The sequence below is a fragment of the Nelumbo lutea genome, chromosome 1 (assembly GCF_056320005.1).
Source record: "Nelumbo lutea isolate HS-2025 chromosome 1, American lotus-T2T, whole genome shotgun sequence".
In the NCBI taxonomy this organism is placed as follows: Eukaryota; Viridiplantae; Streptophyta; class Magnoliopsida; order Proteales; family Nelumbonaceae; genus Nelumbo; species Nelumbo lutea.
Window position 1 is genome coordinate 142,873,545 of NC_142684.1, and position 128,160 is coordinate 143,001,704.

A 128,160-nucleotide genomic window follows, 5' to 3' on the forward strand; every position below is an offset into this window, starting at 1 on the left:
CCTTTCCACAAAGATTTTTATAGAATAAAATTATAGAAATGACGATGCTCAAGGAAATAACACTAAGGCCTCCATTTTTCAAAGGGTCATTTGTCCAAATAAATGCACTTTCCCAAGTAAATGTTTCTTGGGAAACACTTATCCACGATTTTTTTATTCCCATGTAAGTTCTATAATGACTTTTTTACCCATAAAAAACCAAATTTAGAATGGACAAACTTGTCTTAAGAAACACTTACCCGGGCAAACCCATATTCTTTTGATTTGTAGGTAAGTTTTATAATAAGTTTTTTACCCAAAAAATCCAATGTTAGAAAAGACAAACTTGTCCCATTATGTTTTGTAAGCTTCCCCCCAAGTGGGAAGGTTAATTACCCACCTAGGAAATGGGTATCACTTAGGTCCCATTCGTTTACAAATATCTCACTTACTTAGGTAAGTGCACTTACCCAAGTAAATGCTTCCTAGGTAACACCTACCCTAGTAAGTTCACTTACTCATGTTCTTTTGATTTTCAAGTAATATAATGTCCCTTTTACCCATAAAAAAAATCTAATGTTAAAAAGGGCAAACTTGTCCCATCATGTTTTATAAAATTTTTCCTAAGGTGGACAAATTACTTATCGACTTGGAGATGGGTAAGTTTTACCTAGGTAAATGAACCTCTCTTTTCTATGGGGTCCAATACTTAATGCAAAAAGAACACTATAAACTTTCCCCCTCTTATTTACCGTAAACGAACAGGACCTTTCAGGCCTAAATTGGTCATCCAACACCTTCGGGTTGTGAGCCTTATAGCTGATGGGCCTAAGGCCCATAATTAATATGCCTAAGTAAGTTGTCACATGACAGTTTAAGTTGTCATGTGACATGGGGCGAATCTGGGTTTGGATCTGAGTATGGAGCACCTAATCTTATAAGAAAATAAGGTATATCTCTAATTAGAGTCTAGATCTGATTTAGATCTGGATTATCTTCTAATTAGATTATGAGATAGCTTCATAAGATTATGTTTGGTTTGAAGGAAAAGGTAGGGAAAAGAAGGGAAAGACAAGGAAACCAATACAAGATTTGTAAAGGTCTCCCTACCTTTCCTTTCCTTTCCCTGCATTTTCCTTCAAGCCAAACATAGTCTAAGAGATTATAAAAGAGGAAAGGGTGGACCAGTTCAAGACAACTTCATATTTTTGTTGTTTCTGGTTCTCTTTGCACCCTTTTTGTCTCCCAGTTTTACCTCAGCTATCTGGGACTAATATAGATCACTTTTTCCTCTGATTTTTGTAAGAAATTTTCAAGGGATATCAGACTTAACTTCCCTAATTCAATCCAAGCAGTTGGGTTACAGTTTTGCTAAAAGCTATGTTGTCGAATCAACTTCACCTATACACTGTGCCATTTTCAATGGATGCTAGTTTTAGGACTGATTTGGGTGTGAACTTCCACCTTGGGATCTGCGTTTGTGGTATTCGTATAAGGTATAAATCTTCCTCTTTGATTGGTTTCAAATATGGTCCTATTTAGTGCAAGACCGGTCCTAAAAGAATGTAGTTTTTCAAAACATAGGGAATTCGATCCGTAGAAGGATTAGGAAATTTTTGAAATTTCACCCATCCATCTAGCATGATTCGGCCATCATATGTAGTCTTTCCTATTTGGAGAAAAAATTTCTTTTATTTAGGGGTGGTTTTCATGGGTTTTGTGCATCCAAATGAGAGCTTGGGGCATGCCTCTCATGGCAGTATCGTATTTAGGGTTCTTAATGGTAGAAAATGTTAATTTGTCTTTTCTTAGTTTTAAGTAGTGATATCTTGGGGTTTTGGGGTTTTTTAGGGTCTATTAGGCTCTATTTCATTGGTTCAAGTGTTTTAATGGGTCAAGAAAGGGCCTGACATCAGCCATCACCCTTTTAAGGCTTCACGTTGGGACAAATGACATAGTAATTTAATGTGGTATGTCAAAATGGTATCTTTTTAGTTTAACTATTGAACGGATGAATCTAGTCATGAAAATCAGCGTACTAGGGTATTTTGGGTCTCTGAATATAGTGGTGATGTCTGATTAGTCAAATAGGGCCAATTTGGTAGATAGGGTATTTTAGTTTGATGAATGATCAAACGATGGAACTTTAAGCTACAATTTGGTAGGTAGGCATTTTTTATCATCTTGAATTTGATGGAAGCTATGGATCTTTGATCATAGATGTGAATTAACTAATTTAGTTATGATCATGGTCTTACCTCATGGTTTTTAAATCAACGATAGGGCTTGAAACGAAGTCTTACTTTTTTAATGGTTACATGGAGGAATTTAGTCGTAAAATTTGACGTTCTTGGGTTTTTTGGGTTTCTAAACATGGTGGTAAGGTCTAATTGGTTATATGAAGTAGGGATGATGGATGGTAAGGTCTAATTAATGAGATTTGCTAAAATATGATCTAGGCTTGATGGTAAGTCAAACAGGGGATTTTTTAGCTACAATTTGATATGTAAGCATGGATTAAGATGAGGCATTAAGCAGATAGTTTTGATATGAGAAAGATATGGTCAATCTTGACAATCATTTAGGGCCATCAAAATGGGATGTTAGTGTTTTTGCAATTAATCATCATAGATTTGTGGTGGGATTTGCTAGTTAATTGCTTCCTAGTGATCTTGAGGTGATGGGCGTGTTGGATTTGATTTTGGGGAATTAGAGTTTGAATATTGCATAGATTGGAGCCGTTAGAAAGGGAGTTAGAATTATGAATGGTAGATCTTTGGAGTTTAGTCATGAAAATTAATGTATAAGTAAATTATAATTTTTCAAGTCTAGGGATGGTGTCTGATCGGATGTTGATGTTGATCAAGGTTCTTATTTGTTCTATGGATTGTGTCAAATGAGTGCATTTTGGGGTTTTGGAAAGTCTCAAGTTTCTAAGTTTTTTGGGGTCTAAGAGAATGGTACATTGAGGTAGGGTAAAGGAACCAAGCAAAATTTGGGTGTTGACTTTAATGTATTAGTTGAGGTCAAAGTCAATCATAAATAGGAGGGTACCCACCATCTATTTGTTTATAGCCAAGCAATATTGGCTCTTCATTTGATTACAAAACCTTTCCACTGAAGTTAAACCCAGTAGGCAAGCAACTCTTCTTTGTTCTTGTTTAAAGTTTGAAATGAATTGTAAATTGTTTCAAAATCTTTTGTATCCAATTCATTTTCTATTGGAAATAAGATTTGAGAAACTAATTTTAACTTTTTGGTTCATTTAGTAGTGGTCAAAGCCGACAGGGGTAGGGGGCACCCTCTTCAAATCATCATTGTTTTGGTTATCCTCTCGGTTTTCTTGTTGTCATTTAAATCTCTACAAATAAAAAAAAGCCATTTGTAGTGGGTATGTTGTCCTTGGAACCAAGTACATTCCATGAGTTTCAAGGACAATTTCATGAATGAGAGGTTGAAGAGAAGGGTACCTTCAAGATTTTAAAATATTTCAACTTTTAAGGCATACATGTTTAAGAGAACTGACGAAATATTAACGGTCCAACTTGAATGTATATTTTCCAAAGTTCAATGTATTAAAATATCACACTTGAAAAATCACGCCCTTAAGTGTCACAACCCCAAAGTATGGGGTACCTATCTTTAATTTTCCCTAAATACATACAAGGTATTTTTAATTAATTTTGGAAAGATGGTATATGTAAGTAGTTTTGTGAAACCATATGATATATTTAGGTAATTGACCCTTTATTATTTTCTAGTTACTTGAAAATATTGATGCTAGCTAAGTTTTTAACCCATTATAAATCCAAAGCTATCTAAGATGATAAGATTGGACCATCGAGAGTGAGAGAGGTAGAAATAATTATGTTTCCTTAAAAAATGAATAACTATGAAAAAGTATTTTTACCAATATGTGCTATACTAGCATTTGAGAATCATAGACTATAGAAAAACCTCAGCCTCTCATTTGATTGGAGTTGAAGTCATAAAGTGGGACTTTAGGTAATAAAGTGTCATACATGCCAATACAAGGGGGGTGTGGTCACAATTCATTCTTGTATCGTATGATTTCTACATACTAGCATTTGCTTATCGAGAGACACTCAAATGTCATGAGAAGACGTTTCCAATACATGGTAGTAGTGTCCTATGGATAGGGATGTGGGAAAAGTTTGTGGATATAAGATTTGAGCTCTTTAAAAGCAAACCTAATTTAAAAAATAGAAAAATACAAAAAAAAATTGTGAAAGGGTGGGGGAGAAAGGAGAGAGATGCTGAGTTGGACAATGTTGTTTTAGATGAATTCATATTTGCTACTTCTCCCAACATACTTCCAGCATAATTGAGAAAACACCACTTATCCCTTACATGAAAAAGAATCTCACATGTGCCATAAAAAAATAAAGAGATATTTGAACAAAGCAAAAACAGAAACTCTTGATTACAGGCCAACAAGCCAAAAAGGAATATCACACCACTTATCCCCTTTCCCTCCTCCTCCTCTTCCTTCTTCTTTACTCTTTCCTCCTTCCTCTAACCTCTATCAAAGGAATGTAATGAGGGAGGAGAACTAGCTCTTCGCTAGCCTCCCCTCCTCTTTCCTTCTCTTCTAAATTCCTCCCCTCTTTTTTCTTTATTTTCCCCTTGCCTTGTATTTTCTCTTACTCCTTTCTACCCCCTTTTCCTAATCTTTACAAGTTCATTTCATGGTAGACATAGTGGAGTTTGGTTAATTCACCATCGAGCCTAGACTTGTATCATGGTCTTGTTCATATCACCATGAGCATGGGGTGATATTAACCTCCTAGTGTGGCCTTTGATCAAGAGCTTTTGAGAAAGAGAGGGAGCCATAGGTTGGGTTTTTACTTGGTTTCAGTCTTCAAACAAGGGGGCAGAAATGAAGGACATTTTAAGAAATGAAACAAAGAAGGGAACTTGGGAAAATGATAGGAGTAAAAGAATAAACAATGGAGTTTGACTGGTTTAATAGTAAGAAACATGGAAAACAAGAAATGTGAGGTGAATAAGAAGAAAGATGAGGAGAGAATGGGAAAAAATGGGATAAAGAAGAAGAAAAGGAAAAAAAAAAAGGGAGGGAAAGAGAAGAATTGCTTACTAGTTTGGTTATGCTCCCTATTCGTTAGTTGTGAAGAAATATTTCAACACTTATTTTATGTTCTTTTAGGCTCAATTTGGAATAAGTGCAAATACATATATGTACAACACAAGCACAAGTTTAGAAATACAAAATATAAGACTTTGCATTGTACATATTTGTAATTGTACTCTTTCTAAACTTGAGCCTAAGGCTGGCTCAGTTTGGAAGGAGTTCAAATACAAATATGCAAATGGAAAACCTTGTATTTTGTATGTATTTGTACTGTACATATTTGTATTTGTTAAAAACCATGTATAGAAAATGGTAGTGAAATACCTACCAATTAGGTATGCATGCAAAGCTGGATACACGGAAATCCAAAGGACTGGGACTGAAGGAACAATGGAAGAGTTTTCCTTAAATGCCCCTTATAGAACAATTGTGCTAATTCATTTTATGGGTTGATAAGCATGTGATAGATTTGATTGCACAACTTAGGGATTTCAACCAGTTGACATCATTATGTTTAGATTGGTGACAATAGAGTCTCATGTACATCATGAATGTGCATAATGGTCCAGTTTATCTTAACCATTTTTTTGTGTTAATTGTTGTGATTTCCCTAAAGTGAGGCAATTTTCTAAAGGTACATGGACATGTTTATCTTGAACATTTTTCTTTTTATATTAATGATACATGGACATCTTTAATTTACTTTCTGCTAATGAATTATTAGAAATACTTATTATTTTCTTCAAAATTAATGATATAGAGGCATGCCTAAATTATTAATTATTGAATAGTTATTAATAATTATTAGTTCTTACTACTAATATTCAATTTTGTTAATAATAATAATAATTAATAATTTAGTACTTATTAAACATTATTGTTAGTTAAAATAAAGAATTATTAATAATAATTCTTAATAATTATTAAGTAGTATTGATAATTAATTATTATTTAATAACTACTGCTACTACTACTACTACTACTACTACTAATACTAATACTAATAAATAAATAAATAAATAAATAAATAAATAATAATAATAATAATGACTATTATTAAATTTTTATTATTAATATTTAATAGCTATTAATTATTACTATTATTTAATATTCAACAATACTAATAATGGTAATAATTATTATTGTTTTTATTATTACTATTGTTATTATTGATGCTATTATTATTAGTATTATAGTTGTTGTTAATATTTATTATTATTAGTTAATATTTAATTATTATATCAATAATAATTATTAACTATGAAATGTTTGTTAATATTTATTAATGGTTATTCATAAATAAATTTTAATAATAATTATTAATTATTTATTCTCAATAATTATTTAATAGTACTAACAATTAATTATTATTTGATAATAATTAATAATAATAATGATTATTATTAAATTTCTATTATCAATAACAATTTATTACTATTATTTTCTTCTTCTTTATTATTATTATTAGTAGTAGTAGTATATAGGGTTAAATCATTTAATTAGTTTGTTAATAGTCATAGAAGTTTTTCCTATATAGGTTTATAATCAATTGTCACTTTTCAAAATTTAGGATTTAGATTTTAAAACAACACTTTTTGCATTCAAAATTCATAATAAAAAAAAGTTCATCAACTCTAACATACCTCTTATAGTAATTATAGGCATTCGTAATTCAGAATTGAGTGCAAAGGAAGATGCCTAGAGAGAGAAAGAAAATAAGGGTAAAATTGATATTGTGAAAATAATAATGGGAACATGAAATGACCTAAATGGTTTCTTAATGGAACTCATGTTCATGTCATGTAGGGACAATTTACAAGGCATACATTATTGTTTTTAGGGTAAAATACTTAAAGTACTCCTATGATTAGCAAATAGATAATAATTTACCCTACTATTTGAAGAATTACTTAAAGTACCCTTAAATTTTTTTACCACTGACATTGTCGTTAATGCTAAACATTAACGGAAAAAAATAAGTGAAATATTGAATTTGCCCTCCATTTATCTTAAAATGGGAAGATTTCAAGAACCGTAAGAGAGTCTAAGGAAGGAGGGCTCCACCTTATATAGTCAACCTAGTTCAACCTCACCCTCCCTTATCTTGCTAAAATGAAGTCCCAAAAAAAATCCACTTTATCCTTTTGACTCCCCTTTTCGTCATGATACCCATTCTCTCTCTATTTATGAATTAATCTAAATACCATCTATCCAAATCTAAAACACCCACTTTGATCAATCTTGAAGCTTAATAGGCAGATAAACCAATACATAGAACTCATTAAGACCTACCTAATTTGATTATCGACAAAATTCCCATCTAAGGCCATGTTTGGGAGTGCTTAAGTTAAAAATAAGTGCTTAAAAACAAGTGCTTATTCGAATAAGTAGTTATTTGCATTTGGCACCCAACTTTTTCATACGCTTATTTTCTAAAATAAGCACTTATTTTATATTGGGCGTTTGGTAGTATTTTCTCTAATAAGCACTTAAATAAGCATTTGTGACTATTTTGTCCTTCATTTTTTTTAATTTTTCAAAATATACCATTTGAAAGTACTTTTATTTAAAAGTGCTTTCGTAGAAGTACTTCTATAAAAGTGCTTTCATAAAAGTACTTTTATAAAGTTCAACTAGGGATAATTTTATAAGTGGTATTTTAAAATTTAGCTAGGGATAATTTTAGAAGAAAAAAAATTTAGCAAGTGCTTATTGTATAAGCACTTAAAAAAGATGGAAATTTGGGCTTAAAAAATAAGCCCTTATTTTTAAAATAAGCACTTGTTTTGGGCTTATTTCCCAGATACCAATAAGTGCTTAATGACCCAAATAAGCACTTATTTTTAAGCACTCCTAAACATGGTCTAAATACATCACAACCCTAATTGCACAACCAATACAAAGAACTCATTATTTGAAAAACTTTGATGATGCAAGTATGTCACCGAGCAGCCCTAGACTTTGTATTCTCACTCCAATCTGCCATAGTTCCACGAAGCGCCTTGCATGTCCCATGTCATCTCCCCACCATTATAAGTTGGTAGTTACTCTTTAAAGATCGAATTAAAATCAAAGGTTGCTTTATACTATCCACAACTTCGGAAAAATTGTTCTTAAGGCTTCATTTCGATCTAGTGTAAAACGTCATTAGTGTAGACGTACACTGATGACATTTTACACTAAACCATATAATAGGTGACTGCTACATTTTGAAAACCATGATAGAAGAGTGTAAAGTTTTACATTGATAAAATCGATGTAGTATTTACATCGATAATCAATAAACTTTATGCTTGACAAGGTTTTACATTAATTCACGATGTAAAACTCCACCCAACAAATCTAAACTGGAGTGGAGTTTTACATCAATCTTCATTTACACTCCTTCCAAATGTAAACAAAACTGAACTGGTGTAAACTTTTACATCGTTCTTGATTTACACCAATTCCAAATGCAACCTAAGTTTTGTACATAACTGAATCATTAAGATGCCTATCCCTCTCATTGCCCTTGTTGTCCAAAAATAAAAACATTAATGGTGACACTCAAACCTGGGTGTGTGGACATTCGATTACACAATGCATGCACATTGTAAGAGTAGTTTCCATACACAGTGGGGTGGGAGTAACTACTACAATTGTGATCGACAAGGAGCCCTGCCAAGTAGGATGCATTGGATAATCCCATTTAGTGTTTTTGAACCACCATTGACCCAAACGGTTAGACCGTTTGGCCCAAGAACTAACCAAGAAACTGGTTCCATTTCACCCTCAACTAGATCCTTGGTAAAAAACCATTGATTTGGTTTGCGATCTGCTGATCTGGGCGGTTGAACTGTTGACCTGTTCAACAAGTTTAGCTATTTTTTATTTTAATTATTTTTAATTTTTTTAGTTGGAATGGGTCATCTAAGGATGCAAACGGATCGGATCAGATTTGAATCAAGGTATATTTGAATATGATTCGAAACACTGTAGGTCCAATCCAATCCAATCAGATCTCATAAGTATTGATTTGAATTTAAATCAGATCAAGATGTCAGATATCCAAATCTGATATGATCCAAATTAATTAAAAAAAAAATTAATGAATTATTAAAAGGAAAAGAAAATATAACTGTTTAAATAGAGAAAAACAAAAAAATACAAGTATATTTTTAATTATTTTCATCAATAAACATACATGTTTTTTGTAAAAAATAAATAATATAAAAAATGGAATATAAATAAATAAACAACAAATATCATATATATTATATATAAATAAATAAATACATAACATATGTATCGGATCGAATCCTTTCGGATCGAATAGGGGTGATCCCAATTCAATCCAATTTTTAATTAGATCTGATTATCTGATCCGATTCGAAAAATCCAAAACAAGGATATCTGAATCCAATTAGATTGGATTGGATCATGATCAGATCCATTTGCACCCCTAGGGTTGTCCGTTCGAATAAAATGGTTGAATCGTCGACTTAGAAATCAGTAGCTAGAATAGTTCTAGTTCTAGGTCAATTTTTAAAACCTTGGTCCCATTTGATGATTTGAGTAGATAGAGTACTTGTTAAATGCATGCATGATTTGATCAAAGGTGGGGTGGGTTTCAGGTATCCCAATTTCAAAGGTTTAGGGGTAGGCTACCACAGGAATCAATTTAGAGTTTGAATATTGTAATCATAGAATCCTCTGGATGAGATTCTTAAAGAGGCCTTACTTTGTTCAAACTCGAATAGGATGGAACTCCTCTTCTTTTGTGTTAATTTATCCTAGTTTATCTAAGGCTCTTTTGTCGGTAACATTGACGTTGGGTTTTTATCTTGAAAATTTAAAAAATAATAAAGGGAAAATTTGATCATAAAAAGGTTAGTTTTGGAATTAAGAAAATTATATAAATCACATGCAAATAGATTGTAATGTGCACTAATGATATGAGAGTATTTTGTCTATTGTCATAAAACTTAAAGATACTTTAAGTAATTCTTCAAATAGTAAGATAAGTTATTGTACATTTGTTAAACAATAGGGGTAATTTAAGTGTTTAACCATTATTTTTAGTGTAAATTATTGAAACCACCCCTAAAGTTTCTGCTTGATACTGAAACCTCCCATGAAAATGTCCAAAATACTCATATAATTTTACTTTTGATCAAAATATTTATTTTTCCAAAATTTTCTTTATATGAATGGCTAACCCAAACCCTTCCAATCTCTTTTTTTTTTTTTTTCTGAAATTGATTTATTTTCTATATTTACTCTTCATATCAATCACTCAAATGTAGATGCAACTTTAAATTCTCTATATTTTTATTGTTTATAAAATTTATATTGTTTTTTTATGTAGAAATCGGTCTTAATAATAATCTTACAAGTATTTTAGACATTTTGGTATCTCTTTTTAAAAGATTGTAAAAGAAACGTCTACTTACAACTCTGTCAGAAAATCCTAAGGATGTGATTATACTTCCTAGACTTCTCAAAATAGGTTTTAGCAATCATTAGAAATTTCAGGGATATATCATATCTTTCCCATATCATATGCGGACCATTTAAATAGGGGTACATTATAAAGACCCCCTTGTACTATAGGGTCTGTGATAAAGACCTCCTGTATTTTGTTTTATGACAAAAACCCCTATGCTATGAACGTGAGAGAAAGACTTCTATCGTTAGTTTTCCGTCCAAAAAGACGTGGCAATATTTTTTTAATTACTATACTTTCTTTGTAATAACCAAAATAGTAGAGAGAAACAAAAGGGAGAGAAGAAGACATGATAGATAGAGGAAAGAGAAAAACGAAGAAAGAAATTCTAACACAGGAGAGAAGGGTCGCATCAGTTGAAGAGGGTTTTTCAGGGGTTAAAGAATGGGACTTCGTTGCTTGAAATATGAGTTAGAACTAGTCTTGAATCTGTCAGCTTATCAGCTTGTATGCGGATGTTGGGACTTCGTTGCTTGAAATATAAATGAATCTGAGACTGGTATTCTCATTTTGCAGGCATCTTTTGAGCCAGGATGGTCGAGAAAGAATTGTGAATCCAGTTGTCCTCACCACTTGTTCTGAAGAATCATCCAGCCGTCCCTCTTTCGAAGATGTCCTCTGGAACTTGCAGTATGCAGCTCTGGTTCAAGCAACGGCAGATGGGGATCAGAGATCAGAAGATTGCAGCGGCGGCGGATTCGAATCCGTCACCGACGCCTCCTCTTCCACCGGCGGAGGATTGCAGCGGCGTCCCTCTTTTGAAGATGTCCTATGGAACTTGCAGCATGCAGATCAGGTCCAAGCAACGGCAGATGGGGATCAGAGATCAGAGGATTGCAGTGGCAGCGGATTCGAACCCATCACCGACACCTCCGCTTCCACCGGCAGAGGATTGCAGCGGCGTCCCTCTTTTGAAGATGTCCTCTGGAACTTGCATTGCTGCCCCGCTCTCGATGGGTTGATGTTCAATAGAGCGAGCTCTCACGTCTTCCGCCCTCTGGTTCGGTTGTTTGAAAGAGTTACTTGTTTCCTGTTGCTGTTAACGACTTGAGAGAAAAACAGGGGGGAGAAACGAGAGAAATGTGGGAGGTTGATTCCGAGTTCTGATTTTATAGTGTAGCATCTTGACCGGGTACCGAGGAATAAGACCCGTAGAGGGAACGAACTACAGAAACAAAACAGCGATATGGACGTTGCCGCCGCTTCTGCACTTGCTCCGGGCTTTGTATAACCTCTCACTCGTTCAGTGCAATTGCACCAAACTCGTGAAAATGGGTTTAATCCGACGTTGTTAAGGAGAAGGGGAAGGAAGAAGAGAGATCAGAGGGGAGAGAGGGAGAGAGGGAGAGGGAGGTTGGGGAAGACGAACAATGTTTCTCGTCCCAATAGGTACAATAAGGGAAATATGGGGGATTAAAAATATTGTAATGGGCTTTTTGAACAGAAGGCTAATAAAAGGGGTCTTTGTATCATGATCATAGTACAGGGGTCTTTATCGAAAAACAAAGTGCAGGGGTTTTTGTGACAGACCCAATATTACGGAGGTCTTTATAATTTACCCTTTAAATAATTTCCCTAAAACTACAGGGTATATAAGTAATTATACCAATCCTATGCCCAAAAAATATCTCACCGAAAATTAAATAGATAAATGGATATCGCCCATCTCTACCATATCCCTGCAACTCTCTCTCTCTCTCTCTCTCTCTCTCTCTCATCTGCACTTCTACAGCTATTAGCTGTAATGGCGACATTCAACTCGTCTCTCCCCTCTAAAATGCTAATTTCTCCGTCACTGTACCTCCCCGACTCGAAAGTTAGGCCTTCAGTTCCAGTATATGCATCAAGGGTTCCTCTTGTTTCTCCGTTTCGTTTCAAGTCAGTATCATACTTCTCAGCTCCTCTTTCGAAGTCTTCTTCGTTTTCTTCGTTTCGGACAAACATTCGAGCGGCGGTCGGTGGAGACTCTAGGAGGAACAATAGTAATGAGCCTAGGGAAACTATTATGCTACCTGGTTGTGATTACAATCACTGGCTCATCGTCATGGAATTTCCCAAAGACCCAGCCCCGACGAGAGAGCAGATGATCGATACCTATCTCAATACTCTTGCTACCGTATTGGGAAGGTACTCACTGTTGCACTTCTATTCGGATGTTATTTAGAATTTCACTTTTAGTAGCTGTGAAACTTCGAATTTAGAGTAAATATTTCAGAGAAACATTCATTCAGTACTACATTATAAAATTTCACACAAACACAGGTAATCGTTGCAAAACAGAATTCAGTTTAGGTGTTGTGTTTATGATGCATTAGAGACCTTTTTACTCATTAACTTACTATGCATGATAACAGGTTTATTTTATTTTAATTTTTTAAATTGTTCCGGTGGGGTTCCATGGGGCCTGGGTAATGTTGACGCTGCTTGCAGAGGATAGGTCATAGAGGGGGTGTTTCTCTGTAAAATATGTTGGGGGCAAGCTAATCAATATGAGATTTTTTACATTCCCTCTTGCAGTATGGAAGAAGCGAAGAAGAATATGTACGCCTTCAGTACTACCACCTACACTGGATTCCAATGTACTGTTTCAGAAGAAACATCTGAGAAGTTCAAGGGTGAGCGTATAAGTATAAATACAATACTTATTTATTTATTTTTCTTTTATTTCTTTTCTGGAATCTGGATGCACTAATTCTGTTCCACCATGTTTGTATATATCAGTATGTTGATTGCTAGTTCTTTTCTTTGTAGGGTTGCCTGGAGTTCTTTGGGTCTTGCCTGATTCATATATAGATGTGAAAAATAAGGATTACGGAGGTTGTGTCTTTGTAGTAATCTCCTCAATGAAGGGACTATTTTGCTTTTACTTACGTTCTAACCATTGTGTATTATTTTAGGTGATAAGTATATTAATGGGGAGATAATACCGTGCAAATACCCCACCTATCAACCAAAGCAACGAAGTGGATCAAAATATGAGAGTAGAAGGTATGAAAGACGGAGAGATGGTCCCCCTCCTGAGCGGAGAAGACCCAGACAAGAGGCAACTCAACCAGACTCAGCCTCTGGATGAGGTAATCATAATTTGATTTACATGTTGCTGTGCTGTTTTACTTTCTTTTTGTAGTTCCAAACTCCATTGGTTTACTCAATGCAGCCTTGTATTTGCAGGCCTTTGATGTTTTGATTTTGAAGACACTCACAACGTTGCAAACTTCTAGGACTTACTCTTGATTGTTTGTTAGAGACACCATCATGACTAGATAATTGAGTTGGAAATTGGGAGATGCTACCTAAATAGTGCCTATGGTTAAGTGTCTGTTCATATATAGTTAAGGCAGCGGTGTAGTTCCATCTGGTGGAAACTAGATACTGGAAGAGTATGTTTTGTATGACTGTTTATGACCTAAGAAATGATTGATTCAGTTGTAGTTATACCTCCCTTATGATCTTGTTGCTGGGGATATGCATCATAAAATACTTTTCTAGCTTATCATAAAACAAAATAATTTCTTTCTAGTTAATCTTGCCGTTTTTGAGTTAATCTTGCTGTTAACTCTAAGTAGATTTGGAGTGCTGAATAAACTTGTTCAACTTTCTATCATGTCAGTTGTTTTGGTATCTTGCAAATTTATATTTGATGTGTGACATATAAATTGCCACTCTCAGTTTTCTATGGCACAGTTCTTGATCATATTTTGGGTAAAATTTCAAACACTAGAATTGGTCTCTGGATTGGTAAATCATCTTTGGTGATGTTGGTATTAGAAATTCTCGCAACGTTGCTTTAAAAGGAGAGAAAGGACTACACTTTCCCCAATTGTGCCCCTATTCTGCAAATCCTGAACACCTCCTCCCCCAGCCCCCCCCTCCAAAAACAAAAAACAGAAAAAAAGATGCTTCCCATACAAAAATCCTCCAGGACCTCCACTACTCATGATCACTTCTGACTACACTGCAAGAATGCAGGAGATTAGGTAGACTCTATAAAGATTCTTCGGAGTCCTCTCTTTAAAACCATCCCCTGTTTCTTAGGTGTTTGCTTTTGTGCACAAGACTCGTATGGTTATCACCAAAGGTAAGGACTTTGCATGGGTTTAGGTGTTGTGATTGTTGATGGTAAGCAGAGAGGAAGTAGAGGTTGATGAGTGGGACATTGATGTAAGGGATGGAGAAGAAAGGGGATTCTGCAGTGAAAGGCTAGGTGTTGGGGCTGCTATGGCATTTTAAGGGTTACAAGTGCAACTACAGTGCCAGGGGCTCCTATAGCTCAAAGTTCTATACCTAAAAGTGAGGTGCAACTTTTTATTGATAAAGAAAGAATTGAGGAAGCTATTTGGGATTGCATTGTAAACAGGGCTATCGATTGGACCAAAACCTTGAATTTCTTTTCCCTCTTTTCCTTTGATGATATGTGGTGGAATCGGGAAGCTGTAGCAGAAAGCTCAAATTATGAGGAGAAGCCTTTTTCAGTGTGGGTACCTCCTGAAGATGGATTTATAAAATTCAATTTTGATGGTAGTAGCCTGGGTAATCCAGGGCCTTCAGGAATAGGCGGTGTTTTTAGGGGTGCAGAACTGCAGAAGGCCATATATTGGCCATTTAATCAGGGCCTGCAGGAGTGGGGGATTCTATCCATGCTGAATTTCAAGCAATGCTGAGGGGAGCACAGCTTGCAAGAGAGCTGAACCTTGACATATTGCTAATTGAAGGGGATTCTAAGATGATAGTTGGGTGGTTGAAGGAACCGGATACTATAATATGGAGGCAGTGAAAAGATTTAAATGGCTGACTATGAATGTGACTGTAAGAACTAAGAACTCAGCGGGGAAGGAGATCAGCTAATGGGGCGGTAGACTACTTAGCTAAACAAGGAGTGCATAAAGATCATCTTTCTTGGGCTCAATTGTAAATCTTATTTGTTATTTAGGCTGCATCTCATACCTCTATTTGGGAAACTTCAATGTATAATCTATTACTTTTGATTATTCAATAAAATTTACTATTACTTATCAAAAAAAAAAAAAGAAAAAGAAAAAGAAGTGAGGTGCCAACTAGATACCCGTTTGTTAGTTCTTATAAACAATCAAAGTCCACATGGTAGCTTGCTTGAGTTATTTTCCGTGGATGAAACCCTAACCAATCCACCAGTTAAGTTCTACAGGAAGGTGCCAGCATTTCTTCATGGTTTTACTTCCAGTTTCTTTTGGGAATTTAGAAGAATGCATCTGATAGCTGTAAATGCAACTTTGCAAAATAAAGACCAGCTTTCATCATCATCAAGTACTATGGGCCCATGCATCCATGGTTGGTTCTGTTATGGGCCCGCGCGTAGGATCTCGTCACGGGGCGGTCCACGGGGAAAACTCCTAGCCTTCCCTTGCCCTTCCCTTTGCGTGCTGACCCTATTGTGGCGAACTAGGGTCAGCATGCAAAGGGAAGGGAAAGGGAAGGCTAGGAGTTTTCCCCGTGGACTGCCCCGTGACGAGATCCTACGTACGGGCCCATAACATTTTGGTATCATAGCCAAGCGTCATGGGCGACATGGAGCAGCTGTCATCCAAGGTCCACGAACTGGAACACCGACTCGTGGAAAATCACGCAGAAGTAAGAGAAGTCAAGGAGGATGTCAGGGAGCTTCGGCATCCACTAGAGTTATACTTCACCACCAGAGAAAGGAGTCCTGAAGAGGCGGCCACCAACCATAGCCGTCGTCCCGATCAGGTCGAAGGCTCCGGTGAACGACAGAACGCCACCCCAGCTGCAGCGGTCATACCCAAATACAGTCAGTCACCTGGAGTTTCCCTCCTACAGTGGCAGCGGTGACCCACTGGGATGGCTGTACCGTTGTGAGCAATTCTTCCGTAATCAATGCACGGAGGAGAAGGACATGGTTAGCTTGGCCGGATTTCACCTAACCGAAGAAGCACAACTCTGGTTCTACTAAGTAGAGAAGGAAGAACCTGGTCTTAGTTGGGAGCAGTTCAAGTCGTACTGCCTCCTTCGATTTGGACCCCCATTAACAATCCACCCCTTGGGGGAACTCATTAACCTCAAGCAGACAGGGACCGTAACAGAGTATCGGCGGTAGTTTCAGACCCTTCTTACCAGAGTCCATCGTCAGAGCGACAGGGACGCAGTCTTCACCAGCACCTTTTGGAAGGAGCTGTTCCGATTATAGGGCACGACCCTGGCTTTCTCATCCGCCTACCACCCACAAACGGACAGGCAAACGGAGGTTGTCAATCGGACCATAGAGATGTACCTCCGCTGTTTCGTAGGGGACCAACTACGACGCTGGGGAGATTGTCTTCCTTGGGCCGAATACTGTTGCAACACGTCCTACCACTCCTCCCTTGGCATGACCCCCTTCCGGGTTGTGTATGGCCGAGACCCTCCCCGTCTTTTATCTTATGAACCAGGTTCCGCACGGTTGGAAGAAGTAGATCGCAGTCTCCAAGACCACGACACCCTCTTGGCCGAAGTCTCCCTACACTTGCAGTAGGCGCATGCACGTATGAAGCAAACCTACGATCAACACCGCCGTGAAGTCACCTTTGGGCCAGGTCAGTTCGTTTGGCTGAAGCTCCAATCATACCGCTAGCTCTCCCTCAGGCGGCGAGGCCCCTCCAAGCTGGCCCCTAGATTTTACGGGCCCTTCAAGGTTCTCCGGCAGGTCGGGAAGGTTGCCTATCAACTCGAGCTACCAGAGCACAGCATAATCCATGACGTCTTCCATGTGTCCCTACTGAAGCCTTTTACAGGGACTCCCCCTGAGCACGTGCCTTCTCTACCCCCTCTAAAGGATGGCAGACCCATCCTCCACCCTCGAGCTCTTGTCCGGTCATGCATCAATTAGGGTACCTTCGAGGTTCTCGTAGAATGGGAAGGCCTACCCTCAGCGGAGGCCACCTGGATTCCCTGGACCGACCTTCACAGTGCTTACCCAACTCTCGAGCTTGAGGACAAGCTCGTTGTCCAGGAGGGGTGCAATGTTATGGACACATTGCCTGACAGCACATTGTGGTGCAGTCACAGGCAATGGCATGCACAGCGGGCCGCGCAGCAGCACGCATCGACCAGCTTCGCCGCACAACAGCACATACCGCCTGACAACGCACAGCACGCACCGCACGACAGCAGCACGCGCCACACGACAGTAGCACCGTGAGACGCGCAAGCCACCCGGCAGCAGTAGTAGAGCGGGACCCACACGACAACTCATCAGGGTGGGCCCACACTTATCTCTTCTCGCCAACTTGCCACCAACTACTCCATCTTATCTTATCTTACCTTGTGTTATCTTATCTTATCTTAAATAGGAGTTGTGTTACCATTAGGAGTTTGAGTTCAAGTTGGAGTTTGAGTTTAATTAGGAATTTCCTTTTGTAATCTCCTATTTAAGGAGCCACGAATTAATGGAAAGGCATTGAATTTTTGATCAAGAAAAGAGCTTAGGAGAGTTGGGGTGATCTCTTGGACAAATCACCCCTTAGTTCGCCACAATAGGGTCAGCACGCAAAGGGAAGGGCAAGGGAAGGCTAGGAGTTTTCCTCGTGGACTGCCCCATGACGAGATCCTACGCACAGGTTCATAACAGGTTCCACAACCCTGATGCTTTTGAAACTCTATTGTTTCTTGCCGTGAGTTTTTTTAGGGCTGCAAACTGATTGAATTGAATCAGATGTAGGTAGATCCAAATTTGATTTGAATCAGATCTTATCTATTGGATGTTAAAAGTAAATTAAACTCAAAAATATTATATGTAATTAATAAAATGAACTAAAACGACTTTGATATTATTGTATTTCATGAACCGAATGAATTTAAAATTATATGTATTGAACTTGAATATATGACAATTTAGTAAAAACAGAACATTCAAACTATCTCTACTAATAGATACAATATAAATTTCATGTATTTAAATCAAACTGAATCAGATTTTGTATAAAAGGATAGGAAGATGTGGATTCAATTATTAACAGATCGAATTTGGATTGCCCTTAACGGATCGTATTAGAATTCAGATTGTTGGATACCATTTGTAGCCCTAATGCTACTTTTGAATCCTGTTGCTTTTGATGGTCCAGTGAACACCCGAGACTATAGCCATTATTAATGCTCAGCACATCATTCAAGCCATTTAGTTATATTAAGGAAGCAAGCTGAATTCACCAATAGCACATCCATTTTGTTCACTATTAATTGTCATACCATTCTCCTCATCAGCTCATTCTCAGGGTGTTTGATAGATAGAAACCCAAGTCTGTTGTGGATGCATTCGTAGGAAGGACATACCGCCGCCGCCGGCAGCAGCAGTGAGGAGAACCCACACAGCAACTTATCTTACCACGTCAGCTTATCCTGCCAGCTCTCCATTAGCTTGTTTATCCAGTTCTGTTCTTACTTATCTATTAGAGATAGGAGTTAAGTTCTGTTCTTAGTAGGAGTCTGTTTACCTATTAGAAGTAGGAGTTTGATTTAAAGTTGGATTGTCCTAGCTTAGTCGAATGGAATAAGGAGTCACCTCTTGTAATCTCCTATTTAAGGAGCTGTGAATTGGAATAAAGGCATTCAGTTTTCCAGTTAAGAGAAGAGTGAGAGTTCGGGTGGTCTCTTGGACAAATCACCCATTTGGTTGCCACAATAGGGTCTGCATGCAAGGGAAGGCGCAAGGGGAAGCAAGAGGTTCTCCCCGTGGACCGACCCGTGACGAGATCCTATGCCTGGGCCCATAACATTCTGGTATCAGAGCCTACCGTCATGGGGGATCAGGAGCCGCTGCCATCTAGGGTCCATGAACTGGAGCATAGGCTCGCAGAAACTAGCATGGAGGTTTGTGAAGTCAAGGATGATGTCTGGGAGCTGCGACACCTGCTAGAAACGTTCCTCTCCAACAAAGAAAGAAACTCCGAGGGAACCGCCACCACCAACAGTCGCCGTCCAACGAACATCAGATCACTGCCCCGACAGCCGCAATTATTCCCAAATATAGTCGGCTAGAATTTTCGTCTTACAACTGCACCGTAGACCCGTTAGGATGGTTGTATCGCTGCGAACAGTTCTTCTGTAATCAACGCACTGATGACAAAGACAAGGTCAGTCTGGCCGCTTTCCACCTATTAGAAGAGGCATAACTCTGGTTCTACCGTCTGGAGCAGGAAGAACCCGGGCTCAGTTGGGGTCAATTTAAATCCTATTGCCTCCTCAGGTTTGGACCCCCGTTGACAAGCAACCCGCTGGGCGAGTTAATTAGCCTCAAGCAAACTAGAACGGTGGCAGAATACCAACTTCAGTTCCAAACCCTTCTCGCCAGAGCAACCTCGATTCGCGCAGATCAGCAAGTCGATATGTTCACCGCGGGGCTAGCAAAACCCCTAAGGGTGGATGTGGAGATGCAACACCCTCCCAACCTGGTCACACCGATGAACCTAGCACGTGCTTTCGAACGGAAACTGCAGCTCACCCACGGAACCTTCAGTGTAGGTCGGCCAACAACGACCTGGGCTCCTTTAAAGGCAGTAGGAGTGCCTCCTTCTTCAACCGCCAGCAGGGAACCGAGGCTTCCTACCGGTAACCCTTCCAGATCGGCATCAAGTATAGGGAGTAGCAGGACAACACCCCCTATTAGACGACTATCCCGAGCTGAGATGGCAGAACGATGTGCAAGAGGGCAGTGCTTCAACTGCGATGATCTGTACTCCTCCGGGCATAGGAGCAAGAACACCAATCACGGGGATCAAAACCTCACAAACCATGCAACTAAGGGCGCTGGTAGCAGGGAAACCAGTACGTATTCTCATAGACTTCGGCAGTACCCACAACTTTGTCAATGAATAGGCTACCCGCCAGTTAGAACTACCAATGGAAATCAGGCCGTAGTTCAGGTAGCCGTGGCAAATGGGGAAAGAGTTCACAGCCCCAGAATCTTTGAGGACACCAAGATTCAAGTCGGATCAGAATCTTTCCTTGCTGATTTATTCGTACTCTCCTTGGATGAATTCGACATCGTCGTGGGAGTCAAATGGCTGATCACTCTAGGGCCAATCCTATGGGATTTTAGCGCCCTGACTATGACATTCCAGCTAGACGGAAAACCAGTTACATGGCAGGGAACCAGGATAAGATCAAAGACACAGTTGCATACACTTCAAGGTGAGAACTTGCGCACCACAGATATGGAGAGGCTTCTCATGGATTTTTCTGCAGTATTCTAAGAACCCAAGGGGCTTCCAGCTTCTAGAGCCTGCGATCATTGGATCCCTCTGATAGCCAGATCGGATCCCGTCGTCGTCCGACCCTATCGCTGCCCACACTGACAAAAGGATGAAATAGAGAGGCAGTGTGCGGATATGTTACAACAAGGAATCATCCGTCTCAGCCGCTCCCCTTTTTCCTCTCCGGTTCTGTTGGTACCAAAGTAGGATGGGACTTGGAGGTTTTGTGTGGACTACAGAGAGCTTAACAGCCGGATGGTCAAGGATATATTTCCTATCCCCATCGTAGATGAGCTATTGGACGAACTCCATGGCGCCCAATATTTCTCAAAATTAGACCTTTGGTCAGGTTACTTCCAGGTCCGGATGACTCTCGAAGATATAGAGAAAACGGCCTTCAGGACACATCATGGCCATTTTGAGTTCCTAGTCATGCCATTCGGCCTCAACAACGCTCCTTCCACGTTCCAGTCCCTGATGAACGAAGTGTTTCACTCCCACCTCCGCAGATTTGTCTTGGTATTCTTTGACAACATCCTAGTCTATAGCAAGTCGTGGGTAGAACATGTGCAGCATCTACGGATCGTTTTTGAACTCCTACGACAACACCAACTCTTCCTTAAGCGATCCAAATGCTCCTTTGGGGAACGACGGGTCCTTTACTTAGGACATGTGATCAGCGGGCAAGGGGTCACTGTGGATGATTCCAAGATTCAGGCAATCAAGGAATGGCCCAGACCGCAATCCGTCAAGGCTCTCCGGGGATTCCTAGGGTTGACAGGTTACTACCGCAAGTTTGTACAAAATTATGAACTTTTGGCGGCACCACTAACCAATTTGCTCAAGAAGAATGCTTTCCACTGGGATCATACAGCCGATGCAACCTTTGCGAGTTTAAGAGAAGCCCTCTCCTCCACTCCAGTCCTACAGCTGCCAAACTTTGAGCTCGAGTTCACAGTCAAATGCAATGTATTCGGCACCGGCATCGGCACCGGCACCATACTACAACAGTAAGGACATCCGATCGCCTTCTTCAGTTGCAAATTGGCTGACCGCCACCTTAAATTACCCGCCTATGAACGGAACTGATTGGGCTGGCTAAGGCAGTGCAGCACTGGAGGCCATACTTATGGGAAAGGTCCTTCGTCGTCAAGACGAACCACTACAGCCTCAAATATCTGTTGGAACAACGGCTTACCACTTCGCCGCAACAGCATTGGGTCAGCAAACTACTGGGTTTCGATTTTCGGGTGGACTACAAGGCGGGAACCTTGAACCGTGCAGTAGATGCCTTGTCTCGCCGAGCAGAAGAAGACAGTATGCTCCTCCATGCGATCTCCCAACCCCGAGCCACCCTGCTGGAAGACATCCGGAACACGCTACCACAATCACTAGAGTGGAATGATCTTGTCCAAAAAATACAGTCCGGAATGACCAACCCAAACTGGTCCATGCACGACGGGTTAGTACTCTACAAGGGACGGATATATCTTCCAGCCGACTGTCCCTTAATCCCCTCTGTCATCTCCAGCATACACAACTCCACGCATGAAGGTGTCCAGAAAACATTGCACCGCGTCCACGCCGATTTCCACTGGCGGGGCATGGGGGCTTCGGTGCGGGATTTCATTCAGAATTGCTCTATGTGCCAACAACAAAAGTGGGAAAACTTGCACCCAACAGGCCTTCTCCAACCGCTTTCACTCCCAACTTAGATCTGGGCCGATATTTCCATGGATTTCATTGAGGGCCTACCCAAGGTTGGCGGGAAATTGGTCTTATTCATGGTGGTGGACTGTTTTTCCAAGTATGCTCATTTCCTTCCCTTATCCCACCCATATAGTGCGGTCTTAGTCGCCCACACCTTCTTCACCCATATTTTTCGACTGCATGGGCTACCCGAATCCATCGTTAGTGACAGGGGCCCGGTTTTTACTAGCACCTTCTGGAAGGAGCTATTTCGACTGCACGGAACAGCCCTAGCCTTTTCCTCTGCCTACCATCCACAAACGGACGGCCAAACGGAGGTGGTAAACCGAACGATAGAGATGTACCTCCGTTGTTTTGTGGGAGACCAACCACGGCGTTGGGTGGAGTACCTCCTATGGGCCGAATACTGTTACAACACATCTTATCACTCCTCTCTTGGCATGACTCCCTTCCGGGTTGTTTATGGTCGGGACCCTCCCCGTCTATTGTCTTACGAACCGGGTTCGACACGATTGGAAGAAGTGGATCGAGGCCTGCAAGACCGCGATGCCCTCCTCGCCGAAGTCTCCCTACGCTTACAGCATGCTCAGGCACGCATGAAGAACGCCTACGATCAGCACCACAAAGAATTAACCTTTGAACCTAGACAGTTCATATGGCTGAAGCTCCAACCCTATTGGCAGCACTCCCTCTGACGCAGAGCTTCCCCTAAGCTGGCCCCCAAATTCTACGGGCCCTTCAAGATTTTACGGCAGATCGGGAGGGTTGCATATCAACTCAAGCTACCAGACCACAGCAGACTCCATGATACCTTCCACATGTCCTTACTCAAGCCATTTACAGGGACTCCTCCTGAGAAGATACCTTCCCTACCACCCTTAAAGGACGGCAGACCCATTCTCCAACCTCGGGCTCTTGTCCGGTCCCGCGTCAATCGAGGGACCTTAGAAGTGCTAGTAGAGTGGGACGAACTACCATCAGTTGAGGCCACCTGGATTCCCTAGTCTGATCTTCGCAACGCCTATCCAGATCTCGAGCTTGAGGACAAGCCCGTTGCCCAGGAGGGGTGTGATGTTATGGATGCATTCGTAGGAAGGACATACCGCCGCCACCGGCAGCAGCAGTGAGGAGGGCCTACACAGCAACTTATCTTACCACATCAACTTATCCTGCCAGTGTGATGTTATGGATGCATTCGTAGGAAGGACATACCGCCGCCACCGGCAGCAGCAGTGAGGAGGGCCTACACAGCAACTTATCTTACCACGTCAGCTTATCCTGCCAGCTCTCCATTAGCATACTTTATCCAGTTCTGTTCTTATCTATTAGAGATAGGAGTTAAGTTCTGTTCTTAGTAAGAGCTGTTTACCTATTAGAAGTAGGAGTTTGATTTAAAGTTGGATTGTCCTAGCTTAGCCGAATGGAATAAGGAGTCACCTCTTGTAATCTCCTATTTAAGGAGCTGTGAATTGGAATAAAGGCATTCGGTTTTCCAGTTAAGAGAAGAATGAGGAGAGTTCGGGTGGTCTTTTGGACAAATCACCCATTCGGTTACCACAATAGGATCTGCACGCAAGGGAAGGCGCAAGGGAGGCAAGAAGTTCTCCCCGTGGACCGACCTGTGACGAGATCTTACGCCCGGGCCCATAACAAAGTCTTGTAAGCAATCAACTTTTGCCCAAATCTCCCATCCCTACACCTGGTGAATTCACCAATAGCACATTCATTTTGTTCACTATTAATTGTCTTAGCATTCTCCTCATCAGCTCATTCTCAAGGTGTTCGATAGATATAAACCCAAGTCCTAATTTGAAAGTAATCAACCTTTGTCCAAATCTCCCATCCCTACACCTGGTGAAATTCCCCACTTGGTAGGATCCAACTTTCAATCTGTGTCCTCTTTCAATTAACCGTGTTGGATTGGTAAAAAACTTGTTATGTTTTTCTTCCAAGATAAACTACAATGTAATGTAGGAGCTCAAGTTCTTCATATTATCAACACTAACATTAATATTCTTCAACAATTTTCTTGTCTGATACTGGAAGAACAAATCTAGAGAGAAAACTGTAACAGAAACATGTCAATCAGCAGTAAGTTGACAATTCACTAACATACCATCAGCATCATAGATCAATTCTCTTAATTTTCCAACACTGCCTTGATGTTTTGATTGTTCTTAAGCTTGTTGCATCAGTGAGAAAGAACTGCATGAGAATATGTTGTCTTCATCTCATCAAACTGATTCTGAAATTCAAGCTGGGATCAGCTGTTGTTACAAGGGTGGTAAACAAATGCTGCACTAGGACTATTCTGTCTCTCTTTGCCGCCTCTGTTCTGTATGTAGAATATCCATCTTGGACATGAAACAGAACATAATTCAAGTTCAACAAAATTGATGTTTAGGATGTTAAATAAGTATTAGCTTAATCCCTGCCATTGGACGTGAGTAATGATGTCAAGAATCCGTTGGTAATGTCGTATCCCCATTATCTTGCACTCTTTGTGTTGGCTATCTAAACAGAACCGATAGCCCCGAAGTCCATGGCTCGGATTAAATTTCAGAGGAGTTTCCAGGAACTATCTTGAGGTCATGTTCATTCTGTTATGGACGCCTTCCTCGGGAAGACGTACCGTCGCCGCCGGCGGCAACAGGCCCCAGGCCCACTGCCAGCAGCAGCAAGGATTCAGTGATGCTCATCCTACCCAGTTCGGCAACAGCAGCTTTATCTAGATTAGATTAGCTCATTTTGCTTGTTCTTATCTTATTGTTCTTATCTCTTATCTTATCTTGTTAATAGCTTATCAGATTAGGATTAGCTTAGCTTATCTTATCTTATTAGTAGCTTATCAGATTAGGATTAACTTATCTTATCCTTTGCAAGATAGAACTGGAAGTCTCCCTATTCAGCAAGGAGACTCCCCTTGATTATGACTCTTGTAATCTCCTATTTAAGGAGACCCCATTATTGAATGAGATATCGAATTATTCAGTCAAGAGTGAGTTGGGAGAGTTGGTGATCTCTTGGACAAATCACCAAGGGCGCCAAGATAGGTTCATCACGAGTAGGAAGGAACAAGGGAAAACAGGAGGTTTTCCCCGTGGACCGACCCGTGACGAGATCCTATTCCCGGGCCCTCAACAACTTGGTATCAGAGCAAGGCGTCATGGGAGATCTGGAGCAACTACCTTCCAGGGTCCACGACCTCGAGCACCAACTCGTGGAGACCAACTCCGAAGTTCGTGAGGTCAAAGGTGAAGTGCGAGAACTGCGACGACTAATGGAGATGTTTCTTTCCAACAGGGAAAGGAACTCTAACGTAGGGACAACAGCTAACGACCTCCAGCCAGATCTGCCGGAGTCTTTCGGCGAACAACAATCCGTCTGCCATGGAGCAGCCATCATCCCCAAGTACAGCAGGCTAGAGTTCCCATCGTACAACGACAACGGAGGCCCCCTAGGCTGGCTGTATCGCTACGAGCAGTTCTTCCGAAATCAACGGACAAATGACCAGGACAAGGTAAGCATAGCTGCCTTTCATTTAACGGAAGCAGCACAACTTTGGTTTTATCGGTTAGAGCAAGAAGAACCCGGGCTCAGTTGGCCTCAGTTTAAATCCTATTGCCTTCTTTGGTTCGGACCCCCATTGACCAGCAACCCACTGGGTGAGCTAATTAACCTTAAATAGATCGGAACAGTTGCTGAATACCAGTGACAATTTCAAACCCTCGCGAGGGCATCCTCCGTGCGACCAGACCAGCAAGTAGATATGTTCACAGCAGGGTTAGCAGAACTCCTGTGAGTGGATGTCAAGATGCAGAATCCCCCAAATTTGGTCACAGCCATGAACTTAGCCCGTGCATTTGAGCGCAAGCTGCACTTCAGCCGCAAAATTTTTAATGTGGGTCGTCCACCGAACTCGTGGGTGCCCCCAAAACCAGCAGCAACGACCCCCTCTTCTGCTACCAGCCGGGAAATGAAGCCTCCCACGACCACCACCTCTAGAGTAGTGACAAGTATAGGCAGAAACATGGTCACTCCTCCCATCAAGCGCTTGACCAGGGCAGAAATGGCAGAGCGCCGAGCGAGAGGTCAATGTTTCAACTGTGATGACCTCTACTTGGCAGGACATAGATGCAAGAGGCTTTTTTGCCTTCTCATAGATGAGCAGGAGGAGGAAGGGGAACCCGTCACATTCGAACTAGAGATCTCTCTCCATGCGATCATCGGTATTAAAACCTCTCAGTCCATGCAGTTACAGGCACAGATTGCAGGTCAGCTGGTGTGCATTCTCGTCGATTCAGGGAGCACACACAACTTCATAAGTGAGCATGCAGCCCTGCAGTTAAAACTACCAATGGAACTCCGGTCGCGACTACAAGTAGCCGTCACAAATGGTGAAAAAGTTCACAATCCAGGGATTTGTAAGGACGTTCCAGTATAGGTCAATTATGAACTAATTCTTGTTGATTTATTTGTACTCTCATTGGATGGGTTCGATATTGTTCTCAGGGTCAAGTGGTTAATTACCCTAGGCCCGATTTTGTGGGACTTCAGCGCACTCACCATGACCATCCACCTGAATGGCGAGCAAGTTTCATGGCACGATTGCAGGGTTAAAGAGAAGACACCGCAGGTTCATGCACTCCAGACAGAACCAACAACCATAGAAAAACTTCTCGCCGAGTTTTCAGATCTGTTCCAGGAACTGAAGGGCCTTCCCCCTTCTCGAGCTTGCGACCATCATATTCCTTTGGTGGCGGGTTCAGCACCAGTCGTTGTCAGGCCTTATCGCTACCCTCACTTGCAGAAGGATGAGATAGAAAAACAATGTACAGCGATGCTGAACCAAGGGATCATACGCAAAAGTCACTCCCCCTTCCCTTCGCCGGTTCTGTTGGTGGCGAAGCAGGATGGAACATGGAGGTTCTGTGTTGACTATAGAGAACTCAACGACTGGACGATCAAAGATAAGTTCCCTATTCCCGTTGTGGACGAACTGTTGGACGAGCTGCATGGTGCCCAGTATTTCTCTAAGCTGGACCTCAAGCCCGGATATTTCCAAGTTCGCATGGCTCCCAGTGACGTGAAGAAGACTGCTTTTCGCACCCACCATGGCCACTTCGAATTTTTAGTGATGCCATTCGGACTCTCCAATGCACCATCTACATTTTAGGCACTAATGAACGAGGTATTCCAGCCCCATCTGCGCAAATTTGTTTTAGTTTTCTTTGATGATATCGTCGTCTACAGCAAATCATGGGTAGAGCATGTCCACCATCTGAGGACCGTTTTCGTACTCCTACGCCAACACAGCTTATTCCTGAAACGGTCGAAGTGCTCCTTCGGAGAACGACAGGTTCTTTACCTCGGCCACATCATCCATGGGCAGGGTGTCACAGTTGATAGTTCCAAGATTCAGGCTATAATAGAATGGCCCAAACCTCAATCCGCCAAGGCCTTACGTGGGTTCCTCGGTTTAACGGGTTACTACCGCAAATTTGTCCAGAACTATGGAGTGTTGGCAGCCCCGTTAACTAACCTGTTGAAGAGAAACTCCTTCCGGTGGGACGACGTAGTTGATGAAGCTTTTCTATCACTGCGAAATGCACTGTCTTCAACCCCTGTCCTGCAATTACCTAATTTTGCCCTCGAATTTACAGTCGAGTGCGATGCTTCCAGAGTGGGTATCGGGGCCGTACTACAGCAGCAAGGGCACCCGATCGCTTTCTTCAGCCGCAGATTGGCCGACCGGCATTTGAAGCTTCCAGCCTATGAGCGCGAACTAATCGGCCTTGCCCGAGCCATCCAGCACTAGAGGCCGTATTTGTGGGGGCGGTCGTTCATCGTCAAAACTGATCATTATAGCCTCAAATACCTATTAGAGTAGCGTCTCACCACTTCCTCTCAGTAGCATTGGGTTAGCAAGCTGCTCGGGTTTGACTTCTGGGTGGAATATAAGGCGGGATCCTCTAATCGTGTAGCTGATGCCCTGTCTAGGCAAGAAGAAGACACGATGGTTCTATGTAGCATTTCCCAACCTCGGATCTCTTTGTTTGCGACATTAAGAAGGCAGCACCACAGTCCCCGGAATGGTCGCTCTTACTACAGAAGATCCAGATTGGCACGGCCGACCCCGATTGGTCACTTCACGATGGGTTGGTACTGTATAAGGGACGAGTCCATCTTTCAGTAGACTGCCTGTTAACTCCCACCATCATCACCAGCATCCATAACTCCACCCATTAGGGCATTCAAAAAACACTACACTGCGTCTGGACTGATTTCCATTGGCAAGGTATGAAGACTTCTATTCGAGATTTTGTCCAGAATTGCTCCACATGCCAACAACACAAATGGGAAAACCTACACCCGACAGGCCTCCTTTAGCCCCTTTCGATCCCATCACAGATCTAGGCCGACATATCCATGGACTTCATTGAGGGACTTCCCAAGGTAAGGGGCAAATCAGTTCTCTTTGTGGTAGTCGACCGCTTCTCTAAATACGCGCACTTCATTCCTCTATCACACCCGTACAGTGCCACTTCGATTGCCCTCGCCTTCTTTACACATCTTTCACTTACATGGGTTGCCGGAATCCATCATCAGCGATAGAGACCCGGTCTTCACTAGTGCCTTCTGGAAAGAATTATTTCGACTACACGGCACCACCCTGGCCTACTCATTAGCTTACCGGCCACAAACCAACGGTCAGACAGAAGTGGTTAATCGCACTATCGAGATGTATCTCCGCTGTTTCGTAGGCGATCAACCCCGACAGTGGTTGGAATGGTTTCCTTGGGCCGAGTACTGCTACAACACAGCCTACCATTCCTCCCTCGGCATGACCCCCTTTTGCGTCGTTTACGGCAGGGTACTCTCCGCTTGATGTCCTACGAGCCCGGATCTACTCGCTTGGACGCAGTCGATCACTCCTTACAAGACCGTGACGCCCTCCTCGCTGACGTCCGCATTTGCTTATAGCAGGCCCAGCTCTACATGAAGCTCCACTATGATAAGCACCATTGGGAACTGTCGCTCGATCCAGGACAATTTGTTTGGTTGAAGTTCCAGCCCTACCGGCAATGCTCCTTGCGCCACAAGGCCGCCCCGAAGCTGGCCCCTAAGTTCTATGGGCCCTACAAGGTTCTGCGATGGATTGGCAGTGTGGCCTATTAGTTGGAATTGCTAGAGACTAGCCGAATTCATGATGTCTTCCACATCTCCTTGCTGAAACCATTTACGGGTGTTCCCCCGAACCGAGTTCCCTCCCTGCCACCCTTGAAAGATGGCAAACTGGTCCCCCAGCCTAAAACTGTCACCCACTCTCGTTTCAATCGTGGAATCCTTGAAGTCTTGGTGGAATGGTGTGATCTACCGCCAACAGAAGCCACATGGATCCCATTGGCAGAGTTCCAAGCCACATATCCAGCTTTCGAGCTTGAGGACAAGCTCGTAGTCCAGGAGGGGAGTAATGTTATGGATGCCTTCCTCGGGAAGATGTACCGTTGCCGCTGGCAGCAACAGGCCCCGGGCCCACTGCCAGTAGCAGCAAGGATTCAGTGATGCTCATCCTACCTAGTTCGGCAACAACAGCCTTACCTAGATTAGATTAGCTCATTTTGCTTGTTCTTATCTTATTGTTCTTATCTCTTATCTTATCTTGTTAATAGCTTATTAGATTAGGATTAGCTTAGCTTATCTTATCCTGTTAGTAGCTTATCAGATTAGGATTAGCTTAGCTTATCTTATCTTGTTAGTAGCTTATCAGATTAGGATTAGCTTATCTTATCCTTTGCAAGATAGAACTGGAAGTCTCCCTATTCAGCAAGGAGATTCCCCTTGATTAGGACTCTTGTAATCTCCTATTTAAGAGACCCCATTATTGAATGAGATATCAAATTATTCAGTCAAGAGTGAGTTAGGAGAGTTGGTGATCTCTTGGACAAATCACCAAGGGCGCCAAGATAGGTTCATCACGAGCAGGAAGGAACAAGGGAAAATAAGAGGTTTTCCCGTGGACCGACCCGTGACGAGATCCTTTTCCCGGGCCCTCAACACATTCTCTCTGAAAAATTTTGATAACCCCTCAAAATTCCCTATTTGCATTTAGAGTCCAGAAAGCTTAGTAAATTTTCAATTTAAGAGGGTGGCTTTTTGTGGGGACATGGTGAGTACTGATGTTGAGAGGATTTCTTGGGGAAATTTGTTATGCTTAGTAATGATAATGGTTGCAGCAGATGTGAACTCTACCATGAATGTCTAGATTATATAATTTAACATGACTTGTAGGAAGTGAGGAAGATGGGTTTTGGAAGCAAACTGTGCCATCTATTCGTATAAATTTTACATAGTAAGCTGGTTTTGTTGCTGAACAATGTTTTTATATGCCCTTAATAATAAATCTCAATATAAATGTAAGAATTATTATAACAATCGCAAAATGAGTAATCTGCAAGTTTGGGAACTACTTTGTGCCCAATTCATGTTTCGGAAATTATCCAAACCGATGTAGTAGCCTAGTGTTGGAAGGGAGTCTTAGGAAATGTAATTTCACTCTTTCTGTTTTGTTACGAGTTACTTCCAGAGCTTGGGGTCTTGCGAATCAAGATTAACATGTTTTTCTTCTAATAAAAATTGTTTACTGGCACTCCCCAACCCCCCATGTCTTCTTTTCTGCTTTTGTAAAGATTTTCCCATGCAATCTCTGTTCAGAGTCTGACAGAGTCTTCAGACCACGTTCATCTTTGGTTAGGCTCAGTTTGGTTGTGATGTAAATTTCATTTGCATTAGCATAAATGATTGGAGTGCAAATAGACTGACTGTTACTCTGGTTTACTATTGTTTCAGATTTAACTGTCTTATTTGTTTATATGAAGTAAAAATTGGAATATGATGTTCTTACTTTACAATGGCTGTGTTTGGTTTCGTTGGTGTTTATTGAAAAAACACAGCCACATCAGTGCTACATAGGTATTGGCGTTTATTGCATATGAAGCAAAATGAAACAATTGTTTGGTTTCACCGTTTATCAAATAAATGGTAGAAAACTGAAACAGTTTGATTTTTTTTTAATGGGGGCATTCGAGGAAATGTTAAATTATTGTTTTCCCCAATGTCCCGGTGTTTATTGAAACCAAATGCTGATGTGGCACACTTTAATGGGTATTAATTTAAGGTGGAGAGTAAAAAACATTTAAACTGAAACCCAATCAAACAACAAAAACAGGAAATGTTTAAAATAAAAAACGTTTAAAGTGAAAAAGGTATAAATAAACGTTTAAAGTGAAAAAAATAGAAATAAACGGTTTATCAATAAATGCCCACGGAACCAAATACATATAATAAAAGAGGTAGGAGGATAATTTGTTCAAGAGTGAGTAGCAAACTAGATGATGTGATTCCTACATTATATGAGAAAGAGAAGGAATGGAGTTAGGTGGAAGGTGGTGCAAATTGTGCCAATTTTTGAGATTCAAAACTAACATTGTTAATTAGTGCAAGTGAGACAAATAAATACAAATTTTATATCAGATAGGGTGCAAATTATAATCACAAACAACCAGAATTAGATGCAAAATTTCTATCCAGTTCCGTTCAGGTTTGCATTGCAAACACAGCCTTATCTCCTTGTCGATTATCACTATAGCAAATAAAGAAATGAGTTTTCAGTTGTTTGTACTGTATTATCTTCAATTGAAGACAAGTAATTGTGTTTCTCGTGGCGTTGGTAAAGGCTAATAAAAGGCACTAGGGTCCTACCAACCACTAACACATGCCTTTTTATATGGAAAAATTACTCGTCTCTGGAAAATTTTCAGTCAACAAAACATCAACTGTTTTCATAAGTATGTCCTTGACTCCTCTTAGACTCTGATATAGCCAATAACAACATAACTGGTTCCCTGTTTGACTGTTTGGTATGTAAGAGTTTGTGGTGTAATGTTGGGTCCTTTCAGATATTTGTGATTCATAACGACGTCTGGAATTGTAAATTCACTGCATATATAAGATGATGATCAAAAGCTAAGGTACGGGCAATCACTGTTCAGGCTCCTGCTATGTAATTCATGTATTATGAATTTTGTAGAGTTACAGCAGTCTCTGTTCAGCAACTGTGATTTCTTATTTACTGAGCTTGAGACTGACGAGAAAAACAAATTAGGTAAAAACATGCAGTCAAGTTAATTTTCTGCACATGGCACATGATCCATACTCCTTGAGAAGTTCATGCTATTCAAAAAAGTTGCATTCTTGGGTTACTGATTATAACATTCCACGTGGCAAAGACTAATGAGATCAGGACTCATAATTGGATATGTCCAACCTATGAGCTATGATTATGGGAGGGTACACAATACATGTATTGCAACCAAGGTTTAAAGTATCAATACTTATCAGCTCGTATCGGTTGATACATATCATCTTGGGACCCTTCCGATACGCTCCTATAGTGGGTGTATTAGGGATCTAACCAGTTCAGGGGTTGGAAGAGCCATAAACTGCCCCTCTCTGAATTAGTTGCAAAAAAATAAAAAAAAAGCAATAAAAATAAATATCAATTCGCTCGATACGCCTCTACCGGTGTAACAGGCATATTGATATTTTGAACCTTACATGCAACGATGACCTGCAAATGGTCTATTTAAGTATTTGCTTCAGATGGCCACATTTTCTGAATGAGATTTCTAGATGATCTTTTGCCAATTTTGAGGGGTTTCAATCTGAAAGTGGCCATGCAAGTGATGCAACACCCCACCATTGTGCTTGAGTTGCAAACTATAAACGCGTTAGGTTGTTAAAATAAACTTCTGATTACGCAGTTTTTACATTGTTTTCTCCTGAAATCAAGGTGGGGCATTTCAAAAAATACAAAGTGGCTGTCATGATGTCACATAGCTTTTTCTCAATTGCATTGCCTTATGAATAAGCTGAAAACTTGGTTTCCTCAAACAGGTATATTCGCATGATCCAAGGCGTTATATTGTTATTGTCTTGCGGAGTTTAAGCTTCCACCAGGGGATGTCAAACAGGTGTTTTTTCTAGGTCAAATCTCTTAAAGTGTCCGTAAGTTACCTCTACTGTTTTATTGGACATCTATATGGGTTGGAAAGTTTTGTTAATGGAGAAAGTTTGTGATAAAGTATTATTTAAATGTTTCATTTTAAAAATTTAAAAAAGAGTGATGGATAAAATAGTTTTGAGAGAATGACCAATCAGCCCAGATCAGAATTTTATAGCCCCAAATTATAGGAAGAATGCATCCTGACTGTGAATTGATGCCAAATTTACGGACAGGATGTGGTTTATAGGGGGAGAGGGCTAATGGTAAGGGGGGGGGGGCTGGAATTCAGAATTCTGCATCGTAACTGTACTTCTCCGAATAGTTTTTTCCTTCTTATTCAAGAATGGATGACAAGTTATGAGAGCATCAGGCGGGTCAGGGTCCTGTGTCTCCAGACCAGCTGAACTTTTGTGACCAAAACTGCTCAATGACTTAAGATGTCGCCCCTATTGCACCGTTGCCGTTTTACATATTATAATGGTATTGTATTTATATAAATTAAAAATCCCTTTTTCTGACTGTAAGGTGTTGGTTTCAGTTCAGGACTCCTATCTTAGTTCCCCTTTAAATACGGTTTCTGTCATGCTTTCAGCTTTTACATTCATTTGGTTGTGTGATCAGGGCTGATTAATAATTAATTGGCTGGAACTTGGCATCATCCATCTTGACATATGACCATCAGTTCGACAATGGATGGGCGCATATATGATTTGGTCGGTAAGCCACCAATTCCAACTGCCTTTTGATTTCAAGTTTACGACAATATCCGTCACATCATGTAGCTAAAATCCAACTATTAATTGTAAACTATTGCTTGATTGAGTTTGCTCCTTGTGTTCGTCATTCATTGGTCTGAAAATTTTACAATGTTCAGAATATATATTTTTATTTGTTAAAGTTCAGGTTCAGATTCAGATTGAGGAGGCAGTTGGTGGGTGATGAATCTGATGATCCATAGACCTCATTTGATCACTCACTGTTAAGGTCTCTCGTGTCTGATCCATTTGAATTAATGTTCCATGTATTTGATTTTAGTGAATATCCTTTAGTCTAAAAGAAGGAAACTTCCTTTTATGGACACTATCAATGCTGTCACCATGAATATGAGAACCACAAAGTGTCGCTGCCTCGTTTTTATCTCCAGGCAAAATTCATTAAGCTGCTTAATGAATAAAATCAGAATGCAACAGATGCAAAATAAGTTGAGGAGGAGGAATCGACCAGACTGACTTGTATTATCTAACGTGTTTCCTCCTGATCACCAAATATTCTGTTGCATCCTGAAAACAAATCTAGCCATAACCCAACATCTAATTCAGTCAACGGAATAGGAACAAATAATCTTATAAAGATTATTCTTCGAATGCCTCACAACTTCAACCTCTCATCTTATAATTAATTAAAGTTGTCGATAAATTCAACAAATTGATTGAACCATGCAATAATGTAAGTGCTAGTGAAACTGCAACAACAATTAATCCGAAGAAAAGGTTCATGATTTAGCTGCCGAAGATATACCAACTTTTGGAACCCTCCTAATCTATCTCTGACATTAATTTACTTGCATCTTCACTGTGGATTTGACCTTAATTTACTTGAAAATCCATTTCGATACCCCTTCAATAACTATTAGTTGCTTCTTTCATGGAAACTCAACCCAAGCTCCTCCCGTTTAACTTCATGGGACCTCTGCGCAGCACAATTATGTGACAAAAAGTTCTCCCTCTTATTTTGATAAATATAATCTGGTCATCTTTGGAGCCCTACATCACTTGGTTGCGTGAACGTCACATAAAGCCCACAAACCAGATTGCCATATCGTTTATGGGGCATTGGATTCTCACTAGTCACTCCTGGGTCCATCTACCATCACATCTCTTCTGTTGGGTGAGGGAACGAGTGGATTATTTATATCCTCCAAAGCCTATAATTATAATGTGTGGATGTATTTTATATAATATATTAATGGCTCTATCTTCCTCATGATCACTAATTGGTATTTCATGAGATTAGATTAGATTAGACTTATGCTCTGTCATCTCCAGTTGATACAGTAATTCTATGGATTGGTATTTACCTATTGATTCATACCCCATTTGAACAGACATTTGTTAAGGGAAGCAACAGAACTAAGACAGAAACAGGTATTTTACCGAAGTAGGAAGTACCCCCTTTTTCGAATTTTGATTGATTGGGCTACACAATGAGGGTAGCCAATCTTCACCCCAGGCTCATTAGTCATAACTCCAATCCTGGTGGCAGTGGATGGAAACCAATCCCAACTCTTTTTGATAATACAGAGACCATCCCAAGTCTCTGCTGGAACGAACCAGCCCAGCGATTAGCACTGAAGTGCCATTTGTGATAAAAGCATTACCTCTGCATCTAAAAAATATATTCGAAATTTGATAAAAGCCATATCATTCATGAACACAGAATATAATACACCATATAAAAATTTTTATTTTATTTTATCTACACTGACATTTTTTTGCATGTATAATGACATGCATAATATAATTTTTATGCTAAAAAATTATTCAAAAACCATTATAATATGTATTGATTTTTTAAATAAAAGTATATTGTTTTGCCTTTTAAAACAAAAATAGAGTTCAAAAACATGTTTTTGTTCTTGGGAATATCTATGTTGCTCAGAAAGATATGATATCAGAAGGGGTTTTGAACAATTCTCCTCTCCCCGAGTGAATTTTGATAAATACCACCTGATGTGAGGCTGGTTAATTGGTATATAACTCAAACTTAAGTGGAGGTTATTTAATTGGCATTTGATTTTCTAGTTTTTGAATCAATCGAGCAAAGGATATTCATTAGATAGAAGTAAAAAACAAACAGAACATAGACGAGGCTCGAGAGATCAGAGCGAGCAAGAGCCACTAACCGGTTTGGGCAATTAAACAAGAAACAGCCCTGATCCTGCAACTAATTAAAACATGAGCAACACTATTAAGGCATTGATTCTAATACTTGCTCGTTAGAGACTTAGAGAAGGTGAGTGTGACCGTGTGAGAAACAGCACACGTTTTAAGGAAATAATAAAATAAAGCAAGCATATATGCCAGAACTTTATTAGAAGAAAAGTGGGCCAGAAGAGCAAGCGGTAGGTAGGCTAAATTTGTCCAAGAAAATCCAAACAACCCATGTACAAAAAAATCTTTAGGGAAGCATAAGAGACATTCCAAATAATACTACGTTCATAAAAAGGGGGCGATGTATCTGGGTGACAGGGTATAGCCGGTTTTAATTTTAAAGAAATCATACTAATCCCAATTAAACATCCTTTCTTCCTTTTTTTTTTTTTTTCTCTGTAACCCTAATGAATCAATGAAGGCCATCAACTCACGAAAATGAACCAAACAGAACATCGGTTTCTTTGAAGTGTATATTTGGCTTTAGTATGGAAAACGCTTTGGGTTTGGAATTTGGCTTTGTCTTGCCAGCCTGAAGCCCAGATGGAAAAAGGACAAGGCCAGGTAGGCAAATTTTCTTGGCTTAGAGAGGGCCTACCTACCAGGCTACCAAGCTACCATGATCTAGGGTGGTTTTTGTTTGGGTGTGTGGGTGCGGTTTCAACTCTCAACTCAGTTAGGAGGCAGCCCATTGTTAAGTTGAGATGCCAGCTTGGAAAAGCCTGTTGAGGTGGGTCCTAGGAAACCCATCTCCTGCAAGCTGCAACAACAAATCACAAACCAAAAGCTTCTAAGTCTACCGAAACAACCAATAAGTTGTATGTAGCATCATGATGGAGTGTTCTGGACTGGACTGGCAAAACAGAATTCAAGGAGAGTAGAGTGAGCAATTGCTTTGAATTGATAACAATGATACTGATATCAGTACCACAGAATAGATTCTATTTTAAGCAATAATAAACGATTTTATATATACACGGCATTATTACTTTTAAGTTGTTCAGTAACTAAACTCTGATCTGGCACCGGAGGCTACCTACAGTAGAGAAGATATGGCAATACAAATGGAGAGATACCCAAATCGATTGGAATTGTAAATCATGTCATGAATTCCAGAATGACATTGTCTGTGTGTGTGTAGTTGGTAGTGCAAGGTTTTTTGACAGTAATAGGCCATGGAGCATTATTGTGTCCTTATGCTAATGATAGCTCATGGTCATGGACTACTTAATGAGATTGTTCACCATTATCTCTGTTATATTATTACAATTATTAAGGTTGAACCATTTTTTAACCACTAATAATGGTTCACATGTAGTATAGTAAGTTGAAGTTTTTTAATATAGAAAAAAATAATAAAAAATAGTGCTAAACTCAGAAAATAGAATAGCCACTTAGCCAGCCAATCATCAATAATTTAAATTTATGGTCATAATAATTAATTAATTATCTACCCTTTTTAATCTTGTAATTATCTAATTATCTTATAAATAGTTTTCGTCTTTACTTTAATTATAATAAAGGCCTAATGGGAATGAATAAATCAACTGTTTACACCCGGGTCTACACTTCTCTCTCACCTTCTCAACCTTGCTCACTTGTGAAGTCTCAGGCTTTCTTTTGAGGCAAAGCTGATGCTTATTGCCAGAAAGCAACAATGGGAACCCTACCATCAAGCTGTCAGCTAGTCCTATTTGAAAGTTGAAACCACACAAAAACCATTTATTTCATTCCAAAATCCAAACCCTTTTTAGTGTACCGGTGGTCCAATCCAACGCTCTCCGGTCTCCGCTCTCTGTCCTGTCCCACTCGCCCGCCATCTCTGCGCCTCTTCCGCACTGATCGTAGCGTTGATCAGGTCTCCCCAAAAGAAAATAAAAACAAAAGAAAAATTCTGACTTTGTCTTGACATTTGCCATCAACCCCATCGGATTCCTGGAAAAAGGTTTCAATTCATGGCTCCTGAGCTCACGAGTCCCTCGAGCTCAAACTCCAACATCTCCATCTCTCATCAAAATACAGGAAAAAAAAGAGTCTAAATATGGCAACCCAGAATGTCGCTAGCGTAGCGTTTTAGTAAGGGAAGAGAGTTGATATGACCATGAAAACTCTACCAATATAACCATACACCTTTTAAGTATGGTTTTCAAAATCGGATAGGACCAGACAGTCAAGATAGGAAAAATTAGGAATCGGGCACCGTTTTACTCTAAAATTGTCATTTTGGTAAAAAAAACCATTGCCATTGAGATCCGGGCAATAAAACCATTAAAACAGTTCAATGGTTTTTAGCTACTTTCTTTTAAAATTTTTAATTTTTTATCAGAATGGACTGCTCATTCATTTTGAACGATTAGACCATTCGACCAAAAACCGAACCCCTCAACGGTTCGTTGTCTGATTTGATTATAAAAAACTTGCTTTTAAGTTTTAATAAACATGCTTAAAATTGAATTGAAGGTGCACTCACCATAACCATAATGAGATGCTCACCCTCTGATCTCCATATCTCAGGATCCGGGCCCATCATCAAACAGTTCGGCAGCCATGTAATTTCTGAATCATTTAAATTGCATTGATCCTTGTGCAGTGGAGGTCCATGGCTATTAGTGAAGACTGAAGAGGGCATCTCATGGCTGTTACGATGAGAGCGTCTCCGTCTTCATTATAGCACAGCTAAAAGTTAAAAAGAAAGAAAGATTTGTATAAAGACCAAAACAGCCTCGTCAATAGTGTTAATTGTGAAATAACAAAAAAGAGAATCACATACTAAGACTACTGTTGTTTGTTAATTGTTGCCCACCACAATAGAAAAGAGGAAAAAAGAACCCTTGGTTCACCCTCAGAATCGAAATCGGATTCAGTCAGTAGCCTTGCATTGAGAATATCTCTCAATTAAATAAAGCACAAAAATAAGGAGATGTTGGCAGTGCAAGGCCTGTTGGATTGGTGGTGAGATGGGATATATGACAGACAATACAAGGCAGGGTGGCAGGAGATGGATCATGGATGATAACTAGATTCCAATCTGACATAATATAAAAGGGTTTTCTCTTCACGGGTGGGGTGCATGGAGGGGGCCCTGATTAAATTGCTACAGGGAATCTTGATTTTGGGTGCACAAAAGATTCCATGCAGCATGCAGCATGCTCGCTGTGGCACAGAGGGAAAAGGAGACAATTGAATTGATGAACACCAATGCCCTTGCTTTGCTTTGCTGCTGTCCCTCTTTCTTCCCAGCTCCCCTACTCACAACTGCAAATATACTAACTTCATAGTGTTTCCGTTCGAATTTGGAGCTTTTCTAGTTTTTTTTCCCCTTTTCTATCACTAACACAATTCCCCATCCATCTCTCTTACGTCCTTGCTTGTGCCAAACTGCAAAACCTCGTATTGGATTGGAAATAGGAATTGTTTTTATTTGAGCCCGTCACAGATTCATTTGCTGTGTTTAGTTTGAACGAAAAAGTAAGGAAAGAAAAGTAATGTAGAAAAACCTTTATAAATTTTGTATTGGTTTTCTATTTTTCTCCTTCCTTTTCCTACTTTTTTTCCTTCAAACCAATATGAAGTAATAGTTTTTAGGCCCATATCCAATAGCCATTTCAGTATTATGAAAAGATAATAAAATCACATGTTACAAGTCCTTTCTGGCCACGATGCGGAGGATGAGAGTTAATTGGACAAGAATCAAGTACCAATCCCAAATAAGATTTCTTTGTTGAGTCCAACTGTATAAATTTTTATAGCATGTAAAACCCTCAAAATTTCATTCATGCTTGAGTTATATGGCAACAATTCCCATAAAATGCACCTTAAATTTTTCTTTGTTTGGATATAAAATTTTAGAGTAGAGAATGCAAAATAGAGTGAGGGGATGAAAAGCTTTTCCAAGTGCAATAATGTCAACCGGGTCAGGTTTGACATGGATTGAACCAAACCTGAACCTGAAACCAAACACCCCACCCTGCTATATGAAGTATGAATATAGAAACAATGGTGGCATGTAATGTAAGCAGGGAAAGGTGGAGAGATATGAAAAGATGAAAAATATAAATAAGAATTTAATACTTACAATAATAGAGAATCAAAAGACAGAACAAATAAATCATATCTACATAAAACACTTGAGGTGCTTATGGTGTTGCAATCTAGAAATGACTTATAGCTCAACCCAAAATAAGAACAAATTGACCTTTCTCAACCTTAACCAATAAAAGGGCATTTCTCAACAGGAGCCCAGCCCTATTGTGACCAAAATTCACATCAAACTTGTTATTAGGAATGGCAACGGAGCGAGGATCATATTCTCTATTTTCGATCCTGATTCTCAAATTAACCTTTATCATATCTCCGATTTCCGTTGAGGGTAAAATTTGTCCTCCATGATGGGTTCCCCAAAAGGATCTTAATTTTTGAATTTTTTTGGATAACAAAATTTTTTTGAAAAATAAATTTGTTTAAAATAATAAAAACTTTAAATTATAAATAATATTTTAAATATGTTTTGATATATATATATATATATATATATATATATATAATAAATAATATAATAATATATATCTAATATAAATAACATTTAATATATATATATAATATCGAGGTCAGGGCGGGGCGAGAACATCAATCCCCTTTTCCGACCCTGACCCCGATTAGGGTCTTATTAATCCCAATCCCCATCTCTATCCCTGCACTTCCAAAACAATCCTATCTCTGACCCGATCGAATCAAGGATGCTGGGTCCCCATTGGGGATGGGAAAATTGTCATCCCTACCTGTTCCAATAGGAATAGGGTGGTGGAATAGGGCGGTTTACCCAATTAACCTACCCCATTGACATTCATAGCCATTGACAGCCTCCACTAGTGAACATTTGCCAATGGTCGTCGACAATGGTAGTCCGGTAGATGGTAGATGCTTAGATAAGAAGAGAAATGACAGGAGTAAAACAATCAATCTATTTTCTTCGTTATATTTCCTTCCTCTTAATGCTGAGTAAAATTTTGATTCAATTTTTACCCTATACAAGATTTACCTCTAAAAAAGATGTAAATGGAGTTGGAGTGTTGCAACTTGCAAGTTTTACTTGCCTAATGGTGCATACAATCTTATCAAACAAAAAGTATGCAAAATTTGCAATTTGCACTTTGGTCCACTACCATAATTGAAATAATTTGAGCCAAGGCAAGAAAAGGAAGCCCCTTTGAATCAACAATTTTACTGTTTCCTCTTGAGTGACATGCAATGGCTAAAATGCCCCTCCATCACTTTATCCTTGCTAATCAACATCATAAGGTGGGCCATGGTCCTTTTCTCCACAATCCTACCATTTATAATTAGGAAAATTACTGATACAGGGACTTGTAAACTTTCACTTACAAGCACAGAAGTATATGTGACAAAAATCTTTGTGAAAAATGTTCTCCGGTGGAAACTATTTCTGTTCATAGGTCCTCTGTGCTCAACCTCTACCGAGCTATTTCTAAAATGTCTTTCACATCCAATCTTTACACTTTTCATTGTTTTGAAGAATATCTTCTAAGATGAAGAAGATTTTTGCCGTGCTTTTCCTTGTTTTTGTACATTTTACAATGCCAAAAAAATATATATATATATTATTTTACCTTTTATTTTTTTATCTTTATATTTGTATTTTCAATTAATTATCTATTCATTTGGGTGATATTTGATATTAAGGTTTGATCATGGTTTCATAAATCAAGTGGTATTTATTTGGATTGATCACTATCCATTAGCATAGATTTTTTTCTTGGTATTATTGTTCTTTTCTCATATAATGGCTACACCATGCAATTTGATAAATAATTCCAGGTTGCCTGTATATTTCGATAAATTATTGATTTCCCTACTTTAAAACAGTAACAAGTAGGGAAATTTAAAACAAAAACAAGAGGAGGATATATGTATTATAGGTGGAGGTTTTGCAAAACAAATAAAAAATTGTGACTATAATTTTCACTTGTTTATTTGGTGCAACTAAGTGCCCTTGTGGCATGCCACGTAAGTAAAAAGGATGAACTCAAACAAAAAGAAGAAAGTGAGGGAAGAGAGAAAATGCCTAGCTGGCCCTGACATAGTAGAAATGCCTTCCATAAATGACTATGGTACGGTACCAGAAACCTGTTAGGATTTTCATTTCTAAAAACTAGGTTTCATTGAAAACCAGAAAGGAAACAATAAAATAAATATTCATTTTTAAACTTTTTCTTCTTAACCGGTAAAAAAGTTGAAGGAACACAAAATGGGAATAATTTTAGAAATAAGGAAAAATAGTTTGAAGAGTATACCAAAATATTATTAGTCGTCATAACTCATAAGGGATTAAAGCCGTACGTTTATTTTTTTTTGTAATTTTAGCTTTCTAATCAATTTTCGTGGAGGCTATAATATCATTAGCAGTGTGTCCCATTCATAAAGGATGGGGATCACCATTCTTTGCGTCTTGACATGTTGGACAGATGCCTTATCAATTGGCCCATCTACAAACCTCTGCATGAATCAGCAACATCAAATAACATTTGGTCTGCCTAATTCTTAGTTACTAAAAAAAAAAATCTTATTTAATAAAATCTTCTCCGCCGTGACGCCGTCCAATAATCTGATTTACGAATCCGAATCGCAATTCACCTCATCATCGCGTATTTACTATGTTGAGTTTTGGCATTTTAAGGGTACCATCAATGACACGTGGCAGATGAACAAACCACAGGATTGAACTACTTTTCTTTAATCCGGAAAAAGGGTTCAAAATTAGAATCTTAGACTCGTGGGAAGCAAGGGTATTCTAGTAAATTTAACGAGACAGACCCCTCTGATTGAGTTTACACATTCGCCCTCCGTGTCTCCTACCGTAATTCTTTTAAGCCCCATCAAAACCTCTTTGTCATCGTCCCTCTCCCTCGGCCATTGTGTCTTCATTCCTCACCATTGGAAGGCTATGGCGGTACCACAGAGTCGCTCCGTATTGGCTCTTCTAGGATTGTTAGGGATTTTGATCCTCGATCTTCATCGGGTGCAAGCCGATTCGATTCACGATCTCCTTAAGAGCAGAGGATTGCCCGTAGGCCTCCTTCCTAAGGCTGTGAAATCGTACACTCTCGACGATCATGGCCGCCTGGAAGTCTTCCTCGATCGCCCTTGTTTGACGAAATTCGAGAGTAGAGTCTACTTCGACAGCGTTGTAAAGGGTAATCTCAGTTATGGCGAGCTTACAGGACTTGAGGGTCTCTCCCAGGAAGAACTCTTCCTGTGGTTACCTGTCAAAGACATCATACTCGACGACCCATCATCGGGTGTCATCTTGTTCGACATTGGAGTCGCTCATAAGCAGCTCTCACTTTCTCTCTTCGAAGATCCTCCAGAATGCAAGCCGGAAGCTCAAGGCACTCTGAGTCTTGGATCAGGTTCTTTGTATTTCTCACTGATCCCCAACCCATAACCATGTTTCTCATTTGATCGTCACACCCGTTTCAATTCAATTGATTTGAGTTTTTTCCTGCAATTAATTTTCGTGGGGATGCAACCGTTTTCAGATTCCGATTTAGAATTTTTCTTTTGTGTTTTAACCGTGAAAGATGAATTGCATTTATTGCTGCTTATTAGAAACCGATTAGTCGATCTCTGTCTTTGACGACTTTTGCTTCTGCTCCCACTGAACTTGAATTCTGATTTTCTTTCTTCGGAATATTTCTGTGGGTCGAAATTAATTGCCGTTTATGGGTATCCCAGTTAGTGGTATTCCCAGGTTAACCAAAAATTGATTCTGATAAATTAACATTTCCATTTTTAGTACAGTATTCTGTTTAATGTCGTTCCCTTCCGAATTTAACCAAAGATAAAAAATTGGTTGTGGTTGTGGCATTGCAGGCGGTTGGCAGGAGGATGAGAGAAAGGAAAAGGGAATTGGAGTGGAGATGAAACCACAAATCCTTTGAGATCTTACTGTTCTTTTATTTTTATTTATATTCTCTTATTTTTTATTATTTTTAATCGAGAGTAACTGTGGGTAGATGTGATTAAGATGTAAAGATCGGAACAAAAGATTTTAATGGAGGTTTTTTTTTTTGTGTTTATCTACTTATCCGTATAATCAATCTAATTGGTTTTAACTGACCGGATTTTAATCAATTAGACAACTGAGCTGGAGCGAAATTGACGTATTAGGAAGGTTTTCTGACTCATTCTCTCGTCAACAGTCTGTTCCACGTACTCTCCTTCTAGAATCTAGACGATTAAAGGAGGTGGATAAGGAATCTCGCATTGGCTGATTGCTTTGTCTCTTATTATGTTTATCGACTTGTTAAGACGGAATTATTATCGTTAAGTCTAATTACTTATCTATTATCCATAGCCAAGGCCCGAGGATTTCGCATAATTCTGTTTTAACTTAGAAAGGTAGCCGTTAATTACAACGGGAAGGGTTGGACGGTGTGGTCACGGTTTCCTTGTGGGGGATAATTAGCTTTTAATCATGATTAGAAACGATACTTATGTGATATTAGGACTTAGGAGTTGATCACAGAAACAGACACGTCCAATGGGCCTACTTATATTAAAATATCTTTGACATTACCTCAAAGGCCTACAACGAGTTCATGCAACTCTTGAATACTCCGCCCGGCTTACATGCATGGTCATTGGCCCACGCACCTTTTTTTTTTCATGCGTCCCACACTCCCACCGTGTATGTGGGAGTTGCATAAAGTGGTTGTATAGGAAATGAATGTGGTGCAATCCCCAATTTTATGATAATAGTGTTGTGCAATGCTATAGGCGCAGCACTGCATCTGCTGCATGACTAGAGACTTATATTTGGCCCTTGCCGCTTAACAAGGCAAAGGATGACTTGAGACACGCACTCAAACAATCGTCCACCTGTATTGTCCCTGTGAAAAAGATTAGTAGCTTTCTTCATCTACAATTCTGTATCTTTTTGATAGCTACCCTATCAAAATGATCAGTGAGAATCAAATGGTCCTACATTATAAAGTACCTAACGTTGCGTTTGGTTTGACAGAAAATAAGAGAAACAAGACGTTTAAGTAAAGTTGTCAATCAAAAAATATTGTGAAACTCCTTGATAACTTTTCTCAATTTTATGTTTCTCTCTTATATTCTGTAAAACCAAACACAACCTTAAGTGGCATGGTGAGCTGATTTTCGCCTTTTGGGTTTACAAAGGTTGGCTATGGTGGTCATTGGAAACCATGCCGTAGAGAAGCATTGATCGTAATCATATACATTCGGGACTAAGACTATTCCTCGCCCAACCCAGCTAGGGTATAACTGGGCCACAGTAAAGACACGGGCTCAAGGCCTTGGTAACAAAACCTAGGCCCAAACCATTCCCCATCCGCGCATGGTGATAGAATAATGTCGTGTAACATACCTCGTGCTAAATTGTAGTCCATCTCCCTTTCAATTCCAGTTTTTCAAGTTTGGGGCCTTTGGGCTTTGGAGGATCTGTTATTCTTTGCTTGAAAATGTTTTTTTTTTTTCTTTTTTATACTACCTTCATTCCTAAATCAAAATCTTTCAGTTTTGGTGCTGTCGTGCCGATGAAGGTTAAATTGTAGTGTCTAGTGTGAGTTCAAATCAGCCCCCCACAAGATTGCCTCCTACAAGGTCCTACAGCATATCTTCACCTTGTATTGGGAACATTTCTTGATGATGATATCATCATTTCTGGAATTACCATCGGGAAATGTCTCCCAATACATGATAGGAATGTGTTGTGCGAAGTTGTTGGAGGCAATCTTGTGAGGGGCTGATTTGGTGTCGTCTAATGTTCACACATAGCTTCCTGACTTCACATTTTTCTGTTGTTAGCTTGAATTGATATTTGACCTCTCTGTCCTTATGTTTGCTCATCTGCTCTGCCTGGTATTTTGATCCAGCTGAAATTGGAATACTCTAAAAGCGTTTCCTTTTTAATATCTCACAGGACATCACAGGACACCAACAGTCGTGTAGGCAGGGATTTCATGTGGGATGGACCCGGAAAGAATTGTTGGTAATGGGGTGATGAAATTGAAGATGTGACAAAATCAGGCAATGCTGCCATCAGATACATAGCTCAATCAATTTATATCGGGAAAACCCCCAGCAGCCAGAACTTCTTTCATTGGTAAAGTTGTCATTCTCATCTTAGTGGCAGAAAACATGGGCGGCGATAGAAAGTAATCTCCTTAGAATTCGAAGGTCATTGTTGTTTGTTGATAGCCTGAACGGCTGAAATAGGAAAATTCAGCTGGCTAATAAAGTTATGTTCCTGTATTTCTCCTAGGAAGGTAATTCAAGAAATGGTCTAATTTAGAGTTTTAGACACGACAGGAGGTTTCTCTGACAGGTTGTTTCTCTTATCATATTGTAGCAGAAAGAGTTCGGGTCTATCACCAGGTAGGCCGTATTTATATATATATATATATATATATATATATAGGATAGGGGTTCTCTCTCCATACAGGAAATAGAATCTATTAGTGCCAGTAGATTTCCACTTGAGAGCAATCAAGTAATTACTGCCATATAAAAAACAGTAGTTACTGATTATTACATTAATTTAATAAATATAGGGAAATTGTCTTAAACTCACTACAAGTTTTTAGTATTTCTTTTAAACTCACCACAACTTTTCAAAACGTCTAAAGCTCATCATGTCATTAAGTTTTTATTTTCCAAAACTCACCTTCCGTCGGTGCACCATTAATGTTTCTTAGTAGAGGTGACCACGTCAGCATAAATAACAATTTTATGACTAAATCACCTTTGAATGGCGAGTTAGAGGAAAAGGATCTTTTTTCATTTTTTCATTTTAGTTTTTTGTTATAATTTCTAATGTTTTTATAATTTCTGTTTTTTTTTTTACATTTTTCTATTTTCTACAATCTATAAAATTTCCTGTATTTTTTGTTATTTATTTGCAATTTCTGTGTGTTTTCTATATTTTTTGAGTTTTTTCTACAATTATTATTTTCTGATTTTGTTTTTCAATTTCTATAGTTTTTATAATTTGAAAATAATTTTTTATTTTGAGTGCAATTTCTATAATTTTTTATATTTTTTGCAATTTCTGTGTTTTTATATATTTTATATTTGAAAATATTTTTTGAACTTTTTCCTTTTTATTATATCTAAATACTAAAATATATGTATATATTTTAAATTTTCTATGAAGGTTAAAATGGTAATATATTAATGGTCGTTAGTCTCTTTAATGTCAAGTTAGTGACATGGTGAGTTTTAGACATTTTGAAAAGTTGTTGTGAGTTTAAGAGAAATGCTGAAAACTCATGGTGAGTTTTTGACAATTTCCCATAAATTATATAATTAATAACTACTGTTATTATAAATATTGTTAATAACTAGATATTTACTTTAAAATTATAAATACTGTTATTAAAAAATGCTGTTAGTAAATTACTGATTATTGCAGTAATTTAATAAATATAAAATTAGTGACTATAATTAATAATTACTGTTATTATAAAAATTGTTAATAAATAGATATTTACTTTAATTTTACTTTAAATTAAAATTATAAATATTGTTATTAATAAATACTGTTAATAAATTTAGTAATTATTGTTAATACTAAAAATAATTAAAAATGTTATTAAAAGTATTGTTATTGATTATTTAATAAAATATTATAATTACTAACTATTATTGATAAACAACGTTCGTTTTATTTATTTTTGGTAATTATTAATTTAATGAATATTGTTAATAAATCCTATTCATAAGTTTAATATTTACTATTATATTAAAAATAACTAAATAATATTATTAAAACTATCATTAATGATTATTTAATTAAATAATATAATTACTTATTATTATTGATAAATATTGTTAATAACGTTTTGATAATCGACGGTTCGACCATCCGGTTAGAACTGATGGCCCATTTTGACAACAAAAATTGCAAGCAAAAAATTACAAACCGTTTTCGCCACCGATTTTTGGGTCAATGGTTCGATCATCCGGTTCGAACGGGACGGTCCATTCTGACAATAAAAACTATAGGCAAAAAATTGAGTTTGTGAGGTCCATTAAGTAGTATCATACGTGCTATGTCATTTGAGCGTATGGCTCATACAACCCAAAAATGGAATTGTTCTGGCCACCGATTTGTGGGTCGACGGTTCAACGTTCGGTTCAAACGGACAGCCTTTCTGACAACAAAATATTACAAGCAAAAAATTATGGAACCGTTCTAGCCAAAGATTTTCGGGTCGACGGTTTGATCATCCGGTTCGAACGGACGACCCATTTTGGCCATTGGTTTTTAGATTAACGGTTCGACTGTCCAGTTCGAAAAGACTGTCTGTTCTAACAACAAAAATAAAAAAATAAAAAAAGGCCAAAAACCATTGAATGGGTCAACGGGTTAACGGTTCGACCACTCGGGTCAATGGGCTATTGACTGATTCAATGGTTTTTGGCTAGGGTCTGGGATTGGGGTAAAACAGAATTGGTTGCCTAGACGATTCCCAATTAAAAAAAAAAAAAAAAAAAAAAACAGACAATCGGTTCTGACAAAAAGAAAATTACTGGCAAAAAATTGAGTATGAGGTCCATTAAGCGTGTTATGTCATTCAAGCGTGCGACTCATATGACTTGAAAATGAAACCATTCTAGCCACTGGTTTTCGGGTGGAAGGTTTAACTGTTTGGTTCGAATGGATGGCCCGTTCTATCAACAAAAATTGAAAAAATAAGAAAACGACCAAACACCATTCAATGGATCAACGGTTCAACCACCTCTGTTAATGGATCATTGACCGATTCAACAATTTTTTTTATCAACGACGAAAATTAGGATTAGACGGAATCGATTGCCTAGATAATTCTCAATTAAAAATATATAAAATGGTAAATCAAAGATTCGACCACTCAAATTAATGAATTGTTAGCAGATTCAACGATTTTTTTACGAGATTACAGAGTTTGAGATAATAAATGGTATCTTGAGACTAGTCGCCCTGCACCTGGTTAGATTTTTCATAGAATAGATGATCCTCAAAATTAAAATTTGCTTCGGGAACAAATGCCGTGGGCGGCAGGATTCGAACCTGCGCGGGCAAAGCCCACATGATTTCTAGTCATGCCCGATAACCACTCCGGCACGCCCACCCGACCGTTGACTTAAAAGTTTATTATTTCTATCTAACATAATTTTGGAAAGAACCAAATTTCTGCTCTGCTGCTCGAATTTGGTGATCTGCATAATTTAGAAAGGTAACTCAGCAATTAGGATTTCTAGTCATGCCCGATAACCACTCCCGCACGCCCACCCAACCGTTGACTTAAAAGTTTATCATTTCTATCTAACATAACCTTGGAAAGAACCAAATTTCTGCTACAGATCTGCTGCTGGAATTTGATGATCTGCATAATTTAGAAAGGTAACCCAACAATTAGGATTGCAAGAAAGGCCAAGTTAGGTTGGGTTGAGGCCAACCCTAGCTTAACCCTAAGTTCCAAACTCCAACCCTAACCCTAACTCAACCCGGCCTATCCAATTTAGCTCAAAGTCAATTTCGAGTTGGGTTGGGCTCCGATTAGACCTAATTCAACATTCTTCCCATCCTTTAAAATCTTGTAGAATTTCTTAATTTTATATCTTAACTTTTACTACATATATTAATTTTATGTTTTATTAGTATTTATTTGTTAATGTTTTTATTGGTTCTTTAAGTATAAATTTTAAAAAATAGTGTTTGAAATTATTATAGTTTATTATGAATTATAGCTTATAATAGATCTTTTATGGGCAATAAGCTATGGGTGCCAAACAATAAAGAGGAGATAAAGAATAAAATATTCAAAAAAAATGTTATTAAGGCTTTAATATTTCCAATTAGATATCATACATAGAAACAAATAGTTGTATGAAATCATATATATATAACATATATATTTATATATGATATATACTATATACTCGGGTTTGGGTTGGATCAAGTTGTCTGAGGGGTCAAGCCTAACCCAAATTTCAACCGTAACCTTAACCCGAGGATCAGGCATATTGGGTTGAGTTCGGGCCAACCCGGCCCAAGTTGCAGCCATACCAGCAATCGAGGGTCTGTTTGGTATTTGGTGGTCGGAAGTAATAAAAGCACTTCCCACGACTTGTTAATCGGTGTCATTCTCATTCATTCACTCCGCAATCTCAGGCTTAATCCTGTGAATTGCTCTTAAAAGTACCAATTCATGAAACCAGACAATAAATCAATAGGTAGTCCAAACTTACATCTGAAAGACTGGCCAATTTCAAACCGATCCCATTACAAAGGAATAGAAGGCTTCCAGCGAATACTCTTCCCTTCATCCCTTCTTTAAAAGGAAGAAAGAAAAGGAAAAAGGAAACGGAATTACTTCCAGAATAATTAACAAAGAGATGATGAGAAAATAAGTAAGCGAAGATCGAAGTGTGAATCAAAGATATATGCTTCCTGTCCTCTAAATCGATATATATTCTTTTTTTTTTTTGCTACTGTTTCCTGCTTTTTACAAGATCAAGACAAGCGCTGAACCCAGCTTGGCGAATAACACTACTTCCTCTTTCTTTTTATTATTCACGTCTAATAAAAGAATATGGAAAAAAAGAGAAAAAAAAAAGAATCAAAATTGATGGCCTGTTCATCCTAAGAACTCTCCATAGTATCTATTTTCACTTCCCTGTTTGATATGAATTGGAGAAACTCAAGACTTGACATCTGCATTTCTTCTTCTGGTAACCCGTATGTAGGCAAAAACAACAGCAAAGATGGCAGTGGCAATCCCTCCAATGATCACACCTCCACCCGCGGCCGATCCTCCGGACAAATGATGCTTCCCCATTCGTCTAATCCCCGGCGCTTCTGCGACCTCCGTCGACTCTCCCTCATCCTCTGATGATGGTGCTGCGGCACTCGAAACAGGTGGGTCCGAAGAACCAACAACACCCTTTTGGTGTTCGACCTCTGTTCCAGCCTCTGGTGCTCTGCTTTCCAAGTGTTGGTTCTCGTGAGCCATTGCCAAGACCATTAAGAGCTCAGTCATTACAAAGCAAACCAGAAGAAATCGAGACATCACCAGATGCTCTGTTGTTGTGAATGTTAACAGAGAGGTATAGTTGGCTTGATAGAGAGGCTATTGGTTATAATTCCACTGCTGCTGCTGCTTCTCGGACGCTACAACCAGAACTCCCCCTACGCTGGATTGCAGGAATCGCAGAGAAGATCAAGTGTTGCGATATTTATACAAGGGAGCTAGGAGACTAGCTAGACCTAGGATCCGTAGGGGCGCAGTTTTCACACTGAAGTAATTAGTTGAGAAAGAGGACGCGGACTTGTGCTGTTGAAACTTGAAGCCAAAGAGAAGGTTCCGTTTGTTGGGGTTCGGGCCTCTCCGTTAATTAATGCGGGGAAGAGTTTCTCTGTGGAGAGAGCGAGATCCGTTCCGGCCAGGTAGAAACTAGAAACTGGACACCTGTCTCTTGTTACAAACTGACAAATACATACAACTGGGTTTTCGATTTTCCAATACGTCGGTAAATCAGATAGCGTGCATCCTACCCGCATCAATACTTGCCCGTTTACATGATAACAAGACAAATACTGTTCTCGATTAGCCAACTCTGTGGACCACCACTTCTTCAAGGGTTTGGATTTTGATAAGTGATGCAGAAGATGAATGATCAGGTAAGGTGTATGTATAGTCGAACAACACCTTGTAGTTACTCTATGACTCGAAAGGCGAGGAGAGTGAGCTACAACTAACAACTTGATTTTTATACGGTGTTTGTGTTTGAAAAGAAAGAAAGAAAACAATGTTTCTTTCAAACCATCGAGCATCGACGCGGCTGACATTGCAATTTTTTGCAAATACAGCTGGGGAGTGGTAGGAGAAAAGTTGTCATTTAAAATTATCCTTCGCACGACTCACAACTGGGTGGAGTGGGAAGGATACTGGGTTGATGCCATAGGGTATTATGGGTCAAATGAAGGATATATTAAAAAGACTGTACTGCCCTGGTGAGTTAAGGGCATATCAGTAATTGAACTTCTTAAAGGGGTTTAATATGAAGATGACACGTTTTGATTCCTAATCAACAATTAATGGTTATGGTATATGGAGGATGACTATTACTCGATTTTGGACGGAAAGTTAAAAGTTCTTTTTCTTTGTTGATTGTTGATTGTTATACTCACCAGTCAACATGACCAGCTGCTTTTTTTTTTTTTTTTTTTTATCTTTATTTTCTTTTTCTTGTTCCTTTCACATAGCCATAGCTCTATAATGCGTTCTTCCCAAGTCAGAGAGCAAAGTAGAAATTCACATTTTTCCTTCCAAACATTCACCGAGTCTGAGCCGGGGCAAGTATTTTGGTGGTCTGGGTTGAGTCCGGATCGATTCTCCACACTGCACGCCTTACACCGACCTCAATATGTTTTTGCGCACATTAGGAACATTTGACCTCACAATATGTTTTTGCGTGAACATTTTCTGTATTTGAATTTATTATTTATGGAAGATGTTTTCAATACAAGGTGTGATGTGGCTGTGAGATTGGTGTGAGACACACTATATGAAAAGCAAATTTCAATTCGTCTGGGTTGAGTACAAACGTAAATATGTATCACATAAATACATACAAAATAATATAAAATATAAGATTTTGCACTCTACATATTTGCATTTATACTGTTTCCAAACTCAGCCTTAAAAGTGCTAATTACAGACTCAACCACTCAATACTAGTGTTTACAAGGCAAAACGGGGTGAATTATTTATAAAGTTTCAAAATTTCCTCATGTATAGAGGTACCGTGTATTATAATGTATAAGCCTTCCTTTTTATTTTCTTCGGTATCAGCCTTGTTTTGATACAAGAAATATTAAGTTTTTTTTTAATTTTAATATTTTCAGGAGATAGGCGTTGTCAGGACTGGCTCCTATAAAATTTTCAAATATATACATATATAATAAAAAATAGTGACAACAATGTTAGGAATCTACCTACCTAAGAAGATTCTCTAGTTTAAATAAACATTGAATAAAAATTATTGGTAATCCAATTGAAAGATATTTATTTTAAATTGGGTAAATTTCTTAAGCTACCCTTTTAGTTTAGCTAATTGACTAAGTATACCCTTATTGTTTGAAAATTGACTAACACTACTCTTATTGTTTTTGACAATTGGCTAACACTTTCCTTACCGTTAGTACCACTTAATATTCCGTTAACAAAAAGATAAAAAAGACTATTTTACCCTTTATTCTTCTTCAAATTTTCAAAATAAAATAGAGAAAATGGAAGAGAGAGAAAGAGAGAGAGAGAGAGAGAGTACACGTCTAGATACCACCTTCTTCAATGAGTATGATCTTTGATGCTTGTGGATCAACTTCCGACTGCCATTAATTTCTAGTCGGAACTGGTATTGGCATGGAGAGCATCAACGGATTCCCTTCAAGTATCCAGAAACTATTGATCTTACTAGCATTTGCTCTAATTAGAGATTCCAAAGTCTTTGTCTTCCCACAAGAAGATGGAGGTGGGGAAATCTCTTCCTTACAAAGTTCAGAGTCCTCTTTCACTTGCAGAACCTAGTTTTTATGATTTAGGTTAGCCTCAAGCTCCAGTGAGCCACCATCTGTAGAAACACCTCTGATACGGGTTTCTCGGCCATTAGTTCTCCTTATACTATCATCGGTCTGTGTTGAAGCATCAGTGGCTCCATCACCATTACAAACCTTGTACTCTATCAAGCTCAAAGATCCACCCCGAGGGGGATTCATTCCAACTCTATAATCTGGGGACATACTGGAAGGACTCAATCGTTGAAGTGGATGGGAGATTTCCTCTTCTTGACGCCTCATATCTTTCCCAGCCATGCTCGAAGAAGATGAAGATGCCTCTTGGCTACGGACAGATGTAGGGTCTTGCAATTACTTCGGGGCCTAGAACTTTGTGCTACCATTTGGACTAAAACGATCTAGGGAAAAGAAAGCCAAACTTGAGGACCTTGATTTTCCTTATTTCTGGCATGATACAAGCAATTCATCTTTGTAATGAAATAATCCATCTGTTTTGCGATTACCTGAATGGAATGATTCTTCAAAGAGCTCGGAACCTTTAAGAACGTATTCATTCCCATGTGCAGGAAGAATCAAGTCATCCTAAAAAAGATCATGCCAAACAAAACCATTTTTATATCTCCTGCACCAATCCCATAGGGGAAACCGCGATGCCACTACTCTTGAGCATTCACCTCTTACAAGACCATGAGTACATGGAAGGCATGCCTCTTCCTCTCAGAACATTAAGCCTGACAATTACATCTGCAAAACACAAAAGTCAAATAACTAATTTTGCACCCAAATTTAATGGGTATCTTGAATCAATGATCAGATAACTAATTTTGCTTCCTATGAATTAATTTTAAGAAGGAAGAGAGGGAAATGACTGAGAGATTGAGGGAAAGAGAAGACCACCAATAAAGGTGGTGGAAACGGTAGAAAGGCGGGAAGAAGGAGAAGAAAAGAGAAAAGGAGAGAGAGAGAGAGAGAGAGAGAGAGAGGGAAATTGTTGCTGCCCTCCATGCCAATTCTAGTTCCGTCCTGAATTTAATGGCAGCCGGAAGTTGATCCACCAACATCAAAGATCAGACTCGTTGAAGAAGGCGATATCTAGACATGTACTCTCTCTGTCTTTCCCCTTTTTTCTGATTTATTTTGAAATTTTGAAGAAAAATAAAGGGTATTATAGTCTTTTTTGTCTTTTTGTTAACGGAATATTAAGGGGTGCTAACGGTAAAGAAAGTATAAATCAATTGTCAGAAACAGTAGGGATAGCGTTAATCAATTTTCAAACAATAAGGGTACACTTAGTCAATTAGCTAAATTATAAGAGTAGTTTAAGAAATTTAACTAATTTTAATAAATAAAAAAATTTACCTAATTTTAATAAATAAATCAGTAGGCACAAGTTTTCATTTGTAACGCTAGCTTTTGGTATATTAGAGAACAGAGGGGGGGACCATTGTACTACTTTTTATTAAAGTATGTGGTTGGGAAGATTCCCTTGAAATTTGAAACTCAATGCAACATTCATACTTGGTGTTTACTAATTAGTGCATGTGAACTGTGATATCTCCATGCATGAGCTTTATAAGGATTAGAAATTCAGTGATTTCTCCATGCTTGGTGTTTCGGTGTTATTGGTCCTACTAACAGCTCATCATGAAAAGGGGGAACCCATTGTTGACTGAACCTGCTCATCGTTTTCTAATTGGACGGATGCTAGAGAGTTTTTTCCGATTTCAACTACACCAGCAGATTTGAATTCGATGACCTGGACGTCAAATTTTACAGTTTTTTCCACGATAAGCCTCGATCGATCTCGAGTTCTCCTTTCTCAACCATAAATTAATCATCCACTTTGGATAGGATTTTCTCATTGTAACTTGGGGCTTTCGGTTTCTCTGTCCCACTGAAACTTTTAGGTTTGGATTTCTTTCTTCACCCTGGGATATTGCCTACCCTTAAAATTAGCAAGTTTAAAATAAAGAAAATTGAATAACCTTGCACATAAAGAAAATGAAAATTGAATAATTCTTAGAAAATATACTTTATTTTATATCCTAGTCACCACCCCGGCTGCGGCTGGCTGTATTTCGTTTTATAGAAATATAGTACTAAGAGAAAAATTAAAGAGAAAGTTGAGAAAAAAAATTCTTAACAACTTTAATTTGCTCAACTTCCTATTTTCTGTCAGTTTAAACCAAACGAAGCCCATAAGAATTACCTAGCTAATTTGATTTTTGAATTACAAAAACAAATAAATAAGCTATTCCACAGTATTTTTGAATTTGGAGATCCATTTGGAGGATTTAAACATGAATATCAGATCATATATATATATATATATATATATATATATATATATATAGCTTTAGCTTCAGACTTTTGTTGGTAGAGAATAGATAAACAAACAATCCCAATAAATTAATAATTAAATAGATAAATGCCATATAAAAATTAAGAGGCGCTATTACGTGATGCCACATGCAAGAGTCCCATTCTACAGTCTACGCACGCTAGCGCACTCACGTGAATTACACACGTGAGTTTGTCGCCATAGTGATAGTAGGCAATACCTGTGACCACGTGTAGCTAGGCAAGACATACATGCTTGGGCAGGGAGAAATCTCTGCAGGCAGGCAGGAGGCAGGAGGTTCAGGTAGACAAAAAGGGAGGGAGGTAGAAAGTTCAAATCTTAGAGTTAGAGGCATGATCCCACAGACAGTGCGTAGTAAATTAATTAGAACTATATTAATTAATTTCATAATTAAATATGTTGATTAGATAGGGAACCTGTGATGTGGCTTTACCTCCCTATTGTCAATATTATAGTGTGTAGGCAAGTTAATTAAATCAAACTCCCACTAAGGCCATGTTTTGGGAGTGCTTAAAAATAAAAAATCTGGGACTATATCATCAACTATTTATTGGTGTTTGGAAAATAAGCAGGAAATAAGTGTTTGTTTTAAAAATAAGGGCTTATTTTTTAACTCCACATTTTTAGTTTTTTTTTAAGTGCTCATACAATAAGTATTTATTCGTATTTTTTCTCACAAAATTGTCTTCAATAAAGTTTTAGAATATCAATTATATCCTTTCAATATTGTTACTTTTAGCAACAATATTATTACTTTTACGAAAGCATTTTTATGAAAACGCTTTTATAAATGTGCTTTTACGAAATCACTTTTGTGAAAGTACTTTTATGAAATCATTTTTACATGAAAGCACTTATACGAAAATACTTTTATAAGAGAACTTTTCTGAACATACTTTTATAAAAACACTTTTACAAAAGTACTTTTATGAAAGCACTTTTACAAAAGTAATTCTATTAAATTACTTTTATTCATTCACTATGGATTAGATATTTTGAAAATTTGAAAGAAAATGAACAAAAGAGTCACAAGTGCTTATGGGAAAAAACCACTAAACATCCAATATAAAATAAGTACTTATTTTTTTAAATAAGCACTTGAAAAAGCTGGACGCCAAATATAAACAAATGCTTATTTGAATAAACACTTATTTTTAACATGTGCACTCCCAAACATGGCCTAAGATTATCATTAACTATGTACTTAAGCCAAACTTCCCACCACCAACACCTTGGGAATCTTAATTACTCATCTATCATGCATATTGTTGCTACCAACCTACCATACATGTCATCTCGATGGGAAGTCGGAAATGTCGGTCAGCTCCCTAATTAATTTGGTGTTGATTGATGAATGTGCAATTGTCTGTCTCAACTCTCAATTAATTTCCATTGGGGCAGTTAGAACTTTGATCCCCTGGAGGGAGAGATGGAGAGAGATGAGGCATGTTGTTTAGTTGGACCGACCGTTGAATGGTTGATTCAATCCTTCAGAAATCCGTTTTGACTCTCATGAGGGAAGTTATACTACTACGGTGGTTTTTATTCCCTTTTTTTTTTGGTTGATGAATTATTTGAGTTTCCTGCTTTAGCAAGTTTTTCCTAAGGTTGTGTTTGGAAATGATGCAAATGGATTGTAAATCCCGTTTAGGGTAAATTTGTATTCTGGTTCATTTTTGGATGTGTTTGGAAACATTACATTATGCATTGACAAATGACAGAAAACACATTTTCCAATGCATATTTACATTGATAATAAGATATAAAATTACATCAATAAAAAAAGAAGTAAATTTGCATTCAAGTGACTTTTGATAAAAAAAAAAGGCATATGTTTTATTAGAATTTGTGTTTGCATCCATTGTAGCTAATAATCTGTTTGGATTAGAATACCAATTATACCCTTTCAACATTGTTACTTTTAGCAACATGTTACTTTTACAAAAGCATTTTTATGAAAACACTTTTATAAATGTGCTTTTACGAAAGCACTTTTGTGAAAGTACTTTTATGAAAGTATTTTTACATGAAATCACTTATACAAAAGTACTTTTATAAGAGTACTTTTACAAAAGTATTGTTATAAAAATACTTTTATAAAAGTACTTTTATAAAGCACTTTTATGAAAGTACTTTTATAAAAGCATTTTTATACAAATACTTTTCTGAAAGCACTTTTACAAGAATAATTCTATCAAAGTACTTTTGTTCATTCACTTTGGATTAGATATTTTGAAAACTTGAAAGAAAATGAAGGACAAAAGAGTTACAAGTGCTTATGGGAGAAAAAGACCAACAACAAACGTACAATATAAAATAAGCACTTAAAAGGATACCAAATGTAAATAAGTGCTTATTCAAATAAACATTTATTTTTAACATAAACACCCCGAAATATGGCCTAAGACTATCATTAATTATGTACTTAAGCAAACTTCCCACCACCAACACCATGGGAATCTTAATTACTCATCATCTATCAATCATGCATATTGTTGCTACCAACCTACCATGCGTGCATATTCATGTCATCTCGATGGGAAGTCAAAAATTTCACTCATCTCCCTAATTAATTTGATGTTGATTGTTGAACGTGCAATTGTTAGTCTCAACTCTTAATAATTTCCATTGGGGCAGTTAGAACTTTGCCTAGAGAGAGAAATGGAGAGAGAGAGAGAGATGAGGCACGCTGTTTGGTAGGATCGACCGTTGAATTAATAGTTGATTCAGAGTTCAGATCTATGTCCCACAAGGGGGTGCCCCACAACGTCTCACAGCACATCCCCGTCATGTATTAGGAACATCTCTCATTGATGACATCATCGATTCTAGTACTATCATCGAGAGGTGTTCCTAATACACGGTAGGGATGTGCTGTGGGACTCATTGATTCAATCCTTCAGAGAGTCCTAAAAAATAATGGAACTCGTTTCGACTCTCATCAGGGAAGTTATTCTACTACGTTGTTTCCCTTTCCTTTTGGTTGATGAATTATTTGAGTTTGCTTCTTTAGCTAGTTTTCCTTTAGATTTCTTTCTCTTTGTTTGCAGCCCTAACTCCTTATGCAGTATAGGGTTTGCTTTGTGCTCTTGTTTTAATCTCTTCTGCAGTCCTAACTCCTTTTCACAGTACATGTTTTGCTTTTTGTTTTGGTTATAATCTCTTTTGCCTTAAATTTCCTTGGTCAGTGTTATCACTGCTATTCATGAGCCGGGAATCATCTATTGTCATGGGTATTAGAGGATCCATGAAAAAAAAGAAGAAGAAGAAGGATTCATGACTATGTATGGGTGAATAAGCCATTGATTTGTGACCTTGTGCACTCTAAATCTTACCTGGGTAGGAACATCACCTGTAGAATCTTTATCCCTTCGAACCTTATGGTTGAGAATGATAAAGGTAACAAAAGATAGGGAAAGGAGGTCCCTAGGGAGAAATACAAGGTTTGTAAAAGTTTAGTTTGAAGGAAAAGGTAGAGAAAGGAAGGGAAAGACAGGGGAACCTATACAAGGTTTGTAAAGGTTTCCTTACCTTTCCCTTCCTTTTCCTGCATTTTCCTTCAAACCAAACATAGGTCAGAGGAGGAAAAATGACTCCCAACCAATACCAATTATAATTAAGAAAGTCATCCATAAAGAAAAATCCCAAAATGGAGGGTCCGAACATAAGAAGACCCTAGAGTGAGATAAAGGCTAAAGCTGATAAAGGAAGCTAAGTACAAAGAAGTTCGACCCTATAAAGTGACGTTTCATTGTCTCTTGACATTTGACTTACAAAGATTTAATGGAAAGATGGATGTTTGTCTCAAACGTCCCGTTTGTGATTTCCGATGGCCACTAATTGCCTCGATTAAGAAAGAATTTAACAATAAAGTAACAAATGATCACACACAGTGTGGGCGGGGATCCCCATGTTTATGGGCAGTCTGTGAGTATAACACATAGGCCCCATACGTTTGTAAGTAAATATGGATGGGAAAGTTGATCAATGGATAATTGTTTTTCATTGACCAACTTTTCTATGTTCTTTTTGCATTAAGCAATGGGCCCCATAGTAAAGTTACAATTACTTTCTTGGGTAAAACTTACCCATCTCACAGGTGAATAAGTAACTTTATCGGTTGGGAGAAATTTTTACAAAACCTAATGAGACCATTTTACCCAATTTAATAGTTACTTCTTGTGGGTAGAAATGTTATTTTATTATTTACATAGGAATCCTAAAAATCAAAAGATTGGTGCACTTAACCATGTAAATGTTTCCTCAGTAACATTTACTCACTTACCCATGTAAGTTGTACTGTTACAAACGAACAAGGCCTTAATAACCAAAATCATGCACATGCATGCACCGTTACAAACCTAGAAATTTGTTGTGCATGCGCACAACAAATGAAACAAACGACCCCAGAAAATGGGTAGGGCATAAATTTAAAGAATATAAGAAATTTTAAACAGAGATAAAGAGGAATCAGAACAGGTAAGTAGCTATAAGAAAGCCTTGTTAAAAAATAATAAGACAATTTTCTATAAACAGTGCCTATGTTGGAAAATGGAAGAGGGTGAAACTCTCTCGGGGCGTGAGATAACCTATATAAGCGGGATGGTTGTGTAAAGCATCATACCAGCTTCCATACCTCTTCTTCTAAAACCTATTGTGGAAATAAGTTATCCTTAATGGAAAATAATACTCTCCCCTCTGAAGTGTCGGAATCGAGCAAGGCCAAGAGGGCTCTTGACCCGATCTTTCTACAAGAAGAGTTGAGAATTAATGGAGAGAAAATACCGAGTTCAAATATTTTGGTTTCCTTAAAAATGACACAAGTTATCAACATTGACGAGCTCCAAAAAATGGAAGATGGCGGATGACAAATAATCTCTGTGCTTGTACGTGAAAATTTTAGGGGACCTTGAATCTCTAAGGCTATGTTTGGTTTGGAGGAAAAGATAGGGAAAGGAAGGAAAATGTATAGGAAATCTTTACAAACATTATATAGGTTTCCTTGCCTTTTCCTTCATTTCCCTACTTTTTCCTTCAAACCAAACAAGCCTAAAAGTAATTATGGAGAACGCTCAAGCCTGGAATGTTCAGTCCATGATAATCAGCAATGGTTTTTTCTTGATCTCCTTCACGATAGAGGATTATTTTAGGATTTCATTAGGCTTAGTTTGGAAGGAGTATAAATACAACTATGTAGAGTACAAAACCTTACATTCTGTATTATTTTATATGCATTTGCACTATGCATATTTGTATTTGGACTCCTTCCAAACCGAGCATAAAGTCCAAAAAGATGGGGCCTGGATCATTAATGGTAAGTATCTCATTCTTGTTCCATGGAGGTCAGGCTTCAATCCCCTAAAAGCTAGGTTAGAAGTGGCGGATGTGTGGATCCAGTTGCCTGGTCTACCGGTTGAGTGTTGCAAAAGAAAACCTTGAATATATTCTAGAGGAAGTCGGAGAAGTTCTGAAACTAGATGACAACACCCTAAATCTCTCTCGGACTAGATTTCCTCAAGTGTACATAAGGGTAAGCCTTCTAAAGCCCTTCATTTTTGAAATCCCCATAGCGTCAGTAGGTGAGAAAGGCACTATTTGGATCTTTTACAAAAATTTCTTTGATCTCTGCACCAATTATGGGTGGAGAGGTCATAAGGCTCCAAACTGCACTAAACTATCAAAGGGCCCCAATGGAGATGATTGGATGATTGTCACTAAACAAAAGGGACAGAACAAATTCAAGGAAGCAACATTATGGGAAAAATTTTCAGAGCGCTCCTACCTTTTTGAGCTCAAAAGAAAGACAATGGGTTAGCAAAAGCAATAACTGGACAAATGCGAGAGCACAAAGATTTGATCACAGAAAGGACTTCAAGACCAGACTTATCAACTCTAGTCATGCCACTATTGAACCTCAAAGAGGTAGCATTATAAAAAGTGTATGGATTAGAAAAAAATGATGTAACCAATACTGAAGGTTACACTGTAGATCTAAACTCTCTGAACTAAATGAAAATTTTTAGATTCTAACTACTATGAATAATGGAGACTTAAAGCCAGCGGTGCCATACAAACAAAATGGGAAGAACGATGACCTAAACAACCTTGATGAAGACTTTGGGGAAGGGGAGGAAGACAGCATGAATGACATGGAGGAAGCATGGCATGACTAGAATGGCTAGAATGTGGATTTTATTAATGGCCTGCCTCAAAGTGACAAAGAAAACGAGAACAACCTTGCCGATGAGGATAATATGGATCCTAATCTAAAGATGGTTGCGGATGAAGGCGATTTGTTGGAATATTAGGGGAGCAGGACACCCTAGCATTCAAAGGCAAGTGGATGACTTGATTAAAACCCATAACCTTGGGTTTTGCCTATTAATGGAAACCATAATCAATCAAATTAGAGCCAGTAGAGTAGTTAGGACCTTTAGAATGAATGATTTTGTTCTTGTAGACCATATTGGGGTCCTCGGGGGTCTTTAGCTTTTGTTGGACATTAGACAATGTAATATTCAAGTTGTATTTTCAAATGAAAGAATTATTCATTATCTTGTCTATGATTTGTTAAATAATAAGACATGGTGGTGCACTTATGTTTACCACCCCCCCACCCACCAAACAAAAATGAGCAAAACAAAAGAGGAGTGAGGGAGGTTAGAATTGGTCAAACTCAAACTTTCAATGAGGTTATTGCTAATTGTAATCTCATGGAATTGGAGATGGTGGGGAACCTAGGACATAATGGAAAGATTTGACTAGATGTTTGTTAATGCAGAATGGAGGGGCCTCTTTCCAGATGCAAGTCTGACCAGTCTCCCTTTTCAAGCATCAGACCATTCAATCCTGATACTCAATACAGATTGCTAGTCCTTCAGAGGTAGAAAACCATTCAAATTTGAATCCATGTGGTGTATGGATCCATCTCTTGAGGGGGTGGCTACTCAAACATGGAATATGTACCCTATTAGATCCATAGCTATCCAATTTGTAAAGAAAAATAATAGCCTTGCAAAATAGCTTAAGCAATGGAACAAGGACGTTTTTTATAATGTTTAAAAAAGATAGCAACCCCTATTGAATAGGCTTGAAGATGTGCAAAAACAAATCATTGAAGGCTAGGCCCTCCAAACAGAAGTATGATTAGTTTAGAAAATGCTCTCTATAAGCAATTAAATAACATTTTGTTTTAAGAGGAGGCTTATTGGGCCCAAAGAGCTTGGATCGACTTGTTAAACTTGGGAGACCAGAATAATGAATTTTTTCATACATCTGCTACTATGAGAAAATTAGGAAACATGATTCTGGGGATTAAAAATGACAAGGGTGTATGGATTAGAGATCAAGTAGACATAGCTAATTTCTTTAAAGAGAAATTTGTCAATCGTTTAAACCAGAGGGTACAATTGGAATTGATAGTTTTCTTATGGACATCGGAAATTGTGTTACTGAGGATCAAAATAACCTTCTCATAAGAAAGGTGACAAATGAGGAAATCTTCGAAGCCCCCTCTTCAATCAAAGATTTAAAAGCTTTGGGTTCAAATGGACTTAATGCACTTTTCTTTAAAAAATGTTGGCATATTGTGGGGTCTCAAATTTGTGGAGTTGTAAAGTCTTTTTTCTTTCATACAGGCAGGATGTGTAGTACCCAAGTGCAAAAACCTGGAATTAGTGAATGTTTTATGCCTGATCAGTATTTGCAATGTAATCTACAAGATCATTGCAAAAATCTTGGTCAGCGGTGTTAAACAATTTTTGGATAGTATTATCTCCCCCATGCAAAGTGTCTTTGTGCCCAATAGACATACCATAGACAACATTCTCATTGCACATAAAGTCTTCCATGCGATGAAAAAAATACTAAGGAAAATGGGAATAATGGCATGCAAAGCTGATATGGAAAAGGCTAATGACAGATTGGAGTGGAAATACGTAGAGGAAACCCTCAAGAAATTTGGATTTCATCCTATATGGGTTTCTTGGGCGATGGAGTGTATTACCTCAGTTTCCTATCAGATTCTAGTCAGTGGAATTCCTTCTAAAGAATTTAAGTCGTTTAGAGGTATCAGAAAATGGGACCCTCTATCCCCCTATGTTTTTGTGTTGTGTGCTGAGGCCCTTACTAGAAATTTGATTAGAGAGGCCGAGGAGTCGGGTAATCCCATTGGCTGCAAATTTTCCAAGAATGGCCCTGCAATCCCAATTTTGTAATTTGCATGATTGTATTATATTCTCAAAAACCACCATATCAACTTGTGTTAAAATTAAGGGGATTCTTGCTAGCTTTGTAAAAGCATATAGCCAAGCCCCAAGTTTTCTAAAATCAATGGTTTTCTTCTCAAAGAATGCCCCTTATAGGCATTTGGCCAAGCCCCAGGTTAGTGATACCCATCTCTTAGGTGGGTAAATAACTTTCCCACCTAGGGGGAAAATCACTAACACTTGAGTGGGATAAAAATGCCCATTTTAATAATGAATATTTATGGCTAAAATGGTCATTGCCTTATTTACCTAGGAAATTAAAGAACACTTTAAATGCATTTACCCATATAAGTCTTTTCTAGCAAACACTTACCCGAGTAAGTGCGTTTACCAGATAATTAACCAACTGAAAAGCAAACGGGGCCTGAATATCAATGTTTTTTTATCAACAACAAAATTAAAAGATGCAATGAACATAATACAGAGCATTCTGAGTTTTTACAAAACTGCTTTCCCAAAATTAAGAAAGGAGCACCAAAACAGCAATAGAGTCTTGACTATGCTCATTTTGATCAAAAGGTATAAAATTGTCCTAGAACTCCCATACTCCAATAACAAATTTCATCTATACTTCTCTAACTAGATTATCTACAGGGGTGTTCGCCAACCTCTGTATCTTACATTGTTTTACTGGAGTGTCTTCGTAGACCCAAGGTCCCATTCTGCACCAGAAAAGGGGTTACATATATGATAGAGTAGATCCATACCAGCATACCCACATCCAAGGTTGTAGATCCTGTATGATAAAACATTGAATTGGACTTTTACTTTTTTGAGAATTGATTGATAACAGCAGCAACAACAACAAGAACAACAAATCTTAAAGCTATAGAAGTATGATGTCAGTCTACAAACCCCAGGTTACTATATATATATATATATATAGAGAGAGAGAGAGAGAGATAGAGAGAGAGAGAGAGAGAGAGAGAGAGAATAATAGTTCATGTCTTTCAATGAATTGTATCGTCCACTCCAGTGGTTGTCATCCTGGATTCGTTTCATTGTATAACAATAAGTCGAAATGGAGCAAGTTTTATACTCTTAACCTCGTGACTATGGTTCTACTTTCTAGTATATAATGGGGTGACTATTCTGTTAGCTATACCTACTAAACAAACAGTATAAGACTTAGTGGTGTTATTTGAAACATGTACCAATTAAAAAAAAATGGCAGTTTTTCCCCTTTTGAGTTAATTTGGCTATCTGGTCAGTTGACAGTTGTTAGATGATGAAGATAGGATATGAACCTGAGTTTCATGAACATCCACTGATTCTAATAACTAGTGTTAGCAGATGGTTTAAGTTCATGGATGCAACCCTGCTAAATATGGTCTGTTAACTTGTTGTATTTAGTACCGATGTAAGCTTATTTTGTCAGTCTGTAAACAAAGAACACATATTTCTGATATTTCTTTATTCCTGTATTCAATATACAGGGTCTATTTCTCTTCTTCCAGTGCTTCTGGATTTCAAGAGTCCACTGAGAACTCTGGAATTATAGAAAGTGAAGCTTGGGTTACTAGTGAGAGTGTAGTAGCCCATTACTCAGCAGCAAAACATGCTCTTCAGGCATTCTTATTGCCGAAAGAAAGTACTGAAGCTCAGATTCTAACTTCCGATCCATAGATGATGGATCGTTGTTCTTTCAGTCTGTTTTCAGAATCAATTTTTAGCATAATGTAGGGAAAATCGATGATGGATACAATGGAGATCTTTTTTTTTTGTGAATGTGTTCACTTGTTTCACGTTTTCTGCTACTAGCTATATGAATAGGGAATGGATCCATTCCATGTGCAAAATTAGTTAAGTTATTAAAAAAAGGGGAATTTATTAACACTCTTGAGTCTATTTTAGTCTCCTAATTTAGTTTTTTAGGCATCTTATTCTACCTGTTATTTTGTTATATGTATTTGTCCACATTTGGAAACTTTATAAGCAATAATTTCTGTGTTAATAAATTCTTATTGTTTGTTTTCCTACCTCTTGACTCTTGAGAGGGTGCTGGTGTATGAAACTTTGACACAGCCCTTTTCAGAAACTGCAATTAGGTTGTATTTGTACTTAGAGGGAAGAGCACATGCCCATCCAGCTTGGTGGTAGCTTATTTTGAGGAGGCAATGGTGATGTTAAATTGTATATGTGATTAGCTGAACCTCCACTTATGAAGAATTTGATAGATGTATGTGTCAGCTCATCGTTACCCTGTATCTGAACTTCCACTTTGGGATTTGAGCATGTCAGTTCAGTAGTTGTTTAAGAAGGATTTCTTAATGTAATTGGATATGCTTGATCAGGAGAGGGTCATGCTACAAAATAAATTTATAACAGCTATTAACAATGATAATATTGGAAAAGAGGCATGTTGCACATGGGGAAATAAAATTTGGACTGGTTTGGTTTAGTTCTAGTTCAATGGGCAGTGTGTCCTGTGTCATGTTGATAATGTGGAGGTTTTGTTTTAGAACTCAATTGTTACTCATTAACAGGCTCATTTTTTAAATGGACCATCCAATTTGATGGTTGTTTCTGATTTTTATTGTGTTTTATACAACACCTGAACTCACATGACATCTGAATTTTTGTTTTAGAATTGAGTTATTGTTCAACCAAGGGATACATTTTTCAAATGGACCATCCAGTTTGATGATTGTTTCTGTTGTTTTTTTTTACCTGAATTGAACTTATGTGGTGTCTGGTTTCTGTTTGGTTGGTCGATTTTGATGATTTTCAGGAAATCAACCCTTTTCAGGAATCACTTTTGGTGATTTCCTGATTTCTAGCTCATTATGTCTCTATTTGATTCATTACTGTTAATTTAGAGCAAGGTTATTGGGTTTACTACTCATACCATCAAATTTGAGTCCAACATCAAGGGGGCGTTCTTTTTATGGATTTTGAGAGGGGTCCCATGTTCTTTTTTCAGATTTATGGAGGGACCAGGGAAAGTTTATTTTCCTGGGTATCCTTCTCCTAGGTGGGTAAATAACTTTCCCACCTAAGGGTAAAGTTGTGAACACTTGAATGGGACAAAAATACCCCTTTTAATAATGGATTTTTATGGCTAAAATAGTCATTACCTTATTTACATGAGAAATAAAAGAACAAGGGTAAATGCATTTACCCGGGTAAGTGTTTCCTAGGAAAAACTTACCCAAGTAACTGCATTTACCTGGGCAAACAACTTACAGAAAAGTGAACGGGGCCCAAAAGGAATGAACATCTTGAAAGGAATCATCTATGCATAGGCAGCGGCTGGAATCCTTGATGAAAGCAGCAAGGACTACATATAAATCGCTACCCTTTGCTCAATTTCTTGAGTAAAAATTAGAACATATTACATCTCTTTTTTTTTTCTTTTTCATTTTATTTTTTATTTCACCTTTCATTCGTACTTTCGGAGGACATCAAAATAATGTAAGTTTGATTCAAAAAGATAACTACTTTTTGAGAAGCTAGGAAGTAAAAGATCCTAAGGAAATTTTTGCCGTTAAGTATTTGGGCAAATTCATTTCAAACAATAAGCACATGAAGATTTACAGAGTGGTCAGTTGCCATATCATTTTAAATGTTTTTTTTTTTCTTTCATTGATTTAAAGAGAGCAAAGATAACCTGTTTGGTTTGATGGAAAAGGTGGGAAAGGAAGGCAAAGATAAGGAAACCTTATACATGGTTTGTAAATGTTTCCCTACCTTTCCCTACTTTTTCCTAAAGCCTTGGATCATATCCAAACAATACATGGTGGCATATCATTCAACATTTCCTCGACAAGGAGCATAGTCACTGATTAGACCAGAAAACTGCCTAACTCTAACCGAAACGTAGGATTAAGGGGAGAAGGGGAAGGAAAAGAAAAATGTTATGTCTAAAAACATTTAATAAGGTTAAGTAGTTGTTTAGGGGTACATTTTGGTAAAATAAATTGTTTAAATGCTTATATGTAGGGGTGGCTACAAGCCGAGTTTCTCACAAATTATTTGAGCTTGGCTCGTAACAAGCTTGGCTTAACTCGGTTTAAATTGAGCTTCGAGCCAAGCTCGAGCCTGATATACAATCTCATTTGCTAATTGAGCCAAGCTTGAGCCCAGTGAAGCTCGGATCATGAGGCTCACGAGCCTAGTATAGTAAATAAATAATTTTTTTTATAATACACATACATACATACATATGCATATACATATACATATACATATACATATAAATATACATATACATATACATATACATATATATGAAAAATAATTTTTATTATATATAATAATATTTTATATAATATTTTTATTTTTTATGTATAATAGTAAATGATTTTTATAATTCTTACTTTTTGTATGTAAAATAAAAATGTATGTGTTTTATTTTTTATATGTATAATAATAAAAAAAATTGTAGTTCTTAATTTTTTGTAAAATAAAAAAAATATTTTTATATGTATAATTTTAATTGTTTTAGAAAAAAAACTTGGCTTGTAGTGGAGCTCAAGCCCAAATCTCTAGCTCGAATCAAGCTCTAGCTCGAATCGAGCTCGAGCTCGAGCTCAAGCCTAAAACAATTTCAGTGAGCCGAGCTCGAATAGCCAAGTGTTCGGCTCAACTCAAATCCACCCCTACTTATATTAATTATCATTAATAGTGATATAACAAAATGTGAGTTTTGAACAATAAAAACTCATTGAGAAGGGGCTCTTTGGAGATTTTGAAAATTTATTGCTAGTTTAAGATAAATGCTAAAAAGTCATGGTATCTTTTAGATAATATCCCTAATCAAACTTAAATGAAAGAGCTGCTCTACAAGAAGATTATTGGGGATCACTGTTCATTGAAAGAGCTCTTTTATCGATAAAAGTAGTTACCTTGACAAAGAAGGAAAATGAATGGGTTCAAGGCAAACTAGCAAAGTGAACAACATTGATTGCATGTCCAATGGGGGTATTGCCGCATTGGATCACCCATCATCATCGATGCTTTTTATTTAGGGTAAATTAGAAGGACCCCTATACTATGGGGTCAGTGATAAAAACCCCATACTTTAATTTGTAATAAAGACCCCTTGGACTTTTGCTGTTAGACAAAAATCCCCTTGGTTAATGTTCTATCAGTTTATCTTCAAAAAAGATTTTCATTCAGTTATTTTAATTTTTTAAATCTCAAAATTATCTTTTTCTTATTTATTTGAACAGTGAGAAGACATCTTTGGTCAAATTGCCATGGATACCGGTGACCACAACAATACTTGATTCCTGTAAGTGATGGATACCGGTGATAGAGGGAGCAGGGGATGCCATTACCGCAACTCCTAGTAGTGGCGGTGGCATAGGATCACGGCTACAAGAGATGTTGAGGAGGGAGAGGAAATGAGAGAGAGAAGGTTGGATTCGGTAGTGACAAAGGTAATGGGTGGAGACAATAAACAAGGAAGGTCTGTTACAGCGATGGAGAACAAGGGAAAAATAATAAGAAGAAAATAAATAAATAAATAAATAAAAGAGAGAAGGAAGAAGGAAGAGAGAGATGGTTGGAAAATGAAATCACCCGCACTGCTAAGAATTATAGCGGCAGTAAGGTGAAAATGGAGAGACATAGAATGTGGGGAGGGAGGATGGCCGAGAGAGAAGCAAAGAAGTGGGGAGAGAGAGAGAGAGAGGACGTCACCAATGAATTTGCTGGAGATTTTTTCCTTTTTTGATGATGATCACTGGTGAGAAAGATTTTTCACTAAAGAAAGTCTTTTTTTTTTTTTCCTTTTACATCAATTAGCAAAGGTATTTTTTGGGGTAAGAAAAAAAGAAAATAGAAAAAATTTAGTAGAGTATTTTGATAATTTAGTGCCTTCCATCATCTCCATCATTGATTTAAGACTGAGGGGTATTTGTAACAATGTACAAGTTTAGGGGGTCTTTGTCACAAATTAAAGAACAGGAGGGTCTTTATCATTGACTCCATAATAAGGGTTACGGGAGTTTTGTAATTTACGCATAAGGGGTCTTTGAAATTTACGCTTTCATTTATTTTCTCCGATGATGATTTGCTTTCGTTTTGGTGCAGCTCTCAAGTCATAGTGAGAATTTCACAAATGACTGAATGAGGTTGAGATAAGCCGTAGCGGGTCCACCGGTCCACCCACTCATGCCTTCTATTTTGATTTCCACTAATTTCTTATTTACATTGCTGTAGGGGCGAGGGGGGACATGGAATTCATGTTTATCATCACCTTCACCTACGTAGCTTTTTAGTTTTTACACAGAAACAGTAAAGAACGACGAGTAAGAAGAATATGAATCACGGGTGGTGACGGTGGTCGCACTCGGGAGGAGTAACTGGAAACCTACTAGCGTCCGTGCAATAGTCGTAGACGAGGTGATTGGCTCGGACCCACAGCAGCTGATGGCATTGGTGCGGGTTCAGATCTGACATTACCGGCTGATCCCACCAGTACTTCTTCTCACTCGAACTACATCTCCGAGCGCTCTCATCGGCCGCCATAGACAGCGGACACTCGCAAGCGTCGATCTCGAATCCCGTGTAAGAGGCGACGAACGGAGCGTGGGTCCAATTTGTTTTCACTCGGCCACCCTGGGTGGCCCAGTCATCGGCGTTCCATATCGAGTTATATACACCCATTGGCTGGTCCTTGGGGAATGGTATCCCCTGTTTCTCTTTGTTTGTGAACACGCGTACCGGCGTTTCATCCACCAGAAACCTGCACCAAGCAACGCCCTTCATGAGTTCTACAGTTAAGGGCAAAAGTAATGATTCTAGTCTACCGTTGGCCGCCTCCGATGATTCGTAAACCGGAATGGACCAACCCACTAGCGCACGAGTTTATATGAAATGGGGCCTATTCCTGTGCGAGAGACTCAGAGAAGAGACATACACAACTTGACGCTGGTTCCAGAGGATGGAATAAGAATGGAAATCCTTGGTAGGATTGAACCAGAGGTTCAATCGCTGTTCCCGGTTGCCCACGCCGTTCACGTACACGTTGGTCTGGACCAGATAGGGCTCGCCGGTCGTGTTCCCCAGGAACTCGAAGTCGAACTCATTATGATTTGCACCGTCAGATGACATCTGTTGCCAACACCATTGACAATTTATGTTATGAGTATTTCGTCTCAAGTCTCAACCGATTAGTTAATGCCTGCCACCCCCCCCCCCCCCCCCCCCCCAACCCATGACAGTGATATCAAACCCAGATAACCCAACGGATGATTTCAACCACAAAAAAAAAAAGAGAGCTTTAATGGAATTTCGATTTAAAAAACATCAAGACAGGATTGCCTTGCTCCATGAATTGATGAAGCAGGTGAGTATTAATGATCCGTGGGTTATGGAAATAAAGCGCAATAAACAAATTCATGAATAATCTTCAAAGATTATTTGAATTGAATGGAAGTAGAAAATTGAGGTCCTCTTACATAGAAAGCAGCAACAGTTCCAGCAGAATCTCCTTCGACGAGCTTGATCCGAATCGTTGTTTTACCAAACATATACCTGATTTTAGAACCAAAACCAGCACCTAAAACCAAAACCAGATACTAGTTAGAGAAACATGTATAACAAAACACTTGGAGTAACAGACCAAGTAGGAGCAATGACAGGCGTGAAGAGGAAGAACCGAAGAAGTAATTCGCGATCACAAGAATATACAATAAAAGGTACAAAACCTCAAAGTGCTTTCGGACTTTTAAATGGAATTTGACAGAAAAGGAGCAAAAATGTCTTTCAGCTGGGAACATAAAATTGCAAAAAAAAGAAAAAGAAAAAACAATGGCAGAACAGGATTAACATGGAAGACGAACTGACGGAGAAATTGCAGACCAAAGAATCACGGCAACTTAAAAGGAGAAATGGAGACCGACCGGCTATTAACAAAAACCAAAGAAATTGAAGAAACGTTGAGAAAAGAACAAGGTACGTAACTAATGAAGAAAAACAAAGGAGAATAAGAGAGGGAGAACTTCGGTCTGAAGCATCTCAGAACACCCCAAGCACAAGATCAATAAGGCGACACATGAAGAGAAGGAACAGAAAATAAAATGAGATCTCTGTATTTTACCAGAATAGTTATCGAGCTTCAGCTTGACCTGCTCTCCTTCGAAGATGAAATGATCAAGAGCCCAACTCGGCTGAAAGAGCTCATCGAATCTTGATGAGCTGGTTATACGAAATGAAACAACCACGTAGAAGACAAAGAAGACGAACAACATCGACAATGCAGGAAGAGAAACCGCCATAAGAAGACGAATCTTATCGCTGCTGAAGCATGAACTCTGCCAAGACTCGAGTGCTAGAGCCTAGTGTAGGGAGCAATTTCCATTCTTATAGCCCAATTTGAACGACTTTCCTGATAAGCCCCCTACACCTACAGCGAAGACTGAAGAGTGATGGCTTGGAGGGCCCACCTCATTAACCACATCAGCAAGGCGATGGGAGACGGGCCACGTCACTGTCTACGTAGGATTGCAGAGTAGAGCAATGTCAATGTGGTGGACTGGTGGGTTTCCCCCCACCCCACCCCCATCCCCGGTGGCGGGGCACCCATTCCCGTCAGATGGGGAATCTCCAAATTTCTCCATCCCAAGTCAATTACTTAAAAATAATTTAATTATAAATATTTTATAAATAAGATTTTAAGAATTTAGAATATTTTTAATTAAGTTATGATAATTTAGAAATATTTTAGAAATTGAAGATTTTAAAATTTTGAAAAATATTTAAAAATATTTTAAAAATCAATATTAAATCTAAAAATATTTTATTAAATTTATTATGAAGTTGGGGCGAATTCTAGAATTATATTCAAACTCCATTCTTGTTCTATATCAGGAGAGGACTCCGATTTTATGGAGAAAATCACCATCCTAACGAAGCAAGGGACAAAAAAGAACTAGCCGTTGGCACGTAGAGAACTTTCCTTATGACTAGCGTCGGATTTTACATTTTTTTTCTTTAGGCTCAATTCGATCTTGTATTTTATATATTTATTTGTACTATGTTTTATGTATTTATGCTGTATATTTTTATTCGTACTCTTTCTAAACTGAGCCTTAAGATACTAGCCTCAGACTCCGAACCCAATAAAGCTAGAACACGTAGATTTCTACAGCTGTGTCCAGTTGGTATTTGCGTAACAGTACCAGTAACGAGTTATAAAAAGGAGAGTTTTTGCTTTTTGCTTCGAGGTAATTGAGCTCTTTTACTTTTGCTTATGCAAAGCGCCAGTTGGCAGGGACCAGGCCCAGGGGGCATGCGCTCACATCTCGTCTTTATTGCTATCGATTATATATAATTCAAAACTCCTTTCACTACATAAAAATCTGGGCGATTCTTTCATTAACCACTTGATTGGAATCTTTCGAATAATGTAAATAACCGATCAAGCATATAAGGGAACTCCTAAACGTAGATTCAAATCCAATGGCTTGTACCCTTCCATCTAGTCTTCTTTTTCTCTATCTGAATGCTAACATTCAGGAGTTTTAAGGAACATTTTGCCTGAAAAGGTGGGTCCACGTTAACAAAAAAGAAATAAAATAAAGAAAAAAGTGTGTCCTATAAAAAGACATATTTCACTTTGTATTAGATGATGTCTGGTCTGGTATGATGATGTTTGCTTTTGGCTTTTTTTTTTTCTACAGTCCACTCTACCTCAGAGTTGGTCTATTAATTCCCTAAGGCTCCATTTGAAAAGAGTATAAATATAAATGTGTAGAGTGCAGAACTTTTGTTTTATGTTATTTTGTATGTATTTATACTGTAACTCCTTCCAAATGTATTTATCCCCAACCCCAACCCCTATAAATAGCATCTCCCCCTAACTTAGGAATATTTTAACACTAGCCCGCACTGTACGATGGCATTATGAATTCTTAGGTGAATTAAACTAAAATTACCTTTTTCTTTTGTCATCGATAATAGGCATACACATTTACTGCCTGAATATTTATAAATTAGAGCAATGTTATCAGATTCAGATCAGATCCTTATACACAAGAAACAACAGTTAAAATGGTTTCTAGATTGGTCAGTTTTTAGAAAAATTCTTTTTTCTTTGAAAAGCCAGTTTTTAGAAATATTAATTTGGTCAAAGATAATCCCAGAATATATGTTACAACAAGGGTCATTTATTAAAACACCCCTATAGCTTCATGGATTTAATAAAACCTATCATATAGTTTGCATATCTCCTATAATTTGCAACCGATTTACTTAATTGACCTTCCATTATATGACAATAGAAAATAATAGCCTTGACTTTAATGTTCATTTACATAAATTTAATCAAAAGAAAATAAAAATGAAAATATCACTTTTGCCCTTTGTAAGACACAAACAACCATTCTATTTGGCTCTATTTGATCAATTTTGTTTTCTATAGAAAAAAGTGTTAAGGGTACTTTTTGAATATATAATCATGGGCCAATGCCCTTGAAATTTTCTGCTCAGTTTAGGTGATCGTGTTAGTATTTTTAGATAGCAAAGCAAACACTTCTTAATAAAAGGTCAATTAAGTAAATAGGTCACAAACATAGGAGTGTTTTAGTAAAGTGAAAACCTTTAAGTAAATCTGTGAAACTATAGGGAGTGTTCTAGTAAATGACCCAAAAAAGGTATTGTAATCTCTAATCTTTATTGTAGGATGACTTTAAAAATAATTTATAAGTTATTTTCTATTTTTTTCTAACTTTTGTGTTTTCATATCTTTATTTAAATTGAACTATTAAGCCTCTATTTTGGGAGTGTTTATATAGGATAAGTATTTTTTCAAAAGGCACTTGAAAAAAATAAATTAGCTTATTCAAAATGGGTTTAGTTTCTAAAAAAAATCACTTTTAGACTTATTTCTCAAATGCATATAAGTGTTTTTCCTAATAAGTGCTTAATTAAAATAAGCAATTCCAAACGTAGGTTAAATCAGACAACTTTTAAGAACTGCACGTCCTGTGACCTAGTATTTTTGTGCTTTAGCTTTATCAGTAAGCCAGTATCTTTGTGTATTGCCCTACATATTTTTGTGCAAAGCAAGGAAATGAAACGTTACCTGTTGATGCCGAATTTAGAGCAAAATTTGGAGCTCCACACCGTTGGATTTACTCTATGCAAATCTCAAAGTCCATCCAACGGCCAATAATGATGAAGTACGGTGTGCAAATAAATTGTACCATGGTTTTTAAAAACGAACTGGTGACTGAACCGGTCAGGGTCTGGTTATTGGTTCAAACGATCTGACTGTTCGATCTGAATGACTGGCCCGTTTTGACAAAAAAATTAAAAAAATTAAAAAATTGGAAAACAGTCAAAACTGTTCAAACGGTTCGAATGGTTAATCGGCCGATTCAGCAGTTTACTGATCAAAATCAACGATTTTAAGAGAAAAAACAGTTTTGGAAAAAAAAATGAAACCATCAAATAACCAATTCCCGATTTTTCTGATCCGACCATCCAATCCGGTCCGATTTTGAAAACAGTGAAATGTACGTAAAGCGATGAAACGACTTGAATTTACCAAAAGAGCCGGATCATCTAGAGGGAGGAGCACCCCCTCCCCCATTGGGGAGTGGACATTTATTTAAGGGTAAATTAATCGGAACCCATGCATGGATTTTATTACGAAGAAAATTTGTTTAAAATTCATCGTGACTTTTTAAACAAGTTTTTATTTTCTATAACTCAACTTCCCTTATATTATCGTTTATATTCATTGACAGAATTTGTCCACTGGCGAGTTAAGGAAAAACGGTCCTTTTACGGTTAGATTCTTCGGAATCTCTCTCTCCCTCTTTCTCTTTCTCTCTCTCTCTGCGTGCCAATCTATCTCTCTCGCTCAAATCTTCCGGTCGTTGCAAGTCTTCATCTTTCTCTTTGCATACAGACCTCCAAATGGTAAACGCCACACCAACTATCTCCTCTCAAGTTACCCACCACTGGCCAATCACTGGCGATCATAAGCAACATTAAAGACTTGTGTTTTTATTCATCTTTTTTGCGAGCCTCTACGTTCTACCCGATAACAACTGGGTCCTGGCACTTTGGCTTCACGCCTCCATCTGTGGCCGCACCTTAGCGGTGACTCTGCTCAAAGAGTTGTTGGTCTTGGCCAGGAAAGTGAAAGAGGGATTGCTGAAAGGGGAACAAGGAAAGAGAGGGGAGTTTAAAGTGGCCATTGAGGAGCTTGTACCCAAAGGAAAAGCAAAGAAGACGTTGTGGGCTCATGGAATGGATCTGCTTGCTTACTCCTTGAAGTCGTTAAGATTTGCCAATATAGATTTTAAGGACTCGATTCCACCTTGATTGTCTGAGGTGGTGAGGTTGCAGATGAAGCCAGATGAGACACATCGACTTCTTTCCGTAAGTAGATTCATTCAATAGTGGTTTGGACTTTGGACCACAACATCTCATCCCTTCTTCATTTCCCACTTGGCTCTTAATTGAATCTGTTCATGTGAATTGAGCCCTATGTAAAAAGGTACCAAATATCTACCAAGTACAGGCTAGAGGTTGCAATTTATGCTCCTATATCTTCTCTCACTAAAATGAACAAATTTTTCACACGATAAAACGAAATGGAATCCAAAATCAACAATCCACAACCCGTAAGCTAACTTGATTCCATCATACCCAGCAAACGTAAAGAAAGCGAAAAAGTGGAAAAGCCCAATACCACTCTACCAGTCTACCATCTTCTTCATTTGAGAAAAAGCCAACGGCAAATAACCCATTTCCATTTCCAATTCCATCTGATGACAACCACCAATTCACTGAAGAATCAAGAAACTAGAGAGGTGGTTCCAAAAGGCTTTGACAGTCCATGAGCATAACTACCCCGTACTTCTTTGGCTGATGATTATGAAGGTTTTTGGACAGGCCTGCAGCCATCAACACAGCAGCTGCTAATGCCCAACATAGTTTAACCCTTCTTGCTTCACTCGCTCTTATATCCCATTTGAAGTTGTGAAGGAACGAAGATTATGATTCGAATTTCCAGAGATTTCTAATGTTTTAAAATATGTAAATATGTATTGTAAATTTTTGCAACTTGAATCTAGAATGTAAATCCCCATCGAGGCTTTGCAAGTTTATGCAAAAATATTTTTGTAATCTTTTATCTAATTCTATGAAATATTTTTTGAAATTTTCTTGCAATATTAGTTGGGTGCAATGGCTAATTTTTGTTTGATTTTTTTTTTTTTTGAAAACTTTTATCATTTAGGATATTGTAAAATGAGTCAAATATAAGAAAGGGCAAAATAGTAAATTAGCAATGTCCGTTAGTCAAGTTACTGTTATCTTATTGACATGGGGAGTTTTGGATGTTTTGAAAAGTTATGGTGAGTTTAAAAGAATTCATAAAAAGTGATGGTGAGTTTTAGACTATTTTCCTATTACGTAAAATCAAAGTAAAATACATTGTTTTAAAAATCAGACTGGGCTGGATGGTTAAACTATTTGGTGCGAGAACCGGTTAGTTCACTAATTATGCTTTGTCTCTGAATTATTATTTTGTAAAACTAACTATTGAAATGGTTAGAGAATCGATGACCTGAATAGTTTAATCATTAAACCATTCGACTTGGTTAACGGTTCCTGGATTGCTTTTAAACTAATTCTAAATTTTTTATTTATTTTGGAATAAAAATTAAAAATAAAAAATTGAAAAAAAATCATATCTCATAATCTTGTTCAACCGAATGGTCAAAATTAGTTAGGTTTTTTAGTTTTTCTAACTTGATTTTGACTATTTTGTGATTCTTTTTAAGTTGTAACAACAAAAAAAAAATTGCAAGTTTAATGAAGAAATTGAAAAATCGATGCAAGATATGAAAGATTAGACATCAATCTGATATTAGAAATTTGAGATACATCAATGGAGCTAACAGTTTGGGATATAAGAGACATTTAGAAGATAAGAGAGATGTAAGAAGGGGGCAAACGGTGCTGCAAAGCAACGGTGATGACGAACATGGAGAAAGTTGTCAGCAGTGCTTCATTCTCTTCTTCTTCTTCTTCTTTTTCTTTTTCTTTGTTTTTTTTTTTTCTCACATCTTTAATCAACCACCTCCTCAAAGTCTCACACATCCCTCTCATAATATTGTATATATACAGTGGACTTTAGCCTAAATCTTAATTTGACACTATATTTTACATCTTATCGATTTGACCTTTCCAAATCGGATGGTTGAACCGTTGACCCTAAAACTAGAAGCCAAAGCAGTTCCGATTCCGTGTAAGTTTTTAAAACATTGGTAAAAAAGGTTTGATGATATGTAATTAATTATAAATAGGATTTAATGAATTTTAAATTATATTTTCTTAAATAATGATAATTAATAATTGCTATAAGATAATTAATTATTAATTTTGTTATTAGAAGTGTACTAGTATTATTTATCTTATTTCTATATTTAAGTTTTAACTTAAATAGTCCTATTTTAATATAATTTATTGATAGTAAAATTTAAAATAAACTAAAACTTTAACTTGGGTCATTCACTTAGACACCCCCTTGCATATGTTTACTTAAAATGACCCTCCATCAAGAACATTTTGTAAATCCATTGGGAATGGTCACATGACCTTAAGGCATGCAGAACATATGAGGGGACATTGGTCCAAGGTTTTCATTCCAAAAATAACCCTAACATTTCTCTTATCAGCCTTTCAGAAAACAAACACACCCTCTCCCCACATTATCACTTTGTTTAGAAAGGGGTGGACTATGTGATATAGGGTATTTTGGAATAAAAATCCTTTGGTACATGCCCCTTCACACTTTCCACTTGATTTAAGAGGTCAAGTGGCCAATGAAGGGTTGAATCTATATATCTATATATTAAAATGGAATGTGCCAAGTTGGCACGTTCCTACTTTTTGATTTCTTCTAAAAGTCACTACTTATCCTTTTCCTGGTTTATTCTCAAAAGCCTTTTATCTTTTTTTTTTTTTGTGATTTTTTATGAATTTTTTGATTTTAAAATTGAACAAAATAACTAAAGTACTAACTAATCACCTTTAAAACTTTTATCACTCCTCTCTCTCTCTCCCCCATTAACTCTTTTAATAATCTCTCCTCATTAATTATGCCATTAACTCTCTCCTTCAACAACTAATGCCACTAATTCTCTTTGATCTCCATTACTTCATTAAATTTCACAAAATTCATTAACTTTATTATATCTATATCCATTTCAATTAATATTTATTAATATTATATATATAGATATAGATATATTTACATTAAATTGTAATTATTAATAAATATTAATTATATTGAAATTGAGATATTCAATGATATATTATTATGCTAAATAATCTACTTCCATTTAAAATTAAAACCCATTTATATTCCATTTGAAAATAATAAAAATTAATTAACCATAATACAAATAACTTAGTAAGTTACTTATTAAAATTAAACAAAATAACTCAACTATCGACCAATCACCTTTAAAACTTTTATCACTCCTCATTAACTCACCATTCTCTCTCTTTCTCTCTCTCTCTCTCTCTCATTAACTATTTTAATAATCTCTCCTCATTAATTATGCCATTCACTCTCTCCTTCAACAACCAATGCCATTAATTCTCTCTCATCTCCATTACTTCATTAAATTTTACAAAATTCATTAACTTTATCTGTTTTTTTAAGCCAAAGGCTAAACTTCATTGGTAATGCTTACATTACAAGAAAGAGACTCGACAAGAAACACTAAATGACTCAAAAGGCACATCACTTAGAAACAACTAGTAGACTTAACAACAGCATTAAAGTAAAAAGAAAATAGATAAGAACCCACTAGACGCAAACCACCAGAAGTGTCATCAAGCAAAACCTTTGCAAGCGTTGATAAAGAATCAAGCAAATGCCAAGAAACGAAGGTTAAAGAACCTCCAACAAAGGTAGAAAAGTCAATGAAAACTCCCGAAACAATGAAGGATCAAAGACATAGATCAGAGAAAAAAAACTAAACACACCGAAAGAAGAGACACTTAAAACAAAACACACCAAAAAACACTTGAACTTAATCAAATAGGTGGATGAGGACCCTCGAAGGGTATCTAGGATAAGTAACCTTCCTTGGGAGGTGCCCACTTTAAATTTATTGTGCTTCCCAACTGGATGCCATTATCCAAAGATGAATGAAACCACCCACATTCCAAACAAGGTGCTCTAAGTAATGCTAGGCAACCTACGAAATAAACATTAGTTTGGCAATGACAACAACTGATCAACGAAAAAATCGAACTCCAAAATTTGGATGTTGCATTGCAACCCAATCCATCACAAATAAAACTAAAATGCCAATCCAATCAAAAGTCAAAAATTTTGAAGTAAATTTGTAATATTCCAAAAAAAAAAAAATCGTTCTCTTAAATGCCTTCTTAATCACGCCATTAATTTTAAGCATGGAAGCGCAAAATGCTCCTAAAATCTCGATAGAATTTACCACCTTTACCAAAATTGCAGCACCATGATACTGATGATTCTGATAAAAAAAAAGTTTGCACCATGTTCTCCGGATCTTAGATCGCCGCACCAAACACCATTAGAATACCACTATCCATCTTCCGCTCTTGTTCCAATCTCAATAACCTTCGCAATAGACGAACAATCGGATTTCAAAGTTGACAACCCCCTTAGGTAGAAAATACATGAGACAAAAGTGAGACCTTGAAAAACTCTGGTTTTTACCTCTATCAAATGGATTAGTGCTATGATTAGAACCATCGGCATCGTGTGACATCAAGACCATTGGCAATCCAATATAAATAATTAATATAGAAAATGACCAAGGTCTATCAAATAAAACAACCTTTTGAACAATACTGGAAATGGCTTGAAATTAAATTAAATTCCACACTAATAGCCAAATATCCTTAAGTATTCTCATTACCCCATTCATTTAGATCACCACCAAGCCCAACAACCTTGGCAAATATTGCAGGAAATGCTACCTCTACCCAACGCACCAAAGAAGACGTTATATAGTTAACCACTACATCCAAAGTACCCAAGACTTTCGCATGCTCATTAATGCCAAACACCAAAACAAAAAGAATGAGAAAAAACATCACATACCACGATGTGAGAAGGAAACTCATCTTCAGAAAGACGAGACTCGAGAGGAAAACTTGCTCCCATAGCAAGAGGTAAACTTGCTTTCAGAAAAAAACGAGAGGGAAACTCACTATGATTTTACTCATTAACTTTCTCTATATCTATATCCATTTCAATTTAAATATGATTTTATATATATTAGATATATTTACATTAAATTGTAATTATTAGTAAAGATTAATTTTCGACGATATATCATTACATTAAATAATCTTCTTCCATTTAAAATTATGATCCATTTATACTCCATAATACAAATAACTTATTAAGTTACTTAAATCAAATAAAAATAATTATTAATTTTTGTTATTGATAAAAATATTTTTATTAATATATTAAAAAGAATAAGAAAATTAAAAACTAATATCAATTTAAAATTGATACAAAACTAAAACAAATTTATCTAAAAATTATTTTTTTTATAATTAATTTTTACTAATTCAAAACTTACTTAAGTTCTAATGAAAAATAAAAAACTTAATATACTTAATTAAATTTAGTTTCCTTTTGTCATCATTCCAAATAAAAAATGTTAATGCATTAATTTTATTTCACTTCAGCATTTTTTGCCTTAATTTGTCCAAAAAGAGTAAGGAGAATTATTTTTTGAAAGTTATCTGGCAAAATAAATTAGTGGAGGGTAAGGTTGAAAGTTTAAATTGTGTATGACAATGCATTAACAATGATAAGGGTATTTCGGTAACTTCAATGTCTTTGTTACCGTAAAGCCCAGGGAAAGAAGGCATTTTGTATTTTTTTTTCAAAACTATAGGAGAGGCCATTATTAGGGTCAAAACACAAAGGTGGTTTATAGAATTGTTACTTTGATGTTTTTTATAATTGGGAAAATTCCACTTTAGTACCCTGAACTTTGGGGGTAGTGTCAAGTTAGTTCCCAGACTTTCAAACGTGTCACTATAGTGACTAAACTTTCAAAAAGTGTCAAGTTGGTCCCTACCATTAACTGACCATTAATTACCTATTGAAAATGTCAAAACTACCTTTTAAAAGAAGACATTGTTCATTGTCTTCTACCTTGAGGCTGAACGATAAAGTTAAACACAGACTATACTTCTACTCCCTGCTGGTCTCAGTTCCATTTTCTACCATTTTGGTATGATCATGATAAATGTGGATAAATTATCACTAATGTTTGGCTATCCAATTTCTCCGGCTCGCCATCATACCAAATCAACACAAAATCAAGGCTACGTAAAGAGTCTCTGTCCTCATGGAACAAGGAAAAATCCGAAATTACCCACCATCTTCAGAGTATCTCTAACAGAATTGCTCACCTAAAAATACTATAAGTTACGTTCCCTCGAAAATCAATACCACTATTGATTACTCAAGGACATAGTTGGAATTTTCAAAGATTCAATCACAAGAATTGGGGATATAGAGGAATCATTCAACTCCTCGTTTCTCTCAAATTTAAGCCTCCCTCACATTCTACTGAGCCATGTCCAAGTTCTCATGACTCCACCCACATTAGTGGAAATAACTACTATAGTCAAGCAAATACATCCTCATAAATCACTGGGGGTCCTGATGGTTTTACAATTTTCTTTGACATGACACGACAATTTTTTTTTACTTCAGAACACCTCTCCAAGGAGATTAACAACACCAATTTGGTTTTTATTAATTCTAAAGCATCAATTTGGTGAAGGAAATACTGCATGCTATGAAACATCAAAAGAGAGGTAAAGATTCAATTGCCATCAAGTTAGAAGCTTTTGGAAAAATGTGATGGCAATTCCTCTCTGCAACCCTTGACAAAATAACATTTTCTTGGTGAAGGAAATACTAATGTCCATTCCCTACGTGACAAAAGCTCAATAGACTTCCGGTGGCAATCAAATCTCAATGAATTAAGCATACAGAGTCATCGAATAAATTATACCTCCCCAAAACTTTAGATGGTCTTGGATTTAGACAATCAGCTCCAATGAATAAATTAAAGTCTTATTTGGTAAGAAAATGTGGCGCTTTCTTAGCTTCTCCCACTCACTATGGGCATTAGTCGTCAAGCAGAAATATTTCCCCTACGCAATGTATTTTCTATTAAGAATGGTACAACTAGTTCCACATGGTAAAAACAATCTCATTCTCTGTGAAATCAGTTGTGAGCATCGGGAAGGGATTCACTGGGGTTGGAAATGGAATCGTCACCCATCAATTAAGGAAATAGAGGTGATGGGACTTCCAAAATGATTTTCAAAATCATTTTTGTTTTAAATAGCGACTCCAAAGCACTGTCTAACCAGCCCAAATAAGACTTGAATGGGAGAGGGAAGGGGTTAAGCAGCCCTCTCCCAAGTCTAATAGGTGGGGCCCACATGATTATCCCAAACAATCATAAAAATACAAACCTGTTTAAAAGACTAAGATCAACTCAAATCAATAAACAAAATAGCACAAGAGAAAAAACCTATCTGCCATTACTGATTTTCTTTTTTGAATTATATTTTTTATCATACCTTTATTATTCTTTTATTTATTCATATTTCTTATCTTTTTTTTTTTTCAACCAGCACCCTTCTGCATTTTAGCCCAAAGATATTTCTCATACCCTTCCCGATTTTACAGCTGCTCTTTGCTTTACAAACCTTGTACAGGTTTTCTTGCCTTTCCCTACTTTTTCCTTCAAACCAAACACAGCCTTATTTCTTTGTTTTTCCTTCCTTTTTTTAAACTGTAACGAGAAACTCCCGCCCGAGATGCTGGTTAGCTTCTCTGACTGCATCTAAGCATTAAACCAAAAGAGAAAGAGGGGAGTCTGCAGTCGTGATTTCCAGATGCTCGACTTGAAATTACAGTTAAAACTTGGACAAAAGACGAGAAGAACAGAACATACAGTCTACATAAATTGTTTATCAACTTTGCTAATCCAACACCAACTTTAGGCTAGCTAGAATACAAGAAAAGATCCAACAGAGGCTATCCTAAGTCATGACTTGATGTTTCCGATCAAACAGAGATTTCATTATCTACAGAATGTATCGATGAAGGAGTTCAAATGATAAAGTATTCTCAAGAATTTAACAAGTTGATTGTCTACAGAATCCAAATGATAAAGTATTCTCAAGAATTTAACAGGTTTCTTCTATTAAAAATTTCCACACAACTATCAAGAATTCTGGAGCAGGCTACATTGGACTTGGATGAACATCGGACCTACGAGAGCTGGCTTGACGGAACTCTTCACTAGCTCCGTCAAACTCTCTACCCAGACTTCGCTATTTCATGGTTAAATCTTGTAAGAAAATACCAAGGAAAAGAAACAGATCATGAGAGGGAAAACGCAACGTATATGGAGGTTCACCTCGTCTGATGTTCGGCCTGCACTCAGTCAGCAAAACAGGGAACCGCAGTCTCGTTTCAGGATTTGACCTCACTGGTTAGGAATCAGTCTGAAGGGATCTATTGTAGGAAAATGGACTTCCGAGCTTGAGCTTTGCAGAGTTGATAATCAGAATGTACGTTGGAGCTAATACGACGCGCCGCCGTTTCTTCTACTCTCAGCCGGCGGGAATGACGAACGAGAGACCCACAGCGGTGTACGGGATGTGAAAATGAAAAAGGAATGGATAGAAGAGGGAGAAAGAGAGAGAGAATGAAAAGGAATAAAGATCAGTGAAGGGAGGGGTGTCGTTCGCCGTTGCTCTGTTCGGGAGGTTGGGGGATGATGAACAGTGACCTTCGAATTCCTCCCTTCGGATGAATGAGGTTTAAGTATTAGGTTAAAATGGAATTTTAATAATTTTTGGGGTCCAAGTGGCAGTTTAGTAATTTTGTCAAATTGGGTCAAAATGGCCCAAGGGGGGTTGAGCCGAGGTTTTGGTTTAATGATGGGGAGTTTGGGTCAATTAACAGAGGGTTAAGGTGGGTCTGACCGCAAAGAGGAGGTTTGCACGCGTCGGCCAACGAGATTGGCCAAAATTGAATCTTTTAGGATAAGCGAGTAAACAAGAGGATTTTTAGCTGAAATTTGACAAGATGAGATTTTTGCACCTTTTGAGTTGATTGGCGGGGTCAGATTGGACCAAATAGGCCCGGATCAAGTAGATCTGAAAAGGGCTTAATTCGTCAATCTGGAGCACCGGAATGGAATCTTGATGCGACAAAGGGGCAAATAAAGGCAGTTTTGGGTGAAATTCCACAAGGAAGGGTTTTTAGACAGCCTAAGGTGATTGGCAGGGTTTAATAGGCACAACGAGGCCTATTGGAAGGATAGTGGTTTAATCGATCTAGAGCTTCGAAATGAAATCTTGGTGCAATGAAGGGGCAAACAAAAGTGTTTTGGGCTGAAATTTAATAGGGTAGGGTTTTTTGACAGTATAAAGTGATTAGTAAGATCAGATAGGGCCAAATGGGCCCAAATCTGAAGGATTTGGAATCCGATTAATTTGGAGTCTCTAAATGAAATTTAGGTGCGGTGAAGGGATAAACAAAGGCAGTTTTGGGTGAAACAACACAGGGTTGGGTCTTTGACAGTCTGAGGTGATTGGTAGGGTTTGATCGGCCCAACTGGACTTGGACCGGACTGATCTAGAACGATAGCGGTTTAATCGATCTAGGGCTTTAGAATAGAATCTTGGTACGATGGTGGGATAAACAAAGGCATTTTGGGGTGCAATTTTGGGTAGGTATTTTAGAGTATCTGGGGTCTTATGGTAATGTCTGATTGGTCTAGGGGGGTCAAGATCATAAGAATTTGGGTTAATAAGATGATCTTGAACGAAATCTCGGTTTGATGAAAGGGTAAATGGGGGAATATGGGGTTGAAATTTTATGGACAGGTGTTTTGATGTATCCAAAGTTTAATAGTGTGGTTTGGTCGGTTCAGACATGTTAATATCAAGGGAATCTGGGTTCCAAGTGTTTAGGCTAATGAAAAGCATCATAATGGAATCTTTGCTTGATGAAGGGGTAAACGGAGGAATCTTGACCTGAAATTTTGTGGGAGGTATTTTGGGAGGTCTTAATTTTAATGGCGGTGTCTAATCTATGGAATGAAATGTACATGGGGGTTGATCGAGGCCATCAGATTGGTATCAAGCAAATTTAACGGTGGATTTAAGGGCTTTGAGGCTAAAGGTTATGATTTTTGGGTGTTTCGGAGAGATCGAATGGGTTTGATCAGGTGTTTGGGGTAAATTAAAGGTTTAGGTGGGAGACCGAGCAAAAATCGAGTGTTGATACCAGCTAAAGGTAGATCTTCTATGATTGATTAATGATGGTCAAGCTTTTTTAACTTCCCAAGATCTATGGGTTCCATCTCTAATGGCAATGTTCCATACCTAAGCAATCGTCAATGTGCTCACCATTCCTCTATTAAAGTTCCCAAGCTATTATCTTTAGATGGATCATGGAATCGACAACTCCAAAGACAACTTGTGGATGAAAACACATTGAATCACATCCTATCAATGAACCTAAATTCTCACCTTGACTTAGACAAGATTCTTTGGAAAAAGAAAAAAAGAAAAACTAACTCTAGAGTAGTTGGAGAAGTCATGATAAACTAAATTCAGGATGAATGGGTTAACAGAGCAGGCCAAACTCCTATGTATTTGTAATACCAATAATTGTGATTACAACAGAACTCTTGAGAGTTTGAGATAAAGTACAACACAAGAAGATAAGAAACAACAAAGATAAGGAGATTAGGATTAGGAGAGGAGAGAGAGGGAGAGAAGAAAATCATATCCAAACTCTCTAACATGCCCCCTTAAGTGAAATGTCTGGAAAGGACATGAAGCTTGGATTGAAGTGAAGCAAACTGAGACCCACTTAGTGGTTTGGTGAGCAGATCTACCACTTGATCATCGGAGGAAATGAATCGAATAGATAAAGATCGTTTGAGAACAAGATCTTAGTGAAAGTGAAAATCGACCTCGATATGCTTGGCACAAACACAAAATATTGGGTTCGTAGCAAGATATGTGGCTCCAATATAGTCACACCAAATGATGGGGATGTGTGCAATAGGTTGTTTTAAATCATGTAACAAGGAACATACCTAAAGAAGTTCGGTGGTAGCATTTGCACAAGCCCAGAGTTTAGACTCCGTGCTAGATTGGGCAATGATGGGTTGCTTCTTAGAACTCCAAGCAACCAAATTGCAACCCAAATAGATGAGATAACCTCTAGTAGAATGTCTGTCATCAAGACATCTAGCCCAATTGGCATCGAAGAAAGCTTAGAGAATAAGTAGAGCTAATGTGGAGTAAAAATGCAAACCATGATTAGTAGTATGTTTAAGATACCGAAGTATCCTTTTAACGGCAACCCAACATTTTGTTGTTGGAGAATGAAGAAACTGACAAACCTTGTTTATCGAAAAGGAGATATAGGGCCTCATAATAGTGACATATTGAAGAGTGCCAATGATGCTCCAGTACTCTAAGAGATCAAAAAGAAAATCACCACTAAACTTGGAAAGCTTAGTATTAACCAGCATGGGAGAAGTGAGAGGTTTAGCTTCAGCCAAATTGGTGCAATGTAAGAGATCCAAAATGTATCGTCATTGAGTAAGAACGGTACCATGTGGTTGTGGTGTGATTTCCATGCCAAGAAAGTAACGAGTAGGACCAAGTTCCTTTAAAGAGAAAGTATGGTGAAGCATGGTGTCTAAATTATCAAGGGCAGAGGAGGAGGAGCCAGTGAGAATAATGTCATCCACATAGACCAGCATGTAGAGAACAACTGAATCCTTGTTGTAAATAAGCAATGAGGGATTGGTTGTCGACATTTGAAAGCTGAGCTAAGTAAGGTGAGTGCTGCGACGAGAGTACCACGCACATGAGGCTTGCCAAAGACCATAAAGAGTTTTGTTAACCTTCCAAACATGAGAAGGAGAAATAGGATCTTCAAAGCCCTTAGGTTGGTGAACATGGATTTCCTCTAAGACATAGCCGTTCAGGAAGGCATTATCAAAGTCTAATTGCCGAAGGGGCCAACCAAGAACAGTGGCAAGAGCAAGAATAGTGCAAATGGTGATTGGTTTAACCACCGGACTGAATGTGTCAGTGAAATCAACACCCAAAACCTTGTAATTGAGTGAGCATAGTGTGTTGGCGAGAAGTTGGTGCTAGAACGGCAATGGTTTCAAGTAACTCTTGTAATTGAGTGCCATGTAGTGGAGGAGGAGAGGCCGTCGATGTAAATATAGCTAACGGGGGAGAGGAAGAAAGAGCCAGAGGTGGTGGTTGAGATGGTGGTGGATCTGGTGGATCAGCTGAATGAGAAGGCAATGGAGGTATATTTGGCAGCACATGAATGGTAACACCAGTGCCATCGATGGAAGTAGCTGAAGTTGAAGAATATATGTTGGAAAAGAAGCTCTCATCGAACACAACATGATGAGCAATATACAATTGACGAGAAGGATGATGTATGCATTTATATCCTTTGTGGGAGTCATTATAGTCGATGAATATGCACCAAAGAGATCTGTAAGAGAATTTGTGATGATTCTATGGCCAGAGAAGAGGGTAGCAAGCACAACCGAAAGTACGAAGCAGGTTATACTCGGGTGTCTTTCCAAAGAGAACGGCAATAAGAGAAGCACCTTGTAACAGTGATGTAGGAAGTCAGTAGATCAAGTAGATAGCAGTGGAAGTGGCATCATCCCAGAAGGAATATAGGAGAGTTGAGGAAGCCAGTAGAGACAGGGTAGACTTGATGATGTGGTAGTGTTTTCGTTCAACAGCACTGTTCTGCTCATGAGTGTGAGGGCAAGCAAGTCGATGTGTGATGCCATGAGCAGTCAGAAAATACAATACACGTCAGTACTCTCCTCCCCAATCAAATTGTAGGCATTTAATTTTTTTCTTAAATAAAACTTTTACATAACTCTTGAACTTAAGAAAATTTCAAAACATTGGATTTGTTTCGCATCAAGAATAACCAAGAAATTTACTATAATTATTAATAAAAATTACATTATATCTGTAATTATTATTTTATTGAACCGAACAAGACCCCAAACATCTGAATGAACTAATGGACTGCTAGACTCACTATTGGAAGACGAAAGGTGCAACCTATGACTTTTACCTAACTGACATGTCTCATAGACAGAAGGAACACTGCTAGTAGAGAATAGTAGCCCAAATTTAGATATCACTTGCCTCACCACACGAAGACTAGGGTGACCTAATCTTTGATGCCAACCATGTACTGTAGTGCGTTCACCAACAAATGCAGTTGTAGAAGTGTTCTTGATGCTGAGACTACCCGAGAAGCAGTAAAGCCCATCTCTATTGGGTCCTCACAGTATTGTTTTTCTCGTATAATCCTTCAAAACAAAATAATCGCGATGGAATTCAAAATATATGTCATTATCGTGAGTAAACTTACTAATAGATAACAAATTCATGGATATAGTGTAAACATGCATCAAACCATTCAACTGGTCAAATGAATGGGAGTTATGTGCAAGAAAAGAAGAACCAATATGAGCAATACGCAAACCTGCTCCATTCCCAACCTTCACCTGATCTGAACCACCATACTTGAATCGATTTTGCAGATTGTCAACGTCTTGCATCATATGATGTGTGGCACCAGAGTCAGGGTACCATGTGGGATCAAAGTTGGAAGAGAAACATCCATGATAAGTAGTATGTGCAGATTCATCAGTTTGCAAATAATTAAGATCATACCCTGCATCGACATTTGAGAGCTTTGTGTCTAGGAGTGTTGTAGACTTGACAAATAATAGTGGAACGACCATGACCCCTGCCACCATTATCCTTGAACCAACCACCTGAGCCACCACCACGACCATGACCTTTACCTCTATTACTTGAAAAGGTTCACTTCTGTCCCCGAGGCGATTGATTCTTGCCTTTGAAGGTTAGCTTCCAGAGAGATACAGATTTTGGGTGTGATGTTGTTCCATTCATGCTTCATGGCTGAGTAGAATGCCTAAGACATCATCGATGCCTAGTTGATCCATGTCAGACTAATTGGTCACAGTGGTAACCACCGATTCATATTTTGGACCTAGTCCAACTAGCGCATAAAGTATAAGATCTGTAGAACTAACTGGGTCGGCTAAAACAGATAAATTATCAAAGAGACATTTGACTCAATTAATATATTATGTGATGGAAAGAATACCCTTCTTAAGACTCTACAACTATCTACGCATCTAAAGTTTACGAGAACGAGAATGTGCAAAAAAAGATTTCGTAAGTACATCCCATACCTCATGAGAGGATTGAAGCCCTACCACTTGATAGAAAATCCCTTCGTTGAGCATGGAAGTAATCCAACTAAGAACAAGTTGATCCTGCTGAAACCAGTCGGTGAATGCAAGGTTCGAAAATCTTTTATTAGGATCATATGGATCAATAACTTCTCTTAGAGGATCCTTGATGGTCCTGTCAACAATACCCATGACCTTGTGAGTATAGAAAACCAGAAGCAGTTGTGTTTTCCATAATAGGTAATTTTCTCTTTTTAGTTTGATAGGGAGATAGTGCAATGTAGTCGAAATTGAGGAAGAGATCAAACCACCTGCTGAGGGAGTGTTGGACTAAGAGCTTTGTACTGAGTTCTAGACCGAAGCTGTGTCACCATTAGAAGCCATGGTGTCTTGGCTCTAATACTAAGTTGGAGAAGAAATCACGATAGACTAAATTCAAGATAAATGAGTTACCATAGCAGGCTGAACCCCTGTATATTTATAATACCAATAATTGCGATTACAACAGAACTCTTGAGAGTTTGAAATAAAGTATATCACAAAAAGATAGGAAGTTAAGAAGATAAGAAACAGTAGAGATAAGGAGATTAGGATTAGGAACAGAGAGAGAGAGGAAGAGAAGCAAATCAAATCCAAACTTTCTAACAAGAGTATACACAATGAAATCAGCATATAAAACCTTCCTAACTTCATTACCAACCTCTTACTCTCCTTACTTTAGCTGGAAATTATTATGGAAGCTCCAAGTACCTTACCACTTCTAGGTTTTTACTTGGAAATTAAATTCCTATGGGAAGGCATTTTGACTAAAGACAAATGTAATAAATGGCTCACGTACACCATCTTAATCTTACTTTGTTCCTTGTGTAAGCAAGAAGTGGAAGCCTCACATTTCTTCAAATGTCCATTCAACCATGCTATTGGGTTGTAAACCCAAATTGGTTTCAACCTAGAGATGGTGCACCAACAACCTCCCCACTAAGTTCCACAAAATTGGATTAATAACATATAAAAATATCATAGGGAGCATGGGCTCCCTCTCATCTTTGAGAAATGGTGCATGATCATTTATCTAATTTGGGAGGCCAGGAATAGTTAATTTTTGATAATATTACTCGTCAACCCATAGAGGTGGCAAGGAAAGCAACTGATAAGATGAATGTATTAGACAATGTATGCCCTTAGCTCCAATAATATTGATGTACATTATGACATTTATCGTAAATGAATAAAGTACATATTTGATTCATGTTATTGTGGTGTGTTTCTGTATAATACCCTTAAACTGGACACTTATGGGACTCGTGATGGGCCCATTAGGAGCCCATGTGATGGACTTCAGGGGGTTCACTGTCTTTTTAGTGAATTCGTCCAGGCCTTGTAGCAGAGGCTGGGCTGAACCCATGTGGCTGATGTGTATATCAATGTTTGAGTCCCACACCACACAAAGAAGCCCAACTGAGTAGCAGTTTGGAAGGTTAATGAGCACACAGACTTATTGGGCCAAAAGCCCATTTCGATCTAGTTTAGTTAGACTAATTAAAGAGAGGGGCGGATCTAGGATTAGATCAGTAGATAGGATAGGGTCTTATCCTATCCACTCAAAGAATCTAGATCTGAATACATATTTGGATCTAGAAACCTCCTAATGAGATTAGGAGAGAGTTGATCTAATTTGTAGATAAGATAAGGATTTATCCTTATCACTTAAAGAGAGTTCATATTCAAATAAGGATTTGAATCAGGAAACTCCTAATGGGATTAGGAGTTATTCTCTTTAAGGCTATAAAAGGAGGAGGGGGCTAATCATTCAGCCCATCCCAAATTCTAGAGATCAGATCTCAGTTTACACAGAGATAAGACAACACCAGTGTGATTACGCCATCTTTTACCTGCGTTCTCCTCCAGTTGCCGCCACAGCCAGTTCGACCTCCATTGTTGTAGGAGCGATCAAGAATTGTTCTTGATATCAGTTTTTGGTGAAAAACTGATTAGGAGTTGTACTCACCTACCCTCTAGCGAATTCTTGGTGAAGGATTTGGTTCATTGGAAGAACACTGCAGATTCTGCTCCATCTAGCACTATGTCATTTTCAGTGTGAGCAGTCTTTGGATCCTTCCTTGGGCGTGAATACCTCTACTAGAAGATATTATTTCTTCGTATCAGGTATATCCCTTTCCTACTATTTTGGTTCAGATGTGGTTCGGTTCTTGGCTCAAGATTGATTATTGAAAAATGCAGTTTTTCTAAAACAGGGAATGTGATTCCCAGATGGGAGAGAGAGAAATTTTTGAAATTTCGCCCTACCTTCCTACAGGGTTCAGCCATCCATATGATGGATCTCTCATCCCTTCAGAATAAACTACACAAGGTCCATTCGTGCCCTTAATGAGGTTTGGAAGTAGCCACAGATATGCAAAATATTAACCTTACTGCAATGTTTGGTTTGAAGGAAAGAGTATGGAAAGGAAGGGAAATGCAGAGAAACCTATACAAGATTTGTAAAGGTTTCCCTTCCTTTCCTTTCTTTTCCTTTCCATTCCCTACTTTTTACTTCAAACCAAACATAGCCTAAAAGTTTTTTTTTTTGACTCTCAGCAACTTGTGTAACTCGTACAAGCAACAGGGGACCATCACACAGGATAGAACAACTTCATTGGTCGCACTTGGACAATCTAATTAATTAAATTAAGTCTTTCCATCACCTCTCTTTTATCTATGCTCATATGTTCATGGATCTCTAATTATAGCTGCACACAATTTTGCTTACTTAGCTTGTAAAGGTAGAATATCTATATATTTCAATTATGCCATAAACTTTTCTGTAGTGTTTTCGCTAAATCAATGATAGCCGCTTCCTCCTTTTGACATGTCTGGCACAAATTAAAGTATTTCATTATCAACATTCAACAGCAAGGGAAAATGCTGGAATCTAAATGTTCAGGGGGAAGGGGGGTATTTATACTGACTGAACTAAGCCGGCCAAAGCAGGAAAAGCGCTATCACCAAAGGAAGACTAGTCGTTCACTTGTCTCTAAATGTCGAACTCTTGAGATCTATTGCATGGAGTAGGTGTTGTACTATAGCAACAAAAGATGCAAGCATGCAAAATAGTGATTGTGTTTATATTTGTTGCTACTTAATTTTATCAGTGTTACTGCAATTATAGAGAACTGAATAATGTACCAACTTGAAAAATAATCTCTCCATTCATATCATAGAACGACAGCGACAGAGGTGTCACCCACTACCAGTCCGGACTCCGGTGGCCTGGCCATGCCATGTGACAATAATTATTTGGATGGAATACTTTTCAAGGCCAACAAACATCTTTTAGACAGTTGTATGCCCTTAGCTCCAATCAGATTGATGTACTTATGACATTTATTATAAATGAATAAAGTACATATTTGATTTATGTTATAGTGGTGTGTTTCTGTGTAATACCCGTAAATTGGACACTTAATGAGACTTGTGTTAGTTTAGAATGTTCACAGTCGTTAGATAAGTCTGGGGAGATTTATCCTGCTAAGGTTGACACTAATGTGCCGCCAACTATTGGAGTGGTCTGTCTCAAATGCAAGGGTGAGACCCGAGGTACATGCAGTGTAGGTTTACTTGAAATCCTGAACCGGACCAGATTTCTAGTATTGTCGTAGACCTTGGTGATTAGTGGGCAAAACTAGAAAGTTACACCTGACCCCTAGACTCGATTATGATACTGCACTAGGTGTCAGATTGGGTGGTCTTTGATATGACAATCAGTGAGATCCTTAAAGGGGGTCAAAACCTGGGTATGTTGGGACAGTCTAAGAATTCATCTAAGTGGGTGATCATAGTGAGAGGATCAGCCCCTTTGTTAAACAAAGGTAATGATCGGGGATGCACTCTCTTTAATGGAAACCAAGACTACCGACAGCCGATTTCAATCGTTGAAAATTGTTTTGCAAAATATATTTTATATACGGATATAAATATATATATTACAGTTTCAAATTATTTGCAAAAGGTTTTAATTCCCGGGATCCATGTGAGTAGAGAGTGCAGCACTGTTTCTTGCAACCGAGGGAGAGGTCATCTCTTGTCGAGCAGTGTTTGATCATTATGGGCTGAGAGGTTAAGTGTAAGGCCATTGAGGGTAATACCTGATAGGCTAATCTTGCATCTGCCCACAGTCCCTGAGTGTTATAAGGTGGCTTGGCCCAGGGACCACTTAGCGTAAGTGTTTGGCCCATAGAGTCCATGTGATGGGTTCAAGGGGTTCATTGGGCTTTCTAGTGAATTCGGCTAGGCCTTGTAACAAAGGCTGGGCCGAACCCTTGTGGCTGATGTGTAGATCAATGCTTGGGTCCCGCGCCATACAAGGAAGCTCAACTGGACAGTGGTTTGGAAGGCTAAGTGAGCACATATACTTATTGGGCATAAAGCCCATTTCGAACTAGGCTGATTTGATCAGTTAAAGAAGGGGGCAGATCTGAGATTATATTAGCAGATATGATAAGGTCTTATCCCTATCCACTCAGAGGGTCCAAATCTGAATACCAATCCAAATCTGGAAACCTCCTGGTAAGAGTAGGAGAGGGTTGATCTAATCTGCAGATAAGATAAGGGTCTATCCTTGTCACTTAAAGGGGATTCAGATTCAAATATGATTTGGATCAGCAACTCCTAATGGGATTATGAGCTAATCCCTTTAAGGTTATAAAAGGAAGAGGGGGCGGTAGCCTATTAGAAGATCACAATCTCACCTACAGAGAAGAGATTACAGAAGAGAGAAAACAGCTTCCAGTAAGACTGCGCTAATTTCTCCCTGCCACCGCCACCATTGCCAGTGCATCTCCACGACAGTAGGAGTGATCAAGAACGGTTCTTAATATCAGTCATTTGTGAAAGGGCTGATTGGAAGTCATACTCACGTGCCGTCCTGCTGATTCTTGCGAAGGATCTTGTTCTTTGGAAGAACACTGTTGATTCTGCTCCATCCTACACTGTGCCATTTTCAGTAGGAGCAGTCTTTGGTTCCTTCATTGGGCGTGAACACCTCCATTGGGAGATATTATTTCTTCGTATCAGGTATATCCCTCTCGTACTTCTGTTTCAGATCTGATTCGGTTTATGTTCTAAGATTGATCATTGAAAATGCAGATTTTCTAAAACAGGGAATGTGATTCCCAGATGAGGGGAAAGGAAATTTTTGAAATTTCGCCTAACCGTCCTGTAGGGTTCGGCTATCCATATGATAAATCTCTCATTCCTTCAACATCACCTACCATCGGTCCGTGCTACTAACGTACATGATGTGGCCCTTTGATATTTGCATCTGTCCTTTTATTTCCTCTTTGTCATTGTTGTCATTGCACTGGGGTCAATGTGTGACGTCTGGTTGGCCTCTCGATCTGAGATTAGCAGAAAATATTAGCTCAAAGCCTCAAACAAGAAACACGCAACATCCAATATATAATATGACATGAGCTTTCCCAATTCCATGCTGAACGCCAGAATGGACTCTGTGTTTCAGTAATAACAGTGCCCCCACAAAACAAGCAGAATGGTACATCTCAAGAAGAAGCTAGCTGCATGCATGGGATCAGTAGCGTTGATGGGTGATTCCATTTATCATAATTGATCAGTAGCTCAGTTGCTGTTGCTCCGTGCTACAGACAGCGGGGCCCCTGAGAAAGTGTATTTTTTCATTAAACCCGTCATCGTCATGCCTGTAGCATGGAATGAAAAAAGGCAGCTGATCCATCGGCCGGCAAAAATCATGCAATGGAAAATGAAGATTGATAAAGACATAAAGATATATAACAAGGTACAGGTACAGAGCACCTACACACACACACATTGGTTTTACTTTTATCTGTAGGTAAAAGAGCACCTTCAAATTGGTTTTACTTTTAACTCTGGTAAACTTTGATCCCTCTAATTATACCACTCCTCATACAGAAAAAGCTAATCGACACCTACGAATTACCATAATGACAGATGATCAAGAGCTAGCAGTGTATATAAACAATTAAAACCAATTGTATCCTCCAAAAGAAGAATTTCTCATTATTGGTTTCGTATGGATGAATTGATCAATTACGACAGAGAGATATTAAAGCTTCAAGCAGCATATATTCTTTTTTTTTTCCTTTTTGTTTATCAGTAACTTTGCAACTTCAAGCAGCATATGTTATCTTGTAGGTAAAATAGCAAGGATAACAACGTTATTAAAACATTTTGTTTTAAGATAAGAAAAAAATGATATTGAAACATCAAAAGATGCCCAATTACCTTCCTCAAGACAAATGCCAAATATAGAAGCAGCCTAGCCTTCATGTTACTACTGGAAGCACAAATTAAATGGTCAAGGAAACTCATCATAGATTTAGAAAAAGATCAAGTATTCACTGAACTACCTAATATAATATACCAACAGAAGAACAGTTTAGACAATCCGTGAAGATGTAGAATAATAATTCCAAACACGACAAAAGAAGAAGAAAGTGAAAGCCTCTTTCAACAGCGTCAGATTGATCTAAGAGTTAAATTTTGAAATATACTCACTCTTGTGTTTTAATTTGTATCCAACGATCACCCAACCACCAATTCCCTGCATTAGCTCAGAAAATTCTGGCTTTTTCAAATTTCAAGCGCTCATCTACAAATTCATGGAATTTCTTGACAAAAACAAGTTCCAAGTCATACTGCAAAAGCAAATGCAGGTAAGCTCTATCAATATATATTGAGATCTTATGCATTTTTAGCATTTTAATACCTCTTGCACATTGTTCAAAGACAACCATAAGATTTAGCTGGTAGTAGTTCACTGTAATGGCTAAATATACAAATCAATTTGGGTTTTTGGTGGGGAATTTTTTTAACTGTATCCTCTTGTACGCAATTCCAAGATTCATAACCACACACGTATCCTCTTGTAGGGTCAATCATTTACCACTCTCGCCATCCATCATCCATATCAGAACAAGAAGACTGGGCTAAAGAGGTAGAAGAATAGATTCTCCAGAATAAGTGTGAAAACTGATGTTTAGAGAACCAGCCTGGACTGGCTGCTCGGACAGATAAAACGGTGAACTGGCCCATTGGCTGGTTCGGTCAGGCCCTAAAAACCAGGTGATGGGGTGATAAAAACCGGCCAACAGGCAGATTCAACCGGAAAACCAGTGAACCAGTCCCGGTTCCATAAAACCATCCAGCTTATTTTATTCTTCTTTTTTTTTTTTATTTAAGTTCTATCCTAACTTCCGGACGCCATAACTTTGTGCTCAGTTGTCCAATTGGGGTGATTGGTTTTGGGTAACTTTTCGCTATATATGCAAACAAGGGTGCCGAAGGTGCCTTGCCCCACTTTTTTGCCAACATGCCTCCTTTGGCCTCAAACCTTAATTTTCAGTATTAAAAAAGTAAAACTAAAATAAAAAATATATATATATATTATATGTATAATATAATTATATATTTTGAATATATGTATATAATTAATACGGAGAAGTACCGATACACCTGATGCAGAATTCTGAATTCCAGCCCCCTCCTACTACTAGCCCTCTCCCCCTATAAACCACATCCTGCCCGTGAATTTAGCATCAATTCACGGTAAGGATGCATTCCGCTTGTATTATGGGGCTATAAAATTCTGATCTGGGCTGATTGGTCTTGACTGGCCGGTTGAACTGGTGACCCATGACTACTCATGCATAGAAAAAAAACCGTTCTATACCTCTGGTCCAGTTCTCTAAACACTGATAAAAACTTATCCTATCCATGCTAAATAATTAAAGGAAACCTATCCTAAAAGCAAGAATGCAAATACTAGGAATCATGTTTTGGTGAAATAAATACATTGTGGCCGTATGGTTTTTCTGACACATGGCTTAGATGGGATAGTTCAAGCATGCATTGAAAAATCAGTTTGTAATTCAGAGTGGCATGGTCATAACGATGGGCACTTTCTTGACACAAAGAGGCTGCCCTCAGACTCAAATCCGTCTTCTCATACTTGCCAGCCCAAGATTTTACCTTTACCATTACACTAAGTAATGGCCCTTATTTTGTAATTCTCCGTAATCAACTAGTCAGGGTTTCTCATCCTTTTATTTACCCCCAAAAGGAGCTTTTGCACATTGTTAATTTGTAACTAAAATTCAGAAGATAAAACAGTCGAACAAGTAGAACCATTGTTAGCAATGGAGCTTAAAGAGTGGAAAAGAAATACTAACATTAACACTGTAACTCTTAAGTGGAAATTATACTTGATACCCATGGGAATAGAATCTCTGAACTTCTGATTTCTGAACAGCAGAAAAGTAAAGTTTCCATCAGTACACATGTATAGAAACCACAAGGAGATGATATGGTCGTAACACAAGATAGTCAACTTTTCAGAATATTCTTCATCAAAATTAATCCACTACACACTATTCCCAAATGCAATTCCTTCAACTGCATTCTCACAATAAGAATGTTAATTGCTATTAAGTAGGTATTTGTATTTTACATTTGACAGACTTGAAGATTAGGAAATAAGAATACTAACTAGTACATGTGCTCAGAAAGAACAGATCAGAACAATATATGACAAATCCAGTTTAAACAAGAGAAATGGCAATTACTGTTCAGCGGGCACTATATATATGACAGGTTTCAAGATTTTTGAGAGGCTTCAACTTTAGGAAAATAAGAGATTATTGACTAATTGCATATGGTCATACAGAGCAGCTCAATCAGAAGATTTAATATAGTATATACTATAGAAAGAACTATCCAAGTTTTGAATCATTGTGAAATAAATATTGATCAAACTCAACCTCAGTGTTTTTTTTTTTTTTATTGACTTCATGGATCTCTTCAGTTTTTCCTTTTGAATAGCGTATATTAACCATTAAATTAATACTTTTTACAATGATCCATGAACAGCATGTTTAGCCACCTGAAACTAAACAATTCCCTTGTGACTTTCAATTGTACTTGAGAGGACAAGTAAACTATCTAAAGTCTAAACAGAGGCATTTCCAATTGTCAAGGTAGAAATGAGGTCATTTCAGGACAACGAGAAATGAACATGGTTTCAAATTTTTTCCTTAATAAGCAGAAACCACTCAATTTTTTATGATATCAATTTTGGGTTCAAGGCTTCAAGCACTACTAAAAACTGATTAAATTACAACGTTTGACATGGCACCGAAACAAGCTATAAGTTAAACCAACAAGGCATAGTAATTGATGATACCAACTATTGCCTTGTTCCAAATCATTTATTAAGCCTTAACTTTTCTTTTGATCTACCCAACATATCCACCAAAAAAAAAACAACAACAAAAACAAAAACTCTCATGACACACAGACAGATTTTAGATTCTATCATGCATCACATTATAAAAACGGGTCTTTCCACGTCATCATCATAATATAATGCAGGGCAAACTGCTAAACATTATGCATCAGTTTATGCTTCATATAAACTATTAAAAGAAGAGAAAATACCTTCCCCTAAACTATGAAGATCCCCTGACCAACCACATCCATAAATTGAATGGTTCATGAAACAAAGAGCATGTGGTGGCAGCCTGAAGTTGTAAAAAGCTTAAGGGTGCGCATCCATTTAAATGGGATAGGGGGAGGGATTAAGTGGAGTATAGTTTTAAATAGGATATACATCTCTTTTAGATTTTTTTTTTTTTTTTACATTTTTAGGAAGGAGTTCTATTTAGTAATTGGAAGCAATCAGCAGTTTTAACTAGGATGTATGCCCTTAGGCTTGGTTTAAGCAGATTGCATTTTTAAGGACATATGTCCTTGGTTCAATTCACTAAGCGCCATAAGCTCACATTATACTTGAGTCAAGTAAAGACAGAATAATCTTAGAAAATAGTTGGCATTAGGAACTATAATTTGAGTTCTAGTAGTATATATTAATGATGTTGAGTTGCTGACCAACAATCCTGTAATACTTCTACCATAACTAGTTGAAATATGTAATACCACTACAGGAAACTAAGAGGTAGCATATTTCTCAGTTTATCTTTTTATTTTTATGAAAAGATTAAAGTTGGGTTGTGTTAATGCACTCAAAGATTCACACTAGTAGTAATAGTTAAGGACCACTTCTCATCAATTTCTTATTCCATTCTTTTTCTTCTTTTTATTAAACACTGCTCTTGATGCTTTGGAACTGTCCATCACCATGCTCTCTATGCAACACTACTCCAGATAGCTGTAATCTGGTGCCCATGAAATCCTATTTAATTCTCTAAACCAACTATTGAGCAAGCACATTGGCATATACTCATATTCTCAGTTTAAACAAACTAATCCTTACATCCACCTCAAATGTCCCTACAGTAGTCTGAAGAAATGTCAATAAACACATCAGAGGCAACCATGCTAACCCCTTGACCAAACTTGTCAAAGAGAAAAGAAGAGTGAAGACTGGTTATTTATGTTAAGCTTTTAACATAGAGGTTATACCTAGAACCAATCCCCACAAACTTAAGGTCTATATAGAAGAAATAATTATTACCTAAGAGTTTCTTATATCAAGTTTGAGTTGATTCTATAGTTGTTAAATATCAACAATCAATTGGATCTGTGGAACCCTCTACACATGGTGGCAAGAGTGCATCCAAGAAAACTCAATGGCACTAGTTGAGCTCTACACACTCACAAAAAAGGAAAAACAACAAGGAACAGTAATCCATATATAGACCAATATGAAGCCTGAGTTAAAAATTTCTATGATTCTTTCTTAATAGGACTCATAGTAAATTTCTAAAATCTAATTATAGCATTCCTATAAGGGTCACCAGCTAAATAACAAAATACAAAATATCAACTTCTATCTGTATAAAGCAATAAAACAATTACTAACTTACTTAAGAAACAAAACTATTAACAACTTTTTTCATCCTAGAATAAATTAGAGAAATTAAGAATAAATGAACAAACAAAAATCTGGACAATGACAGAGGCAACTCACACATGCTGGTTTTTTTCCCTGTCTGAGCATGTATGAAACTATGAATTTTGTCTTATCCTTGGTGGCACATAGATTTCATGCGACCCACCTCCTCAAAGGCATGAGGCATGCGAATGGTCCAATTGGATGAGTATGAATCAGGACTTAATGCAGGTTGGTTTGATTTTGATCAACTATAATAGAGAATTGCCTTCGATCAACAGTAGAAGGTCCTTGGACTCTTATGTTTAAAGAGGCAAAGGCATTACTTAGCTTCCATCTTGAACAGCATGTTAAGGTCAGTTCCTAGATTGGCTAATGACTTTTCTGATTCACTTTCTAGAGGAGGGGGTTAAGAGATCAAACATTGAATCAGGAGCACTAAAGCCAGGGGCTATTCATCAGACCTGGAAGTATGTTTTTATGCTTGTCTGTTTGCTTAGTTCAACGTTGTTTTATATACTAGGAACCAGATGTTTATGCTTCCATATTTCCTACCAATTAGCTTGCTATCTAGTATGGGTCTCTGTTTTCTTCTCATGAATAAAAAACTTCCAATCATTATTGATAAAGAAATCAACTATAATATACAGTAGATAAGGCTCTGCCTTTGTGAAGGTTGAAGATAATAAGAAAAAATAGTTTGCTTCAGTTTCATTTATAATTCTTAGAATTGATCAAAAAACAAATCATAGAAGCATCTAATTAATGAAGATTCAACCATAATGACTTTCAAATGTTCGTTCTATCTAAATAGTTCAACAGTCAAACAAGTCTCCAACTATTTAATGCCTTCAAAATAATCAGTCCAGGAAAATTACAGGATTGCAAAGATCAATCCATAGTTACTCTAGTGACCTTTACTAGGTCATTGGACAATTAGATTTTATATTATTGATGAATACTATCCATCATTACCACTACATATGATTTATTTTAGTTACTTTGATAGATAACAACTATGACAAGTCATTTACCTGACAGTAGCACATATCAAATGGAGCATCGTCTTCCAGAACTTTATTAAGTGAACTTGAAATCCACCAGTATACAATAGAAATTGTTGCCACATTATCAGGTATATCAGAATGAAGTACACATGGTACAAAGCATGAAAACATATGTTGAATGCAAATTGAAATTACTTAAAAGGAAATTCTAATCTAATTATTACATGGATGTTATGTACAGTTACAAAATGTATCTAGTATATGAAAATGTGAATGAGGAAACATTGGAACTTATTTGAATCAAGTTATGCAAATACAAAACAAGTTAAATAGCATGAAACATGCGCACTCTCCACAGAATACAAAGTAGGGTTATTATGGAAAGAGAATAAGAGACATAATTATTACTTATTATCAAGTTTTCCTCATTTATAAAATGGCTATAAGGCCAGTAATGTTGTATGGAGCAAAGGGTTGGGATGTCAAGAAACAACATAACTGTGTCAAAAATGCAAATATTGAGATGGATGAGTGGAAAATCCAGAAAGTATAGGATCAAAAATGAACTTATTCAATAGAACCTAGGGCTAGGATTGGCTCCACTAGGTGATAAAATGAACAAAAGTAGGCTAAGATAGTTTGGTCATGTGCAGAGAAGACCATCTACAGAACCAGTGTGAAGGCGTGACCTTTTACAAGTTTAAGGGTCTAAAATATCTAGGGGCAGGCCAAAAAGGGCATTGGTCAAAGTAGTTAGAAAGAATGTAAGGGCTCGATGTTTAACAATAGATATAGCAGTGAACAGAGCGGGATGGTAGAGCCAGATTCATGTAGCCAACCCCATATGGTTGGGATAGGCTTAGTTGAGTTTAGTTATTAGCAAGTCTTTCTCATGCATACAATACTGCAACTGTAAGACATAACACTTGAATCAATTAAGTGATAAGTATTTGTAGTTACCTCAAAACAATCTCCATAGATACGATATGTAGGAAATCTTTATTTTAGAAAAAATAAGAAACTGATTTATTTTATATTGCCAATCAAATATATAAAGGAGGGCATATTGTAGGCTCGAAAGAGAGACCCTCCCTAGTGGGGAGGAGGAAAGAGACTCTAACTTGTAGTTTGAGTGGGGAACTAAGAAAATATAGAGAATCAATCTAGTACTTGAAATGTTAAATGAGTGAATTCAGCTCTCTCTATTATACGCCTAAGTACCTTAAGTTATAGCTATAGACAATGCTGTCAAGAAAAGCAACTTTTAATTTGATCAATGGGTTCTCTTTTCTGTTAATTTTATTCCTTAAGGAGTTAAGGGGAAAGGAAAGAATTATTAGCTTCATTGATTCCAGATGCAAATGTTCCCAAAGTGATAATCCACCAAATCAAAACCCCAACCACTACCACCACAAAAGAGAAAAGAAAAATAAAAAAGAAAAGGTGACATGACCCAAGCAGGATGGTCCTATTTTTCATTGGTTGGGTCAAGGATGTTTCCGGCTGACAACTACATGTATGTGGATTACCTACAAAGCCATTTTCAATCTACATTTTTTACAAAAAAAAAAAAAAAAAAAACAGAATTTCTTTTTTGAGAAGTAATAAAAAGGAAATCTGAATTCCCTAAAATAAGAAAGCCTGAAAATCTGTACAATCAAAAAACAAAGTTCAGAGGGAGAGTTCTGGATTAATAAGTGGGTTGTCTTGTTGATGTATGTGGGAGTTAGCTGCTAGTTGAACTTTTCAATTTTTTGTTTCTTTCCTCGCGAAAAATGTTTTAAGTCTCTTGACTTGAAGTTTTATACAGAAAATGGTGACTATGAGTAGCACAAGAATGACATGATCTAGAAGAAACTAATATACATAGTACACAAAGAAATATAGAGAAGAACAAAAAGGGGGACAAAGAAAGATGATCATTTAAGAACTTTATCTATCCTTGAAGAGTTCATTCGATTTCAAAAAAGGTAAAAGGGAAAAATGTTATAGGGTTTTCACCTTATTGGATTAGAGTTGTACATAAGTATATTGGTCATTTTATTTGAATCAAGTGGAGTTAGGACCAAGTGATTCAAGTTATGTGTAGCTAGTGGTGTTTGATAAGGTTAATGGATGTTTGTGATATTTGAGAACAGGTAGAGGCACAAATGGTAGATCTCCAAAGTGGTTGAAAAATAAACCAAGGTGGAGATTGTTGGGGTTGTGTCTTAATTCTCAACCGCTAGATTATTTTTAATCTAACGGTTGATGTGGTCCATCTTGAGGTTAAAGAGGGTTTTACATATAAAAACTTTCTTTTGTATGTAAGGTAGTGAATGAAAGTGAGAGGTAGAGAGAAAAATGGTGCTCTTGTTGTAAGGGTGGAGTTTTTCTCTTGTTTTGTTCTTTGGATTGGGAGAGTAAAGGGAGAATGGGTATAAAAGGGTTAAGGGTTTGTTTGGGTTGCAAGCCACAAGGGACCTGTACTGTTTCTCATTTTCTTTCATAGTGAAGAAAAATTTTCATCTCTCTTGTGAACATAGGCAGTAAAGCTGAAGCACATAAATTCTGTGTTCTTGGTGGTGCTTATTTTATTTGTATTTGCTTGGATTTTGTTATTTTTGTTGCTATTGGATTTCTCTTAGTTGCTATTTCAAATACATTGTTGTTTTATCCCATGGGTGATTGTTGTAAGGCCCCAACACATGTTCATGAGAGGATGTAAATAGAAAAATAAATAAATAGTATGCTATCTGATAATATAATAACCACTGAAGCCTTTGTTGTTTAGGTAATGATTATCCACCAAAGGTTGAAGCAAAAGATGAATTAGAACACTTGTAATCTATTGGAAAGTGGGGAAAATAAACAAAATTATACAAAGTAAATGAGATCAATAAGTTGGGTGCATATCACTTCCGGATCTTAATGCCATTCAGGAGAAGAGAGAAATGATAAAGATCATTTTCAAATGATCAAACAAATAAACAAGAAAGAAACGGAGAGGCAAATTTACACCACAAGAGTAAAACCCAGTGTTTCTGAATAGTCATTAACCCAGACAATTGGGCCGTTCATCCTGGAAACCATCCAGGCAACCGGTTCCATTTCACCCTTAACCCATTCTTGGGCCAAAACTCATTGACTTGGTCAAAGAACTGTTGACCTAGGTGGTTGAACCATTAATCCATTCGACCCGGATAGTGGTTCGCGGGTATAGTAGAAAAAGAGAAGAACATCTCAGATCTAAGATTCAAGTACAAAAGAAGAAGAAGAAGAAGAAGAAGAAGAAGGAAAGAAAGAAAGAAGAAAATTGTAAAGGTTAGAAACCGGAGAGAAATCAGATCTGAGATCTATGTTTCTATTGTCGTTGCAACTGTCGTCGCCATCATCGTCTCCATCATCATCGCCAGTGAAAGTCGAATCCTCCTCCTCTTCCTTTTTCTTCCCTCCTCCTTTTTCCCTCCTTCCCTCCTTCCTTCCTTTCTCTCATTCCATTCCTTTTTTTTTCTTTTTTCTTCTTTCTTTCTTTCTTTCTCAATAGACAACCACAACCTCTTTCTCATAAAAACTAAAAGTCTAAAAAGATCAATACCAGCATTTACCTTATAATATAAACCATTCAACGGCCGAACCACTGACCCAGAAATTGGTGGCCACAGTGGTTCCATTTCTGGGTCGGTTTTTAAAACCTTGGTAAAACCAAAGTATACCCAATTATTGATTTTCTTTTACATGGATTATTGGAGTTGCTTCTCTCTCTTCCAAAGTCTGGTTTGCCCTAGCAAACTTGAAGATTCCTTCTACTTTCATCATCCTCCTCTAGAAACTATCACCTACGACAATGCAACCAGAAAATAAAAATCTAAGCATCCTGACCCATAAGTGTTAGCTCCCACATCCAATGAATTAGTGCAAAAACAAAAAGAGAAAATAATCCATAAATAGCCTTTAAAACTTCAAGCTACAAGAAAATGAGCTCTACTAAATGTTACCAAGTTTATCAAATTGTTGCTTTGGTTGAGGCCGAACAAAAGAGGTTGTGCAGTTTTCTTTGTACCCCCTATTCATTCTCTTATCTCTATAACAGAAAATTCAAGATAGGGACTGTGGGTCCCACTCTATGTTTTAGTTTATTTGTAATATTTGCAGATCAGGTAAGATCCATTGGTTTTCCAAACTCGAATTCTACCCAAGGTTTAAAGTATCTGAAACGCCAAGTGTATCAGAAAGGCAATTTTAAGAGATGTATTGGAATACGCTTTGGATACGCATGCGTATTGCAAAAAAACTAAGATACAATAGATACACTTGGAAACACTATAGATACTTTAATAAATCATAAAAATACATCAACAACACTAAATATAAGACCTCAATGTGGTGTATATACATTAAATTAATATATTTTAATGGTTTTATGAAGAAATATATTGTAGTTAATTATAATTTCATTAAAAATCCTATGCCTAACTATAATTTATAAATTATAACTCTCAATTTTTAATGTTTTATGGGATGGGAAAAAACCAACTCTCTTATCCAACCATAAAACATGAATTGTCACAACTTCTATGTGAAAATATAATTAATATTCAGTTATTATTTAAGTAATTATTATTTATTATTCATTTTCAAAAGTTATAAAAAATAAATAAATATTATATAATATATTTAAAAATTAGTTATTAAAGAAGAAAATTCAATTGCTTTGTGGATATGATAGATCATCCATAGAATTATATTTATTTATTTTTTAATTCAAAAAAATATTAAAGAATTGGTTTGTGGATATGATAAATCATTAGAATTATAATGTAGTCAATTGTTGTGATCAAATGATAAAATTAATTAATTATTATTTATTTTTTAATTCTAAAAATATATAAAAAATCAAAAAAAATATTAAAGAAGAAATTTCAACTGCTCTATGGATACGGTAGATAAATCCATAGATCTAAAACATATTTAGTCTTTATAGACAGAGAAAAATTACATTTTCAATTTTTTTGTTAATTTATATTTTCCTCAAATATCTTCATGAAATTTCCATAAATCTACTGATAACACAAAAAAAATATTATTTTGAATGTAAGAAATGTAGATCAACATAAATTTAGACAATTACGAAGAAAAAAATCACAAGATATTATAAAAATTTGAAAAAAAAAACCATTTTTGTCATATTTTTTCAAAATTTCAAAAATATTTAAAACAAATTAACGATTCACACTTGTTTCTTGAAAACTTTTGCAAATCTAGCACTCTAGGAATGAAGTTTGGAGTTTTAGAATCATTTGAGGGTTAAAAAAGGCTTATTTCGGGAGAAGAAGCTTGCTTTCCCTCTTTAATTTGTTTTTTTTTTTTTATTTTTGGTCGTTTCTTTTTCGTCAATACACTACCAATATGCCCCAATACACCCCCATACGCCCTCGATGCGCCCCCAATACAAGTCCGATATGCATGAAAAAATATGAAACATCCGATTTCCATGCGTACCCCATATCTATTTTTCAAAGATACAATACAATACACCCCATATCAGGCATATCGTATCGGAATTTTAAACCTTGATCCTACCAATAAATGTCGAATAGAGATTTGTGTGAGGTGCGCTCTGTGAGGAGTAGATCCAGACTCATAAAAATTGATTCGAAATCTAGGGTGGAAAATCAGGTGGGTTGGGCCAGGTTTAAGCTCAACCCAGGCCCAATCCTAGAAATTGGACTTATGGTTTGAGTCAGTCAAGCCCAAGATTGAGTTCAATCTATCTAACTCGGTCTCAAAACTGATCCGCATTAAAATTTATATATATTGGGCTGAGCTCAGACTATCTAGGGGGTAAACTCGAGCCTAGTCCAAAAAATATAAAAGCCCAAAATTTTGGATACAAGGCCAATAGCAAAATAAGATAGCCAATTTGGGTCGAATCATACTATACTAAAATATTGGAAATTAGATTAGGCCCGGTCCATATTGGGTTAGATTACAACATTACTGCCTGACACCCCATAGGGGCCGTTACTCTTTTTTAAGTGAACATTAGAATATCATATTAACGATCTCAAGTAATCACACAATTCTTTTTCTTACAAAGATAATAATAGCGAGATTCGAAACTGCACCACTATTGGAACAATTCACAAGTGTGCCAAGTGCACAAACTGAGTTACCCCTCCGTTGGCTCTATGTGTTTGAATTAAGCTACTACAAAGAAGTGGCTCATGTTGAGCATTCATGTTTTAGATAAGTAGCTCCGGGTAGCTTTATATTTTAATTGCCCAAATGGCATTTTGAACTATAGTGATTTGGGCTTTCTAATTTTTTTTTACCAAATACAGATTTTAGCGTTTTCATATAGAGTCCAGATCTCCTACACATCCCAGTCTACACATTTTCCTATACATCCTATCATAATGTGCCAGATTAGCATCACATAATTAAATTCCTATAACTAGTTAATGGATGTGAGAAGAGCATCCATTTGCATTATTTCCTTACTTTTAAATATTAAAATACATTAAAAAATTAGAAAACCCTCTTCTTCTTCAAGGGATTTACCACCATTTTGTTTTAAGAAGCCAAATCTATGTAAAAATTTTTAGCCCATGTTCTCTTTTTTTGTTGTTTTTTATGTGAGAAGGCTTTTGCAAAAAGGAATGGTTGAAAGTGTAAAATATGGAATGGGAAGAAAGAGATGCCTACAGTCTACTCAAGACACAACAACGATGATTTAGACAAGTTTGGGAGCTCATCTTTTCCATCGTTCTGGAGCACTACAAGCACTTTGAAAAATAGCCTTGGCCAAATATAGAAGCTCTGACTAGACCCAAACCAAGCATAAAGTTAAATCACATGATGGGAGGCTCTCTTTGTTGTGGTTGCTTAGAAAGTTCAGGCTCGACTTTGTTTCCACTAGAGGAGACACCTTGTTTCAAGGTATTTTGCACAGAAAGATATTAGTGATCTCATTGCTTTTCTTGTTGTAGAGGGAAATGGAGAAAGGAAACCTGCAATGATGTAAATAAACAACAAATTTTGTTGTTTGCCTTTTGTTGCATATTATAAACCGACTTTACTTTGTTTCTCTCATGTAAAAAGAGAGGTTAGAGAAATCGTCTTTATAACCATTGATGATGGAGATTTTTTTTTGTTTTAATATTATTAATATTTAAAAATAAAAAGCCAAGAAATGGAAGTTCTCCCAACATCCGTTAATCAGTTTGCACGTGTAGGAATTTAATAGTATGAGGCTGACCTGGCACATTATGATAGGATGTGCAGGAAAATGTGCAAATTGGGATGTGTAGGAAATCCAGACTCTTCCATGTAAGGCACAGCTCAAAATGCTAGAAGCAGTGCTTCGAAAGCCTTTCCAAGGCCCCATTCTCTTTTCGGTAAGTTACTTACCTGGGTAAATACAATTACTTGGGTAAGTTTTTTCTGGGAAACACTTAGCGGGGCAGGTGCATTTACCCATGTTCTTCTATTTCTCATTTAAATAAGGAATGATCATTTTAGCCATAAAAATCAATTATTAAAAAGAGAATTTTTGTCCCATTCAAGTGTTGGCAACTTTTCCTCTAGGTGGGAAAGTTATTTACCCACCTAGGAGATGGGTATCACTTACCTACCCAGGAAAATAAATTTTACCGATCCCCACATAAATCTAAAAAAGAACATGAAATTCTTGGTTAATGAGAACCAAAATCTCATTGACCAACTTCCCTCTCCCAAAATCCAAAAAAAGAATGCCCCCGAAATAGGCACTAAGCTCTTAACCAAAAAAAAAAAAAAAGGCACTAATCCTTCTTCCAACTACATTCTATTCAATACCACCCTATAATCCCATATGGCCTGTTAAATCAACAACTAACCCGATTTTGGGCTTTACCTTAGAATTGGATTGGATTTGGATCGGATCCAACTCAAATCATATTAGAATCCAACTCGATTAGAAAAGAGTAAAGACAAATGAGTCCGATCATAACTATAAACGGATCAAGTAGTCTCATATTGTATTTGGATGATAGTTGCAAGATCCGAGTCCTACCCGATTAAATAAAGAGAACGGATCACGATCGAATATGATAATCGATGTGATGCTGGACTCCGTTCACGGTTCATCCCGACAAAGGGAGACCCACTGTATAAAATCTTCCATCGTCTTAATGATAAAAAATGAAGCAAGAAATAGAAAATTCCAATCCAATGGGTTCCAGAGGGCTTGTGTTATCCTTTTAAGGAAGAAATTCTCAACGGCCCTATAAACCCTAAACCCCGAAAACTACTTTCCTTCACTGCACCCACATTCTCACTTTCTATTTCGACGAGACATCATGTCTTCTTTAGCTCGCCTTCTCCATCGTAAGTTCTTCGCTTCTTCCCCTGCAACCATCCCAAGCACTGCTACAACTTTCAAGACCACAGTTGATGGCCTATTCCATGAACGAGACCTCAAAAAGCTCGTCGAAAAGTTCAAATCTTGCTCCGATAACTATAGATTTCGCTGCAAGCACCGCATCTATGAAACTACGGTCCGTCGCCTTGCCGGGGCCAAGAAATTTTCATGGGTAGAAGAGATCCTCGAACACCAGAAGAAGTATGCCGACATCTCCAAAGAGGGTTTTGCGGTCCGGCTTATTTCTCTCTATGGCCAATCCGGCATGTCCGAGCATGCTTGCAGGATGTTCGATCAATTACCTGAATTAAAATGCACACGCACGGTGAAATCCTTCAACGCCCTCCTCTCGGCTTGTGCCGATTCTAGGAATTTCGATAAGGTTGATCAGATTTTCCGTGAACTTCCGTCGAGATTGTCGATAACCCCGGATCTTTTCTCCTATAATATTATGATCCGGGCTCTATGTGACAGTGGGTCGTTGGATTCTGCGCTTTCATTTCTAGATGAGATGGAAAAGAATGGTGTTAGCCCGAACCTGATTAGTTTCAACACGCTTCTGAATGCGTTCTACGGGGATAACCGGTTTTCTGATGGTGAGGAGATTTGGGCTAGAATGGAAAAGAGCAATTGTATTCCAGATGTCCAAAGTTTTAATGCTAAGATGCGGGGCCTTGTTCTTCTAGGAAAAACATCGGAGGCGGTTAAGTTGTTTGATGAGTTGAAGACTAGGGGATTGAAACCTGATATCTTTAGTTTCAATGCTTTAATTAAAGGGTTTTGTAATGAAGGGAATTTAGAAGAAGCCAAGAAAATTTACAGTGAATTGGAGAAAAATGATTGCACCCCGAACCGACCAACTTATGAAACACTCGTTCCTTGCCTTTGTGAAAAAGAAGATTTTGGTCTAGCCTTTAATCTCTGCAAGGAAAGCCTTAACCGATGCCGTGTGGATGCTGGTCTGTTGCAAGCTGTGGTAGATGGATTGGTCAAAGAGTTAAAGGTTGAGGATGCAAAGAAACTTGTGGAGCTTGGGAGGTCCAAGAGTTACTCTCGCTCCAGTCTGAAAATGCCTGTCTAATGCACCTTGAAATTGTTCGGTGCATATTTGATTGTGTAAGTTCAGTCCTTTTTTTTATTGGTGTAAGTCCGTCCAAATTAGATGTTTCTAGTTCGTGATTATATTCTAATTCCTATTTAGCAAGAGCCACCTGTAAAAGTTTGTCTTTTTAAGCATGACACTTTTACCTGATCGAATGACAATCAGTATATTTTCATTGTGACTAGAAAAAAAAAAGTAGATGTCAGTATGGCTGGCCATTTTCTATGATCAAATTGGTTGATATGCTTAATTTTCTTTTTTTTCTTTTTTAGTATGTTGAACTTAACAGAAAGATTTGTTGACATTAGATACTATATGTTCAGATCATCTGTTGGATTCCCTCTCTCTCTCTCTCTCTCTCTCTCTCTCTCTCTCTCTCTTTTTCGAGTATCGAGTTGTTTATGGGCATTATAAGAGAGGTGTTGAAACAGGGATGTTAAACAGGACAACTATTTGAGACCACAGAAACAGAGTGCAGAGGGGAAATATTGCAGTCGCTTGTTGTGCGAGTAATCCAAATTTTGATGTATGCATGGTACAAGTTATAGTGATTGCACTTTTTATGTTCTCATTTCTCATTCATCATATTTATATACTGGTATTAGTATTTTCTACCATGCTGAAAAGAAAGGTTCAGTTTGGGTAGGATGACAGGACTCAGGAGTGGCATATCAGATGTCATCATCTCTCAGATGTAATTAATATTATCCAATGAAGATGCTATTTGATCTTCTATATACCCCGGACAGTCAAGGAGAAAAAGATATGGCTACTAAACAAAAAGGCTATAGTTGGAATTGAATGTTATGGTTGGAAAATTCATGGGGACCTAGAGCAATGTAAACATCTGCATATCTGATGAGATAGATCTCCTTGAAGGAACTCATTTGGGTCCTCTCTTTGCATCCCAGCCATATGCTACATTTTAAATGTGTCAAACCGAGGATTTAAATATCTTCACGATCTTATCGGTATCGGTCATGGGGATACGGGAAATGCTACCACTAAGCCTGTATCTCACCCAATGCATAAGACTTATACGCGGTAAGCCACTGAGACAATAGTTATCTTATGATAATAATTAATAGGTAAAATAAAATAAACCTTTATCAGTTTTAATGCCCACATGTAGTCTTAACAAATAACATATATTTATGTTCAATAATTTCAAGTAAAGGTTAAAAAATATTATTCAAAATTAATATTTTGTAAATTAATGGAGTAAATAATTTCTTAAATTCACATTTATATCAAAAAGTGGTTTTTAATTTTAAAAAAATTATACAAATAAAAATTTAATAATAGAATAACTATTTTAGTACTTAAAATTTATAAATTTGAATGTGGCATGTATCTTAAAATTTTTATAAATTATTAATTTGCATTAAATAAAAATTATTTATTATTTACAAAATAATTGAGAATATAATATAAATTGAATTTGCCAAATCCACTAATCTACTTTAAATAAAAAATGATTTTTTATTTCATAAAATTATAAAAATAAAAATATTAATAATGAAATAATAATTTTAGTAACTAAAAATTAAGTTAAGGTTATATGTTTTTATAAATTATTAATTGATATTTTATTACATTTTATAATAATATTTTTATTGTTTACAAAAATAAAAACATTGTTTACCAAACATTTGAGAATTAATTTTAAGTTGATTTTTTATTAATGTTAAAAACTAAAAATAGAAAAATAAAAATAGTTGATATAATAATTACATATAATAGTTACATGTGTTTTGTGACATTAACTTCAATAGAAAATAAATGATAGCTTTGCACATGTATTAATTTGTGAAAATTTATATAATATGTTTTAGGACTTTGGGTTGATACATTATCAATAAAATTGTATGATTTCTATGCGTCCCATTATTTTAATTGTAATATATTTATTCACAAATACCATTAGAATATAATTTTTTATATTTATACATTAATTTTGACTATTTTTACCTTAAATGTAATGTTATTAATTTACTTATGGAATTTATACACATTTCCCAATATATCCAAGTGTCTCCATGTTTTTTTTTTTTTTTTTGTCTATATACATGCATTTCCAAAGCGTATCTATATCCGTATCTGAATGGTATAATATGATACCCAATACCGATGTGTGGAACTAATTGATTCATTGTTGACATAAGTAACTTAATGAGTGTGTGGCATTTTCATTGAATATTTCTAGGTTCTAGAAACTCAATATACGAGTTGTTCATTAGTTGTCGCCATTATTTCTTCTCTTAACGTTCGATTTTGATTCTAGAACAGATACTACGTTTAATGCATGCACTACTTCATAAATCATATGGTGTCTCTTTGTGGCAATTACAATAGTGGATATGATTAGGGGTGTCAATTGGACTTGATTTGGTATAATTCAATCCAGCCCAATGTGAGTCCATTGCAAATGGACCAGGTCCAATCCAATGAATATTTTGGATCATTTTGGATCAGTCCAATTCTATGTTTGGACCATTTAATATATTCAAAATTGTTTTAGTTTTAGATTAATTCTAATCCAAACTTGGTCCATTGACACCTATATTCTTATCTTCTATCAATGAATCAAATATTGGCTCAATTCAATATAAATTCATTACGGATGGACTAAGTCCAATCCAATCCAATAAATACTTTGGACCGCTAAGTCTGGATTAGTCCAGCTCAATATGTCTTGTTGGTTCGTCCAATCCGTTCAAATTGATTTAGGTTTGGACGGGGTCCAATCCAAAACCGGCCCATTGACATCCCTAGATACGATCCTCTTGTCTATAAACGGGTCTTGTGGATATTTTGTCATACAACATGCGATTAATATTAATGAACAAGAACTCCCCAGACAGCCGATATTTAATTCTTTAACTTGCAAGTGCCTTTTATCACAAATATCGGTTGTCTGGGGAGTTCTTGTTCATTAATATTAATCGCATGTTGTATGACAAAATATCCACAAGACCCGTTTATAGACAAGAGGATCGTATATAGGGATGTCAATGGGCCGGTTTTGGATTGGACCCCGTCCAAACCTAAATCAATTTGAACGGATTGGACGGACCAACAAGACATATTGAGCTGGACTAATCCAGACTTAGCGGTCCAAAGTATTTATTGGATTGGATTGGACTTAGTCCATCCGTAATGAATTTATATTGAATTAAGCCAATATTTGATTCATTGATAGAAGATAAGAATATAGGTGTCAATGGACCAAGTTTGGGTTAGAATTAATCTAAAACTAAAACAATTTTGAATATATTGAATGGTCCAAACATAGAATTGGACTGAACCAAAATGGTCCAAAATATTCATTGGATTGGACCTGGTCCATTTGCAATGGACTCACATTGGGCTGGATTGAATTATACCAAATCAAGTCCAATTGACACCCCTAATCATATCCACTATTGTAATTGCCACAAAGAGACGCCATATGATTTATGAAGTAGTGCATGCATTAAACGTAGTATCTGTTCTAGAATCAAAATCGAACGTTAAGAGAAGAAATAATGGCAACAACTAATGAACAACTCGTATATTGAGTTTCTAGAACCTAGAAATATTCAATGAAAATGCCACACACTCATTAAGTTACTTATGTCAACAATGAATCAATTAGTTCCACACATCGGTATTGGGTATCATATTATACCATTCAGATACGGATATAGATACGCTTTGGAAATGCATGTATATAGACAAAAAAAAACATGGAGACACTTGGATATATTGGGAAATGTGTATAAATTCTATAAGTAAATTAATAACATTACATTTAAGGTAAAAATAGTCAAAATTAATGTATAAATATAAAAAATTATATTCTAATGGTATTTGTGAATAAATATATTACAATTAAAATAATGGTACGCATAAAAATCATACAATTTTATTGATAATGTATCAACCCAAAGTCCTAAAACATATTATATAAATTTTCACAAATTAATACATGTGCAAAGCTATCATTTATTTTCTATTGAAGTTAATGTCACAAAACACATGTAACTATTATATGTAATTATTATATCAATTATTTTTATTTTTCTATTTTTAGTTTTTAACATTAATAAAAAATCAACTTAAAATTAATTCTCAAATGTTTGGTAAACAATGTTTTTATTTTTGTAAACAATAAAAATATTATTATAAAATGTGTTAAAATATCAATTAATAATTATAAAAACATATAACCTTAACTTAATTTTTAGTTACTAAAATTATTATTTCATTATTAATATTTTTATTTTTATAATTTTATGAAATAAAAAATCATTTTTTATTTAAAGTAGGGTTGGTTGATTGCAAGTGCCTTTTATCACACCTTCAAACTTAACGGAATTCTTGAATTTGTGCATGTTTCTTTGTTTCCACATGTTCAAGACTATATAGTCCATTCTCTCCCATCTTTAGCATTTGTGGGCCTAGACATTCTTGAGATCCATGAAGCAATGCTATCATCTATGTTAGGCCCAATTGGGTGTTGGACTATCAAATTCCAGACTTGCTTTGCCATTCTGCAATTTATAAGTGGATGAACTTTCGATTCATTTTCTTTGTTGCACAAAGCCAGAAGACCAGAGCTAGGGGGAAGTGGAGTTGGGGCTAACTGCAAACCTGCATGCCCCTAATTTGCTGCAGCTAACTCCCTTTGATTCAAGTAGCGCAGTGGGCTTCACTCCTTAAAAAGAGGCAGTTATGGCCTGGACAAAGTTGGAGAAAATCTGCGTGTTTGGAAAGAGGGGCTGGATCTCTTGTTGGTGGCCGATGGTGAATGCAATTCTAAACTCTTTAAGCTTCAACGACTGGATAGTCATCTAGGGTCAACCGTTTCACCTGTGGAAAGAGGAGGTTTTCGTTTTAATCGGGAGACTGTGGGGGACTTGAAGAGATCAACGTAAAAGTGAAGCACTTCTAGGAGCTGCGTTTCGCTAGAATAAGGGTAAGAAACAGGGGGATTCATTCCATACCTCACTCAATCCCTCTACTTGATAGGAATGTTTGTTTCTTCTTGGTTGTCGGTGTGGAGAAGACGAACGAGTCACAACTGCAAACCACTGAGTTAACTTTGCCCAAATGGCTCTCAACACGTGGATGGAGCTTCGAGAGTGGCAGATGTGTCTAGCATCCAAAAGCGAGTCTCTTTAAAAAACTTTATGAAGAAAGAAAAAGTTTAAAGAGCATATACTTGTACGGAAGAGACGATCAGAACGAATGGCCTAATAGCAATAATTAATAAAGAAGAAAAAGGGTAAGACTTCTAAATTTTAAGAAAGAGTGGGCTAAAAACAAAATGCTCACTGGATCGGTTCTAGGAAAGACCAAAATCTTGAACCGACCTAGTGGGCCAACCCGAATCTGTTTTGAGAACCCTTTACGGTTTGGAAAATTGGACCAAATTAGGACCAAAGCCCTCAAGGTCTCTCCAGCTTTTGGAGCGAACAATTCTAACATCCCTGAACACCCACTTTCGAAAGGGAAGAAATTGTCAAAAGGAAAAGGAAGAGAAGTGAATAGGCCTATAATTCCTTGTTCGGTGCATCCTACGAAAGAGGAGGAGTTTTCTAAGTCAAATACAGAGCTAAGCTCTTACTTCTCTGAGGAAGTCTCTGACGCCCAAGAAGATCAAAGCTCATTTTTTAAGGGAGAGAAGATTGGGAAGTGTTGAAATTCTACAAATTGATGTAGTTAGTGAAGCTAGATTATGGAGATGGAACCGAACTAGGGCATCTGCAAAAGGGACGATGTTGTATACCTCTGGCTGTCTCTAACTACCTCAACCTAGGCCGTACCTTACCTTCCTCTTCTAACCTTGATTGCAATTTTTTAAATTCTTCGATTGTTTCCCCTATTTCTCATATAGAGTCCTCTATTCTTCCAGGTTCAAGTGCCTTGCTTTTCCCATCGATGGCAAAGTCCTTCTCACACTTTGGTCACTAGGATGGCGGTCCACATAGGCAAAGTTGTGAAAAGTTACTAGTGAAATGAAAAGAAGCCAGCACTTGAACTTTGGGAATAAAGGAGTTGGCTAGTAATCTAGGGATGGAAGAATTGAATGAAGTAACGGAAACTAGACGAGAAGGAGCTACCAAAAGCAACAAAATCAAGTGTACTCCGACCAAGACAGGAATGAGGAAGAAAAAAGGGACGAACAGGGAACTGAAAAGACTTCATCAGGGATCGATAAATCAGAAGGTGATTTCACCCCCACCAAATAGAGTTAGTAAGGGAAAGAATGTAAAGAAACCCTAAAGAGGGAAAATCCAGCTAACATCATCCTTCAAGAAACTAAGAATCATATGGTGGACAGGAAATTAATAAAAGATGTTTGGGATTTAAGAGATAATAAATGGGCAGCCTTGCTAATGCTGGCTATTAGAACAGTAGGAGGAATATTTATTGCCTGAAGAGAAGAGGTGGTTTCAGGAACAGAAGTAGACTCTGGAGATTCCATCTCCGTTCTGTTTACAAATGTGCCTGATGGTTTTAACTGGATTTTGACAGGGGTGTATGGGCCCAATTCCCCTCGAGACAAAGAAAGACTTTGGAAAGAGCCTGATTCTCTCCATGAGTTCAAAGATTTCTCATGGTGTATTGAAGGAGACTTAAATGTTACTAGATTCAATCATGAAACCTCTAATAACAAGAAAACCAATATAAGTATGAGAGAGTTTTCTGATTTTATACCTAGGCACAACCTTCCTGACCTCCCCCTCCACAAAGGAAGGCTCACTTGGTCAAATATGCAGAAGAATTTGGTTAGTTGTAGACTTAATAGATTCCCGACAACTACAGATTGGGAGGAACACTTCCTCAACTTATTCCAAGAGATCAAGCCTAGGTTCAACTTTGATCATTGACCAATAGCGTTAAAAATTGAAGTTGACGGGTGGACTGGATTTTTGTTTTCTTTAGAAGCTAAAGTACCTAAAAACTTAAAAGGAAGTTAAAAATCTGGGGAAATGATGAATTTAAAGCATTTGCCGAAGAAAAAAAAAGTTAATTCAGGAACTGGATGGGTTAGATTGCAAGCAACAAAATAGGAATTTAGAAGGGCAAGGGAGAAGAAAAAGAAAGTCTTAAGGAAGTGATAATTAAAGTGCCATCCACTTATAGCAAGAATTTCAGCTTTCACTTTAAGTCCAAACACGTTAATCTAAGATATTATTGGATTAAAGATGTATTGGAATAAGTTAGAAAAGATACATACCAACAAGAATGATTTGCATATAATGACTAAAGCATTATCAAGGGAGAAGCATGAGCTTTGTAGAAGCATTACAGACTTAGGAGTTGCACACTCCTCATGAGTCAATAGGGGGAGACTTGTTGGGCTTCCCTCCTCATTTGAAGGTGGGACCCACTCATGTGTTCAGGTCTCTTGCCCAACACGTAATAAAAAAGTCAGCTTTTGTAATTATTTTTATTTATTAAAGTCAATAAAAATTTCATGTCATTTTTCTCCTTTTTTGAATTTTTTATTTTATTTTATTCAATGTCATTTTTACAAACAACCAATAGATGAAAAAAGTGAGAGTTGATTTTTTTATGTCTAGCCATGTGGCACCATTATCCCTCACTTCTCCCAAATTATCTCTAATTATCTCTAATTCCTATTTATTTTCTAAATTATCTCTAATTTAGGAGAGAGTTTCTTACCTAAATTATCTCTAATTCCTATTTATACTCTCTCCCACTTTTCATCTATATTTATCTAAATAAATATAATAATTATTTCAATATTAAAACAAAATTATGTAACAAGTTTCTCCCTACCTGAGCGCTTCACTTTACCACATCATCAGGCTCTTAGCCTCTGGCCACGTCACCCTACCTCCCATTTCACCAATGTAGCAAAGGTAGAAACTTCCCAAACATTAAACATATAGGATAATTAAAATATCAATTTGTTTTGATGTTTTTAGTAATTAATTATTCATAAATACATAAATTTTGAAATTTAATTTATTCATATCAATAATTATTAAACAAACAGTTTTCAATATTTATGTCTTAATTAATTATTATATGAAAATGATAATTACTACCTTAAAATTTTAGTATTATTAATATAATTATTTATTCTTATAATTTTAAAAAAATTAATTTTCAGTAATGTTTAGGTAATTTTATAAAATTATTGATTTTGAAAACTAAATTTTCCCATGAAAACCAATTATTGATATTTTATTTACATTAGTTTCTGGAAATTGTTAAATATTAAATCATAAAAATTATTGGGAGTTTTAAGTATATTTATAATTCCCATAACAATTTAGAAAATTTAATATATTTTTAAAATAATTAAATTGGAAAATATTAATAATTTCCATAATTCATTCTTGATAATTTACATTGGTTTTTTTTCTAATTATTAAATTGGAAGATTATTGGGGAATTTTAATATTTATAATTTATATTTAGTAATTATAAATAATTTCCGCAATTATTGGTAATTTACAATGGTTTTTGGTATCTATTGGGTAATTTATATTTTTGGGAAATTTTCAATAATTTCAATAATTAATTTTTGACGATTTACATTGGTTTTTTTTTGGTAATTATTAAATTTGAAATTATTGGGGAATTTTAATTTTGATAATTTATATTTGCTAGTTATTAATAACTTCCATAGTTATAGGTACTTTACATTGGTCTTTAGTATTTATTGGCTAATTTACATTGGTTTTTGGTAATTATTAAATTGGAAAATTATTAGATAATTTTAATATTGATAATTTATATTTGGTAACTATTTATAATTTTCATAGCTATAGGTAGTTTACATAGTTTTTTGGTATTTATTGGGAAATTTTAATTTAGTGTTTTCTTAAACTAATTTTCATGTTTTTTTTTAATTTAATTTAGTGAAAGTTAATTTTAAAAAATTAATTTTCCAAAAAATTGTATATTTTCAATAATTAATTATTCATAAATTCAGAATTTTTAGAAAATAATTTATTCATATCAATAAATTTTTAAAATTTTATTCATATCAATTCAGAAATTTATTCATAAATTTTTGAAAAATAATTTGTTCATATCAATATTTGTACTAAGAATTTGTCTTTCCATTTTTTATTTTTCTGTTGTGCAAACAACAATAAATACAGATGTTTTATTAGTTTAGTTTAAAACATCCATGACAAAGTGTCATATGAAAAAAAAACTTAATATCAGTTTTTTTCCTACAAAACAATTTCATGCCTATAAAATATCAAGTTTACTAATCATAAGAGCAACAGGATATCAACATATAATATGTTTTTTTTTCATATGAACAAATTTTTGTCTATAAAATATCAAATTTAAATATAAGAGCAACAAGATCTTAGCAGATACACTTACCAAAAAAAGGATCATAATTCTGATCACCTAATCCCAAACAAAACTACAAAATTGTTGTAGCCAAAACAAAACTCACTAACAAAATCTTAGTCCTAATTGCCTAATCCCAAACAAAATTGTAACTCAATTCTCCTCCCAAATGATTCAATCCTAACAACCTAATATACCAAATTTTTTTTTCACATAATCAAGTTCTTGAAAAAATAGCTATCCTATGAACACATTCATTATAAGAAGAAACCTACTATTCATAAACAAAAATAATAAGAAACCTAGCTACCATTTTAACTCCACAATCCAAACACATGAGGCAACATTCTAGGAAATTAAAACTCATTGCCATAACAAATAGCTCCTCCATTAACAAAAATTTTATCCTGCCACTAATATCAATAGGTTTAATTTTACTCATTTCTACTTCTAAGTCTACGGAATACATGTTCATTACTACCTATCATAACATGGTTTGAAATTCTAAATCTGTAAAACCACAAGAAACCAATCTTATAGGAATAGTATAGAGAGAACCCAATCCTTTTGATACAAGTTAACAATCTATTTTTTCTCCTAGATATGTAAGCTAGTTATTTTCTTTTTTTTTTTCACTTTCAATGTTCTAACATGGTTGGTGTGAGTTAATTTGTAAAGTATAATACTAGAGAAATGGTTTGTCCTAGTAATGAATGTTTGCAACTCAAAGAAACCTATATATAACTTTAAGAAATGGTTTGTTTATATATTCTACTAAGTAGTTATTATTTCTTTGTCTAGATTGGTCCATAATAATGATCAAAAGTGCATTGACAAAAGAGTAGAGTGAATACAAATATAAGGATTATAAACCCCTGCTCATAAGAAAGATCCTAGAGACAAAACAATAGCAGTTGTGTCAAGGATCAAAAAATCACAATGTATCAAGGTGTATCAATCAAAGCATATCATATTGGGGGCTTCCCGATACGGCCCTATAGGGGAAGTTTCGGGGTTCGGTCTAGTTCATCAACCCCTCTGAACCAATTTCAAAGAAAAAATAAAATAAAATAAAAAACAACCAAAGATACAGGTTGTAAGAAAATTTTTAAAATTTCGCCCAACCATCTAACAAGGTTTGGCCATCCATATGATGGATTTCACCTTCCTTCATTAAGAACCTCTCAAATCTCACTCTCTTCCACTTCCTTAGTTAACTCCTCATTTTGATCAGCTATCATTATAGAGTTGATGTTATTGACCATAATCTCGACATTTTCAATGTTTCCTCTAGAAAATCTATCTAGGAATTTTGAGACAAAATGATCCTTAATATCACTAAAATTACATATCCACTCCCATCACCACCCATAATCTTCTCAATGTTGTTTAGAAAATGTTATTATTTTTATCACCCAATTTTCATTCGACCTTTGAATCCAAAAGGCCTATTTCATAATTCATGAGGATCAAGTTAAATTGTTTTTGTAGGACAGCTCATACTACCTTGCATTCCTTGAAAGGTCACCCATTAACTTAGGCAGTGTTTGGAACCAATGTCATTTCCAAGATGTGATCTAAGAAAACATTTTTTTCAGAAAAATGACTAACCAAATAGTAGATGTTTTCCAAAAAATGGACTTCTAATGTGGTGCCGATGTGGTGTGTTTTTTGAGGAAACAATATTGATGCTAAAAACGTACTTGTTCTAGAATCCAGATAGTTTTTGGTATAGTACAGAAATATACCACATTTAGAAAAGCTTCAAAGAAAAGAGAAAATGCTAAAATAAACAAGAAGAACAACTCTTCATTGAATACTTAAGAGAAAATCAATATAAAATTGTATTAGCCTTCCCCTAGCTATTTTTTATATAGCCTTACATCCTTATGGCTCCTAGGAAGTTTCCTAATCTATGAAAACACTCCATAATAGAATCCTATTAAAACTTTTCAAAAAAAAGTCATAATTGAACAAAAAATTAGAAATCATGATCTAATACTAACTTGGTAATTTTGAACTAGAATCGAAGTGTTGCGCTAACACTAGCTTGGTAAATTCGAACTGAGATAAAAGTTATGTGTTGGCATTAACTTGGTAATTTCGATCTAAGATAGAAGTTCTGCATTGGCGCTAACTTAGTAATTTCAAACTAAGATAGAAGTTTTGTGTTGGTGCTAATTAGGTAATTGATTATTCAGTTGGATCAATAATGTCATCCAAGCTTCTTATGTGTCTTGGAGTGGTTCCAACTTGCATAGAACTTATTGGCCTTCTCCTATACTACATCATCCACTCTAGGTTGAAAAGAATCCGTTCTTGGATTCAAATTGTCATCTGAATGATAACCAATATACAATACCACGTGTTTGACATTAAAGACATCATGAGTATGTATATGGCTAGGTAGCTTTAATCTCTAAGAATTATCATTGATGACTTCAACTATCTCACACAGTTCAACCTTTCTTGGTGTCAGCTTTCCACATTGCCCAACCGGTAAACGGTCCTCTGTTAAAATGGCCCAAATATAATCTCTTGCATCAAATACTATTTTCCTCCTTTTTCCATCAACATGTTGTATGTGTTTAGCATTAGCTATCTCCAGCTTGTGGAATTCTTTCTAGAGGTTCTTAAGCTTTTGCACCATATCATCAGCCTTGTCATGAATTGGGTTTGGCCAAGTGCTAGTAGAAAGATCAAGGACGCTACGGGGATTGACCCCATATACTATCTCAACTGGGATGCATTCGATGCTTTTGTTTTTTGACCTATTGTAAGCAATCTCAGCTTAATCTAATAAGAGATATCACTATTGTTCATGGCTAGTTGCAAGGGTTCTCAAAAGATTTCCCAAACTCCTATTGACTACTTCTGTTTGGTCATCCGTTTGATAATGATATGAACTACTAAATTATAATAAGGTACCTATTAGCCTCCAAAGATTTCTCCAAAAGTGTGATATGAAATTGGAGTCTCTATTTGAAGTGACCGAAGATGGCAATCCATGGAGTTTAACAATCTCCTTAAGGAATAAATCAGCAATAAGTGAGTGATTCATTGCCTTCCTACATGCCATGAAGTGAGCCATTTTTGAAAAATGGTCTACGACCACCATTATAAAATCTACTTGTCGTTGGGTATGTGGTAACCCAAGAAAAAAATCTATAGATATATCTACCTACGGTCTTTTAGGAACTAGGAGGGGCATGTATAATCCAATATTGGTTATTGTCACCTTGGAGACTTGGCATATGTGACAAATGCTCCACAAACCTCGTGATGTCTCTCATCATCTTAGGCCAATAGTTACTTTTTGAAACGACCTGAATTGTTGTCTTGCCCAAAATGTCATTCATTCATTGTAAAGCCATGAGCAATCAGGTTTACATAGGTGGGTTCCCTTGAATAGGAAGCCATCATATACTACAAAGCCTGTCCTACTACTTGCTTACACATCCTCCATGATACCAACAAAATAAGGGTTAGTGAAAAATAATTCACAGAAAGTATCAAGCCCCGATACCTATGCTCGAAACATGGATAGCATGGCTCTCTTTCGGTTGAGTGCATCTGCAATTTGATTGTGTACACTTGACTTGTATTTTAGCATAAATGAATATTCTTGGAGGTATGTTGCCCATTTAGCATGTCTTGCATTCAATTTATGTTGGCCCCCAATATGCTTAAGTGCTTCATGATCTGAATATAAGATAAACTCTTTATAGATGAGATAATGTCACCAACATTAGAGTGCTTGCACCATGACATAGAATTCTACATCATAAGATAAGTAGTTGAGGTGTGATCCATTTAATTTCTGATTGTAATAGGCTATGAGCCGACCACCTTGGCTGAGAACAACACTGATTCTAACCTTAGAGGCATCACAATCAATCTCAAAGGGTTGCTCAAAGTTGGGAAGAGCTAGCACAGGTGCAGCTGTTAATCGTGCATTAATCTTAATGAAGGCCCTTTCTGCTTTAGTGGTGAATACAAAATTGGTATCAGTCTTCATACAATCTGTGTATAGTGCCATATCAGTGTTAAAGTTGCTAATAAATTGCCCATAAAATCTTGCAAGACCATGGAAAATTTATGCTTTAATAAGTGTCTTGGGGATGGGCCACTCAATAATGGCACAAGCCTTCTCTAAGTTTACAAAAACTCTTTCCCTTAAGATGGCATACCCAAGGAATAAGACTCAATCTATGGCAATGATGTACTTCTTCATATTAATGGTCTATATGAGAGTTCATATCAGTGGAGAATATCATCAAAGTATACCACGACACATTGACCAATAAAAGGCTTGAGAACTTGGTTCGTGACCATCATGAATGTGCTTGGTGCATTAGATAAACCGAATGGCATCACTAGCCATCCATACAAACCACCCTGCATTTTGAACATTGTCTTCCACTCATCACTATGATGAATTCTAATTTGATGGTGATCTGATTTAAAATCCAACTTAGTAAATAACTTAGCCTTAGAAACCTAATCTAATATGTTGTCCAAGCGTGGAATTGGAAAATGGTATTTGATGGCTATCTTAATAATTGCACGGCTGTCAACACACATCTTCCAAGTGTCATCCTTCTTTGACACTAACAAAACGGGAACTACACATGGACTCATGCTATCTTGTATGAACTCCTTAGCAATCAATTCATCTACTTGCTTTTGTAAATCTTCATATTTAGTAGGACTCATTATATAATGGGCCTTGTTGGGGAGACTAGCACTCGGTGTTAAATCTATGTAATGTTGGATATCCCTTAATGGTGGTAATCCTATAGGTAAGTCCTCGGGAAACACATCACTAAATTCATTAAGCAAAGATCTCACATCTTCTAGAACCTCATACCTTTCAGCTCAAGCCCCTTGTCAATTAAAGTATATACAACACCCGTCTCTTTTAAGACATTTGTGAATCCAGTCATGGCAAAGAGGCTAGAACCCTCCATGGGTTTCGGTTTAGGATAGTCTTTTGTGAAAAACATAAGATCAGCCATTTCCCTTTAAACTCAAAAAAGCATGCGTTCTTTCACCCGTCATGGACTACATGGCAGTCAAATTACCACGAGTGCCTAAGTAGCAAATGGAAAGCATCCATGTATACAATATAACACCACACATGATCATTATAATTAATGCCAATAAAAAAGCTCACTAAACACCATTGTGTGACTGAAATCCTTTTTTTTTTTTTTAGCCATGCAAACTTGTAGGGGTGAGGGTGTTGTTGAGTTTTTTTGTTCGTGTTGCGGATGGCTACTTCTGTTATAACATTCTCACAATTCCCACTATCAATTACAAGGCTTGCTACATTCCCACCCATAATACACGTGGTGTAGAAGATATTATTCATTAGCTAATCTGATGATTCATCCTTAGGAATTATAAATAATCGTTGCATCACTAAGGCCTCTCCCGTATCCCCATACACCATTTCTCCCTCTAAGGTTTCTTTATTATAAGTGTCAAACATAGGTGGGGTTGAATAGTCAAATGCTTCCAATTGGGTTTCACTCTCGTCTTCTACAAAGATCGCCTTTTTTCTTTTATCACCCTTGAGCATTCAACAATTTATGGCCTAGTTCACCACACTTAAAGCACTTTAGTCTAGGTGGACCCACCTGGTTTTGATAAGGTCCACAACCTTGGTTTTGGTTCAGTCAACTGGACTACGACTAAGTGGTTGAATTTAGAGGCGGGTTGGGATTACTATATGGGGGTAGTTTGGCCATATTAGTCTGGGTTCATCCCAATTGGTTAGGTCAGTTGCTTTGTCTTTTTATGATCAAAGCATGTTGCCCACCTATATACCTAGCCACCAATTGATTTTTAGTTTTAGCTAACTTATTCTAGGCTATTAATAAATGAAACTTCTTTGTATGTTCATTTACTGTATCAATTCTTTGCCTTTTTGTAATTCTTGATAAAGTAAACAGATATAATTAGGGGCTAGAAATTTTGACATCATTTTTGCCTTGAGTTTCTCCCATGTCTTAATCTTTTCCTTACCTCTTTTCTGTCACATAATCTTCAATTGATGCCACAATGCTATTGCTCACCCTCTAAATATTAAGGACACTATCCTATTTTTCAGAACTTCCTTGAATTTCAAGACTTCTTCTACCACAAAGAGTCAATCCATGAATTCTTCGAGAGTCATACCTCTTTGGAATTTCGTGATCACAACCTTGAGACCCACTTCCCACCGTCTCTTGTCACCACCCACAATTACAACCGACCTGGTTGCTTGCTTTCATGATGAAAAGAAACACATGGAGATACTTGCATCGAAGTCACTGTCCCCTATTTCCGAATAGGAAAGTAGCAATTTCAACT

The 128,160-nt window shown here is 37.0% G+C and overlaps 5 protein-coding genes and 1 non-coding gene across 13 annotated transcripts; 4 read left to right on the plus strand and 2 right to left on the minus strand.

Annotated features, from left to right (window-relative positions):
• Positions 1-10,859: 10,859 nt before the first annotated feature.
• LOC148878043 (uncharacterized) lies at positions 10,860-12,049 on the plus strand. Its single transcript, XM_088948176.1, has 2 exons — positions 10,860-10,987; positions 11,094-12,049. Exons 1-2 carry the CDS (start codon positions 10,962-10,964, stop codon positions 11,626-11,628), a joined length of 561 nt encoding a protein of 186 aa, XP_088804302.1. The 5' UTR covers positions 10,860-10,961; the 3' UTR covers positions 11,629-12,049.
• Positions 12,050-12,067: 18 nt separating this feature from the next.
• On the plus strand, positions 12,068-34,653 carry LOC148878044 (multiple organellar RNA editing factor 9, chloroplastic-like). 8 transcript variants are annotated; one of them, XR_016100246.1, is made up of 7 exons: positions 12,068-12,704; positions 13,095-13,192; positions 13,329-13,394; positions 13,475-13,651; positions 33,464-33,574; positions 34,194-34,289; positions 34,471-34,653. XR_016100246.1 is itself a non-coding variant. In XM_088948147.1 (5 exons), exons 1-4 carry the CDS (start codon positions 12,229-12,231, stop codon positions 13,648-13,650), a joined length of 816 nt encoding a protein of 271 aa, XP_088804273.1. In that variant the 5' UTR covers positions 12,068-12,228; the 3' UTR covers position 13,651; positions 13,749-14,101. The 8 variants fall into 8 exon arrangements, 1 of the variants encoding a protein (XP_088804273.1); XR_016100243.1 differs by having other exon boundaries at positions 34,476-34,653; XR_016100252.1 differs by having other exon boundaries at positions 33,464-33,553; positions 34,476-34,653.
• An 8,461-nt stretch (positions 34,654-43,114) lies between these two features.
• LOC148878045 (uncharacterized) lies at positions 43,115-44,598 on the plus strand. Its single transcript, XM_088948189.1, has 2 exons — positions 43,115-43,929; positions 44,393-44,598. Exons 1-2 carry the CDS (start codon positions 43,464-43,466, stop codon positions 44,458-44,460), a joined length of 534 nt encoding a protein of 177 aa, XP_088804315.1. The 5' UTR covers positions 43,115-43,463; the 3' UTR covers positions 44,461-44,598.
• Positions 44,599-49,580: 4,982 nt separating this feature from the next.
• Positions 49,581-49,662, minus strand: TRNAS-AGA (transfer RNA serine (anticodon AGA)). Its single transcript has one exon. It is a non-coding gene; the product is annotated as a tRNA-Ser (tRNA).
• A 21,158-nt stretch (positions 49,663-70,820) lies between these two features.
• On the minus strand, positions 70,821-73,297 carry LOC148878047 (xyloglucan endotransglucosylase protein 6-like). Its single transcript, XM_088964746.1, has 4 exons — positions 72,790-73,297; positions 72,149-72,249; positions 71,608-71,801; positions 70,821-71,433 (listed from the first exon to the last, which is right to left on the minus strand). Exons 1-4 carry the CDS (start codon positions 72,965-72,967, stop codon positions 71,013-71,015), a joined length of 894 nt encoding a protein of 297 aa, XP_088820872.1. The 5' UTR covers positions 72,968-73,297; the 3' UTR covers positions 70,821-71,012.
• Positions 73,298-110,993: 37,696 nt separating this feature from the next.
• Positions 110,994-112,700, plus strand: LOC148878048 (small ribosomal subunit protein mS79 (rPPR3b)-like). Its single transcript, XM_088948200.1, has one exon. It carries the CDS (start codon positions 111,304-111,306, stop codon positions 112,444-112,446), a length of 1,143 nt encoding a protein of 380 aa, XP_088804326.1. The 5' UTR covers positions 110,994-111,303; the 3' UTR covers positions 112,447-112,700.
• The last annotated feature ends 15,460 nt before the right edge of the window (positions 112,701-128,160 follow it).

What these genes read in the sequence shown, in the direction of transcription:
- LOC148878043 (XM_088948176.1), top strand. Translation starts at nt 10,962, where the DNA reads ATGGGACTTCGTTGCTTGAAATATGA. An exon ending in CTTCGTTGCTTGAAATATGA is followed by an intron (nt 10,988 to 11,093) that starts GTTAGAACTAGT and finishes CTCATTTTGCAG; the next exon opens with GCATCTTTTGAGCCAGGATG.
- LOC148878044 (XM_088948147.1), top strand. Translation starts at nt 12,229, where the DNA reads ATGGATATCGCCCATCTCTACCATATCCCTGCAACTCTCTCTCTCTCT. An exon ending in CTTGCTACCGTATTGGGAAG is followed by an intron (nt 12,705 to 13,094) that starts GTACTCACTGTT and finishes TCCCTCTTGCAG; the next exon opens with TATGGAAGAAGCGAAGAAGA. An exon ending in GAAAAATAAGGATTACGGAG is followed by an intron (nt 13,395 to 13,474) that starts GTTGTGTCTTTG and finishes GTATTATTTTAG; the next exon opens with GTGATAAGTATATTAATGGG.
- LOC148878045 (XM_088948189.1), top strand. Translation starts at nt 43,464, where the DNA reads ATGGCGGTACCACAGAGTCGCTCCGTATTGGCTCTTCTAGGATTGTTA. An exon ending in CACTCTGAGTCTTGGATCAG is followed by an intron (nt 43,930 to 44,392) that starts GTTCTTTGTATT and finishes GTGGCATTGCAG; the next exon opens with GCGGTTGGCAGGAGGATGAG.
- LOC148878047 (XM_088964746.1), bottom strand. Translation starts at nt 72,967, where the DNA reads ATGGCGGTTTCTCTTCCTGCATTGTCGATGTTGTTCGTCTTCTTTGTC. An exon ending in GAACTGTTGCTGCTTTCTAT is followed by an intron (nt 71,802 to 72,148) that starts GTAAGAGGACCT and finishes TGTTGGCAACAG; the next exon opens with ATGTCATCTGACGGTGCAAA. An exon ending in TGGAACCAGCGTCAAGTTGT is followed by an intron (nt 71,434 to 71,607) that starts GTATGTCTCTTC and finishes TGCTTGGTGCAG; the next exon opens with GTTTCTGGTGGATGAAACGC.
- LOC148878048 (XM_088948200.1), top strand. Translation starts at nt 111,304, where the DNA reads ATGTCTTCTTTAGCTCGCCTTCTCCATCGTAAGTTCTTCGCTTCTTCC.